Source organism: Vicugna pacos, chromosome 19 (genome assembly GCF_048564905.1).
Source record: "Vicugna pacos chromosome 19, VicPac4, whole genome shotgun sequence".
Classification (NCBI taxonomy): domain Eukaryota; kingdom Metazoa; phylum Chordata; class Mammalia; order Artiodactyla; family Camelidae; genus Vicugna; species Vicugna pacos.
Window position 1 is genome coordinate 9,155,718 of NC_133005.1, and position 144,179 is coordinate 9,299,896.

Consider the following 144,179-nt stretch of genomic DNA (forward strand, 5'->3'; position numbering starts at 1 on the left):
AAAGTTAAGTTGTTAATTTGAGGTCTTGTTTCTTGATGTAGACATTTATTGTAATAAGCTTCTCTCTTACAATTGCTTTTACTGCATCCTACAGGTTTTATTATGTTGAGTTTCCATTGTCATTTCTTTCAAGATATGTTTTAATTTCTATTTTTGTTTTTTCTTCTACCCAGAAATGTGTTTCTTCTGTTCAGGAGTCTTATTTAATTTTCACATGTTTGGACTTTTCTAGTTTACTTTCTATTACTGGATTCTAGTCCTATACAGTTGTGCTCAGAAAATATGGTATGATTTCAATCTTATTAAATTTTCTAAGAGTGATTTTGTGTGTATATGCCACATCTTTATTCATTCGTCTGTTGATGGACCCTTAGGTTGCTTCTGTATCTTGGCTATTGTAAATACTGCTACTGTGAACATTGGGATGCATGTATCTTTTCAGTTTAGTATTTTTGTTTTTTCAGATATATACCCAGGAATGGAGTTGCTGGATCATATGGTTTTTGTTTGTTTGTTTTTGTTTTAAATCTCCATGCAACTTTCCACAGTGGCTACACCAATTTACACCCACTCTGGAGTAAGGTTCTTCCAATCCTGCTGTGGCTCCCTGGTGGCTCAGGTGGCTTCTTCAGGCTGCAGGGTGGGTCTGAGATGACCCTGCAGAGTACCACAAACTGAGCTTCCCCTGCCGGGCTGGGCCCAGGGCGCAGCACTGGGGAACGTTCCTGCGGTCTTGGAGCTGGGTCCGCCCCTGGCAGCAAGGCACAGACTGTGGGCCTCAGGGCTCCTGGAGGTCAGGCAGGTCAGCCAGCAGCATGGGGGCGTCCATCTGGATCTCACGCTGCAGGGACTCCACGTCTGCAGGGATCATGCCTTGGCCCTCAAGCCAGCCAGCAAGCAGGGAGGCCAAGAGCGGGAGAGTTGGCCTGGCCGTCCTGGGGCCCGTCAGCCACGCACATGCCAAAAAATTGGCTTAGGAATTCCTCCAGGTCAAAGCAGACACCCTAGCCAGCCTCACTGCCCGCTGGTGCACCCGAGAACACAGGGGCAGGGGGTCCTCCACCTGCGACTTGGACCGCTGCTGGGTCACTAGGTTGACGTCGGCTGACTCTGAGGCGGAGGGCTGAGGGGGCCCCCGGGATCTGGACAGGGTGGGCCAGAGGGGAAGCAAGGCAGAACATTCAGGGCGCCGGGGCCCGGCAGCCCGCGGTGGGGCCAGGAGGCCGGAGGTGGTGGCGGTCGGGGAAGGGGGGGCAGGTGCAGGCTTGGGGGGCCGAGGGTCGGTCAGACAGGCTGTGCTGGGGGGCCGGCGAGAGGGCTGGGAGGGGGGTCGCGGGTGCAGGGGCAGGGGGCCGGGCCATGTGAGTCCAGCGCTCCCGCAGACGTCGGTCATTGTGGCTGAGCACCAGCCCCGCCAGAAGGTCGGGCCCCACGCTTCTGGCGCTCCGGCTCCTGCCGCCGCCGCGGCTTCCCGCGCCGCTCCCGCTGGCGCTCCTGGGCCGTCACCGGCTTCCTAGGCTCAGAGGCTTCCAGAGGGGCCCTGGGGCCACCTCGGAGCCGGCTCCTCAAAGACTTGAGCAGAGCCGGCCTTGAGGGCTGCCTTGGTGTTGTCTGAGATGGCCCCCTCCCTCTTCGGATGGGTGGTTCACTGGCGGGAGGGGTAGGGGTTAGGGGGGTGGGGGGCTGCAGTGTAAGATCAATGGTATCAGGAAGGGGGCGTGGAGGTGGGGCTGGCGAAGGAGGGTGGAACTCCATGGCGCAGTCCTCACTGGGGCCCCGTGGACTGGGCATCTCGATGTGGAGGCAGTAGATTCACTGGCCAGTGTGTGAGGGGGTCCCTTTTCTCCACATCCTTATCAACATTCATTATTTGTGTTCTTTTTAATAACAGCCATTCTGACAGATGTGAGGTGATACCTCATTGTGGTTTTGATTTGCATTTCCCTGATGTTAGTGACGTTGATCATCTTTTCAAGTGCCTGTTGGCCATTTGCGTGTCTTCTTTGGGGAAAAAAAAAAAAGTCTATTCATATCTTGTGCTCATTTTTTAATTGTTTTTTAAATTTTGAGTTGTATGAGCTGCTTGTATATTTTGCATATTAACCCCTTATAGGTCATATCACTTGCAAATATTTTCTCCTATTCAGTATTGTCCTTTGGTTTTGTTGGTGGTCATCTTTTCTGTGCAGAAGCCTTTAATTAGATCTCATTTGCTTATTTTTGCCTTTATTTCCTCTGCTTTAAGAAGCAGATAAAAATAATTGCTATGATTTATGTTAAACAATAGTCTGCCTTTTCTGCCCGCTCCCCCCTTCCCGCAAGCGCCGCTCCAGCGGCACCACTCTCACTCGGATCTCCAGCTAAGAGAGCGCCACCGTTGTCTCCCTCCAGCCGCCATCATGATCACCTACCGGGGCCTCATCAGCCATAATGAGATATTCTCCGAAATCTACAAGATCCGGGAGGTTGCGGAGGGCTGTGTCTGGAGGTGGAGGGGAAGATGGTCAGTAGGACAGAGGTTAACATTGATGACTCGCTCATTGGTGGAAATGCCTCTGCTGAAGGCCCCGAGGGCGAAGGTACCGAAAGCACAGTAATCACTGATGTCGGTATTGTCATGAACCATCACTTGCAGGAAACCAGCTTCACAAAACAAGCCTACAAAAAGTACATCAAAGATTACATGAAGTCAATCAAAGGGAAACTTGAACAGTGACCAGAAAGAGTAAAACCTTTTATGACAGGGGCTGCAGAACAAATCAAGCACATCCTTGATAATTTCAGAAACTATCAGTTCTTTATTAGTGAAAACATGAATCCAGATAGCATGGTGGCTTTGCTGGACTACCGTGAGAATGGTGTGACCCCATATATGATTTTCTTTAAGGATGGTTTAGAAATGGAAAAATGTAAACAAATTTGGCTGTTACTTTGGGTCTATCACCTGTCGTCATAACTGGCTGGCCACTGCTTTCATCCACACAACATCAGGACTTAAAAGACAAATGGAACTGATGCCATCTTGAGCTTCATTTATTTTGATGTTGATTTATTTGGAATGGAGGCATTGTTTTTGAGAAAAAAAACGTGTAGGTTGTCTAAAAATAAAATGCATTTAAATTTAAAAAAATAAAAAAAGAATAGTCTGCCTATGATTTCCTCTAGTAGTTTTATGAATTCTCTTCTTACATTAGGTTTTTAATCTACTTTTTTTTTTGGATTTGGTGTTAAGAGAATATTATAATATCATTCTTTTACAGGTAGCGGTCCAGTTTCCCAGCACCACTTATTGCAGAGACTGTCTTTTTCCATTGTATATTCTTGTTTCCTTTGTCAAAGATTAGTTGACTGTGGGTGTGTGGGTTTATTTCTGGGCTCTCTATTCTGTTCTGTTGATCTGTGTGTCTGTTTTTGTGCCAGTTTTAAACTGTTTTGATTACTGTAGCTTTATAGCAAAATTTGAAGTCAGGGAGTGTGATTCCTCTAACTCTATTCTTTCTCAAGATTGTTTTGGCTATTCAGGATCCTTGCATTTCCATACAAATTTTAAAATTATTCTAATTCTCTGAAAATGGCATGGAATATTACTTAGCCATAAAAAGAATGAAATTTTGCCATTTGCAACAACATGGGTGGACTTGGAGGGTTTTATGGTAAGTGAAACCCAGACAGAGAAATACAAATGCTATACAATATTACTTATATGTGAAATCTGAAAATACAATAAATTGATGAAGACAATGAGAAAGAATCAGACTCACAGATATAGAGAACTAGCAGTTACCAGTGGGAACAGGGATGGGGGAAAGGACAGTATAAGGGTAGAGGATTAAGAGGTACAAACTATTATGTATAAAATAAGCTACAAGGATATATTGTATGATGCAGGAAATATAGGTAATATTTTATAATAACCACAGAGTATAGCCTTTACACATTTTAAATCACTATGTTGTACACCTGTAATTTATGTAATATTGTGCATCAACTATACTTCAACTGAAAAAATGAGGCTGAGTTGTAAAAGAAATAAGACTATAACATCAATCTGGAGAAAGTTTTGTTTTGTGTGTGTTTGACAAGAATGTTCATTCTACTTGTGTTGAAAGGAATGTTCTCTTTATATTTGTTAGGTCAGCTTGATCTAAAGTATAGTTCAAGTCCAGTATTTCCTTACTGCTTTTCTGTCTTGATGATTTATTCATTATTGAAAGTGAAGTATTGAAGTAAAAGAAATTATGGTCTGAAATGATCTCTCTTGGCCCTGAACAGTGCCACCTTGGGGAAGGGTTGATGTGGATCAAGTCAAAATTTTCCTCTATCTCCAATGCATCCACACTCATACATTTTTGTTCTGACAGTGTGCTGGGACTTCTCCATTCAAAGCCTGGACTTCCAGATAGGCTCTTTCATGTGTGAGTGATTATCTGAGACAGGGCTCTTCAGGGTCTCCTGGATCATGGCTGGGAGGAACTGGAGGTAGTTTATGGACCACTTCAGGGTCAACAGCCAAGATCAAGGTCTGCAAGCCTATTCATCAATGTGCAGGTGGGCAAGGCTCCTCCTGGGTCCCATGGCATATGGTGCTGGATCCCACAACTCCCTCAAGGCACTTTAGTGTGTAAATAGATGCTAAATTTTTGTTGTTTGGAAGGAGGCATGAACAACTATGTCTTATTCAGCCATATCTTTGTGATGTCACCTTTCTTCACTTCGTTTTATCCATTAGAGTTCAGTGTTGTTTTCCTCATATAGATCTTGTACATATTTTGTTAGAGTTACACCTGAATATTTCATTTTCAAGAATGCTGATGTAAATGACACTGTGCTTTAATTTCAAATCCCACTTATTCTTTGTTGATGTATAGGAAAGCAATTGGCTTATGTATGTTAACCTTGTTTCCTGAAACCTTGCTATAACAGCTTAATAGTTCCTGGAAGTTTTTGTTGATTCTTTTGGATTTCATTGATAGATAATCAAAGTCAATTCTGGGCAAAGACAGTTCTAGTTCTTCCTTCCCAACCTGAATAGCTTTTATTTTCTGACTTATTGCAACAATGACTTCCATTTTGGTGTTGAAAAGGAGTGGTAAGAGGGCATATTGTTCTTTGTTCCTGGTCATAGATGAGTTTCAAGTTTCTCATCATTTAGTAAGATGTTAGCTGGAGGTTTTGTGTATATATTATCAACGTGAGGAAGCTCCTGTCTATTGTCTATACTGTTTAAGGTAAAACAGCTCAAACATTCTATTCCTAGTAGCATTTCTGCTGCAAACACAAAGCAAAACAACAGAGAGGGAGGGAGAGCTGTGAGCTCATTATAGCTCATGGTGCTTGACTCCTTCTTTTAACCCACCATGAATCCCTAACACTTCAAATGTACTCTTTAAGGGATTTGCTATCTTGTTGCATAAATGTTCTGTCCTGTTCAAATTTATTTTTTTCTCAGTGTCTCATAGAAAGCTTTGCCACACTTGATGTCCAGTACCTTTCTGTTGTTCGGGATTTATTGCTGAGTGAAATAATAAAGTGTAGTAATAAAAATATATGGTATAGAATTGATGATTGAATCACTGATGGTTGCATTGTACTGTTTCCCAAGTACATTGGTTCTATATTTGAAGAAAAAAACCTGATTATGTATTGCAGCCCTTGGTAACTTTTTATTCCTGATGGCTTGTGCACAGTCAACTAAATTATCTCAATAATAATTGCAATAGCTCTAATGTAATATGGGACAGAGATTCAAATAATTCACTTATGTTCTTTAGAGCTTTTTTATTTACACTAGTAGGACATTTACAAAAGGGAAAAATCACTCTGTTTTTGTACAGATTCACATGTGGTCACTTCAAGGTTCTCCACAAGGCACTAGGAGATACTTCATCCTATCAATAGATTGTTGTTATCTCTTTAGCCAATAAGAATTTGACTCAGAGATACCTAATAAATAATAAAACATAAATGTTACCTATCCCTTGCAGCTGCAGAGGGCTATGGTGTTACTAGCTCAGTCTGTGAATCATGGAGATTTAAAAACTGAAGCTAGCTGGGCTTCTGTGAGCTGCACAGCTTGTTACTGAAGTGACTATTACAAATACAAAGTGAGTTCAGTTCTTACCTTCCTTCTGTTCAGATGACAAACATAGCAACATAAATGTATAAAAGACCTCCCTCCAAAATTTTGTTACATTGGAACCCCATTTGTGATTGATGAATTATAATGTACAATATTTAAATCATTTTGGATAGTATCATTTTTTAATATACACCTGTAGGAATTTCCAGGGTAAGGGCTGTAATGTAGATAAGAACGGTCAGGAAACTCACTTTCTTCTTCCCACAACCACAAAGCACCCAGATTGTTAGATGGAGAAAGGAAGGTTCATAGTCAATTACCTGAGGTTTATAAGGCTAACTCTGCCATGCTAATTATGTCCTAAACAGTATCAACAAACTGTTCCTGTTAATCAAAAAACAACATATGTGTGTGTGTGTATTTCCTTAAATTAAGGGAGCAGAATAAAGTAGTGTAATAAAAAAGTGTGATGTGGAAACAGAATTAGTTTTGTAGCTCTGCCATATGCTTATTGTATGATTTTGGGCAAATTCCTTAACTGATTTAAATGTCAATACCATAGTCTTTAAATTGGCTTCCACATAGTTCTTAACATACAGGGTTTTTGTGAGAATTAAATAAATGAATAATGTTAAGTTACTCAATATAGTGCTGGCCACATCAGCAGCATGCAGTGAATGTTAAGCAGAACTGTAACTGCAAAATCCCAGTATTAATGCCAAAATTGCTTAGTGATAAGTTTAAGAAATACAGAGTCTACCTTACATCTCAAAACTCTCCTGAAGAACAAAAAGGAAGATTTTAAGACATGAAGAGAGTGATTATATCCTTGCAAGGAAAGGCTTAATTGTACAGAGTTGTGAGTTACCCTCAAATTCATTTAAAAATCTATCAACATTTCTTTTTAGGTATTAGGAATTTATTTTAAATTTTGTCATAAAAACAAATGAGCTTTCCTCAATAAAATTATCCAAGGTAATCATTAGAAATTATTTTAATTCATTCTCTCTGCTTAAAAATACCATAGACTGTGCATCTTATAAACAGTAGAAAATGAGGTCTCACAGTTTTAAAGGCTGAGGAGTCTAAAACCAAAGGATGGCAGATCTGGTCTCTGGTGAGGAGCCACCTCCTAGACAGTTGTCTTTTGGCAGTGTCCTCACATGGTGGAAGCAGCAAGGAAGCATCAAGGAAGCATCTCAGGCCTCTTTTATAAAGGCACAAGCTGCATCCATGAGGACCCCACCCTGATGACCAAGTCACCTCCCTAAGAGACCTATGTCTTAAAACCGTCACCTCAAGAGTTACAATTTCAACATACAAGTCTTGGGGGGACATAGACATTGAGACCATAGCACAAATGTAATTAAAATGTGTTACTGCTGGGTTAAATAAGAACTTTGTGTCAGAGTACACAGGAAAAGGAAAAGGTGGCCCCAGGGATGGCAAGAAGTGTTAAGACTGGCTCCCTGACAGAGGGCCTAACACTGGTAATTCACATCTGTAACTTTCACATCCCCGTTATAAATACTCTGAATTCAGTGGATAAGAAACACCAGCAAGTCACAGTAGCATGAAACAAGCTCTAGGGCAGTGTTCACATCAGAGTGCCTCTGCTTCACACACATCTGTCTTAAGCCATAGCTTTTTTTTTTTAACCTATCATGTTGCCTTTTGCTACTTATCAAATCAGCAAAGTGTAAATCAACATACACATTTCCATTTTCCCTTCAACTTCTCTTTGGTTCTTTAGGTCTAAAAATGTGGGGAAGAGAGGGGTGGAGAGTTGAAAGAGTAATAAAGCTTCTATTCAACAAGCCAGGAGCTAATATTTAATATCATTCCAACTTGAGTGTCTTTTGTTTTAAAAAAAAATCATCATCATCATTATCATAAAAGACAACTATAAGTGAAAATTTGAAGAAAATTAGACTTTTGTAACTAAAAATCAGTATCATTAACATAATTAAACATAACTGAGTACTGATTTAACCCTCTCTCCAAGACTCTAAAGGACAATAATAAATTAGAAATACCACAAGGAGAGAACAAATAGGAAAAAACTACAGCAGAGTGCTAGAGACACAGGCCTCCCACGGGCCTGCTGTGGGCTGTCTGGCTGGAGTCTTGAAAAACCTTTAAAAAAGAAACTGCTTACTGCTCGATAGAGTAATTTGTGCTTTTTTTTAAGAATCTCAAGTCTCCTGAGTCATCACTTGCCAAATTGACATTTGTTTTTCACTGTCATTTTAATGTGTGTACCTGTTGGGGCTCCAAAATGTTTTTTATACATATATATATATACACACATACACACACATTTTTGGAAGACAAAAGTTATTGTTTCTCTTTATAGATTAAGAAAATCAAGACACAATAGTCAAAAATTGGAAGTAACACGTGTCTATCAATAGATAAATAAATTAAAATGTGGTCTATATATGTATATAAATACATATATAAATAATATACATATAAATAAACATATAAATATGTTTATACATTTTCTTTCCTTTTTTTCCTTTCTTTAAAGAGGAAGGACATTCTGACAAATGCTGCAACATGGATGAAGTTTGATAACATTATGCTAAGTGAAATAAGCCAGTCACAAAAGGACGGATGCTGTATGAGTCCACTTAAATGAGGCACCTGGAGAATTCAGACTTACAGAGACAGGAAGGGGAATGGTGGTGGCTAGGGACTAAGGGGAGGTGGAAATGAAAAGTTAGTGTTTAGTGGATACAAAATTTTAGTTGGAAACGTTGCAAAAGTTTTGAAGTTGTATGACGGTGATGGTTGCATTACAATGTGAATGTTCTTAATATACTTTAAATGGTTAAAATGGCAAATTTTATTTTGCATATATTATATAACACTTAAATTAAATCAGCAGATATGAATCTCGGTTCACAGACTCTGAAGTACAAGAAATTTAATTCTATTTCAAGCCCTAATTGATCCAAGGTGGCAAAAAATTTGCTTCAATCAATCACTTAATCCTACCAGCTCCTTTCCCTCCTTCTGTTCAAGTGTCCCAGGGGAGGAAGCTCACATAGAATCAAGCTTTTCAGGATGTGAGGACCTACCTTGTCTTCAACAGCTCTATCAGGTCAGTGCCTACTGAGATACCTCTCAATCCAGGACCATGCATATTCCAATTAAGAAGTCCCTTTTTTCACATATAAATCTGGCTTAAAAGAACCTCTGAGCACCTGGTGCAGCTGGGGTCTTGTTGCCCACCTAGGGAGGACTCAGGGTCCACAAGCAGGTCCTAAACCCTCCCAGCTCTCAAGTCCCTTAAACCTCTCTAGGCTCTTGCTTCCCCTCTTAAGCCCATGAAACTCTCATTATCTCTTCTCCATTTTTTGACCCTTTTCCAATACTGAAAAAAAAATCCTTTTACTTTTTAAAAATCTGAACAGTACTGGGGGATATTTAGTAAAGTTTTGTGGAAAGGTCCTTTTTTCTCCCTTTAATTTTCTCCAAACATTTGTGGTCTCTGGTCTCTAAATGTGAAGTATTTGGAACTTAAAAGTCAGAGCCTACCAGCCTTTTTCATGGTTCATAATGTTACAATCCCTCTCCAATGTAAGGAGCACAGAATAGCACATCTGAAGAGGAATGGAAATGTTTGACAGAGAGAGAATGGGAGAAATAACTAACATGTGTAATACTCAACTGAACAAAACACTTAAGTGTTACTGAGTCATATTTGCACTTTTAAATGCAAAGTAACCACTCCAAATGTTCAAAAATTCAGAGCTGCAGAAGTCTTCATGCTGTACCCAAAGGCCAGGTAGCGCTGTGTGCCTTGGGTGCCAGAAATCATTCTTTTCTTGCTCATTCTCTTTCCCTTTCTTCCCTCTGCACTTCTCTGCTTTCTTTGGCTTTCTCTCCTTGCAGGTACTGTGAAAAACAGTGGAAAAAAGTTATTAAAAAAGGTAGACATTCTAACAAAAACTGTAATAGGTTTCTTTGGAAAAATAATGCAAAGAATTTTTCTATAACAGATGTTCCTCATATAGCACATGTGGAACATATATGGGTGAAGTATTGAGCCAGAATTTTATATTTAAAACTTCCAAAAATTTTTTCAGGTAAAATAAATAGCCTAATTTTACAGAAAAGGAAACAATGCTTCTGAAATTAAACATGTTGGGCAATTTTATTTCAGCCATTCAGCTATTAAGTGACATCACATTCCACTGCAGACCATTATGTCCTCAAATCTCACACTTATGAGGGAATTCTGTGTTTCCATTCACTAACACTCACAGTTTCATAAATTTATACAACACTTCATGCCTCTGAAAACATTTTGAAAATTTCTTGAGGCCTACAGCTATCAAACCTACACTGCTGGTGGGAATGAAGCTTGGTGAAGCCATTACAGAAAACAGTATGGAGATTCCTCAAAAAACTAAAAATAGACTTACCCTATGATTCAGCAATCTCACTTCTGGGTATATATTCAGAAGGAACTCTAATTCAAAAAGATACCTGCACCCCAGTGTTCACAGCAGCACTATATATAATAGCCAAGACATGGAAATAACCTAAATTTCCATCAACAGATAACTGGGTAAAGAAGTTGTGGCATATTTATACAATGGAATAATACTAAGCCATAAAAAGTATAAAATAATGCCATTTGGAGCAACATGTATGGACTTAGAGATCATCATTCTAAGTGAAGTAATCCAGAAAAAGAAATTTTGAGAGTTTGAGATTTGCAAATGTTAACCACTATATATAAAAATAGATTTTAAAAAGTTTCTTTTGTATAGCGCATTGTTTTGTACACCAGAAATTAAGCAAACAAATAAACAAACATGTCTTTTAAATAAATAAAAAAATCTAATAGCCCGGACAAAGTCCCCTGATGGCCTCCAGAACGGGTAATTTTTCACAGGGAGGTAACTTGCTGCTTTTCTCACAGCCCTGCTGTCCATAGAATGGCTTCCAGGTCTCTATTATGGATTCAAGTGAGTTGGGTTTCATGGTCTATTCAAGGGTGCATGTATGTGTATGTGTGTGTGTGTGTGTGTACATGGTTTTCAGGGATCAGCTGGCAAACAGAAAAGATGTAGATTGACAATTAGCAGTCAAGATCAATAACTGAAACTGGATAATCTGGCATCAAACAAACCTCACTTACCATGTTTTGCTTTCACATCTCTGACATTCCTAATACTGATGCTGTTTTCAGCATTCTGTTGACTTCCCCTAGGCATTTTGCCCTAAATTAAAATATATGGGGAAAAAATGAGCCATTTTGTTACAAGTTGAATTGCTGACATTTTCTTCCTTTGACAAGTCCTGACTTATCTCCCAGCACTATCACATGTGTGCTAGTGTATTTTTCTGTGTATTGTCTCACTTTAAATGAGCTATAATCTTTTACATCATAGTATTGATTATGCTTTTAAAAAAGATTCTCTAATTCCATTATACTTCCTGATCAACTTATATCATTTTGCATGAGAATTTTTCTTTTTCTTACCACGCAAAATGTTTTTATTTTGCATTAGTCTATATATCATTTGCAGAATGTTGAATTATATCTCCAAGATTTATTTTGAAAAGTGTTAGTTTGCTTTTAAAAAAAGTCAGGCCATTTGACAATTTCAGTTTCTTTTCCTGATGTGTGTTTCTGCTTATTTACTGAGTACATACCAGAACTCATAGGCAGTGCGGAAGTTAAAATCATATTAATCATTAATTAAAATGAAATTTAAAATAATGAATATTATTGTAACAATGTATATTAAGTTGTCACCAAATGCTAGACAGCATGCAAAAGGGCTTTATGACTCCTTAAGTAATAATAATAAACATTCATTGAATGTTTATGCCCTGAGGAATTTCAATTTTGTTTATATAAAGAACATATATCATTCTCAGGATCACTCTATGATGCAGGTACTGCAATTATTCCCATATTCAGATAAGAACTTAAGGCAAAGAAGAAACTAAGTGACTTGATCACAGATAGTAAGTGGCAGAGACAGGATTCTAAGCTTCTTAATCACTGCAGTTTTTTGTAGGTATTGGTGTTTTTGTCATTGTATATTTTGCTTTACTATCTAGAAAGCACATAAAAGATCAAAGTCCTCCAAAGGAAAGCACTTAAATTCCCATTTGCCCACAAAGCTTACCTAGAAGTTTACTTAGGAAGTTTAATCCCTCTTTCACAGCATCTCCTTTACTAGTTATGACAGAATAAGTCTCGAGTATTTAGTGTGTTGCCTCCAACCTCACAGCTATTTAAAAATATCAGAGCCACCAGTTTTGGGATACATTGCTGTACTGAAGGACTCAAATAGGAGTAAGGGGCTCAGCTTGTACCCATTTTTCCCTAATTTTGCCTTCAAGTAATTACTCTGTAATAACACTTACTTTTACAAGTTTGTTCTGCCCTATATCTCAGGCACAATATTAGGTTCTACTATAATGATTATGATTTTGTCACCTGTCCTAGTGAACATTTTTATATTTTTTAATTGCCCTTGAAATAGTTCTTTCTGAAGTCTTTCAAACCCTATTAGACAATTACTTGATGATGGGAAATCTTCTTTTGTCTGTTTCACAATTACTCTTCAGTCTTTCTCAGAGTAGGAACTCAGTAAATGTTTGTTGAAATGAATTAAAAGAAATTGACCTGCAGTGATGGTAAATGGCTCACAATATACTATCATACATTCTTTAAAGTGTACTTAAGTCTAGAGGTTTGAGGATCTAGACAGATGAGAAATTTAGTTCTATATATATTTATTCAATGTTCTTACCATGTCTTTCTTTTTTCTTAAATGTACTCCCAATACATTTTGTTGAATTTACATATAATGAAATATGCATATCACAAGTGCAGAGTTCACTAAGCTCATTCAAAACTAACACATACAAATAAAATATGATAGTATTTCATCTGTGCACAGGAGGCATCTGAACAGATGTTGTAAAGAAAATTATTTTAATTAATACACTTCTGTTATGGGTTGAATTGTGCCCCCCAAAATTTATGTGTTGAAGTTCTTACTCCCAGTACCTCAGAATGTGATCATACTTGGAAATAGGGTCATTGTAGAAATAATTAGTTAAGAATACAGAAATAAAACCAAGTTAAGATTGGAGTTACACTGTCACAGCCAAGGAGAGAGACTTGAACACATTCTTCTCTAGTTCCTCCAGGTAGAAAATGGCCCTGCTGACACCTTGATCTCAGTATTTTAGACTCCAGGACTGAGACAAGAGGATAGAAATTATTTCAAGCATCTTTTCTGACGATAATGTCATGAAACTAGAAATCAACCACAGAAAAGCAAAGGAGGACTAAAACAACATTATGGAGATCGAACAACATGCTACTAAGAAAACAATGGGTCAATGATGAAATCAAAGAAGCAATCAAAAAATACTTTGAAACAAACAACAATAAAAACACAATAACACAAAAGCTATGGGATGCAGCAAAAGCAGTCCTGGGAGGGAAGTTCATAATGATACAGGCTTTCCTCAAAAAACAAGAATAATCTCAAGTAAACAGCCTATCTTGCCACCTAAAAGGATAAGAAAAAGAAAAGCAAACAAAACCTAAATTCATCAGAAGGAAGGAAATAATAAAGATCAGAGAAGAAATAAAATAGAGATTTAAAAAATAGAAAAAATCAATTAAACCAAGAGCTGTTGTTTTGAAAGAGTAAAAAAAAAAATTGACACACCTCTGACCAGGCTCACCAAGAAACAAAGAGAAAGAACACAGATAAAATAAGAAAGGAAAATGGAGAAATTACAACTAATATCACAGAAACACACACAAAAAAAGTAAGAGAATACTATGGACAATCATATGGAAACAAATTGGACAACGTAGATGAAATGGACAAGTTTCTGGAAACATGCAGTCTATGAAGACTAAATTAAGAAGAAATTGACCACTTGAACAGACCAATCATTACAAATGAAGTAGAATCAGCAATTTAAAAAAAAACTTCCCTACAAACAAAAGCCCAAGACTGAATGGCTTCACCGGGGAATTATACCAAACATAAAAAGAAGAGCTCATATCAGTCCTTCTCAAACTATTCCAAAAGACTGAAAAGGAGGGAGTGCTCTCAAACTCATTCTATGAAGCCACCATCCCCCTGATATCAAAACCAAAGACACAACAAAGAAGTAAAATTACAGGGCAATATCATTGATGAATATAGATGCAAATGTCCTCAACAAAACATTAGCAAACAGAATCCAACAGCACATGAAAACGATCATAAACCATGGTCAAGCTGGTTCATCCCAGGGTTACAAGGGTGGTTCATCATAAGCAAATCAATAAATATAATACACCATATCAACAAGAGAAAAGACAAGAACCACATGTTCATCTCAATGGATGCAGAAAAATCATCTGATAAAATTCAACACCCATTTATTATAAAAACTCTTACTAAGGTGGGTAGAGAGGGAACATATCTCAACATAATAAAAGTTACTGATGACAAACCCACAGCCAGCATAGCACTCAATGGTGAAAAACTGAAAGCCTTCCCACTAAAACCTGGGACAAGATAAGGATGCTCACTCTCACCACTTTTATTCAGCGCAGTCTTGGTAGTCCTAGCCACAGCAATCAGGCAAGAAAAAGACATGAAAAGGAATCCAGATTGGAGAGAAGATGTAAAATTGTCACTTTATGCAGTTGGCATGATAATATATATACAAAACCCTAAAAGCTCTACACAAAAACTACTAGAGATGGTAAAAGTATGGCAAGATAGTAGGATACAAGATTAGATAACATACAGAAATCAGTGCATTTCTTTACACTAATAATGAATTAGCAGGAAAAGAAAGTATAGAAGCAATTCATTCTAAAATTGAATCCAAAATAATAAAATACTTAGGAATAAATCTGAACAAGGAGATGAAACACTTATATATGGAGACTTACACAAAATATTGATTAAGGAAATTGAAGATGACTTAACAAAATGGAAGACAACCCATGCACTTGGATTGGAATAATCAATATTAAAATGGCCACACTGCCCAAGGCAATCTACCAATTTAATATGATCCATATCAAACTACCCAGGGCATTTTTCACAGAATTACAACAAATAATACTAAAATTTATGTTGAATCACAAAAGATCCAGACCTGCCAAAGCAATACTGAAGAAAAAGAATGAAGCTGGAGGAATAACTCTCCCAAATTCAGACAATACTACAGAGCTACAGTAGTCAAAACAGTGTGGTATTGGCATAAAGACAAATATATGGATCAATGAAGCAGAATAGAGAACACAGAAATAAACCCACAGACCCACAGTCTATGACAAAGGAGGCAAGAGCATAAAATGGAGAAAAGACAGTCTCTTCAGCAAGTGATGTTGGGAAAACTGGACAGCAGCATGTAAATCAATGAAGTTAGAGCACTCCCTCACCCCATACACAAAAATAAGCTCACAGTGGCTTAAAGCCTTAAATATAAGACAAGACATGATAAACCTCCTAGAAGAAAACATAAGCAGAACATTCTCTGACATAAATCTTAGCAATGTTTTCCCTATGGCAGTCTACCCAGGCAATAGAAATAAAATAAAAAATTAACAAATGGGACCTAATTAAACTTATAAGTTTTTTCACAGCAAAGGAAACCACAAGAAAAACAAAATGACAACCTACAAAATGGGACAAAATATTTGTAAAAGATGAGACTGACAAGGGCTTAATTTCCAGAATATATAAATGGCTCATACAACTTAATAACAACAACAACAATAAATAAATAAACAATCCAATCCAAAAATGGGCAGAAGACCTAAACAAGCAATTCTCCAATGAAGACATACAAATGGCCAATAGGCACATGAAAAAATGCTCAATATCACTAATTATCAGAGAAATGCAAATCAAAACTACAATGATATACCTCACACTAGTCAAAATGACCATGATTCAAAAGTTCATAAAAGAGAAATGCTGGAGAGGGTGTGAAGAAAAAAAAAAAACCCTCCTACATTGTTGGTAGGAATGTAGTTTGGTGCAGCCATTATGGAAAACAGTATGGAGATCCCCCAAAAGACTAAGAATTACCATATGACGCAGCAATCCCAGTGTTGGGCATATGTCCAGAGGGAACTTTAATTTGAAAAGATACATTCACCCCAGTGTTCACAGCAGCATTATATACAATAGCCAAGACATGGCTGCAATCTAAATGACCACTGAAAAGTTACTGGATAAAGAAGTTGTGGTATATTTATACAATGGAATACTACTCAATGATAAAACAGTATAAAATAATGCCATTTGCAGCAACATAGATGGACCTGAAGATTATCATTCTAAGTGAAGTAAGACAGGAAAAGAAAGAAAATACCATATGATATCACTCATATGTGGAATCTAAAAAAAAAAAAAAAAGGACACTGGTGTACTCATCTACAAAACAGAAACATACTCACAGACATAGTAAACCATCCTATGGTTACCAGAGAAAGAGAGTAGGAAGGGACAAATTTGGGAGCTTGAGATTTACAAATATTAGCCACTAAATATAAAAATAGATTAACAAAAAAAGTTTTTTCTATATAGCACAGAAAACTATATTCAATATCTTGTAATAACATTTAATGAAAATGAATATGTGTATGCACACGCATGGCTGGGACATTACACTGTACAGAAGAAATTGACCCACTCATTGTAACTGACTGTAATTAAATTTTTAAAAATTTAAGAAATAGGACAAAAAATCAGTGAGCTAGAAGAAAAACTGAGACACCTCTGGGACAATATAAAGCACACAACATTCACATTGCAGGGATCCCCGAAGGAGAAGAGACAGAGAAAAGGCCCAGGAAAATATCTGAAGAGATGATAGCTGAATATTTCCCTAATGTGGGTAAGGAAACAGTCACCCATCCCGGAAGTGCAGCGAGTGCCACCCAGGATTACCCCAAAGAGGAGCCCACCAAGACATATTATCCTTAAAATTTCAAAAATTAAAGATAAAGAGAGAATATCAAAAGTGTCAAGGGAAAAGCAACAAATAACATACAAGGGAACTCCATAAGGTTATCAGCTGCTTTTTCAACAGAAACCCTGCAGGCCAGAAGGGAGTGGCATGATATATTTAAAGTGATGAAAGAAAAACCTACAGCTAAGAACATTATATCCAGCAAGGCTCTTGTTCAGATTTTTTGGAGAAATCAAAAGCTTTGCAGACAAGCAAAAGATCAACGAATTTAGCACCACCAAACCAGCTTTACAACAAATGCTAAAGGAACTTCTCTAAGCCGAGAAGGAAAGGCCACAACTAGAAACAAACAAACAAACAAGCTCACTGGTAAAGACAAATTTCAAATACATTCTCAAACCTGTCACATCTTGCCTCCCAGAGGTATTCATTCAGCAATACCGCATGTCTTCTTGGCCAAGTGCTGGGCTGGAGGCCTGTTAATACACTGGAAACCAAGGCATAGACTCTGTTCCCAGGTGGCTGAGCCTCAGTTATAATAAAATACAGAGAAAGCTGTTGTAGGCAGAGTACCAGATAATTAAAATTATGACCTATCCCCTTCTCACAATTCTTAAAATCATTATTCATTTTTCTTACCCTGATAGTCCTTCAGGATACACAGGATCTTAGCAAAGTTCCCCAGGGCAAAGCAGACTTAGTGCTGGGCAAGGGAGACATTGTGGACCCCACCCTGGCTGTGCTGAATAGGAGAATTTCCCTTTGACTCCCACTGAGACCTACTGCCCACATTCCACTGTCTCCTAGGTATTCAGGGATAACCCCACTGTCTTGTGAGCACGTCAATTGCTACCCAAAGATCTACATTGCACATACAGAAGGCAACGTGTTTTAAAATTTTTCTGCTACTTTACATTGATTGTCAAAGTATTTTACTTAAATTCAGATGTTTACAGATGGTTGAGGGAAGAGAGGAAGAAAGACAAGTGGACATAGATGGGGTTGGACACAGAATTTCACATGTCTAGGTGTCACAAGAGACAACTTCCACTCAGTGGCTCACCTTATATTTGTGACTTAGTAGACTTACTTTAGCTTCCACATGAGGTTGAAGAAGAAAAACATATGTCTCTCTCTCTATATATATAGACATATGCTTTTATAAATATATATAGGTATATATACATTTATACATCATATATATATACCCTAAAGAAATTCTTAGTTTATGAAACATGTTCTGATGAAGGTTAAATTAGAAAAGACCACTTTTGCAGAGTGGAGTGTTTCTCATAAGCAGTTACACAGCGCCCTCTGGTGGCCTTGTGAGAAATGGCATGAGTGCTGCTTGGCTCCATGGATTTGTCAGACAACATTCACACTGAGACAGTATCAGTCTTGCTGTTAGAAGAAACCAAATTCTGTAAGTCAAAGTTTTGGTGGTCCCTTGTAGTGGAAGTCCTTGTCTGGACCATGACATAACAGGGCACTTCCTAAGTACAATGTCTCAGGGAGTGTTGGTGGAGTACCTGAGTCAGGCCCTGGGTCCAGAGCAGAGAACAGAGAGGAGGTCACTGCCTCACAGGACCGGAAGGGAGAGGCTGGGAACATGCTGGGGTCACTTGTCCACAACCCAGCTCTGTGTGTCTGATACATAGAAAGTAGTCTATCCAACAAAGGACATTTATGACATTTTGATGTTTATATTAACACTAAAACATAAATAAAAAGTAGAAATCTATCACACAACATATTTATCTAATTTCACCTAAGTTTCTGTAGAACTTGAAAAAATGAGACCACCCTATATTACCACTTTTTCAGATAAGTTATTATCACATCCATTTAAAACTTTAGAAAACATGAATTTAATTGTTGCATAATATTCCTATAATCCTTTTAATTAAAGGACCTGTTTCTATTGTTCCTGCTCCCAGCTTCCTCCACAACTATGTATTGTTCTTCTTTGAAATTGGAGCCAAATTCTACCCTACACAGGCAGGTTCTAAATCTAGGATCACTCCCTGAACTTCCTGATCATGGTCTCTATCCTTTTCTCCTAGGATGGCAAGCACTTCACACCATGTCTTCTGTCCTTCTGTGGATTCAGAGGTTTGCTCAGATCAGAATTCTCCTCAATCAGTTCCCAACCTGCTCTCTGCACGGTGCTTGACCTGTACTAAATTCTCAGTCAAGACCTGGAAACAGTAAATCTAAGTGAGTTTGCATTATTGCTGATGTCACCCTAAACCTAGATTTAAATCCTGGAAAATAATCAGTGTTATCTTGAAGCAAAAGGACTGGTTCATTATTTGCAAGGTTTGTAAACCAGGTACACATCACCTTGGCCTCTAACTCAAAGTGTGTTCCTGGGTGGTTGAGGAGTTGAAGGATTTTTAAAAGCAAACCCCACAGAATATATTGGTGGGAGACTTGCAAGGGGATTGGAAGGCCTTTGCAGACTGACTACAGGTTCTTGTAGATGGACCCCAAGTTTTCCATGATTGACTGACATCTACTTAAAGGCTTTACCAAGTGGGACCCTTAGAGTTTTGTTTTGTGGCTTTCTAAGAACTCTGGAGTATTTTACTAAACCCCAGGTCTGTCACGAGCTACACAGTGTCTCATGTTTCCCACACTTCCAACTGGCCAAGGGATGTTTGGGATTCTGCACTGAAGGCATTTTCTGGAGGCGAATTTGGCTTTGCATTCAGACTTTGATGTGATGATTTTTGGCCAAGTCCTACAAATTGACACAAAGCCTGTGCTCCTACTCCTAACCATGAAGTTGGAGCTTCAGCCCAGGCAGCTCTTCCTTCTGGTCTTCTGATCTCTGTTTCATCTGCTCCCAGTTAAATCAGGGGCTTCTGTCTTTCCTCTTCTAGGGAGAACTTGGAACTTCTTCCCTCTGAGGACCCATGTTCTCTGCATCAGGGGCTCCATATCTGTGCAGAGAAGAGAGAGGCTGCTGATCATGAACACACTCAGTTACCTCAGACATTGGGATCACTCTGTCCTTACTTTGATTAGACATGATGGCCACTCCTTTTTCCCCATTTGTGGCTTTGGGCCAAAGGTAGAGCTCCTTCCCCTGCAGAAGCTGAAAGGCAAAGATGCCACTCCTGGAAGCCGGAGCAGGGGTGGTACAGAGGGTCCCTGCGGGGGCAGCCTGAGGGGTGGCAGGGCCTATGAGTAGCTCCCAGGGGCCCTGGCATGAGGCTCTAAACTTCCTGCCAATTCTCATGCACCTGATATATTTTCTTAAGGCTCTTTCTACTCATATGAGCTCACCTGGGTGCCACTAATGTTTTGAAATTCCCTCTGGTGGATTACACCTAGGACACTGCTTTTAAGTCGGTGGCCTCCCTTATTTTTAATTAAAAAAAATTTTATTTGATGCAAAAAACAATGATAATCACTATTCTTATATATTATACAGACTGACACAGCAGGCCACAAGTAATAAATTATCTGTGATAAGAATAATCAGGACGTGTATATTCATAGACACATAAGGAACACTGGGAGTCCCAGCACTGCAGGTGAGGGGAGTCGGGACAGTCTGGCTAATACTGACAGCAGTGCCCTTTGCTCCGGCTCTGGAGCTGTCTCAGACAGGAGAGGTGTAGCTGGCTCTCGGTCTCCAGATGTTTCCACAGTGGGTTCCGGAGCTGGTGCTGTACTTCCAAGAAGGGAAACTGTCATCAGTCTGACTGCTTTTCCACATGTGTCCCAAAGACAGGAAAGTCCTCACTGACAGTCAGAGATGTCTCAGTCCCAAATCCCAAACCCAGGGGGTGTTCTCAGACTGCAGTCCAGGGGAACAGTGATCTAAGCCTCCTATTGCTCCTGGCCCTGTCCCAGCCTTGGGAGGCTCTGCTCTATCTGGTCCAGGGCTTTCCCCTTCCCACTCACCCCATCACACAACCTGCATCCTCTTCACAATCACCTGCTGCCTCTAGGCTCCAGGTGCTCCAGCTGTACCAGGAGAAGCTGGGCCTGGTGCCCCAGGTCTGGGCTAAGCATGCTGAGCTCTATGTAAGCCAGTAGCATCTTCAGGAAGGGGAGTCCTGGGGGCTGGTGGAAATCCTCTGGGCACTGGTGCAGCCAGGTGCCCAGGATGGAGGATTTGGCCGGTGGGTAGCCATGGGGGCAGCAAAGTCAGAGGCCTGGCCTTGCCTTCCACACTGCACTCCCAGGGATATGAGCATTTTTGCCATTGGCTCCTCCTATCCAGAGGCCGGTTCTACTCAATGTCCCGTCTAACATGGCAGTCTTGCCAGAGGCAGGTCTGAGCATAGAGGAGAGGTTTCTACAAGACTTTGGTAGTGACAGCCCTTTATCAGTGGTGTGACAACCTCCCCACATCTTCAGGGATGCCTGACACACTGATCTGTCCCTCTCTGTGCCCCTCCCCATTGGATGTCTCTTCCATGAGGACAGGCAGGCTGTCTCCTCTGGGCACTACTCTCTTGGGAAGACAGGAGCTGCTCTATGAGCACCTGACCCAGGAGGGAAAAAGCAGGCTGTGTCTCCCACTGAGAGTTCCCATGGGCCTCCTCACAACTCAGATTTCAGCTTGTGCACCTACCTGCTGTCTAACCCTTCAGGGCCCCTGCCTGGGTCTCCTCCTGCCCCTGCCACTCACCTCCCATACGGCAGGCTGAGCCATCCCCTCAGACTCACTGGGTCCCCTGAGCACCAGCTGAGTCCCCACCATTGAGGCTCCACCAGGCAGAGAGCAGGCTGCTCTCCACCTCTTGTGTGCTGGGTCCCAGGGAGGGGATGGAGGCAGGGCTGAGACAGAGAGGGAATGGCTGTGCATTCTCTGAGGGGCTGACTCTGTCCTCTGACATCCTGAATGCTCCTCACAGCACCAAAGCCTTGTCCATGGCCCTCTGGTCCTCCTTTCTTCTTTGCCAGGCTAAGCCCTAAGATTTCTGCTCTCAAGCCAGAATCATAAGTTGTATGGGGCCATGGTTTTGCCTGCTCCTTCCCATTGACTAAGCCCCAGCTCCATGCTGTTTTTGGAGCAGGAAACTCACTGTTCCAGCTGTTCCAGTGTCCACTGTACTCATCACAGTAAGGGAGGGCACAGCCCTACCTAGAGGAGAGCAGGAAGCCACCTCATGGACTGTACTAAGAACACTACCTGGATGTGATGTCTAGTGTGACAGTGTGACTCCCGGCAGAATGGAAGCCCTGAATGCAGACCCGGTGTCTTCTTGATGCATTAAACGATGGTTTTTCCTAGAAAATCACCTGTCCTTAGTGGCCCTTCCTATATATTTGAAAAATGAGCTCAACCAACCCCATCACACAGGTCTGAGTGGATCTGGGGCCACACTGCTCCCCCCCCAAGGATCCCTGCTCTCACTCTCCTAGGACAGGGACACCTAATCAAATCACAAATCCTTTTTCAACTGTAAAGATGGATTTTCTTCTCAGGTGAGCATGAATCCAGCCACTCTATGCTGAATAAACCCATATCCTACCATAAGGAGCATAGCAATCTTGTAGGACTTGTCCCTTTTCTCTCAAGATGAAGATATCTGCCTTGTGGAAAGTAGTCCCAATTATTGCAAGGCAAATGTCCTTTTAAGTCCATGAAGAAACCCATCCCTTCCCAGATTCCTACTTCACACCAGACTAACTGCTTTTCTCTCCATAGGTAGGTTCCTTTCTCTGGCAAAGTGTGGCTTAGCGACTGTCCAGTGATTATACAGGGATTCTCTTCCAAGCAGGTTTGAAAAATTTCTGGGGTTTGCACCGTTCGCTATGAGACTAAGCCTGGTGTTCTGGCAAGATAATTCCTACTTATTGCAAGTCAAAATTATTCCTAACTCTGGTGAAGTAACCCATCCATCTTTACACTGTGTTTTATGTTACCCTTGAGTTACTCTTTTTCTCAACATATGCGAATTCCCTCCTAAGAAGCATAGAAACCCAGGCACTCTAGAGCAATTTTTTTAATCTTATAATTAGTATGGCAAATATCATGAGATAATCCCTCTTATGGAGTTAAAAATCTCATTGCTCTTGGGAGAGTAATCCCCATTATTGGAAGCCAAATCAGGTCTTAACAGGGGTGAAGAAATTATCGATTATCATCATGAGATTATTTCCATTTGCAGTCCTGATTATAATCCCTTTTTACTGTAAATATGGGTTCCCTCATCACTTGAGAAGTAGCCAGGCACTCTCAGGTGATCACCCATAACCTTCTCCATGTGGTGCCAAATCCTATGAGTTTTTCCCTTTTGTCATGAGATTTAGCCCACTACTCTGGGGAAAGGAATTCTCATTATTGCAAATCGAATCTATTCCCCCTTGAAGGGAAAAGATCACCCCATAGCCAGATTCAGTCCTTCATCACTCCTGAGTCTAAATCCATGTCTCTGTAAGGATGGGTTTTTTTTTTCTCAAGTGAGCATGAATCTAGCCACTCCCTGCTGAATATACCCATATCCTCCCATAAGGGACTCAGCAATCTCTCCAGTCTCTCAGGGGCGTAATCCCTGTTATTAGAATCCGACTGTGTTCGTAACACAGATGAAGGAATCATCATGGCTAATTATCCCCTTTTGCAGTCTTGAGAACAGATCACTTTTACTGTAAACATGGGCTCCCTTCTCAGGCTAGCTGTCGCCCAGGCACTCTCAGGTGGTCAATAATAATCCTCTCCCAGTGAAGAAAAATCTAGTGAGGTTTGCCATTTTCTCACGGGATTTAGCCTGTTCTTCTGGGGAAAGTAGTTCACCTTACTGAAAATCAAAACTAATCATTCCCAAAAGGAAGAAATCACTCCACCAACAGATTCTGCCTTTCATCACTCCTGAGACTAACTCCTTTAGTCTGTAAGAATGGATTATCTTCTTGGGGGAGTGTGAGTCCAGCCTCTCTTAGCTGCATTAACCCATATCCACTCACAAGGGGCTCAGCAACCTCGTAAGGTTTGTCCCTTCTCTTGGGAATTAACTTGCCAGGACACCAGGCTTGGTCTCACAGGGAATGTTTCAAGTCCCATGTGATTTTCACACCTGCTTGGAAGAGAACCCCTGGATAATCAAAGGGCAGCGGCTAAGCCACACTTTGCCAGATAAAGAAACTCATATATGAGGAGAAAAGAAGATAGTCTCTGGTGTGAACCAGGAAAGATTCTGGTGATGGAAAATTTTCTTCACAGACTTAAGAGGAAATGTGCCTCAGAATCATTGTAACTACGCTCCCCAGAGAAGGGGGCTTAGTCTCGTGAGGAAAGGTACAAGTACTTTGCGGTACTGCTGCGCCCCTTGTGAGAGGATTTGGGTTTATTCAACTGAGAGGCGCTGAATTCATGCTCACTTGAGAAGAAAACCCACCCTCACAGAGAAAAAGGAGTTAGTCTCAGGGGTGATGAAGGGTAGAATCTGGTGAAATAATGATTTTTTTTTTCAAGGAATAGATTTGATTTCCAATAAGAATTACTGTTCCCAGAGGAGGGGGGTGAATCCCTTGAGTAATGGGCAAAACATGTGAGACTTGGCTCCACCTGGAGGTGAATAGGGGTGATTACCTAAGAATGTCTGGGCTACTGTTTGCCAGAGAAGGAACCCATATTTACAGTTTTATTCTCAGTATTTATTCTCAGGACTGCCAAAAAAAAAAAAAAATCTAGTGTTGATGATTTTTCAGCTCTGTTAAGAATAGACTCAACTTCCAATAACAGTGATTACTCTCCCAAGAGCAATGATTTTGTATCTCCAGAAATTGAAAAAAATCCATGAGATTTGTGATCCTAATTGTGATATGACAAAAAATTAATCTCCAGAGAGTGCCTGGGTTTCTACTTTTCTTAGAAGGGAAACTGTATATATTGAGAAAAAGAAATAACTGTCCTGGGTAAAGTAAAACCTAATGTAAAGATGGACGGATTACTTCGATGGAGTTAGGAACAGTTTTGACTTGCAATAATTGGGAATTCTCTTGCCAGAACACCAGTCTTGGTCTCATGGTGAATGGTTCAAATCCCACGAGACTTTCAAACCCACTTGGAAGAGAATACCTGAATAATGACTCGACAGTGACAGTGGCAACCACATGTTGCAAATAAACTCTACATGCAGAGAAAAGGAGTTACAGTCTCTGGTGTGAAGTAGAAAAGAATCTGGTGAGGGATGGATTTCTTCATGGACTTAAGAACTTTATTTTGCTGTAATTGGGATTTCTCTTGCCACAGCACTGGTCTTAGACATGTGACAAAAGGGACAAATCTTGTGAGATTGCTGAGCCCCTTGTGCGATATGTTTTTATTCAGCTGAGAGAGGCTGGACTCACACTCACCTAAGAAGAAAATCCATCCTTACAGAGGACAGGAGTTAATCTCAGGATTGATGAAGGACAGAATCTGGTGATGGAATGATTTCTTCCCTTCAAGGAAAATAATTTGACTTTTAATAATGAGAATTACTTTCCTCAGAGAAGTGGGCTAACTCCTGTGAGAGAAGGGCAAATCTCAGGAGACTTGGCTCCATCTGGAGAGGTTTAGGGGTGATTCCCTGAGAGTATCTTGGGCTACTGCTTGCCTGAGTAGGGAACCCATATTTACAGTTGATAAAGTATTTGTGGTTCCATTTGGTGTCCCTGTCCTAGGAGAGTGAGAGCAGGGGTTCCTGGGAGGGAGAAGTGTGGTCCCAAAAGCCCATCAGACCTGTGTGACAGGGCCGGTTGAGCTCATTCCACACTGATACAGGAAGGCCAAGTAAGACAGGTGCTTTTCTAGGGAAAACCATCATTTACTGCATCGAGCAGACACCAAGCCTGCTCTCCAGGACTTCCATTCTACTGGGAGTCACACTGTCACAATAGACATCACATCCATGTAGTCCTCTGTACAATCATGTGACAGCTTCCTGGTCTCCTCTAGATATGGGTGCATCCACTCTTACTGTGATGAGTAAGCAGACCCCAGGACCAGCTGAAAGTGAGTTTCTTTGATTGAAGGAGGAACTCCCTGGCCTCAAAACACTGTGGAGCTGTGAGCTCCATGAATGGGCAGGTGCAGGCAGAACCCTGGATTCCAAACATCTTATGATTCTGGATTGAGAGCAGAAGACCTATGGCTTCTCCTGGCAAAGAGGAAAGGAGAACTGGAGAGCTGTGGGGGCAAGGCTTTGGTGCTGTGAGGAGCATCTGGGAGGTCAGGGAAAAGAATCAGCACCTAAGAAACCCATAGCCACTCCCTCCCCATCTCAGCCCTGCCTCCACCCCCTTCCTGGGACCCAGAACAAGGGGTAGAGAGCAGCCTGCTCAGCCTCTGGTGGAGCCTCAATGGTGGGGACTCATCTGGTGTGCAGGGAACCTAGTGAGTCTCAGGGGACAGCTCAGGTGAGTGGTGGGGGCAGGAGGAGTCCCGGGCAGGACCCCTGGAATATCAGGCAGCAGGTAGGTGCAGGAGCTAAAGTCTGAGACATGACAAGGCCCACAGGAAGCCTGGGTGGGAGACTCAGCCTGTTCTTTCCCTCCTGGGCCAGATGCTCACAGAGCAGCTCCTGTCTTCCTGAGAGAGTAATGCCCAGAGCAGGCAGCCTGCCTGAACTCACAGCGCTGACATTCAGCGGGGAGGGGCAGTGAGAGGGACAGAGCAGTGTGTCAGAGCAGTGTCCTTGAAGATGTGGAGAGGTTGTCATACCACTGTTCAAAGGTTGTCACTTCTGAAGGCTTGTCACAGTCCTACCTCTGTGTCCAAGCCTACCTCTGCCAAGACTGACAGTTTAGATGGGACATGGATTAGAACTGGCCTCTGAATGACAGGAGCCAAAGGCAAAGAATCCCACAGCTCCACAGGGCTGCCCTGGGAGTGCGTTTGGAAGGCAAGGCCAGGTCTCTGACTCTGCTGCCCCCTGACAACCAGCAGGGCCATGCCCTCCATCCAAGGTACCTGGCTGCACCAGTGTACAGATTTCCACCAGCCCCCAGAATTTCCCTGCCTGAAGATGCTACTGACTTACATAGAGCTCAGCATGCCTGGCTCAGACCTGGAGCACAAAGGCCAATTTCTCCTGGCACAGCTGGAGCACCTGGAGCCTAGAGGCAGCGGGTGACTGTGAGGAGGATGCAGGGTGGGTGATGGGGTGAGTGGGAAGGGGAAGTCCCTGGACCAGACAGAGCAGAGCCTCCCAAGGCTGGAACAGGGCCAGGAGCAATAAGGAGGCTTAGTTCCCCTGGACTGCAGCCTGGGAAAGCTATCTGGGGGTGAGATTTGGGACTGAGACATCTCTGATTGTCAGTGAGGACTTTCCTGTCTTTGGGACACATGTGGAAAAGCAGTCAGACGGATGATAGTTTCCCTTCTTGGAGGTACAGCACCAGCTCTGGAACCCGCTGTGGAAACACCTGGAGACCGAGAGCCAGCTACACGTCTCCTGCCTGTGACAGCTCCAGAGCCGGAGCAAAGGACACTCCTGTCAGTATTAGCCAGTCTCTCCCGACTCCCCTCACCTGCAGTGCTGGGGCTCCCAGTGTTCCTTACGTGTCTATAACTATTCAGTTCCTGATTATTCTTATCAGTTATTACTTACTATGTGCCCTATTGTGTCTCCCTGGGTAACATATGAGATTATCACTTTTTTTGGATTAAATAACAATTTTACAAATTAAAAATAAGGCAGGTCACCTGTTAAAGCAAGTGCCCTAGATGTGATCAATTGAGCTCATATGAGCAGAAACAGACTTAGATGAGAATCTGCAGGAATCTCAGAGCCTTATGTCAGGGGCCTGGGAAGTGACCACAGGCCCTACCACCCCTCAGAGTCCCCCAGCTGTGACTCAATGCAGACCTAGGGTTAAGTTACATACTCTCAAGTTCTTAGAAAACCACAAACCAAAACTCTAAGTAGACTTCTGAAGCTGCTAAGGGTCCCACTTGGTAAAGCCACTAAGGAGATGCTCTGATGTCAGCCAATCATGGAAAACTTGGGGTCCATCTGCAAGAACGTGTAGTCAGTCTGCAAGGGCCTTTCATTCCCCTTAGAAGTCTTCCAATTATATATTCTCTGGGGTTTGCTTTTAAACATCATTCAACCTCTCAACCACCTAGGAACACACTTTCAGTTACAGGTAAAGGCTGTGTATTCCTGGTCTGCAAGCCTGCAAAAAATAACCCTGATTCTTTTCCAGGATTTAATTCTAATTTTAAGAGAACATCAATAATAGTGCATAACTCATTTAGAGTTACTGTACAAAGAGCAGACTGGGCATTGATTGAGGAGCATCCAGATTTGGGAGAAGCTCTGAATCCACAGAAAAACAGAAGACATGGTGTGAACTGCCTGCCATCCTAGGAAAGAATGATAGAGATCATGATCAGGGCAAAAAACACATGATCATCTGAATAGATACAGAGAAAGCATTTGATAAAATTCAACACCCATTTATGATTAAAAAAAAGAAAAACCTTACCAAAGTGGGTGTAGAGGGAACATATCTCAACATAATAAAAGCTGTTTATGACAAACCTATAGCCAGCATAGTACTTAACAGTGAAAAACTGGAAACATTTCCACTAAAATCTGGGAAAAGACAACATCGTCCACTCTCACCACTTCTATTCAACATAGTCTTGGAAGTCCTAGCCACAGCAATCAGGCAAGAAAAAGAAATAAAAAGGATCCAAATTGGAAAAGAAGAGGTAAAATTGTCATTATATGTGAATGACATACTATATATAGAAAACCTGAAAAGTACCATTAAAAAAAAACCCCAAAATTCTAGAGCTAATAAAAGAATTTGGCAAGGTAGCAGGACACAAGATTAACATACACAAATCAGTTGAATTTCTTTACACTAACAATGAATCAAGAGGAAAAGAAAGAAACAATCCCTTTTAAAATTACATCCAAAACAATAAAATACTTAGGAATAAATCTGACAAAGGAGACAAAAGACGTACAGGTGGAGAACTACAAAACTTTGATTAAGTAAATTAAAGAAGACTTAAAAAAATGGAAAGATAACCCATGCTCCTGGATTGGAAGAATCAGTGTTATTAAAATGGTCATTCTGTCCCAGGCAATCTACAGATTTAATGCAATCCCTATCAAATTACCCAGGACAGTTTTTACCAAACTGAAACAATAATCTTAAGATTTATATGGAATCAAATAGGGAATTTCAGGGTTGGGGAAGGTGGAAGAAATGGGGGGGATCTGGATTCAGGTGGCAGCGGCTGAGGGACGCAGCAAGAGCTAAGGGTGTAGTTAGGGAATTGGAACCAGCTTAACTCCTTGCTGCCCATTTATCTTTGTATTAAGCCCCTTTGACACCTTCTTCTTAGTGCTCCAGTTCCAAGGATGGTTTAGGAGGGAAGAACCTGGCAGGATCCCTACTTTGCCCCCTTTCCCTTTTTTTTTTTTGACTTTCTATTTCTGCCTCCTTTGCATTTTCCTGTGTCTTCTCCATTCCATATAACTCTACTCACTGCCCCCCACAGCACCCCGTTCTTTTCCTCAGAATCTCCTCTCCCCTTCTCTAGCTCGATTTCTTCTGCCTCACAGCTGACCACCACCAGCCTGGTCTCCTGAGTGAAATCATGAAGGTGGTGAACCCGAAGCAAGCTATTTTGCAAGCTTGGAAGGTGCAATGGAGTGACTACCAGTGGGCAATCAACATGACATTTTTTCCCAAAGGAGCCACCTGGGACATTCTCAACCTGGCAGAAGCACTACTGGAGCAGGCCATGACTGGACCTTCCCCCAAACCTCTCATCCTGTCCTACCTGAAGTATGCCATCAGCTCCCCGATGGTGTTCTACTCCTCTGTCCTCACAGCTATCAGGAAGTTTGATGACTTTTCCCGGGACCTGTGTGTCCAGGCCTTGCTGGGCATCATGGACATGTTTTGTGACCGACTGAGCTGTCACAACAAAGCAGAGGAGTGCATTGGGCTGTGCCGGGCCCTTCTCAGTGCCCTCTACCGTCTGCTGCGCCGTACCGCAGCCTCTGCTGAGCGGCTCCAGGACGGGCTGGAGGCTGGCACTCCTGCCGCAGCTGCCAAAAAGCAGCTTGCTATGTGCCTGCAGCGCCTGTAGAAGACCGTCAGCAGTACCAAGAACTGGGCCCTGCTCCACATGGCCAAACTAGAGGAGGCTTCCTCCTGGACTGCCATTGAGCAATGCCTCGAAGCCTGGGGATATCCTGGCTGGTCTCAGCAGCCCCCAGCTCTCAAGCCAGGCCTAGCAGTGCGGCACACTTATCAGGAGCATCCCCACCATGCTGTCCATGCACTCGGAGCAGCTGCACAAGACTGGCTTCAAGTTCATCCAGAAAATCACCAATAATATCAAAGGGAAGGTTTGCAATCTGGCAGTGTGTGCCGTGGCTTGGCCGGTGGCCCGTGTGTGGATGCTGGAGCTGGATGACGTGAGAAGTCACTGCAGATGATCCGCCAGCTGGCAGGGCCACTGTACAGCAAGAATACCCTGCAACTCTACAATGAGAGTGTGGTGATCATGAGCTCCATCCTGGAGCACACGTGTGCTGATGTGTTGCAGCAGACAGCCATGCAGATCAAGTTCCCATCCATGGGCATGGACACCATGCCCTACTGGAACCTGCTGCCCCCAAAGTGACACATCAAGAAGGTGCTGATGGACGTTATTTGCCAAGGTACTGGAGAGGGGATGGGTGGACAGCTGCTCCATCCACATCTTTGATGCCCTATTGCACATGGGAGGCATCTACTGGTTCTTCAACAACCTGATTAGGGAACTGCTGAAGCAGATGCAGAAGGAGCACCTGCTGCGGGTGGTGGAGCTGCCCTACTCCATCTTCTGTCTGGACATGTGGCAGGGGACCCTGGTCCTGCTGGGCCACATCCTGCCCAGCCTACTCACTGACTCCTCCAAGTGGCACAGCCTCATGGACCCCCTGGCACCACTCTTGCCAAGCTGGCCATCTGGTGTGCCCTGAGTTCCTACTCCTCACACAAGGGGCAGGTGTCCTCCCGCTGAAAGAAGAGAAACTGTGAAGACATCGAAGATTACATCAGCCTCTTCCCATTGGACAACATGCAGCCCTCAAAGCTGATGTGACTGCTGAACTCCAATGAGGAAGATGCAAGTATCCTCTCGAATCTCACCAACTGATCCATGAGCAGCTCCCTGTCAGCCTCCCAGCTCCACAAATTTAACATGAGACCCACTGAACCGAGTGCTGGCCAATCTGTTCCTGCTTATCTCCTCCATCCTGGGGTTGCAGCCCACACATGCAGTCTGTGCAGTGGTTCATGGAGCAGTGCATGGACTGCCTGGAGCAGGGCAGCCAGGGCACTGTCCTGCAGTTCATGCCCTTCACCACCGTATCAGAACTAGTGAAGGTGTCAGCCATGTCCAGCCCCAATGTGGTTCTGGCCATCACAGACCTCAGACTGCCCCTGGGCTGCAAGGTTGCTGCCAAAGCCATTGCTGCCCTCTGAGGGGCTTGGATTGGCTACCAGGGCTGGCAGGAGAGGGTCCCAGCCCCAGGCACCTCAGAAGGGAACCGTGAGGAGAGTTGAGACATCATTGGTCATAGCCACATGACATAACAGCCCTCGGTCAGTCGGTTTCCAGATCTTTCCCCTGCTCTTGACCTCTAAGAAGGCTCCCAGTCTCTTTAGTAATTTCCTCTCTCCACTGCCAGCACCTGGCTCCTTAGCTCAGGGCAGCCTTCCTGTTTTGCACCAGTCCCACCACTCCTCCCCTCCCACAGGCAGCTTTACCTCTGAGGGACTGCACAGGTGCAGGGTCTGTGTGTATACATGTATATGTGTATATATGTATATTTATATGGAATCACAAAAGGCTCAGAATTGCCAAAGTAATATTGAAAAAGAATGAAGCAGGAGGAATAACCCTCCCAGATCAGACAATATTACAGAGCTACAGGCATCAAAATAGCATGATATTGACATAAAAACAGACATATGGATCAATGGAACAGAATAGACAGCCCAGAAGTAAATCCAAAGACTTACAGTCAATTAATGTTTGACATAGGAGACAATAATATACAATAGAGAAGACAGTCTCTTCAGCAAGTGATATTGAGTAAACTGGACAGCAGCATGTAAATAATGAAGACAGAACACTCCCTTCACCCCACATACAAAAATAAACTCAAAATGGCTTAAAGACTTAAATATAAGACAAGACATGATAAATCTCCTAGAAGAAAATATAGGCAAAATATCCTCTGACATAAATCTTAGCAATGATCTCTTAGGGCAGTCTACCCAGGCAATGGAAATAAAAGCAAAAATAAACAAATGGGATCTAATTAAACTCATAAGCATTTGCACAGCAAAGGAAATGATAAGCAAAATGTAACAACAACATATGGAATGTGATAAAATGTATGCAAATGATATGACTGACAAAGGCTTGATTTCCAGAGTATATAAACAGAACATATAATTTAATAACAACAACAAAACAACCCTATCCAAAAATGGGCAGAGCACCTAAACAAGCAATTCTCCAATGAAGACATACAAATGGCCAGTAGGTATAAGAAAAAAAATGCTAAATATCACTAATTTTAAGAGAAATGAAAATCAAAACTGCAGTGACATATCACCTCACACCATTCAGAATGGCCACCATTCAAAAGTTCATGAATGATAAATCCTGGAGAGGGCGTGGAGAAAACAGAACCCTCCTACACTGCTGGTGGGAATGCAGTTTGGTGTAGCCATTATTGAAAACTGGAAATTCCTCAAAAAACCAAAAATAGGCTTACCCTATGATCCAGCAATCCCACTTCTGGGTATATATCTGGAGGGAACTCTAATGTGGAAAGATATCTGCACCCCAATGTTTACAGCACCACTATATACAATAGCCAAGACCTGGCAGCAACATAAATGTAGCAACATTTGACTGGATAAACAAATTGTGGTATATTCACACAATGGAATACTGTTCTGCTGTGAAAAAGAATAAAATAATGTCATTTGCAGCAACATGGATGGACCTAGAGATCATCATTCTAGGTGAAGTAAGCCAAGAAAAGAAAGAAAAATACCATATATCACACATATGTGGAATCTTAAAAAAGAGAAAGGACACTATGAACTCATCTACAAAACAGAAACAGACTCACAGACTTAGTAAACAATCTTAGGGTTACCAGGGAAAGGGGGTGGGGAGAGATAAACTTGGGAGTTTGAGATTTAAAAATGTTAGTCACTATATATACAGACAGATATTTTAAAAATGTTTCTTCTGTATAGCACAGAGACCTATGCTCAATATCTTGTAATAACATATTAATGGAAAATCTGCTACAGCTACCACCTGACATAAAAGAGGAGAGTTAGTTATCCTGGGCTAGAACCCAGTCCTTCACAAGTCCTTGTCCACCACCTGAGAGCACTGAATCCTCCTCCCAGGAATAGGCTGACATGAATACACATTTCCAGTGAACCTGGGTCAGCAGAGGCTGCCCCCCAGGACAGGCCACAGGGAGATGGGAGCAAGTCCACCTTCTCCCCCAGGGCAACCCCCCTCACCTGGCCACCACTGCCCCCTGACAGCACCTTGCCCACCTCCCGGGAGCCAACTCACCTGGGAACAAGTGTCCCAGGAACCTGGGGCAGCGGTGGGGAGAGAGGAGCTGCCCCTGATAAACTGGTATATTTGTACGTATCTCCTCTGCAATATGGCCTGGGGGCGGCCTCTGCTGACCCAGCTTCCCGGGATGCCCATCTCTTGATTTGCCTGCTCCTGGGAGGCAGGCGCGGTGCGTTCTGGGGGTAGCAGCAATGGTAAAGGGGGGAATGGGGCTGCCCCGTGTGAATACAGGGATTTGTTCCCACTTCCCGCTGTCACTGCTGCTGCCCCCCCACAGACTGCACTGCGCCTGCCTCCCAGCAGCAGGCTGACCTGTAACCTGTATCCCACCAACCTGGGGCAGTAGAGGCCACCCTAGGCCAAGCCACACGGGAGATGGAAGCAAGTCCACCTGCTCCCCAGGGGCAGCTACCCTCCCACCACCGCCACAGCCACCTTCCCAGCTGCTGCTGCTGCTTCTGCTGCCCCCTAACAGTGCTGCGCCCACCTCCCAGGAGCCAACTCACCTGGAAGCAAGTGTCCCACAAACCTGGGGCAGCATTTGCCCCCATCTCCCCTGCATCATGGCCTGGGGGCAACTCCTGCTGCTCCAGCTTTGATGGAGGAACCTTCCCAGGTCAGCCTGCTCCTGGGAGGTGGCCATAGTGTGCTCAGGGAAGTGATGGCAGTGGGTTAGGGGGGCTGCCATGCGAGCCTTTGGATTTGCTTCAATCTCCCCAGCAGCCTATCTCGGGGGCGGCCTCTGCTGCCCCAGATTTGCGGGATGCACGTCTTGGGAACTGCCTGCTCCTGGGAGGCAGGAGCGGTGCAGTCAAAGTGCAGAGGCTGCAGAAGGGACGACGACGACAGCTGCAGGGGAGGGGGAGATGCTCCGGAGAACCAGTCGAGTTGCTCCAATCTTCCCCACAGCCTGGCCTGGGGGCGGCCTCTGTTGCCTCAGCTTCCTGGAAGGCAGGTCTCCCTGTCAGCCTGCTGCCCGGAATCAGGCACGGTGCGGTCAGGGGGCAGCGGCAACAAGTGTAGGAGGGATGCCTCTGCGACCCTGTCCATTTGCTCCCATCTCCCTGTGGCCTGGCCTCGGGGCGGCTTCTGCTGCCCCAGGTTCAGGGGAATCAGGCTACATGACAGTCGGCTCCTAGGAGGCTGGGCGGTGAGGTCAGGGGGCAGCAGTGTTTGTAGAGGCTGAGGGAGGGGGGACGCCCTGGGAAAGCTGGTCCACTTGCTCCCACCTCCCCCGCTGCCTGGCTTTGGGGTGGCCTCTGCTGCCCTAGCTTCTCGGAATGCAATTCTCCCTGTCAGCCTGATCTTGGGAGGCGGGTGCAGCGCGGTCAGGGGGTGGCAGCGGCGGTGTCATGACTGGGGCTGACCCCGTGAAAGCCTGGGGATTTGCTCCCATTTCCCGCTGCAGCCGCCCCCGCACACTGACTGCACCGTGCCCGCCTCCCAGGAGCAGCATGACCTGTAACCTGCGTCCTGAGAACCTAGGACACCAGAGGCCAGCACCAGGCCAGGCTGCAGGGGAGATGGGAGCAAGCAGACCGGAGCGTCTTGGGCAGGCCCCCTACCCCCGCCGTCAATGCCGCAGCCACCCCCAGACCCCTGACAGCACAGCGCAGGTCTCCCGGGAGCAAGGTAACCCTAAGACGTGCATCAGGTGAACCTGGGTAAGCAGATGCCGCCCCCAGGCCAGGCCTCGGGAGAGATGCGAACACATCCAGTGGCTCATACCTGGCAGCCCCCCTCCCACCGCAGCCGCCTCTGCCCCCACCCCCTGACCACAGAGCACAAGGCTCCTGGGAGCTGGCTGACCTAGGGCTGTGCCTCCAGAGAACCTGGGGCAACAGAGGCCGCCCCCAGGCCAGGGCACAGGGAATTGGGAGCAAATCTCCCAGCTTGCAAATGGCAGCACCCTGTTATTCCCGCCTCGAAAGCTGCCACAGATTTCATCGTCCCCACTACTCCCTGACTGGACCACACAGGCCTTAAGGGAGCAGTCTGACCTAAAGAGGAACCCAGAGCAGCAGAGGCCGCCCCCAGGCCAGGCAGCAGGAGAGATGGGAGCAAGTAACTGGCTCCCAAGGGACAGCCCCCATCCCCTCGCTGCCACCGCCAAGGCCACGGCCTCTGCCATCTTCCCAGCCCCCTCGCCCCACTGCGCCCATGGTCTTACTAAAGTGAGTATACAGGAAACATATCTCAACATTATAAAAGCTATTCATGACAAACCTACAGTCATATAATACCCTACCAAGGGAGCTGAAAGCTTTTCCACTAAAATATGGAACCAGACAAGGGTGCCCACTCTCATCACTTCTATTCAATATAGTATTGGAAGTCCTAGCCATAGCAATTAGATAACAAAAAGAAATAAAAGGGATCCAAATTGGAAATGAAGAGATAAAATGTTATTATATGTGGATGACATGATGCTATACATAGAAAACCCTAAAAGCTCCACATAAAAACTACTAGAGCTAATAAAAGAAATCAGCAAGGTGGCAGGATAAAACAGGAACATACAGAAATTAGTGGCATTTCTTTACACGAAAGTAATAACCCCTTCTAAAGCTGTAAGCAAAAAAGAAATCTGACCCAGGAAGTTAAAGCCTTACACGCGGAGACGTACAAAACACTGATTAAGGAAATTACAGAGGACTTAAAGAAATGGAAAGATATCCCATGTTCTTGCATTGGAAGAGTTAATATTGTTAAAATGGCCATACTGCCCAAAGCAATCTACAGATTTAATGCGAACCCTATCGTATCACATTTTTCACAAAACTACAACAAATCAACGTAAAATTTATATGGAATCACAAAAGACACACAATTACCAAAGCATTACTTTAGAAAGAGATCGAAATTGGAGGAATAACCCTCTCAGACTTCAGACAGTACTACAGAGCTACAGTCATCCATGGTATGGGTATAAAAACAGATGTATGGATCAATGGACCAGAAACAGAGCCCAGAAACAAACCTACACAATTTTGGTCAATTAATCTCTGACAAAGGAGGCAAGAACATACAATGGAGTAAAGACACTCTCTTCAGCAAATTGTGTAGGGAAAACTGGACAGCTGTATGTAAATCAATGAAGTTAGGCTACTCCCTCACCCCATACACAAAAATAAATTCAAAATGGCTTAAAGACTTAAACATAAGACAAGACACAATTAACCTCCTAGAAGAAAACATAGGCAAAACATTATCTGACATACATCTCAGCACTGTTCTCCTAGGGCAGTCTACACAAGCAATGGAAATAAAAGCAAAAAACAAACAGATGGGGACCTAACTAAACTTACAAGCTTTTGCACAGCAAAGGAAACCATAAGCAAAACAAAAAACCTCTGAAATGGGAGAAAATATTTGTTATACAACAGAATAACCAAGAAAAAAGCAACCCAATCCAAAAATGGGCAGAAGACCTAAACAAGCATTTCTCCAAGACATACAAATGGCCAATAGGCACATTAAAAAGTAATCAATATCACTAATTATCAGAGAAATGCAAATCAAAACTACAATGAGGTATCACCTCACACCAGTCAGAATCGCCATCATTCAAATGTCCACAAAGGAGAAATGCTGCAGATTGTGTGGAGGAAAAGAAACCCTCCTATACTATTGGTGGGAATGTAGTTTGGTGTAGCCATTGTGGAAATCAGTAGGGAGATTTCTCAAAAGACTAAAACTAGACTTGCCAAAAGCTTTTGATCTCTGGGGCAGGCCGACCAAGCTCCCAAAGGCCCAGGTATCGCCCGTTATTCTGAAATGGAGGGTCCGGAGCGGCCTCCACTCGCCAGGCAGGTCCACCTACGCAGGATGGCCATGGTCTGAGGACCAGCCGGAGGTGCTCCGGGGTCTGTCCGGCGCCCTCTCACCTCCCATGGTTGCATCTGCTTTCCCAAATCCGTGTGTGAGCGGCAGTGAAGACACGGGGTTCAGGGACTACTAATGTGGGGGGAGAGAGCATCATGAACCAGGGCTGCGCGTCCTGCCCTGCCTCAGGGTACTAATGCGACGCCTCTCCCGGGCCTCATCTACACTCCCCTACCTGTGCGCTTCCCCAACAGCACAGCCCAGGCCTCACCCGCTGGGTCCCTGACCTGCGCGCCCCCATCAGTGCCCCCTTACCTGCCCAGCGGCCATACCAGAGGTGAGGGCAAGCGACGGCCCAGACCCCAGGCCGTGCTCCTCCTCGTGGAGCTGGTCCAGGAACACCCGGCTCCCGCCAGCGTCCACACGCCCTGGGCGGGTTCAGGCGTCCGCCCGTCTGTGCGTCCGCGCGTGCGCGCCCCTCCCCCTCCCGCCCACGGCGCGGACGCTCGGGCGGGCGATGGGGCAGCCCCACCCCGCCCACCCACTGCTGGCCTAGGCTGGCTGGGTCCCCGTCCCCAAAACAGTCCCACCCCGGCACCTTCCAGTCCCTGCGCTCAACTAGATTCACCACCAACCATGAGCCAGGCCACACGCCTCAACCCCACTCCCCCTGCTTGCCTCCTCCCCACCGTCACTGCCCCCTCAATGCTTAATTGTGTATTTTTATACTCATAAACTTAGGCCAGTGGCCTTCACATTGGAGCACATCTCGGGGTACACAGAGACGGCGCAGGGCACGTGGGCACAGGGAACATGGGAGACAGGATTTCCAGATCTCCATTTCCCAAGTGTGTTACTCCTCAAAGCAGACCCGTGACATGAGGCTGTCCTGTCTGCTAGCCTTTCATGGGGGCTTTTTTCCCACTCGAATAAAAGCACCACCAAATCATCTTAATCATCTGCACTACACTGTCCCCACAATGTAAGGATAATTATCCAGTTTGAAATATGGATGTTGATATGGTGTAGTTAGTAAGTCTGATGAGCAGTAAATACTTTTGCAGATTAGGTGATTTCCATTTTTGTGCTTTTAGCAAAACTGAAGGGGGACCTAATGACATAGTTATCTGAACTTATAGTAAGAGTAGTAATGTATATTATCATTATCATTATATATTAATTATTTCTAAAATCACATAGCTATCACCAAAATAAAAAGGTATAATAGTAATAGTTTATTACTTTATAAATAATACTTTATTATTGTTTTTTTTTTGATGATAGGTCACTATGTGATTTTTTTCATCTCTGTCTTGGATGGGATATAGAAGAATTCTGTTACATTGCTATAAAATATCTCATTCTTGCCCTCTCTAGTTTTTATAAAAATCAGCTTTCTTAGCACCTATGTCTTTAAAAAGGAACACTGAAATACAATTTGATGTTGAACTACATCATTCCAGAAACGAGAAATAGTCATCCTGTGTGTGAACTAATTCTTAAAAAGTCTTGCCTATATATTCGGATGCATTTCAAATAAAATTTTACTTTCATGTTTAGTAAATTAACAAATTCATAATATATTTCATGTTTTGATCAATGAAATGAAACTCAATCTAAGTAATTAATATAGGATTGTATTATTTAAAATTTAAAAATAAACTTAAGCACAATTTTTGTCGTAGAAACCTACCTAAAGATATAATATTAATACATGAGTAAAAATATTTGGGACAAATGGAATGTATGGTTTGAAGTTTAAAAATGAACAGTATGTAATCTCTGACTATTAAAAACATGCTCACTGATTTTCTTTAATGAATGATGGTGAGTTCAAATCACTATCACCTAAGATCTATTTAGTCAGAAAAGGAGAAATATGATTAAGTAATTGATAATGAAATATGCTGAACATTATACCTTAAGCTTATATTCAACAATTTTAGGTATCAATTAAAAATATACTAGTGAGTATTGCTTAAAAATTATCTTAGCTGTTAAGCAAGCAAGGATGTTTGAAAATCACTGGCTCGGGGATTGCAGGGTTTTTTATTTGGGTGTTTTATAATCACTTCTGGAAAAAGATATGCAGATGTGCTTCTTGATGTGAAAATTTGAATTTCATCTCTGTTTTGAGAGAAGGGATCCAGAAAGCACAGCAGTGAGAACAGCCATAAAAGCCTGGGAGAGATAAGTGACGCTGCTGTAATGGCACGTGCGCCGGGGCTGGAGGCCTCAAAAGCAGTGACTGGAGAGCATGGTGTTTACATTAAGTCTTTAATGATACAATCAGGGGCATAAGCATCCACTTTTATCAAATAACTATAAATTATGGAAACTATCATGACTATTTTATTAAAATGGGGAAAACTGAATAATATTATTGTGAGCTGGTGTTGAGATGAGTTAAGGCTGTGGGACCCAAGGCCACGACTACAGAGCATGTTTGTAGTATGCAGTAAATAATTGCTCCATGTATGCATCAATTATATAAGATTTAGAACAAAGAAAGTAGAAGTATGCATGTGCTAGAGATATTCTGTAAGCCTAAAGAGCAAAGAAATTCAGACCACGCATGTGCTGACAGAAAACAGATAAAACAGGACCGGTGCATCATAGGCGCGCACCTCCCTGTGGCAATAAAGTGTTGTTAACCCCATGGTGTCTCTGGCTGAAGTCTGTCCAGCAGTATGGCAACTCCTCGTGCATTTTTTCATTTGGGCCACTCACCTCCTAGAACCCCACATCAGCCTCCCTCGGCTGACACTTGGCGTAGTCGGCAGGATGAGGTGAGTGCCCCTACTGAAACCCCTGCCCCTGACGGGGATGCTCTGATGGAAGCAAAGTGGCCCCCTACCTCTGTATGGTACCCGGTGGCAGCCTATTTGCTGACGTGGGCTCAACCTGAGGATTGGGATACAGTGGCGCGCCGGCCAGATGACGTCCGGAGGGCATTGGAGCTGTTAGAAAATAATGTCCCATTAGCCCACCGAGAGGCAGCCGGGAGGGTGGCCTAGATGTTCTTATCTGTTTTACGGCATGCTAGCCAAGACATGAGAGATTTACAGATGCAAGTGGAGGAGTTGCAGTGCAAAGAAGAGGAGCTTAAGCAGAGACCCAGCATAACAGAAAGATGTCTGTGTGGTCCTCACTCTGCCACCTCTGAGAGCAGCTATGCCTGTATAGCTCTGGTCCCACTGCCCCTGGGAGCGGTAAGCCCAACACCTCCCCCCATTCCACTGTGTCTACAGCCCGTGGTGAGACAGCAGATGGAAATGGAGGAGCCCATGGCTCAGGGGGGAATTCCTGCAGGGCCACGGCGAGTGACACGACATTCCATCCCCCATACATGCCACGGTGCCAAATATAACAAATTTGATAGACCGACTGTCCCATAAACTGGGTACTTGTCACTATGTGGTTAACTTAACTAATACATTCTTCTCAATAAACATAGCCCCTGAGAGCCAAAAACAGTTTGCCTTCACCTAGAAAGGCAGAAAATAAACATTTGTTATGTTGCCACAAAAATATCTACACAGCCCTACACTATGTCATGGCCTGGTGGCCCAGGACCTGGCTACATGGAACAAACCAAATACCGTCCACTTGTTCCATTATATTAATGACATAATGCTAACCTCTGATTCTCTTTCAAATTTAAAAACCAGTGCCACAGCACTGCAAAAAGCCCTGGAGGGCTAGAGGTGGGCTGTAAACGAGGACAAAGTACAAGGACCTGGATATTCTGTCCAATTCTTGGATGTTATCTGGTCGGGTAAGACAAAAGTACTACCTAAAACAGTAATAGACAAAATCCAGACATATTCCCGCCCTAAAACAGTTAAACAGTTACAGACTTATTTAGGTCTTCTAAAATACTGGCGGATATTTATTCCTCATTTGGCCCAAAAGCCAAACCCCTGTATAAACTAATTAAAAAAAAAAGTCTAAAATTGGTCTAATGAGACCAAATATACATTTGTTAAAACTAAGAGAACAGTGGCCCAAGCACAAGCACAAGCACTATAGATCCAGAAATCCCTTTCTGGTTAACAGTCCATGTAAACAATGATAGATATGGCTGAGACTTATAACAAAAACATGAACAGCAAAAAGTGCCCATAAAATTCTGGTCTCAGTTGTAAAAAGGGGCTAAATATCGTTGTTCTCTGATTAAAAAACAGTTGCTAGCAACTTATACATCCTTGATTGCCACTAAACCCCTAACGGAGAGACAAGAGATCCAAGTACAGACCACATACCCTATTACAGGATAGATACAGACATGGAGAAAACAACCCCGATCAAAAACTGCCCAAACCCCAACTCTAACGAAGTGGGGTGCTTATTTAAAACAGCGAGCCCAGTACACCATTAGCCCCTTAACTACAGAGTTGCAACAGATATTAGGGCCTGTAAAATTTGTTGCGCCTGATGTACAGATACTCCCACAACAAGGGGTGGACCCTATACCCAGTCCCTTTTGTAAAAAAAAAGGGCCACCCCCAAAAACTACTTAATATACTGATAAATCTTGTAAGGGCAGTCCGCCCACTTGGGTTGCAGTAGCACTGCACCCTGCCACTAAAGCCTTCTGATATGAGACCAGAAAAGGCCAATCCAGCCAATGGGCTAAGTTATAGACAGTATGGCTGATGTTGATAAATAAACCTAGCCCCTTACAAATTTATACAGATAGTTGGGCCATATATCGAGGCCTTACATTGTGGATACCCCAATGGGCCCTACAAGACTAAATAATTGGACACCGACCCCTGTGGAGACAACAGATGTAAAAACAGTTATAAAACAAAGGCCAAAAAGGCCAATATACTGTTTACCACGTACTAGGGCACCGCCCAGCCCTGGCACCGGACAATGATGCTGCTGACGTGCTAGCCCAACTCTGCCCTGTACAGGCTATGGTCCCAGGACCTGATACAGGTCCCTGGCTCCATAAAAAACTTGGTCATGTTAGCTCATACACAATGAGACAGGTAGCCGACTGGTGGGGCCTACTCCTGAACCACAGTAAAGCCAAAGATGCCATGCGGCAATGTCCATGGTGTGCTAAACACCACCCGCACCGGCGGCGATGGCCCCAACAGATAAAAAAGATTGCACAAAAAATTCAGCCATTACAGTATGACAAATAGGTTACGTAGGCCCCTTTGCTCCAAGTACAGGCTTGCGGTACCTGCTGACAGCGGTAGACACCGCGACTGGTCTAGGTTTTGCTCACCATGTGCCCCGAGCTACACAAGACTCTACTATTAAAACACTAAAAGTTTTACAGACCTTCTATGGGACTCCCTTAAAAATACAAAGTAATAGAGGGACCCCTTTCACTGCCCAACAGACCCAAAAATGGGCCAAAAAAATAATATTAACTAGATATTACATGTGCCTTACCGTCCTCAAACAGCAAAAATGATTAAATGGTACAATGACCTATTAAAGAACAAACTGAGGGCTCTCAAACCACAAGGGCGAGACTAAAACAATGTCTTGCCACAGGCGATACGTCTTTTAAATAAACAACCTCGCCGTATGGGTATGAGCCCACTAAAAAAGTTATTACAAGAGACTATTCAGAGACCCAGAGTTGGGCCCGTACAGGATGCCTCCAATGTCTCAATAGTGGGACATGCATTAATATTACGTGCCCCCAGAATGTTAAACTCAAAAAAAACAAGACACCTGGACATAAAAAAAATCAGGTCCAGACTAAAGGCCCCTGACTAGCCCTTTTAAAACCATGGGACAATGGGCTAGAAAAAGCCCTACAGGTAACCCCACGAGTGGGGAAATAGCCTTTTAATGTACAGGTTAAAAAACAAAAATGTCCCTACTTAAAAAAACAAAAGCCCTACGGCTTTGGACAATTCCACTAATAGCTCCTAAAGCTCTCCCAGAGTGTAACCAACCTAATGTGGGCGGGTTGTTATGGTACCACCGCCCAGGGCGAACAGCCCTTCCTGCCACTGTACTCTCACAAAATAAAAAAGTGGCTTACATCCTCCCAAAAAAAAAGAAAAAAAAGATTTGCCAATCATGATGTCCACCTCTACTCTGTCCTTCCGTCCAGGATAACAACAAATACCATGTTCTCCTGAACACACACATTCGCGCAAGTCCACAATGTCTCTCACTGTTGGGTCTGTACTAAACTTCCTATAGACGCAAAAGATGGACTGCCGTGGCACCTCCACCCCGCGTCCAGAGCTAATTAGAGCACCTTGATTCAATAAAATGCCAACAGGACAGCAAGATCGCCCTGGGACTTGCGGCGACAGACTTAAAAAAATACTCCAACGTGAGTGGGCAATGACCCCCTTATTAAAAAAACTATATAAAATAAGTAAAAATAGATAAATAATGTTCATATAAAAATAAAAAAATTTAAGCCCACTCTATATTAAACAGTGGTTTGAACACGAGGCCCCAAACCGCACAATGGGGTGGCTCACAAAAGAGCTATGTACCAAAATTACTTATAATGTAAATGCCTCCACCTGATAAAATAAATGACCTCTAATTAACACAAAACCCACTGATTTCCTGCCACCAGGATATCTGTGGGAATATAGCACCCACAGATGGTCGTATCTCCCAGCTAAATGGACAGGGTGCTGTACTTGGGGTAGAGCTTAATTGTCCGGACATACCCAAGCCCACTTTAACAGAGTGCCCCACAAATTGGGACCCACTGCACACCCGATGGCACCGGGAAAAGCGTACAGCTTGGTGGTTTTATCCTATGGCTCTGTTCCTGCCTGGTACTGGGACCATCAATGTTAAATTACAGATAAAAGCTTTAGCTCAACACATATCAGCTGTACTAAATGTTACTAAAAGAGCTATAAAAAATTTGTTAAACAAGACTACCCAGATACAAAAGGTAGTCTTACAAAATAAAATGACATTAGATATTCTCACTAAAAGCCAAAATGACACATATACTATATTACATATTAAATGTTGTATCTATATACCAAATCACCAAAAAAAGTAGCTAAAACACTACATAAAATAAATCAAAAATTAAATCACATAAATCACGTAACTCAAAAGCCCCTTAAAAATTAATGGTCATCCTTGACGTCCTCCTAAAAATAGAGCCTAACTGTCCTGGCTATTGTTGCTGTTTGTGTATTAGTAAAATACTGTACTTTATATTGTTATTGTGGTCTTTGGACACAATACTCAGCCCTGTGGGCTAGGGTTCCCATGACCTAGGGGGTGGAATGTGAGCTGGTGTTGAGATGAGTTAAGGCCGTGGGACCCAAGGCCACGATCGGAGCACTGAGATGAGTTAAGGCTGTGGGACCCAAGGCCACGACTACAGAGCATGTTTGTAGTATGCAGTAAATAATTGCTCCATGTATGCGTCAATTATATAAGATTTAGAACAAAGAAAGTAGAAGTACGCATGTGCTAGAGATATTCTGTAAGCCTAAAGAGCAAAGAAATTCAGACCACGCATGTGCTGACAGAAAACAGATAAAACAGGACAGGTGCATCATAGGCGAGCACCTCCCTGTGGCAATAAAGTGTTGTTAACCCCATGGTGTCTCTGGCTGAAGTCTGTCCAGCAGTATGGCAACTCGTCGTGCATTTTTTCGTTTGGGCCGCTCACCTCCTAGAACCCACATCAGCCTCCTTTGGCTAACAATTATTTTATATATTATTCAGAATTTAAACAATAATAACCACAAATATTTGCTAAACACTTGTTTAAGTACATAATTATATGCAGTTTGACTTGTGTGGATTTAGGGAATGTTATTACCAAAAATTTGCTCTTCACAATGTGGTGAAATCACACAGCCCACGTGCTTCCAACGCGTCAGCATACCGAGCCCCAATTTAATTGATATGTTACTGGCACATACTTTCAGTTTTCTCATAGACATGTGAATAATTTAAATACTTCTTTCTTGTTTTAGGCAATTCAAACCAACCTACAGAAGTGACAGCACTATATTTCTTTGAAGGACAACAACCAGGAGATGAATTTTCAAGCTGGAGACAGAATCACAGTTATATCAAAAACAGACTTGTGTTTTGATTGGTGGGAAGGAAAGCTCTGAGGTCAAACCGACATTTTTCCAGCCAACTCTGTTACCATGAATTAAAGTTCATATTATTTCCTTCTTTGAGAATTACAAGAAAATTATTTCTACACACACAGGATTTACTACCCAGTTAAACAATGTTTAATACAAGTTCAAAAACTCTTCTGTTTATTCCATAAACTTTTATCCTCTATGTAAAAGATTTTGTTTTTCTTTATGTAAATGGTTCTTACGTATTTTTAAATACTTTCCACAAATTTTATTACATATACTATTTAATAGTTAATGTCTTCTAATTTATATGGTCACACTTCTTTTGTGTTCATTTTCAAAAATCTATTAACGTTTTATTTGGCTTTGTACATGATGACTTTAATTTGGGAAGCTTAAGAATGGGGCATGAATCCTAACTGGTTATTAAGTAATATTCAGAGTTGTAGGTACTAGCTAGAATATTGATTCTTAAAATTACTTCTATACCTTCAAAAATTGCATATGTATGTTTCATGGACATATATGTAACATGCTATTACAAAGATATTCAACCACTATTCATTAAAAAAAGATGACATCTATTAACTTTTCCTCTTTGTGAGGTTATGTTCATTTGCAGCAGTATAGTAAACTTATGTTGACATGGTTCTCTTGTCCCTAAATAAATGTTTTTAAGTGTTAAGTTAATGTTTTGGTCTTGTTTTTCTTATTCACTTTTTGTAAAGTAACCAGAGGTCTGTGGTTGGTCTGCAACTCACCTCCATGATTATACTGCTAAATTCTTTTTTTTCAGCTTTATAAACATAAAATTGACTAATAAAATAGTAAAAAATTTAAAGGTTCTGTGATTTGAAATACACAGTCATTGTGAAAGGATTCCTACTGAGTTAATGGACACATTCAACATCTCACAAATTTATTTTTATTTGATGAGAACCCTTAAGTTCTCTCTTAGCAAATTTCAGTTATAGAATGCAACATTATAACTGTAGTCACCACACTGTACATTAGATTCCCAGAACATACTCCTCTTAGAAACTGGAAGTTTGTACCCTTTGATCAACATCTCTTAATTTTGCTGACCTCCCAACCCCTGGTCAACACCAATCTACTCTCTGTTTCTATTAGCTTGGCTTTTTTGAATCCCATTTGATACTACACAGTATTTGTCTTTCTCTGATTTATTTCATTTAAAATAATCCCCTCAAGTTTCATCCATGTTGTTGTAAATTTCAGGATTTTCTTCCTTTGTTTATATATATATATATATATATATCACATGTTCCTTATCCATTCATCTGTTGATGGACATTTAGGGTTTTCCATATATAATAACATGGCATCTGTAAGCAGAGATAATCTTACTTCCTTTTTTCCAGTTTGAATGCCTTTTATTTGTTTTTCTTGCCTAATTTCTCTGGCCATGGCTTCCAGTAAAATGCTGAATAGAACTGATGATAGTGGACGTCCTGATTGTTTCTGATCCTGGAGGAAATGTTCCCAGATTTTCACTGTAGAATATGATGTTAGCTGTGGACTGGTCAAACAAGAGAAAGTTGTTTAATCTCCACATATTTGTGAACTTTCCAGTTTTCTTCTTATAATTGATTTCTAGTTTCATACAATTGTGGCCAGAAAAAGATGCTTGATATGATTTCAATTATCTTAAATTCATTAAGACCTGTTTTGTGCCTACATAGGCTCTATCCTGGAGAATCTTCCATGTACACTTGCCAAGAATGTGTATTCTGCTGCTATTGGATGGAATGTTCTATAAATGTCTGTTATGTCCAACTGGTCTGACACATTATATAAAGCCAATGTTTCCTTATTGATTTTCTGTCTGGATGATCTATCCATTGATGAAAGTAGGGTATCAAAATTCCCCCCCCAAACACACATAATTATGTATTGCTATCTGTTTCATCTTTTAGGTCTGTTAATATTTGCTTTATATATTCAGCTGCTCCTATGTTGGGCACATGCATATTTACAAACATTATAGCCTCTTGTTGAATTGACCCCTTTATTATTATATAATGACCTCTGTCTCTTATTACAGTATCTTGATTACAGTCTATTTTTCTGATATAAGTATAGTGATCTCTGCTTTCTTTTGGTTTTTGTTTGCACGAAATTTCTTTTTCTATTCCTTCACTTTCAGTCTGCATGTGTCTTTAAAGCTATTGAGTCTTTTGTAGGCAGCATATAGTTGGGTGTTTTTTTTTTTAATCCATGTAGCTACTCTCTGTCTTTTGATTAGAGAATTTAGTCTAGTCCATTTACACTTGAAGTAATAATTGATAGGTAAGGACTTACTATTGCCATTTTGTTCATTATTTCTTGGCTGTTTTGTAATTCCACTGCCCCTACCTTCATGTCTTAGTGATTTGATAATTTTATGTAGTGCTATTCTTAATTTCTTTCTCTCCTTCTTTTGTATATCTACTGTATATTTTTGCTTTGTGTTTACCATGAGGTTTACAGAAAACATAACAGTCTGTTTTAAGCTGATAATAACTTTGTACCATATTAAATCTCTGCATTTTTACTCTCTCCCCACATTTTATGCCTTTAACGTCACAAGTTATCTATTTTTACCTGTGTATTCATCGACAAATTATAGTTACTTCAATGCTTTGTTATTTAACCTTCATACTAGATTTATAAGTGATTTAACCACCAGCAACATTACAATAGGAGAGAATTCTGAATGTAACTCTATTTTTAATTTTACCAGTGAGTTTTAAGCTTTCATATGCTTTCCTGTTACTGATTTGCATCATTTCATTTCCTCTTGAAGAACTACATTTAGCACCTCTCGTGAGGCAATGTTAGTGGTGGTGAACTTCTTCAGCTTTTGTTTGTCTGTAAAACTCTTTATCTCTCCTTTAATTCTGAAGGACAGCTTTGCCAGGTAGAGGATTCTTGGTTGATGGTTTTTTCTTTCAGCATTTTGAATGTATATCACCCTGAGAGCTCTCTTCTGGCCTGTAAGGTTTCTGCTGAAAAATTCAGTGGCAGTCTTATGAGGGTTCTTTTGTCATAATAAGTTTCTTTTCTCTTGCTGCTTTTAAGACTGTCTTCTTGTCTTTAACTTCTAACTGTTGAATTATAATGTGTCTTAGTGTGGGATTCTTTAGATGCAGCTTATTTGGAATTCTGGGCTTCCTGGGTCAGGACGTCTGTTTCTCTCCCCAGTTTAGGGAAGTTTTCAGCCATTATTTCTTTGAAAAGGCATTCTGCCTCTTTTCCTTTCTCTTTTCCTCTGGAACTTCTATAATGTACATGTTCAACTGCTTGGTGGTTCCTGAAATTACCCTAAATGTCTTCACTCTTTATTATTTTTCTTTTTTGTTCTCTGCTTGAATAAATTCTACTGCCTTGTTTTCAAGTTTTTTGATCATTCATTTTGCTCAATCTAGTCTACTATTGAACCTCTCATTTGAATTTTTCAGTTAAATTATTTTTATTCTATTTTTTAGTTCTATGATTGCTGTTTTGTACTTTTCAATAGTTTCTATCTCTTGTTGAAGTTTTCACTTTGTTCATGCATTGTTCTCCTGAATCAGTGAGCATCTTTATGACTGTAATTTTGAACTCTCTATCAGGTAAATCATTTCTTTCTATTTCAATATGGTAAGCTTCTGAAGATTTATCTTGTTCTTCTGCTTGGAATATATTCCCCTACTTCTTCATTTTCCTTGACTCTCTGTGTTGGTTTCAGCACATTACATAAAACCACCACCTCTCCCAGTCTGGATGGAATGGTCTCATGTGGGAGTTGAACCCTGGTAGTCAGCCCAGCCTGAGCTCCCAGTTGTCTATCTTAAACCCCTGTAATTGTCCAAGCTGCTATCTTTGTTTTTAGTGGCTCCCAAGACCCATCAGTTTTCCAAAGGGGAAACTCTCGGTCAGTGCCTAAATGTAGGTTGATTGGAAATTGGACCCTCAGACAGGACTGAGAAAGTATGTATTGAAAGCTGTTCTATGGAGAAACTGGGAGATGAGTGTTTTCACTTGCTCACTCCATGCTGAGGTGTGGGGTGTAGCTGGGGGTATTCCTGTGTCCATTTAAAAAGTGCATCTTTGTTTCAGTCCTGTGGGACTCTGGAGTATAATTCCTGCAGGTCACCAAACCCGGGTGATTGGGGACATATCCCTCAAATGGCAGGTATAAAAGCTGGGGCACTAGATGTGTGGACAAGCTCCTTCCAGGGAGATGCTTGGTTTACTGTTGGAGTGAACCAGAGGGAGAAGGCAGGGCTCCAGGAGGGTCACAGCTGGCACCTGGGTGTGTGCTAATTAGATGCTGGGCCCCAGGCAGCCCTTTGCAAAGTCTGCAACCAAACCCCCTCCAAAGAAGTGGAAGAGGGAAGATGGCATTTCTACCTGCAACCTCTGAGCTGGGGCCTCGGGGAGTAGCCCAGCAGGTGCTGGTGCTCCCACCGGTTCCCTGTTTGCTGCATTCCTGGGGGACTGGTGAACACAGGCCCTGCTGACTTTAAGAGCTCAATGACCTTGGATCTCGTCCCTTGGATGGAAGTCTTAAAGCTGGGGGGGTGTTAGTTGTTCAGTTTAGATCCCTTGCTCCACAGGGAGAAGCTGGGAGTTGGGGGTCCCCTCAATTGCAGGGCACTGTGCTGGGGGTGGGGTGTATGGTGGGGGTGTGCCTTTCCTACCCCTTCTTATGGGGGTGTTTTCTGTTACCTAATGTGTAGGAATCACTCAGCCAGGCTCTGGGATTCTCGCAGAGGCAACTGCTCCATGAATAGCCATGTAGTCAGCGCCTCTGTGGTAGAAGGGAAATTCAGGAGCCTCCAAGTCACCATCTTTGTCCTTCTAACTTCTTTCTTGAACTCCAGACCCATATCTCCAACTTGGCATTTGGCAGCTCTATTCTGACATGTAATAGCATCTCAAACCTCACTTGTCTGAGGTAAAGCTCACCCTTGCTTTCCCACTCCTAAAGCCTGCCCCTCCCACAGTGCCCCTCTTCAGTGACTGGAAATCCCACTTGTTACTGAGTCCAAACTTATTCTGCTTGCCACACAACAGGCCAATAAATCAGGAGACAAGGTGTTGGGGCAAGGACTAGTGACTTTATTTGGAAAGCTGACAGATCGAGAGGATGGCAGACTACCTTGGAGAACCATCCTACTCCAGTCAGAATATGGTTTCCTTTTATACAAAAAAACAGGGGAGATGGTATGGTTGGTTGTTGCAAACTTCTTTCTTCAGGAATCTTTGTTCTTGCAGCCATCCATGTGGGTCAGGCCATGGTGTTCCCGTAAACCTCCAACAAAACAAAGGTAATTCTCTATTTTGCAACTTGCCATCTCTACATAAGTGCAGAAGTGCTAACACCCTTAAAGGTCAGAGCCCTAATAATAGGCTCTCCTGTGCATTTCAGGCTAAAGGCAACACTGTTTTACAAAAGGTGCAGAGCTAGCAAGACTAAGCCTGGAAAATGGTGCACAATAGTTAAAGCCAAAGGAATGGATATAATATGGAGTCAGATTTGTTCTTTTCCATTACAGGGGGACACAGTGAGAGCCTCCTGGTGATTGGCTGGAGGCGTAGCCTGCTGAGAGCAGCCTGGCGATTGGCTGGAAGTGCTGTGGGGGGTCACAGGGAGGCATTGTGATGCACCACAGATGGTTATAAAAGCCACCCTGCTGCCGAGGTCAGCCATAGCAGAGATGGCCTTTCTGGTTCTCTTGCTGGTTGTGGCCATGTCCTCTACTGCCTTTTCCGTGCCCACCTTTGACTCACTCCATACCCAATCCTTTATCCCTGGACCCCTCACCCACACCGTGCACTCTAATGCCAGGATCCACCTTCAGACCCCTCTGTGAGCCAGCATGTCTGTGCACCCACACTCGGCACCTCCTGCAACTGCATGGGCTGGCCTGGCTCTTCTCCTTCTGGTTCCAGCCCCACAGCAGGGGATCAGAGTCAGCCATTGTTCCCGGATCCCTTTTCCACCTCTAGCACCACAATCTAGCCCCTTACTCACACTGGGGGACTCGGCAACACAGAATGACAACTTCACTGTGCAGCCTGCTGTATAGTTAGATGTGGCCAAGGAGACAGGAGTTAGAGTCATGAAAGCCTCTAAGATATTCCTTACAGACAGCTTATTCTTCTTCCCTCCTTCCTGCTGTTGCTGGAATACAGTCGTGGCAGCTGGATTTGTACCCACCATCTTACTTCAGGAGGATGAAGGCCAAACCAGTGACAGCAGACCATTTAACGGGTTGTGAGGGCTGCAGAAATCAGATCTGCCACATCAACCATAAAGTGCCTGCCTTGGAATATATATGTAACAGAGAGAGTAATCTCACTTGGATAAGCCATTGTCATATGAAGTTTCTAACAGCAGGCTATATTTATGACCAAGAGGTCAGCATTAACTCCATCCACAAGATTAGTAATAGTGTCAAAGCTAACCCACATTAATAACCAAGACCAAAGCACACAACCTTTCTCACAGGAAACATAACAGCCATCTGGGAAGATCAAACACCCAAACCTGATTAAAAACAAAAACAGCAAACAACCTGGGACAAAGGATACTGACATCATAAAGATACTGCCTGAAATCCACATCCAATTCCAAACCCAGCCCTCAAGCCTCAGGCCATGATAAACATTACCTTAGGAGCAGACAGCTACATTGATCAGTTTTAGCCAGTGAAATAAGATACAAAGCCAGAAATCAAATGGACAAGTTTATGAATACAGATCATACAAAATACCCCAGTGTCCTATAAAAGCTGTCTATAAACCTTAGAATGTTTATCTTGATTATCAAAATGTGACTTAGATATATTATCCCTAATAAACACTAGATATTTAAACAACAATTGTGAGGACTCTGCTTTTTGGAAGGTGGACAAGTACTTTCCCCTATTCCACCTCTAAGTACCCTGAAAGTCCTGGATGTTACACGTGAAACAGTCATCTGAAGTTTCTGGAAGGCACAAGGAAGGAGGCAGAAACTCAGGACCAGGAATGGCATGGAGGTAACACCTGGGGCTGTCTCTTTGCCTCGCGTGTCCCACACTGAGAGCTGGAGATTCAGGTGGCCCAGAAACAGCAACAGGCACAACTGTGAACTCCAGCAACAGCCAGCTCTCTCTGGCCAAAGAATGAGAAGAGGGCAGCCTTGAGAAGAAAACAACTATACAATAACACTCCTACTCCAGGCAAACCATCAAAAAAAAAATCTGAAAATTTCCACCCTTCTCAGGCTGTGGTCAAGGACCAACCCCAGGCTGGGCTGTCAGAGAGGCCATGCAGAAAGCTCTACCTCTGATTTCAGCCAGCTGTTAATTCATGACGCCACCACACCTTGCTCCACATAGTCAGTAAAAACTAACAGCTTTTTTATTCCTCTCTCCCAGTAAGAAGCCAGAACTCTCTCCTGCACAGTGGGAAGGTGGTACTCCCACCCCCATGAGCCCCAACAGAGGCCCAGTGTGGAGCTTCAAGTTGTACCCCAACCTGGCAGCATCAAGATGGTGGTACTTACCTTCCTTTGCTAAGTATAGCCTGGGAAACCAGCCAAAAGAAAAAATTCCACATAAAAGAGTATCATACATAATATCCAGGTTCCAGTCAGAAATCACTCATCACACCAAGAACCAGAATGGTCTCAATGAATGAACACACATAATCAACAGACACCAATACCAAATGACAACAAGATTTTAAAGAAGTCATCATAAAAATGATTCAATAAACAACTACAAACTTGCCTGAGAAAATGAAAAACAGAAACTATCAGCAAAGAAATACAAGATATAAAAAAAGATTCAAATAGAAATTTTAGAACTGAAAAAAACAAAAACAAAAACGAAAACAAAAACACCCCTGAAATAAAAAGCTCACCAGATGGGAAGAACATCAAAATGGAGAGGACAGAGGAAAGCTTAGTGAACATGAAGAAAGAACAGTGAAAACTGCCCCAAATGAAACTGGAAAAATACTAACCTTGGGGACCTGTGGGACTGTAACAAAAGACCTAACATTCATCTCAATGGAGTCACAGAAAAAGGGGAGAAAGGAAGTGGCTGAAAAAATATTCAAAGAAATAAAGGATGAAAGTTACCAAATCTGACAAAATACATAAACCAGCACATTCAGGAAACAGAAAATTCTAAAGAGAACAAATAAATCTACTCCAAGACACAGTATAGTCAAACTTCAAAAAACTAAAGCAACAAATGTGAAGTAGTGAGGGTAACACCTAACCTACCAAGGTAAGACAAGTCAAATGACAGCGGTTTCCCATCACTCTCATACTAAAACCAGACAGTGATCACAGAAAAGAAAATTATAGGCCAGTGTCACCAATGAACATAAGTGCAAAAATCCTCAACAAAATACTAGCAAACCAACTCCAACAATTCATTAAAAGATCAGACACCATGATCAAGTGGGATTTATCCCAGGGATGTAAGGATTTTTCAGTATCTACAAATCAATAAATATGATACACCACATTAACAAATTGAAGTACAAAAACCATATGATCATCTCAATAGATGCAGAAAAGCATAAGACAAAATTCAACATTTATTTGTGATAAAAACTCTTCAGAAATTGGGCATAGATAGGACATACCTCAACATAACAAAAGCCATATACAACAAACTAAAGCTAACTTCATACTCAATGGTGAAAAGTCAAAAGCATTTTCTCTAAGATCAGGAACAAGACAAGGATTCCCTCTATCATCACTTTTATTCAACACAGTTTTGGAGTTCCTAGCCACAGCAGTTGGAGAACAAAAAGAAATGAAAGGAATCCAAATTGGAAATGAAGTAATAAACTGTCACTGTTTGCAGATGACACAATACTCATATAGAAAATCTGAAAGACACAAACAGAAAATTACAAGAGCTCATCAAGGAATTCAGTAAATTTGCAGGAAACAAAATTAATACAAAGAAATCTGTTGCACTTCTATATACTAATGACAAAATATCAGAAAGCAAAAATTAGGAGAGGTGCCAAGATGGTGGAGAGACTCAAAGCTTGCCCTTTTCCACAGATACACCCAGAATTACATTTACAAAGCGAGTGAAATGCAAAGAACACCTACTGAACATGGGCAGAGCATCTCTCACTTCAAAATATAGAAGAATCCTCACAAAACCGGAGGGGGGGAGAAAAAATTTTGATGCAGGACCAGCACTGCAAGGAGAGAGCAGCGCAGGATGACAGGCACACTGATGTGGTGACAACCCCTCTCCAGCCAGGAGGTCAGCAGGGACATAAGTGGAGATTTTGAGGCTCAGAGGACAAAGTGACAGCTGCTTGGTGGACAGAACTAAGGGGCACTGGCATGATCCCCAGCCCTAGATGTGAGCCGGCAGGGACAAGCTGGAACTGGCTGCTGGAGACTGGTGCGGACCCCAAGCAGAGGGCTGAGGCCCACTGCACAGAGGCAGGGGCCCGGCAGCTTCACAGGCAGAACTGGGATTTGTTTACAGCTCCTGGCAGTGAGGGCAGATGTGCTCTATCTGGACCCTTTGTGGATCCAGGCCTCTGGGACTAACAGGCACTGAGTGGAGCTCTGGCACACGGCGAATGTGGGGATTTACAAGAGGCTGGCTTACCATATGTGTGTGGAGGTGGGGCTGGTGTCTGTGCTGACTCCGTAGCACACCACAGATTCAGGTGTGTGCCTGCATGCTTGCTACGGTGGGTCCTAGCACCTGACAGATTTGCACTGGTGGTTCCTGGGGCCCAGAACATGGGGGAGATCAGAGCAGGTGGCCAGCATTTCCACAGCTAAGGTGGGAACAAAGGCAGCATCAAGAGTACTTTGTAAGCCCATATAAAAAGTGACAGACACCACCACAGAGGGCACATCCCAGTGGCTATCTCCTGTGGAGGTGCACTCAGCAACTCTTCTCCCCAGCTGAAGCACCCCAACCACGCCTGCCACACACCACAGCTCAGAAACGGGTCTAGCAGCCTCTTTTCCAGCAACAGGGGAGCAGACTCAGCCCCTGGCAAGGCTGTGACAACTACAGAACAAAAAAGGAGGCCATGCTCAGCAACGAACATAAGGGTAAACTCTGATCACCAAAACATCAAACACACCCCCAATCAAAGGGACAGCAGCCAACACACACAGGAGACAGACACAGCAATCATAAATACTAGGAACAGCCCTTACAACAAAATTATCAGCTACACAGTCTACACAGGAACACTCCCACTTTAAATGAAAACCAACAAAAACTAAAACAGCCCTTCAAGACCACAGTAGATAACTGATACTCCTAAATGCACAGAGCCAGAGAAATATAAGTAAAATGAAGAAGAGGAACCACTCCCAACTAAAGAACAAGAGAAGTCCCCTGAAGGGAAGAAAGATGAGATAGACCTCAACAATCTACTAGATCTTGACTTCAAAAAGGGAGTGATAAAAACACTGCAGGAAATAAGAGAGACTATGAATAAGAGACAGAGAATACTATGAAAAGGAAATACAAACTATAAATAAGAGCCAATTAAAAACAGGAAACTCAATGGCTGATAGAAGAGCTGGGCTAAATGTCATCAAAAGCAGATTAGATAAAGCAGAGGAATGAATAAGTGATTCAGAACACAGGATAACAGAGCTCACCAATCAGAACAACAGACAGAAAAGCAAAAATCAATGAAAGCAATATATGGGACCTATGGGATAATATAAAGTGTGCAAACCTATGCATAATAGGGACCCCAGAAAGAGAAGAAAGAGCAAACTGGATTTCAAAGGTACTGGAAGAAAGCATGTCTGAAAACCACCCAAATCTAAAGAAAGAAACAGATATCCATGTACAGGAACCACAAGGGTCCCAAACAAAAACCCAACCTGACCTACACCAAGACATATTATAATTAAGATGGCCAAAGTTAAAGATAAAGAATTCTAAAGGCAGCAAGAGAAAAACAAAGAGTTAGTTACTAGAAATCCCCATAAGGTTTCAGCTTTCTTGCCAGAAGGGAGTGGTGAGATCCATCCAAAGTTCTGAATGAGAAAAAGCTGCAACCTAGGATATTATCTGGCAAGACTATCATTTAGAGTAGAAGGAGAGATAGAGGATTTCACAGAAAAGCAAAAACTAAAAGAACTCAGCAATACTGAACCTAACAGAAACATTAAAAGGTTCTACTCTAAATAGAAAGGAAGCTGGATGCTACAGAAATGGGAAAACCATAGTTGGAAATTCAGCAACAAGTTACAAGAGAATAAACGTGAAGATGTAAAAAAGAAAAAGGACATCAAAGTAAAAAAAAGGTGGGAATGGGAGAGAGGAGCAAGAAAATATAAATTTTTTTCTCTTTCTTTTTTTTTTTCTTCATTATTCTTAGGATGTGTTGGATCCTATGTGACTAGCAGTCTAAAGGAAATAGATATAGTAATGGGTTGACATACTTGAAAAATAAGATAACCACAAATCAAAAGCATACAAAACAGTCACAAAACAAAACAAAAAGAAACAAACTCAAAATGGCTTAAAGACTTAAACATAAGACAAGATAAAATAAACCTCCAGAAGAAAACATAGGCAAAACATTATTTGACATACATCTCAGCAATGTTCTCCCAGGGAAATCTACCCAAGCAACAGAAATAAAAGCCAAAATAAACAAATGGGACCTAGTTAAACTTATACACTTTTGCACAGCAATAGAAACTGTAAGCAAAACAAAAAACAACCCATGGAATGGGAGAACATATTTGCAAAAGATGAGACTGACAATGGCTTAACTTCTAGACTATATAAACAATTCATACAACTTAATAAGAAAAAAATAAACCCAATCCAAAAATGGGCAGAACTAGACAAGCAATTCTCCAATGAAGACATACAAATGGCCAATAGGCACATGAAAAAAATGCTCAGTATCACTAATTATCAGAGAAATGTAAATCAAAACTACAATGAGTTATCATCTCACACCAGTCAGAATGGCCATCATTCAAAAGTCCACAAACAATAAATGCTGGAGAGGCTGTGGAGAAAAGGGAACCCTCCTACATCATTGGTGGGAATGTTGTTTGGTGCAGCCATTGTGGAAAACAATATGGAGATTCCACAAAAGACTAAAATAAGACTTATCATTTGATCCAGCAATCCCACTCTTGGGCATATATCCAGAGGGAACCTTAATTCAAAAATATACCTGCACTGCAATGTTCACAGCAGCACTGTTTACAATAGCCAAGACACAGAAGCAACCTAAATGTCCACTAACAGATGACTGCATAAAGAAGATGTGGTATTTAGATATAACAGAATATTACTCAGTCATAACAAAGAATGAAATAATGCCATTTACAGCAACATGGATGGGCCTGGAGATTATCACACTAAGTGAAATACGTCAGAGAAAGACAAGTATCATATGATATCACTTATATGTGGAATTTTTTTAAAAAGATACAAATGAATTTATTTACAAAACAAAAACAGACTCACTGACTTAGAAAACAAACTTAGGAGTTGGGGATTAAAGGATACAAACTACTGTATGTAAAACAGACAAACAACAAGGATTCACTGTAGAACACAGGGAACAATACTCAGTTTCTTGCTACCTATAATGGAAAAGAACCTGAAAAAGAATAGACTATATACATGTACAACTGAATCACTATGCTGTATACCTGAAACTAACACAACATTGTAAATCAACCACATTTCAATAAAAAAAACCTCAATGATAAGCTCTAATTATCTTTATTCAAAGAAAATCTTCAACTCATCCCTCTTATCAAAATTAAAATGGGAAGCTTGAGCAGGACCAAATTATACTGGATGGGTGGTTACATATCTCTTCCAGCACGTGGCCCATGCTACACACACATCGTGTTTCCCTTCAGATACGAACGGCCCTGGCTGCACAGGAAGAGAGCCCTGCTGGGACAAGTCCTTTGTGGCAACAGCTCCATCTCACCAGGAGGACACTGTTTTCAGAGGGGAGGGGACACAGAGTCATACACTTCAGATCTATTTCCTGAGAAAAGCTATGGAAAGAATAAATTCACCTGCAGTGTGGGAAACATGAGCAGGCCCCTAGGCAGAACTTCAGGTCCGAAGCAAGATGGACCAATGGTCACACTGGAACCAGAACAACAACCGCCTGACCCCAGTTAAATGACCATCACTTCACCTGCAATGAACTGCTTGTACTCAATGTCAGGGATGTTTCTGTTGAGACTTGGGAGATCAAAAACGTCATACCAGGGAATCCAGACCTGGTGGATGTCGGGGCCCTGCCAGTGGTAGAGGCGGCCCCAGGGGGGCAGCACTAGCACTGACTCCTCCATTTTCAGCAGGGTCTTCAGGAGGAAGGCGATGTGGATGCCGATGTCCCTGTGGAGGCTGAGGCCCTCTGGGGAGTTGACGTCGCACAGAAGGTACCTGGCAGTGAGCAAAGGAGAGTGGTCCTTCAGGGACAGGCCTCTGCACAGGAAACCCGGCTCCACACCCACAGCCCATGGCCGGGACTCCAGGCACATTCAGCAGCTTCTGGCTTGTAAGTGGAGGCACTGCCCACCCATCTCCGTGTGACCAATTACTTGGGAGTCCGGAAGTAGATGCAGAAGACATCTTGGCATCCGTTTAACACCTGCTAAACACCTGACTAGCACCTGAGCACCCAATCTCCAGGGGGTCTCAAACTTCTTGGTCTACAGACCCCTGTACACTCTTTAACAATTACTGAGTAATCCAAAAGGCTGCTGTTTATGTGAGTTAAATCTGTCAATAGTTCCTGTGTTGGAAGTTAAATAAGAACTTTAAAAAATGTATGAATTCACTTAAAAATAATAACAACCTACTACATGCTACCATTAACATTCTGAAACAAAAAATAAGTATATTTTTCAAAACAAAAATCATTAGTGAGAAGAACAGCAGTGATTATTATTTCTGCAAATCTCTTTTTGGACTGGTGAGAGCTGAATTCTCCTATCTGCCTCTGCGTTCCCTGTTTTGTGATATTACAGGCCAGGTTTTCCCTGGAAAACCCCACAGGAAACTCGGGAGAGCAAGAGTGTGCAAAAAGCAGGTGACATTCTGGCTTTTCTGCGAAAATGGTCTTGTAACTCAGGGGCCCTTGGACACACTTTGATAACTGCCACCCTATCCTAGGCAAGACTCCCTTACACAATAGCCAGACAAGGGTCCTGGCTTCTGTAATGAGTTACTGCCGCCACACCCCTCCCTTCTCTGTGTTAGTGTTCCCCACAACCTCTGTTACTGCAGATGAGGATGTAATCCTCATCTGGGGCCTCTAATCCCCGAAGACTGCCAACCTCGAGAGGGAGCGGCCCATCTACCATCCCTACACCCCGCACAGTCTATTTTGAGTCAAGCCCTTGATAACTGCTGATCAGCACTGACCCTGGTGTCTTATTCCTAAAGTTTACGCAAAGAACCAACATCTGGACGGAACTAAAATTTCCCTGCTGATAAGCAAGGCTGATAAACCACCCCACTCCAAAATTTGAATCTGCGGCTTTTCTAAACACCAGCAAGGCCCGGGGCCTTCCGCCTGCCCTTTCCGGGGACTCTGGGAGGCCGGGGCTGCCCAGGGCGACCAGAACTCGCGCTCCCGGCCCCAGCGCGGGAGGGGGAGGACAGCCCGAGGCTCTGCCCCAGCCCTGTCCAACCCGCTCCCCCGCACCACAGCCCCTCCACAGCCGCCACCCCCACCCCGGTCCCTGCCCACCGCCCCCGCAGACTGCGAGGACGCACGTTTAACCGTCTGTGGGACGCCGCTCCTGACAGGATGTTGGCCACCGACTGACCAGGCCAGAACTCGTCGCCCGAGGCCGAGGCCTGTGACCAAGCCGCCTCCCCCAGCAGCAAACACCGCGAAGACCGCGGACAGTTACCGGAGACCGTGCCCCGCCCTGGAAGCGCACGCCGGCATCGCGGAGCACGGCGCCCGTAGCCATGGCAACGCCGCGGGGCCCTCCCCAAGCGCTTGCGTCGAGCGTCCTCCCGAGGCTGGATGTCCCGGGGGCAGAACGTGCGGAGCCAATGGGGGCCGAGGAGGGGCCATGACGGGGGCGAGGCTTATGGGGGAGCTGGGCGGGGCCGGGGCTGGCGGGGTCGCGCGGACGTCGTCACCCGCAGGTTGTGCCGGTTGGAGGCTTGGGCGTGGCTGCCACCGGTGGGCGGGGCAGCGGGGGAGGGCACCCTCACCGGTAGGCAGCGCGGGTCTCAGCCTGGGCGCCTCTGCCTCCGCCTGCACCGGTCGTTTACCCGGACTGCGGGTGGGCAAGCTAGAGGACTGAGCCCAGTCCCGCAAGGCTGGCTTGGTAGGGCACCTGAAGCGCAGATCCGCCAGGCCCTCTGTGGGCCTTGAATTCGTGCTGCTGGACAGATTCCAAGAAGAGTCTGTCCCAAGAGAGAAGGTAGGACAGGAGGGCATCTGGGCGGGGGTACCAGATGCCGGGCTGGGTGCGGTCTCACGGAAGAACCACGATGAGAGGGCGCAGAGCGGTCTCTGTGTTGGCCGGGCTAGGAATTTGGGGTACGGGGTGGAGATGGTGTGAGCCATGTTCTGTGGTCTCCTCAAGAACCCTCACCCCAGAGCAAGGGGCCCTGCTCTCCCCATCCTTTACTGCACCCCTTTCCTTCCCCAGCACCACCGCCCCTGCTCCCGGAGTGTCCCGTGACATCCCCCCACGCCAGGCACTGTCTCTGTTAGAGGTACTGAGCTCTAGGTGATTCCATCCCGAGGGTGGGGGCTGTATTTAACCCATTAGGACGCCTGGAGCCTTTGTAGTTCCTGGTATGAAACCTCAGTCCATAAGGCAGGGGTGCACAGAGGCCCTTCAAACAGGATTCCCTGCACAGCCCTCCCTGCCACACAGCCACAGCACTGCTGCCATGCCAGGCCATGCCAAGGACCACTGGCCCCTCTCCTCCTGTCCCTGCTCAAGAGTGCACCTCCTACACTTCTGGGCATTTAGGGGGCCTTAGAAGAGCAGCTGACATTTTCATGGGCAAATACTTGCTCTTTTGAGAAGATTTGAGCGCAAAGTGATGTAGGGTATGCTTTTTCTGTTGCCCAGTAACTGGTGACTGGGATGCAAACTGAAGCCAAAGCTGTTTTTAGAGAGAGCCACAAAACATCCCACAACCAAAGATCACTGTTCCCCAACAAAGGCAACACCACCTGGAGGGGGGGATCGCTCCTCCTGCTGGAGGTTGGGAGTTGCACCCTCCAGCTGGGACAGAGCCTGAAACAGCTCCAAACACACTAGGAGTTGCTTCTCAGAAGACCTGTGGTCTCCACTGCAGGTCCAGATCCAGTGCCCAGGTCCAGCATGGTGACTCTGCTCCCGCTGTCCATTCTGGGAGGCCTAGGTGTCCTCCATGGCCCTTCCACCATTGTTTCTTTTGGAAACACCCCCCCCCCCAGATGAAAGGGGTCTGAGAACAGGAGAGCCCCGCTGGGTGTCAGCAGCCACTGCCCGGTGTGTGACCCCAGGGAGGGGCATCTCCTCTCTGTGGGCTCTGATCTCCCCTTCCCTCTCCCCTACCCCCACCCCTCTCCTCCCTCATTTCCTGATTGACCTCTGGATTATAGTCCTTACCAGGAATGACCTGGGAGAGGTTTTATGAGTCTTAAAGAAAAAAAAAAAAGAAATCTTTAGACAAATAACCAAAAGTAACGTCCATCTTTCCCAGGAAGTTCCTCTTTCCAATGTTTAAGGCTAGTTGACAGGGTGTCAAGTTGCCTAACCACTCATATATGAGCAAATGTTACCTCTCCCTCCAGCTCCACGCAGCATCCACCAGTGGCATCTTGGCCACAAAAGGGCAAGAGAACTCTTTGCTCATGCCAGCTCAGCTTCAGAGTCAGTGGAGGCAGAGAGAATCAGGCCCACCTTGAGGCTTGGGGAGTCTCCAGCCACAGTCAGAGGAGCTGGGGTTTTTTAGAGCTGGCCCAGCAGGGAACCAGGCAAGGCCAAGTGGCCCAAGTCTTCCCTGCCCAGAGAGCCCCAAGAACTGCTCTGAGCCCCACTGCCCAGTCGGGCTTCCTGCAAAAAGAACCGAAGGATCCACACCTGAGAAGGCAGGAGGATGGTCCTTTGTCCTGGGGTCCCAGCAGGTGTGTCCTTTAAGACTTGGGGCCACATCTCTTCCTTGTCTCCCCAGGTCTCTGAAGTTTCAGTGCTGAGCACCCTGGTGGGCAGGGATATGGGAACAACTCTAAACTCTGAAGAGAGACAGAAAGACTCTTCTGGAAGCAAGGATTCCAGGGAGAGGCCTTGCTCAGAATTGGGGGACTATGTCCTAAGCAGACCACCAGGAGGTGGTGTGGGGCTGTGGGGTCCTCTTCAGAGAAGGGAGCAGACATGCTTCCTGGGGGGGACTCTGCTTTGTCCAGTTGTGGCCATTTATAAACACCTCCCAGCCCACCTGTGGGTGGCCCCAGGGGTGGGGGCAGAGGAGGAGAGGGAAGGGGCAGAATTAGGGCCACCTAGCCCCACACAGGCTGCCAAGGGTCAGTAGGAACATCTCAGGGGTCAGGTGCAGGGGAGGAGGATGAGCCCTGAGAACATGCCAAGTTGTGCAATTAAGTGACCCCTGATCATGAGACACGGGCAGCCATCCACCCAAGGAGGGAGATGGAAATTTAGACCCAGGCTTTGAGACCCCTGAGAGGGGTTAGAGGGTCCCAGGAGCCCTGAGGAGCAGCTCTCCTGGGGGTGCAGACACCCCAATACACACATTTCTCATGGATGCTTTTTGGGGTGCAGAGTGAGTTACCAGGATCCTGGACTTAGTATGGAATCCTACCCCCTTGTTCATCATGATTCCCAACAATAAAGTCCTGTCATTTGTCCCTGGACATGCACAGGGGAGCTGATCACTGTGGGGGTCACTGCAAGATGGAACCTTCTGGTGTGGGCTCTGTGACCACAGAAATCCAGGATTTCTTAACAGGAGGACCTGAAGACCCTGCCTGCCAGGACCACACTAATGGGATGGCCAAGGAGCCTGTGGGACCCAGGCCACCAAGTGACCAAGTTGAGGCTGCCTGGTGGTTTTCTGGGGGTGTGCAGATTCCTGTGGTCAGCACGTGGGCCCAGCACTGGAGGATGGTCTGCCCAAAGAGGGCCTGCCCTCCTGATGATGGCTTCTAACACCTGCAGGGAAACTGCTCCCAGGGCTCCTGGAGGTCCATAGTGAGAGCGTGGTGACTGTCCTACCAGCCATGTGGGGTCACCTCATGATGCAGAGGCAGATCTCTTCCCCTTGGGGCCCAGTGGGCACCTGGCTTTGATCCTGCCTGTGTGCCCGGGACACGCAGCTCCCCAGAGCTCCAGCACAGCCTGGGGTGTGGTCGTGCCGGGAAAGGGAAGGCCCAGGGAGGGGGCTCATTCAGGGACAGTGGCTACTCTGCAGGGATGCTGGACCTGGCGGCTATGCAGTGCTTCAGAACTCCCCTGGGCTGGTTTCCAACCTGTGGGGTGGAAGGTCCTCTCCTTCCTGGGGTGCAGTGGGGAGAACTAGATCCATTGTGAAAGTCAGCCCCGAAAATGGAGACTGTGCTACATCCATTCCTGGAAAGAAGAATCAGGCCCCTCCAGCCCAGGTGACTCAGAAAGTCATTCAGTAATGTTTGGGGTCCCCAGTTTAGGCTCTGAATTAGAGCTGAGCGGCTCAGGAGGCCAGCTCCCTGTCTGTGGCTCCAGGAGCAGACTTTCTGCTGGGGGACAGGATCCTCACAAACACCTGTGTCTTTGTGGGTCACTCCCCTCTGACCAGCTGGGAGGCAGGGTGCAGTTGTGGGAAATCATGTTTCTGAGAGCAGAGGGCCGCCAGGTGGTGGGGGCACAGGAGACAGTGAGAATGAGTCTCACAGTCTCTCTGGAATTAAAACGCTGGCAAATATCAAAAAGTGCATAATTTATTTTATTGAACAGGCTGCTTATGTACGTTTGGAGGGCCAGGTTCAAGGACTCTGCATCCCTCCAGGACAATAGCCTCAAGGGAAGGACAGACAGCAGGAGGAGGTCTGGTGTTCCTCCTGGGAATGAGGCATAACAGGGATTTCTGCAGATTTGCAAGGAGACCCCACCCACTGAGCACAGGGTTACAACCCCATGTGACCCCTGCCTTGTTTGACTTGGGCTCTGGGTCGGGCTGGATCATGGATCGTGTATTCTTCCAGCTGAGTTCCAGAAACACAGAGGGTAGACTTAGAGAGGCTGCTTTTGGAACCTGGTGTGGAGGTGGAGGGTCCTTTATCCTGAGTCCCCTCAGCCGAATCACTGTAGCTGAGTTCCAACACCCCCCAGGCCCCCAGGGTGGCCGTGGAGGGAGAGCAAGCCTGGCAGGTGACCCAGGAGTCCCACTACTTTGCCCCTCCCTTGTCTTTGTTCCCTTTCACCCTGGAAGTTGTGATTGTCTCATGTCATGGTGACAAGCAATCTCTCTTCTCTGTCAAATGGGGTCCCCACCCCCACTCAGCCTTCTCTCTGCATGGATGCTGAAGGACCAGGCTTACTTGAAGTTCTGAGCTTGACCAGTAAGGTGGAAACAAAGAAACCAATGGAAACAAAGAAACAAGTGATTGTGGCAACGCTCCCCACCACAGAGAAGCTGCCCTGAGTGGAAGGGAGGGTGTGGGCATGCCCATTTGTTTCCTGTCTCCCAGTGCTCTTTGCTTTCTTATTGCAGACCTGCATGGTTACAACAAAATGATCAGCAAAGCTGAAAATATTTACTCTGGCTTTTACAGAAAAGGCTGGCCAGCCTCTGGTTCCCGTACCGGTGAAGTGATTGGAGTACCTTTCCAGTTTGGAAACATCTGGGCAGGCCCAGGTTTGCAAAATTCTTTGAGTAGTTACGGAGTTTTGCTTCTAAAATCTTTTATGGCTGTGTACTTCTGAGCTGAGGCTGTGCTGTGTAATTCTGAGCAGGGATTTTCTCAAACTGTTTCTCCCCTCTTATACCGGACATCCCTAAGTTCCAAGGGGGATTAGATATTAAGGAAGCCATGGAGTTTAGGAAAAGGATACAGATCTCATTTCCTTTTCAGCATCAGTGTACCTCCATCCTAGGCAGTATCGGTTATGTGTTATTGATAGGGGAACTAAATAGACACCAGATTTATAGAAAGTAGTGGGTCTTTAGGTACACAAGTTCATCTTTTCAACATTTTTTTGTAATGTTTGCAGTTTAAGATGACCATTCCTGAGAAACAGACAGCCTCTTAGAATGAAATAGCATTTTCCCTGAACCATACTTAATTTTTATTTCACAGACAGCAGGAAGGGTAATCACACATCACACATTTGGGGACCTCAGAGATAAGATGTAACTTTCTGGGAGCACACTCCCCATCTCCCCCTGCTGTGTTCACTGTCCCATTCCCCCTGAAGGCTCTTTTGTATCTTATGCTCATGGCTCCAGTAACTCTTTCTTCCTCCTCTTTCCACAGCTGGTAAGGTTACTTTTCTACTTTGACCAAGCAAACTGAAGCCAACAGAAGAGAACTTTCACCATTAACTCCCAGCTCGCTTTCTAATGTCTGTGACCTCACTCTCTCTGCCCCACCTCTTATTACAGGTGACATCAAAAGCCAGTTCCTCCAAGAGTCCCCAGGGCCCCATCCCTCCCATCATCTCCGGGCTGTCACTCCCACAACCATCCTCTCTCTCTACCTCATATATTTTGTTCTCCTGCTAGTTGGCTCCTATCAGTATATAAACGTCCATCCTCTTAAATGAAACAAACAGCACTCCTTGACGCTAAGTCACCCCCACCAATTGCCACCCCTTGTCTTTGCAGCAAATCTTTAAGGAGATGTTTAAACTCACTGTCTGCATCTTCTTTTCAGCCATCCCCTTTTACACTCACTCTGGCTTTTCCCCTGATCCCTCGTTCTATGGAAACTGCTCTATCAAGGCCATCAGTGACCCCACATTGCTAAATATACTGGTCAGTTTTCAGTCCTCATCATGCGTGGCCCCTCGGCAGCATTTGACCAAGCTCTTCCATCCCTCCTCCCCCGTGTTCCTGCTTTACTCGGCCTCCAGCCCATTGCTCTGTCTGCTTTCTGCTCTCAGTCCACTGGCTGGTCCATTGACAACGTTTCCACTTTTTTCCAAACAGTTACTGTGGGTGTGCCCCAGAGTTGGGTCCTGGGTCTCCCCCCTCTCTCTCTGCTGTTCCTTTGGTGGAAGCAACCAGCCTTGGAAATTGACATGCCATCAATTTCTCGATTTGTCCAAAACTCCCTGCTTTGCCCTTTCTTTCTGGACCTGTCTCCCTGAGATTCATATTCTTTTTCTTTCATTCATCTTGCTTTCACATTCATATATATGTTCTACTATTAAATTATTTTCCCAAGTTTGGAATCAGTCCATATATATCATGTAAAATGCTCAAATCTATTATTTCCACTAAGATGCTTATTCTAACTTAGAACTTTTCTGCATTTCTGTATTTATGTCAATAAAGCAAATAGTATTTCTACAAGCCTCATAGTTAAACAGTGTGTTTGTTTGGGGCTATTATGTAACATGAAATCATGATACATCAACATAGTCCTTTTTCATTTATTTTTATGTAACACCGAGATGAGGTTTTTGCACTGAAGACTGGTTTTATGGAAATTTTACCTATGTTATGGACAGTCAGTTTATGTGAAAGCCCTCATTTCTACCCTTTTCTGATATACTTTCCATTTGGCTATATATAAAATATACCTTGGCATGAAATAAAATTCCAAATTGATTCACATAATACAATTAATACATTTAAATTATATTTTTTAAATGTTAGAGAAAAAACAAACAAACAAACCCAGACTCCTCTACCTACTAGGCATTTCTGTGGCAATATCTAATAGACCCCTTAACCATGACATTGAAGAACTGAGATGATTCCAGCCCCTTTCCACCTGTTCAGCCCCACCTTGTCTCATCCCCTGTGGATGGAGAGGACATCCCTCCCATTGTCCAGGTCCAGATGTTGGAACCATGTTCTTTCTCTTTCTTCCTCTTACACACACACAGCAAATCCAGCTTGTTAGAAAATTCTGGCTACTCTGTCTTCATTAATCACCTGCTCCCTGCTCCCCACCCTCCTAGGAGCCACCTTCAGCCCCTTCCTGGACACCAATAGCCTCCTACTTCCATCTTTGCTTTCCTACAATCTCTCATCCACAGAGTCAGTGGGAGCCTTTAAAAGCTTACATTGATGGGGTGGGTGTAGCTCAGTGGTAGACCACATGCTTAGCATGCGTGAAGTCCTGGGTTCAATCCCCAGCACCTACATTAAAATAAGTTACCCCCCCAAAAAACCCAAAACAAAAGCATAAGTTGGACTACATCACCCCTCCTCTCAAAACTCACTAAACAAGTCACCATTTCACTAGGAGCCAAAGTTGTCTGTCACAAAGGCCTCCAGGACCCGATGTGCCCTGCCCCTCGGCCAACACTCTCCCCCTCACTCTTGGGGCCTCTGGCTCTCGCTCTTCCTTCTTCCTTGGGCTCTATTCTGCTTCAAGGCCATTACTCCATGAGATCCACCAGGATTGCCTTATTTCCTCCTGCCTGCCTCCCACCCAAACCCATCACCCGACTTTGCTCATATTACTCTTTTTTTTTTTTTATTTTTCCAAGCTCTTGCTACCTCCAACATGCTGCCTGTTTCCTCTGCTAAAACTCTGAACCCCCAGCGATGGGGAGTCGTGTCTATTTTGTTGACTAATAAAGCCCAAGATCCTTGGGAATGGGTCTAGTTACTAGGTTCCCATAAGTAGTAGGAGCTTATACAGATTTGCTGAATGAATGCAGAGGCCCTGGTCCAATCCGATGGAGCACTTGTGTCCTGCTTAAAGAATAACTCTCCTTTCTACCTGAGAGGGGGTGACCACTTCCTTGATGATGAAAGGCAAGATATTTTTGCTTTATGCTGTTAATCTTAGGTGGGGAGACTGGGTGATTTTCATATATATTTTAAAATTTGATTCACTCTGCAGTTTGTCTTCAGTCTCTGTATCCTTTTGAGAAACTGTTTACGAATGATCATTCTTCCATCGGATTGAACAGGATCCAGGGGGAAGGACCAAGCCTGTACCATTGGCCGTCCTGTGTGCCGTGTCCTGTGACCCACTGGATGCTCAGCATGTAAGGGAACCAACAGGAGTGAGTAAAGAGAAGGGAGCATCTCCTTATTGTGGTGGCTGCCCTCTGTCCTTGAGATTTGGGGAAGGGTTTACAAGTGCAGAGGGGAGAGGGCAGGGCCTCTGTGCTCTTCCTGAGTGCCCTCACCTTACCCATTCCCCTGGCCCCCTCTAGGCAGCCAAGCTGGGGAGCTGGGCCACCGGGGGATGTGCTGATCAATATTACACCTTCACCCCGAGTCCGGGGGTAGGGGCGGCCAGCACACCTGGTTGTAGACTCTGAAGGCAGGTCCTTGGAGGAATTCCTCACTAATGGGATTCCTCCAAGGGACCATTTGGGCCCCCAAACTGGGCCTTGAGGGCAGGAGCCAGTCTGCCTGCCTCAGAGCCCAGGACTGAGGTGGGCGCACAGCAGGCCTTACTTGGCCGGGTCCATTTCACTTCCCCAAGCCCTGTGTAAAACATGAAGCATGGATGGCCTGGTGAGCACAGCTCTGCCCTAAAGACCGGTTTCAACTCCTCTCTTCCCGGAGAACAGCATCTCTGAGCCCGTCCTGGGTGACCTCACAGAGACCACCCTAGTGGCCCAGGCTACTGACTGGGAACATGTACCTTCCTGCAGCCAACACCAGAGGTCCACTGATGCATCATGTACTGGGAAGGATGAGTTCCTTTGCACTGGTGCAACATCAGAGGCTCTGCCACAGGCCCATGAGGTGGTGTGTGGTTCATGCAGGGGCACAGGATTGTAGGCGGTGCAAAGGTGTAAGTGGTGCCAGGGATGCAGAGGCTGTGGAGGGTGCAGGCAGTGCAGGGTATGCGGGTGTGCCAGGAGTGCAGGAATTGGCAGGTGTGCAGGGGGGTGCTAAGGCACCTGGAGAGGATCAGAAGGCAGGCGCATATCCGCGCAGTCAGCCTGACCCCTGCAGGTGGGTACGATGCGTTTGGGGCTGTGGTGCTGGCGGGACGGGGCTGCCCGGGGAAGGCAGTCGATTTCTTCTCTTCCCTGCAGCCCAGCCTGGGGGTGGCCTTGGCCGCCGGAGATTTGTTGGACATCGGACTCCAGATAAGCTTGTTCCTGGGAGTCAGGACGGTTAGGTCAGGGGCGGTGGCCGCGGCAGAGGGGGAGAGTAACGCTGCCCCTGGTGAGCTGGAGGATTAGCTCCTGCCTCCTTGGCAGCCAGGCCTGGGAGCGGCCTCTGCCCCAGGTCGCTGGTGTTGATTGAAATAAATGCACAGCCTAAAAGTTGAGAGTTATGTTTTATTTGAAGGGAGGACTCAAGCTGGGATGACAGCCCCTCACATGGCTCTGAGGAACTGCTCAGAAGAGGTAGGGGAGGACCTAGGATATATAGATACTTTACAACAGAGACCAGGTAGATAGAACAAGGAAAGATTACTTGTTACCTAAAGAGAACCAGGCATCTCAAGTTCAAGAATTTAGTGCTATTCTATGTATGGGAGGAAGCAAATATTTGTACTCATTGAGATCATTCCTTTGACAATCATCTAGCTAACTAGGGCGCTTTATTTTGTACTTCCTTATTCTGAGTCCCCTCAGAGGGCACCATTGTGAGTGGCTGCAGAGGCCTGGCTGCAGGCCTGTCCTCACTAGGGTGTGGTGACATCCAATGATGCCTTGGTTTCAGGATTGTTTGCTGATAAGGTTGTAGTATTTTCACTTACAGTACTCCCCCTTGGTCCTAAAGTCGACCAATATTTTGGGAGACATTTTATGACCAATTTTGTCCCAGGGTGCTAGGAAGGCTCATTCCTAGATCAAGTGAAGAATCTGTTGACGTGCCACTCAAAGTGATAGTTTTTGGATCAGGCCCTGTTGATCCTAAAAATTCTCTGGATCACCTGTCTTACTAGTCTATTATGATGCAGGAAATGTTTACCCCTCATTGCTCATTCCCATAACTAGAATCACACTATTAAAATTATTCTATGCAGGGTTATAGATTTATCTTTTTCCTCAAGATGGTTAGCCATCATCAATCTTGTTGGAGGCCTACTTACAGACTGGGAAATGTAAGAGACCTCAATCTTATAAAATAGTCAGGATATCAGTAATACAGCTAGTAACGTTAATGAAGTCACGAGTAAGGATTTAATAGTCGAGAAGGCACATATTTGGGTTAAAAACTTGCTTGTGTTTCTGACTGAGCTTGAGTGATCTTATAAGAAAATTCACATTCATGGTCAGGCTCAGAGCAGATATTATTAATTGGCCAGGGGAAGTCTTCCACCTCATAATGTCAATTGTGGCCTAAGCCGAACTATCAGTTCTTTTTAGAATAAATTTTCTGAGGGCTATCTAGTTAGAGCCTTAGAGTAGGAAAACCCACCAAGGTAACACAGAAGTACTAGATAGAGGTAATTTACCATGAACTTAACAATTGGATTCATTCATAATAAAAGGTATGAGCAATTATCAAAGTAATTGGTATACAGGTCTGGTCCGGTGTCTTGGGTCAGCTGTCTACCTCAGATGCCGTCTTCTTCTCATCCTGGCCTGGTAGCTTCTTCTCCATTTGAACATTGTTTTAAGGTGAGCAGTTCTCTATAGGCCCCAGCGCAGGGGCTCTTTCTGACTGGAAACAAATCCAAAAGCCAGTTTCCTTCAGCTTTGCTGTGTATGGTCTAGTTAAGTGTATCTGATAAGGGGTCTTTCCATTCAGGTTGGAGATAATTCTTTAAGTCATGCCTGTTCCAGTGTGTATAATCCCCTGGTTGAAGGTGATGGGGCATCAGACCTTCATCCAAGGAAAAATTACTGAGCTTCAGAGACAAACATAGAGTGTCCTTTTAATAATTCAATTAAACTTTGCAGCAATGTAGTATAACAGCAAGGAATAATCTGGGAGGTGTCTTAGTAAATATAGACCTCAATTAACAAAACTAATGTTTAATATCCACTAAAATATCATCTTTTTCTCTCTAAAATTACCTTCATTTTTATCAAATATAGCCAAATCAAGATTAACTTGTTTAAAGTTGTCTGATTATTTAATCATATAGGCTCTTTTAAATTGTCTGTGTTGGAATTTTTAATAAGGAGTCTCAGGCTACAATGTTAATAAGGCTTTCTAAGGCCAGGAAAGCTACATCAAGTGTTTGTCATAGATTTTTGCCTTACAGATTTAGGTAAATTCTTTCACCTTTAAGGTCCTTAAAACACCTTGAGATTCCTATACCTGTTAGGAGATGATCATTCTAATTTATCTGATAGAGCCCCTGGGGACCTAAGGCTTTCCAGTCTCTGGAGGGACCAGATAGAAAAGATAACTGTTCCAAGTCTGCTTACATAGGTATGATTTATCAAATTGCTGTGAATTCTAATTAGCTTAAGGAGAAGAGTTTCTTTATGTCTGGGAAACAGATTAAAAGCCAGTAATGTTTCAGACAAAATAAAAAATTATAACCATATTCATCAGTGTACTCAGTCCCATGTAATTAATCCTTTTGTTAACAGTTTTATGAAATCAGAGTTTTCATCAGAACTTTAAAATTTCTTACCCAGTTTAGTTCATTGCTATAGTTTGAAATTTATTAGAAACCAGTAAGTCTCCTTGAAGATTTTTGCAATGTCATCAGAATAAAACAATAACTGTGTATAAATGACAAAAGATTTAAAGGCATGCTTAAACACCGTTATACTGTAATTGATAAAGAAACCTGGTCACAATAACCAGAATTGGTTATTTCAGATATACCAGGATTTTAGGGATTCCATATAATTTCTAGAATATCTATATTAATGTTTCCTCATAGAATATAACCTAAGAAGATTTATTATTCATTTGACAATACTTCCCATGTTATTTAACATACCAAATGAAACTTACTAGTTTAAAGTCTCTCTGGAAAGTTTCAGGGGTCCCTCTGTAGCATCCCAAAGTTAACTGAAGGTCAAAAGAACTTTAATTAGAAATTGATATATGAGAAGTTTGTTAAAAGGTTTCAAAACACTTGGTCAGATAAAAGTATAGATTACTGTGAAATAGTACTTATTCATTAACAAGAAACTATTTCAAAGGTAAATGCAGAACAGATCAGTTAAGGGGCAAAAGAAGATTTATAATCTGTTGCTGAAAGCAGATTAACATTTTAAGAAAACTTTGTACTCATGACACAGAGAGAAAACCAAATGTCGTCTTGTACCAGCTTACTTCTAAGATTCATTTACTTTGACCAAATTGATTCTAAACTTAGCCAATCCCAATCATGTACAAAACTGTTTCCTCAGAGTTCCTCTTCCACAAGCTTTCCACAACTTTCTATACTCAGATTATTTTGCCCCTTATTTTCTCTTCCATTCAGAAGTAACCAGCTTTAGGACAAAGTCACTATTTCCCATTATCAAAAGATAATTCAATTCCTTATATCTTCCTTTACACATTCACCTTACTTTCTTAGTATACTGAGATATTTCCCTTAATAGTAGAGAATATTTCAGGGTGGCACCAACCATTTATTATTTCTAAACACCTTTAGTTTCTCTGTAAGAGGAAGTCAACTGTTAAGTAATTCATATTTCAATCTTACTTTATCTGAAAATGGCATAGCTATTTAATAAACTCCCATCATTTAACTTAATTTACCATAACTCTAGAATTTAAAGGCACCAAATATTTATAGAGATTGTCTTCAGCATACATTTCTAAAAATAAATTTTTAAAGAATTTACCCAAAAGGTCTCATCTCACTTGCATTTAATTTACTTAGAATTTCATCATACATTACTTTTTTTTTTTTTGACAAATCTGTAACAGTTATAGTAGGATCTTATTTGACTTTCATTAAACCTAGGTACAGTAAAGGTATTATGCTTAGTATTGGTGACTCTAAAGATGTCTATGTTAATTAGAACAAACTTAAACTAAAAATACAACTATTAACTTAATATTGAATATTTTACAGTTCACGTGAACCTGATAGTCAATTTGGTCAGCTTTTATTTTAGAAATATTTAATTTGTAAGCTCTTATTTTTAAGTCAATTAAGGAGAGCTCTTTGATTTTGATTTTTTTTTTAGCAGTAGAAATATATCTACAATGTGTACACAGACTTATAAACAGACAACAGCTAGAGAACTCATAGCTTCACTTTAGAACTTACTTATGAGTTAGGTATTACAATATAAATTTACTGCTTATAAATAACAGTTGGAGTAAGCTGAATTTGCTTCCTCAAATCACTAAGGCTTACTATTTATGAAAAAGACATTTAAGATTTCTTGACAAATTCTGAAGGACCTGTCAGAGTCTGAGTTCTAAAATGCCAAAACTATCTTTGGCCTTAAGGTTTATTTCATTGAGATAATTAGGCTCGGTCTTAGATCATTGTTTGCTGTATTTACATTTCTGATCTGCAAGACAAAGACAGTTGCTTCCAGTTTCCTAAAGAACTGGTCTGTCACTTAGGCCCAATTGTATCTCCTTAATTTGCTTTTCAGTATCAGTGAGAAGAGCTGTAAACAAAGAATTCCATGTTTTAAGACTTTAAGGCTTAGTTTATCATGTCTTCCAAAGCCTGCAGAAGGCACTTAGTAAGGTCTCTTTTTCCTGAGTTATAAGTTAAACCCAGGGTAAATCTCTTATTTTTTATTAGCCCCTGAATATTAGTTTTTAGTTTTACTTTATATTGGATGGCTCAGGCAACTCTGTTAGTTTCCTTTAGTTTGTTTAATTAATATTTTCTGAGGGACAGATATGTGCCCAGTGTTATAATACCAAGGAGGGGAAGAGTTTTTCCATTGAAACATATCTATCCCACAATATAACTAAGCAAAAGAGGTTTATATAAAGCCCATTTAAATATATCAATTTTGCAAACTTTTATCTCAATTTTATTACCTCTTATACCTTTAATTGTAATATTCATTAGGTTTAATCAATAATTCTTATTTCTAGAAGGAGTGCCAGAAGCTTTTTTCTTTTATTTCTTGTCCACTTTATCTAATTTTATATAGAAGTCTCTGGGATTCTCAAGTTTGAGCCAAAGGACTTATGCTCTTGTCAAATTTAATTTGATTAATCGGTTGCCACAATCATTGATCAAGTATCTCAGTCTATATATTTTTTTTTTCAGCCCTATAAATATATACATTTTAAACTAGGGTAAATAAAGCGGACTTGTTTGAACTTTAATGTTGGGGACCAGTAGGTGAATTCTTTGACCTTTTTTTTTTTTTAATTTTACATAGTGTAGTATCAAAACCTTGTATCTTAATCCAAAAATGTCCATTTTATTTATCCCATTCAAAATAACCATCTAAAAATATGTATCCATTTGGGATAAGTCCCTTACTATTTTTTTTCTCATTAAGAAAAAAATCTTTTGGCATTTTTACATTCCTTTTTCCAGTTACTCAACCTAATTAACATTAATTATTCTAATGTTTTTATTAGCATCTCTAAAACCCATTGAAGGGAAAGGGAAAACACGAATGTAGCTTTCCAACCTGGTTTTTAGTTTTTTTTTTTATCTAAGTTCTTAGGTTAACCGTTAGATATATCTTTCCACCTTTAAACTTGATTGATTTTAATAAGTACCAATAAAACAGCTGTTTATAATGGGAGCTCTTTTAACTTTCACCCATTTAGAAGTTTTTCCAAATTAAAGGATCCATCATATGACCATCAATTAATATATATATAGTGAATTTAAGCCAATACGATGAAGAGGATTTTCCACATGAGAGTGGAGGTATTGCGTAAATAAAATTCAAATTTTACTCCCCAAAAGCTAAAGGCCTTTGTTGTCCAGGCTGATACAACAAGGGTTAAGATGGCAAATGCCTGAGAGTTGATACAATCAAAGGATTGTTGAGAATCCCAATTTATTTGCTTGGCCGCCATATGTACACAATACTTGTATCTTTTGTATGGCAGAGTCAATTTTCCTTTAAAAAAAAAAAAGGAAACGCATATACACACACACACACACACACAAAACACCGAGAGAAAGATAAAACATTTACATTTCAAGGACATAGGAAGAGAAATCCAACTTCCCCTTAAAAGGAGCTTTTGTTTTTATAAGGTCAGAATTTCAAAAAAAAAATTTTTATCAGGCCTGGCTAGTTATTTTCAGGGTGATATATATATATGTACCACCCTGAAAATATATATATTAATTCCCAATTAAAGCCATAAATTTTGTACATAAACCTGGCTGGGGTATTAGTTGGTGGCTGGCAATCTGTCATTTCTTTTTCTTTTGTTTTGAAAGTTCTATTCCCCATTCTAAGATCGGGTTGTCAGAATAAAATCGCTAGTAGGTTTTCCAGCAGGGACAGCTGCATGGCATGAGGTCTTTGCCTCTGCCACTCCTGCAAGTTTCTCAGACAACCGAGAAAGCTGTTACCAGCCAGGAGGAGGGTCCTATTTTTGGAGTTGAAAGGTTCCTCATAAGAGTTTTACTTTTATCCCAACAAATTCAATGGAGGTAGCCAAATTGAGGAAAGTGTTCAACCAGCCTCTTACCTAACTACTCAGTCCAGACCCCAGTATTTTTCAGCCAGGCCCCATCCAGCATGTCTCCACTGGGTGGGTATTTCCCCCCAGTAACTTTCAACTGGAGGGCCAGATACCTGGATACACAGCTAAATAAAACTCAGGATCAACCAATATGGGAGATCCCAGAACCAGGAGAAACTCACCCAAATTCCTCTGGACTCCCCGAGTAGGTGCATGGGCACAAAGGGCCACTGATGGTACCAAGGCTGCAGTTCCTCGGAAAGTTCAAGCGAAGGAGAGAAGTCTGCTATGGGTCCCTTCGTGGTCACCAAAACTGTTGACTGAAATAAATGAACAGCCTTAAAGTTGAGAATTATGTTTTATTTGATGGGAGGACTCGAGGAGGGATGACAGCCTCTCAGATTGTTAGAGCAGGCAGATAGCTAGATACGAGCAGAGAAAGGGGGACACAGACCAAATGGCAGGAATTGGGCAGAAAGAAGGGGCACAGGCCAAATGCAGGAAACCACACATCATGTGAGCAGCAGGGATCCCTGGGCAAAGAAAAGCTGGAATCTTTGGGCTGATAAGGGGCCACACCTTTTGGCCTGGAAACCAACAAAGAAAGGTCAGAAAAGGCAGGAATTTCCAGTGTCTGAATGTAACCTTTTACTCATTATGCCCTCATTTCAATAAAATTAGCCTTGCAGATCAGAAGTACCTATCATACACCGATGCCATGACACTTCCGATCCAGACTAAATAAGGACAAAAATCCCTCCTCCCTTTGGGAAGATGGAGTTGGGATGATAATCAGGGAATAACGACCCCAAACCCTTCCCTCCCCAATGAATATTCCGCGCATTCATTTTTACAACCTATGTAACTAACTTGCCAAAGAAACTCAGGGCAGCTTCTCACCTGAGCCTGCCCTCTCTCCCATGAGAGTGTACTATCCATCCTTTAATAAATCCTCACTTTACCTTTTTAACCCTTAAGTCTTGTCTCTGAATTCTTTCTGGGACGGGACAAGAACCTGGAACACCAGTTGCACCTATCGGCGGCAAGATTGCTCTGGGAACTGCTCTGAAGAGGTAGGGGAGGAGCTAGGGTATATAGGAGCTTTATAACAAAGACCTGGTAGTTGGAAAAATTAAAGATTGCTTGTTATCTAAAGAGAACCAGGCATATCGATTTAAAGAATTTAGTGCCTTTCTAAATGTATGAGAGAAAGCAAACATTTGGACTCATTGAATTCATTCCTTTGACAAGCACCTAGCTATCTAGGGCCAGTATCCTGTCCTTTCTTATTGAGTCCCCTCAGAGGGCACCATTGTGAGTGGTTGCAGAGGCTGGGCTTCAGGTCTGTCCTCACTGGTGGGTGGCGACAGCCACTGATGATCTGGTTTCAGCATTGTTTACTGATATGGTTGCAGTATTTTCATTCACACCAGATACACCAGTCCCACTCAGCTTGCTGAGGTGGGGAGCGGGGGCGGTGCTATTAGGGTGTGCTCTGCCCTACCCCGCAGCATGGCCTGGGAGCGGCCTGCTGCCCAAGAAGCCGGAAGCCCTTCTCCAGGTCAGCTTGCTCATGGGAGGCGGGCACGGTGCCACCAGGGGGCGGGTAAGGTTATTTATTATTAAAGATTCAAAACTATTTTCATGGTCTCTTATTTAGAAATAGCTTTATTAGAAGATTGAAGGGTATTTAAAAGGTGGAAAAATACCCATGATGTTACCATCATTTTTTTAACTAAATGTTAAGAACTGTGCAGGGTCTAAGATTTGACCCCTCTTGCAAGCTAGCAAGTTAACAAGATACAGTTTTGTGGATGCTGCCAGGGGACAGGAGACTCCCTCCTGGGTCAGAGACCAAGAACTTCCTACCAGCACAGCAGGCAGCCTGTGGTTCACGTTCATGTTGGTTCCTGAGTTCATTTCCTATTGCTGTTGTAACAAAGGGTGACAAAATCAGTGGCTTGAGTCAATACACATTCATTGTCTTACTGTTCTAGGGTGCAGAAATCCAAAGTCAATGTCACTGGGCTAAAATCAATGTGTGGTCAGAGCTACGTTCTATACAATACTTGCCTTTCCCAGCTTGTAGAGGTTTCTCACATGCCTTGGCCCAGGGCCATGTGCCACTGTGACCTCTCCTGCTACTTCACATCTCTGTCTCTGACTGTCCTGCTTCTCTCCCACAAGGATCTTCGTGATGTCGTTTGCTTACCCACAGTGATCTCCCATCCCAAGGTCCTTAAGAGTCACACCTGCAGAGTCCCTTTTACCACACACAGTGACATATTCACAGGTTCTAGGGATCAGACGGTGGACATATTGGAGATTCATTATTCTACTACATTCTTCCCTTTGGCCCCACAGATTCATGTCCATCCCACATACAAAATGCATCCACCTCATCCTAACACACTTTAGAGTCTCATTTACTACGCCATCAACTCAAAGTCCAATATGTAGTCTAACTATTTTCAGCTCAAAAGTCCTCAATATTTTCATCCTCATCACCTAAGTCAGTCGTGGGTGAGACCCAGGGTGTGATACTTCTCTGCTCAAAATCCTACAATGGCTTCTCATTTCACTCAGTGAAGAAGCGAGAGTCCTTTCAGTGACCTCAGTGCTTTCCTCCCCCTCCCCAAGCTGAGCTCATCTCCGATTTTTTTCCTGGATCACTCCCTTCAGCCGCACTGGGCTCCCTGCTGGCCCTTGGGAACTTCAGACATGCACCCACAGGGCTGCTGCCCTGGCCGGTCTCTGTCCAACTCATATGCTGAAGTCCTAACCCCCAGGACTACAGAACATGACCCCACTTGGAAATAGGGTTGTTGCACATGTCTTTGGTTAAGATGAGGTCATTAGGGTGGGCCCTAATCCAGTATGATTTGTGTCCTTATAAAAAGGGGCAATGTGGACACAGAGACATGTGTACATGGGAGATGACGTGATGAGATGTGGAGAGAAGACTGTCGTCTCCAAGCCAAGGAGAGAGGCCTGGACCAGCCTCTCCCTCCCAGCCCTCAGGAGGAACCAGCCCTGCTGACACCCTGCCTGCAGACTCCCAGCCCTTGGAGCTGTGTGACAGTGAGCCTCTGTGGTTCATGTTACCCATTGTGCGATGCTGTGTTAGAGGAAGCCCAGCAACTAGTACCCCCTTCTCAAGGTCCCCAGTGAGGTCAAATCTGACCATCTCATTTTAAACTGGAAACTGCCTTCCCCTTATCTCTGCCCCAGAACACCCTCTCCCTGATCATACTCTTTCTATCACCTTCTAGAATACCATACAAGTCACCTGACTGTTATGACTGTAGTTTATGTTCTGCTCCTCCTCAATCCTGCAAGGAAAAGTATCCTTATTTGTTCACTAATGGATCTCTGGTGGCTTGACCTGTACCTGGGACACTGCAGTCAATACAAATTGGCCGGATAGAGAGAGGGACCATTATTATATTCACAGGTGAGTGAACAAAGGTTCCAGGGGGTTGAGTGTTTTGCTCAGGCACAGAGCTGTTAAGTCGCAGAACAAGGTGGGTTTCAAGTACCTATGAACCTGAAGGTGGCTTGAGTGATTCCCTTTCTGTTGGTTAGTATTTCTCAGGTGTCTGTTTTTTCTGGCTCTAACTTTTGACCTCTTTCTGTTATTCTGTTAAGCTTTCAACCAGTTTTAAGTTTTAATTTTGCTTTGTTTCGGGTAAACAAATGAAATCTGTAAATCTTTTAACTCATTATTTATTTCATCTGAATACATTGTGATTAGTGAGGATGTTTCTGGCATCTTGTTTTGTGATTTCTATTTGCTTTGCTCTGCTTTTCTCCTGCCTGTTATATACCTTGCAGTCACGGTTAAGCACATGGCATCTAGAGACAGCCTATCTGGGCTTCGTTCCCTCCCTTGCTAACCATGTAACCAAGATATGTAGTCCCTTTGAGACTCATTTTCTTCATATACAAAAAGGGGTACTGTCCACCTCAAAGTTAGTGACCAATTAAGTGATAAAATAGATGAAAAATATAGAATAGTGACTGGCATATTTTGCATGCTTCAATTTGACTTCTTTATTTTTATTCTCTTTTTAAACAATTATTTCAAAGATTACACTTGAATTTTAATGAACACCCTAGATATTGAAGGTTAAAATGTTATTTAACCCACACACATAATTTTGTATACATAATGTTATCTGTATTTTGTTTCCATAAGTTCTGTTTAGTTCTTAAAGAATTGATCTGTTTTATTTTTCATGATGTCTTCATTTTTCATTATGTTATATATGATTCATTTTATGTTTTAATGATTCAGTCATACTTATTTTATGCTCTCTCTTAGATTGTTTCATAATTTTAGGCTCTGGAATATTGACCATCCTGTGTTTTATGGTTAGCTCTTTCTACCCTGTGGCCATTTATTTCCTTCTGTTTTTAGTTGTGTGTCTGTTTGTGTGTAGAGTTGTGTGAGCTTCTCTTTAGTGAGTACAATTTTTTTCCTATGATTGTCCCTTACATCTTGGTTTTTAAAGTTTCCCTAGAGAACAATTTTGTGTTGCTTATCCTAAGGCTCCAGGTGATTTGATCAATCTGGAATTATTATATTTTTTGGCTTGGGAATTCCGGAATCTTAAGTGGAATATCAACCTGGATTCCACATTCATATGAAGCAGGGTCTTGGAGATTAGATTTTTTTTAAAGGAGACTTCGTTTTTTTTTCCTAGAGAACCGGTTTTTTCACCCCTTTCCTATGTGCACACGTGGAGAAATTTGAGTTTCCCTTTCAGTGAAGAGGCAAGTCTCCCAATATGTCTTATGCATAGGTTTCTATAAAGGAAGACTCTTCTACATCTGGTATGGGTCCTTTTTTCTAAATGGACATTATATCCCTATTTATGTGCAGATTAAAGCCTCTTCCCTCCAGGGTGCGGTGGTATCAGCTCACAAGATTACCATTCTGGCTTTAAGTGTCCTCTTTGTATTGTCACCTGAGAACTTCTCTCTCCACATTTAGCTCTGTATTACTTTTGTTGTATTTTATCCAACATTACTGAAAGTTTTAATTAAAAGGGATCTAAATTAGCTGTGTTAACCTGTTTCTAGAACTGAAAGCTTCAGTTCTAGAGTATCTGCTTGATTTACCTTAAAAATACATTCCAGTATATTTCTCTGGTGAAAGTCTTTATCCTGTTATCTATTTTCCATTATTTCGTCATTTTCTTGAATATATTAAAAATGATTATTTTATAGCCTATATTGTTAACTCTGATGCCTATAACACCTGGGGGTTTGCATCCATTGCTTAATGTTTCTTATTCTCATATTATCCGTCATATAGTCTTGACATGTTGTGTGTCTAGAAATTCTTTATTACATGGCAGACATTGTGAATGAAAAATCCATATGTTATCTTCCATGAGAGGTTTTCTGCCTTCCCATCAGGCAGACAGGGTGAGGGACTGATCATCTCACTCCAATCAGGCGCTGAAGTGGGTCAGGAATGAAGTGCTTTTTTCTTAAAACAGTTTGATGTATATTTGGCAAAATAATTTTCACATATTTAAAGTGTAAACTGAATACATTTTGACATAATTATATCCCCAAGAAAACATGACCACACTCAAGAGAGTGAACATATCCATCACCCACAAAACTTCTCTCCCACCTTTTGTTGTTCCTCCCTCCCTTCCCATCTCTTCCCCTGGAAACCATTGGTGTGATTTCTGTCACAACATATTGGTTTGCATTTTCAAGATCCTTGTGTGAAAGGATTGATTCAGTATCTACTCTGTTTCCTGACTTCTTTCATTCAGTGTAATTTTTTTAACCTTTTTTATTGATTTATAATCATTTTACAATGTTGTGTCAAATTCCAGTGTTCAGCACAATTTTTCAGTCATCCATGGACATATACACACTCATTGTCACATTTTTTTCTCTGTGATTTATCATAACATTTTGTGTATATTTCCCTGTGCTATACAGTGTAATCTTGTTTATCTATTCTACAGTTTTGAAATCCCAGTCTATCCCTTCCCACCCTCTACACTCCTGGTAACCACAAGTCTGTATTCTCTGTCCATGAGCCTATTTCTGTCCTGTATTTATGCTTTGTTTTTGTTTGTTTGTTTGTTTTTGTTTTTGTTTTTTAGATTCCACATATGAGCGATCTCATATGGTATTTTTCTTTCTCTTTCTGGCTTACTTCACTTAGAATGACATTCTCTAGGAGCACCCATGTTGCTGCAAATGGCATTATGTTCTCAGTTTTTATGGCTGAGTAGTATTCCATTGTATAAATATAACACATCTTCTTCATCCAGTCACCTGTTGATGGACATTTAGGCTGTTTCCATGTTTTGGATATTGTAAATAGTGCTGCTATGAACATTGGGGTGCAGGTGTCATCCTGAAGTAGATTTCCTTCTGGATATAAGCCCAGGAGTGGGATTCCTGGGTCATATGGTAAGTCTATTCTTAGTCTTTTGAGAAATCTCCACACTGTTATCCATAGTGGCTGCACCAAACTGCATTCCCACCAGCAGTGTAGGAGGGTTCCCCTTTCTCCACAGCTTCTCCAGCATTTGTCCTTTGTGGATTTTTGAATGACGGCCATTCTGACTGGTGAGAGGTGATAACTCATTGTAGTTTTGATTTGCATTTCTCTGATAATTAGTGAAATTCAACATTTTTTCATGTGCGTTTTGATCATTTGTATGTCTTCCTTGGAGAATTGCTTGTTTAGGTCTTCTGCCCATTTTTGGATTGGGTTGTTTATTTTTTTCTTATTGAGTCGTATGAGCTGCTTATATATTCAGGAGATCAAGCCTTTGTCGGTTTCACTTGCAAAAATTTTCTCCCATTCCGTAGGTTTTCTTCTTGTTTCACTTCCGGTTTCCTTTGCTGTGCAGAAGCTTGTAAGTTTCATTAGGTCCCATTTGTTTATTCCTGCTTTTATTTCTTCTAGGAGAAAATTTTTGAAATGTATGTCAGATAATATTTTGCCTATGTTTTCCTCTAGGAGGTTTATTGTATCTTGTCTTATGTTTAAGTCTTTGATCCATTATGAGTTGATTTTTGTATATGGTGTAAGGGAGTGTTCTAGCGTCATTGTTTTACATGCTGCTGTCCAGTTTTCCCAACACCATTTGCTGAAGAGACTGTCTTTATCCCATTGTATATTCTTGCCTCCTTTGTCGAAGATGAGCTGACCAAAAGTTTGTGGGTTCATTTCTGGGTTCTCTATTCTGTTCCATTAGTCCATATGTCTGTTTTGGTACCAATACCATGCTGTCTTGATGACTGTAGCTCTATAGTATTGTCTGAAGTCTGGAAGAGTTATTCCTCCAGCCTCTTTCTTTCTCTTCAGTAATGCTTTAGCAATTCTAGGTCTTTGATGGTTCCATATAAATTTTATTATGATTTGTTCTAGTTCTGTGAAATATGTCCTAGGTAATTGGATAGGGATTGCATTAAATCTGTAGATTGCCTTGGGCAGTGTGACCATTTTAATAATATTGATTCCTCCAATCCAAGAGCATGGAATATCTTTCCATTTTTTAAAGTCTTCTTTAATTTCCTTCATCAGTGGTTTATAGTTTTCTGTGTATAATTCTTTCACCTCCTTGGTTAGATTTATTCCCAGATATTTTATTACTTTGGGTGCTATTTTAAAGGGGATTGCTTCTTTACTTTCTTTTTCTGCTGATTTATCGTTAGTGTAAAGAAAGGCAACTTATTTTCGAACATTAATTTTGTAACCTGCTACCTTGCTGATTTCTTCAACCAGCCCTAGTAGCTTTTGTGTGGACCTTTTAGGGTTTTCTATATATAGTAACATGTCGTCAGCATATAATGACGCTTTTACCTCTTCTTTTCCAATTTGGATCCCTTTTATTTCTTTCTCTTGCCTGATTGCTGTGGCTAGGACTTCCAGGACTATGTTGAATAGGAGTGGTGATAGTGGGCATCCTTGTCTTGTCCTAGATTTTACTGGGAAGCTTTTCAGTTTTTCACCATTGAGAACTATGCTGGCTGTAGGTTTGTCATATATAGCTTTTATTATGTTGAGATGTGTTCCTTCTATACCCACTTTGGTGAGAGTTTTTATCATAATTGGGTGTTGAATTTTATCAAATGCTTTTTCTACATTGATTGAGATGATCATGTGGTTTTTGTCCTTTCTCTTGTTGATGTGATGTATTACATTGATTGATTTGCATATGTTGAACCAGTCCTGTGTCCCTGGGATGAACCCCACTTGGTCATGATGTACAATCTTTTTTATGTGTTGTTGGATTCTATTAGCTAAAATTTTGGTGAGGATTTTGGCGTCTATGTTCATCATTGATATTGGCCTATAATTCTCTTTTTTTTGTAGTGTCTTTGCCTGGTTTTGGTATCAGGGTGATGGTGGCTTCATAGAACGAGTTTGGGAGTATTCCCTCCTTTTCAATCGTCTGGGAGAGTTTGAGAAGGACTGGTATGCGTTCTTCTTTGTATGTTTGGTAGAATTCCCCGGTGAAGCCATCCGGTTCTGGACTTTTATTTGTAGGGAGGTTTTTAATTGATATTTCTATTTCCTTTCTAGTGTTCTGATTGTTCAAGTGTTCAGTTTCATCTTGATTCAGTTTTGGTGGACAGTATGTTTCCAGAAACTTGTCCATCTCCTCTAGGTTATCCAGTTTGGTTCCATATAGTTTTTCATAATATTCTCATATGATATTCTGTATTTCTATTTTGTTTGTTGTAATTTCCCCATTTTCCTTTCTTATTTTGCTAATTTGTGCTCTCTCTTTTTTCTTCTTTGTGAGTTTGGCCAGAGGTTTGTCGATTTTATTTACTTTTTGAAAAAACCAGTTTTGGTTCCGTTCATTTTTTCTATGGTCTTGTTAATCTCTATTGTATTTAATTCCTCTCTGATCTTAATTATTTGCTTCCTTCTGCTGCTTTTTGGGGATTTTTGTTCTTCTTTTTCTAATTGATTCAGGTGGTGGGTTAACTTGTTTATTTGAGATTGTTCTTCTTTTTTGAGGAAGGCCTGTATCGCTATAAACTTCCCTCTTAGCACTACCTTTGCTGTGCCCCATAGGTTTTGAGTGGTTGTGCTTTCATTATCATCTGTCTCAAGGTATTTTTTAATTTCAGCTTTGATTTCCTCATTGATCCATTGTTTTTTCAATAACATATTGTTTAATCTCCATGCTTTTCTTTTTTTCTCCTTTGTTTCTCTGTTGTTGATTTCCAGTTTCATGGCATTGTGGTCAGTAAAGATGCTTGAGATAATTTCTATCTTCTTTAATTTGTTGAGGTTTCTTTTGTGTCCAAGTACATGATCGATCCTGGAAAATATTCCATGTGCACTTGAAAAGAATGTATATCCTATTTTTTGGGGGTGTAACGCTCTGAAAATATCCACCAAATCTAGTTTTTCTATTGTAGTATTTAATTTCTCTGTTGCCTTGTTTATTTTCTGTCTGGAAGATCTGTCTAGTGATGTTATTGCAGTGTTAAAATCTCCAACTATGATTGTATTACCATCAATATCTCCCTTTATCTCTGTCAGCAATTCTTGTATGTACTTAGGTACTCCTCTATTTGGTGCATATATATTAACGAGTGTAATATCTTCATCTTCTATCACTCCTTTAATCATTATAAAATGTCGTTCTTTATCTTTCTTTATGGCCTTTGTTTTAAAGTCTATTTTGTCTGAAATCAGTACTGCAACACCTGCTTTTTTGGCTTTTCCATTTGCATGGAATAACCTTTTCCATCCTTTCACTCTCAATCTATATGTGTCCTTCTCCCTAAAGTGGGTCTCTTGTATGCAGCATACTGAAGGTTCTTGCTTTATTATCCAGTCTGCCACTCTATGTCTTTTGACTGGAGCATTTAGTCCATTAACGTTTACAGTAATTAATGATAGATGTGTGTTTATTGCCATTTTGAACTTATCTTTGTAGTTGAATTGGTATATCCTCTTTGTTTCTTTCTTCTTCCTTTTATGGTTTGGTAATTTTCCTTTGTATTATCATGGATTTTATTTAATTTCTGTGACTCCCTTGTAAATTTTTGACTTGTGGTTACCCTTTTTTGTAAATCTATTAACCTATTACTATAACTGTTTTTATTAAACTGATAATAACATGATCTCAAACCCATCCTACTGTTAAAAAAATTTAAAAAAGAAAGAAAATAAATTCTATATTTCCCTGCCTCCCTCTCCCACTCTCAGTGATTTGTATGTCTTCTTTTATAATTTCATGTTTTCTTTATTTGTAATTCATGAGTTATCACCTTTCCAGTTGTGAGTTTCTCATTTCTGAAGCATCCTGCTGCTTTTCTATTTAAAATAGCCCTTTTAATATTTCTTTTAGCATGGGTTTAGTGTTCCTAAACTCCTGCAGTTTTTTTTTTTGTCTGTGAAACTATTTATTTCTCCTTCTATCGTAAAGGATAGCCTTGCTGGATAAAGTATCCTAGGCTGCATCTTTTTTTCATTCAGGGCTTTGTATATATCTTGCCACTCCCTTCTGGCCTGTAGTGTTTGTGTAGAGAAATCAGCTGAGAGCCTTATGGGGGTTCCCTTGTAATTCACTCTGTGCCTTTCTCTTGCTGCCTTTAGAATCATTTCTTTATCCTTGACTCTAGCCATCTTGATTATGATATGTCTTGGTGTGGGTCTATTTGGATTCTTCCTGTTTGGGACCCTCTGAGCTACCTGTACTTGTATATCTGATTCCTTCTTTAAGTTTGGGAAGTTTTCAGTCATGATTTCTTCAAAAACCTTTTCAATCCCCTTTGATCTTTCTTCCCCTTCTGGGACCCCTATTATGCAAAGATTGGGATGCTTTATATTATCCTATAGGTCCGTTATGCTATTATCATTATTTTTTATTTGCTTATCTTGTAGTTCTTCTGAATGGGTGCTTTCTATTTCCCTGTCTTCTAGATCACTAATTCGTTCCTCTGCATTATCTAGTCGGCTTTGCACAGCTATTAGATCATTCCTCATCTCTGTCAATGAGATTACCCATTCTACTTGGCTCTTCTTTATAGCTTCAATTTCATTTTTGACATATTTTATATCTCTAAACACTATCTCTTTTAATTCCTTCAGCAATTTGATCACTCCTTTTTTGAAATCTTTATCTAGTAGGCTATCGATGTCTGTTTCATTGATCTTTCTTTCAGGGGTTTCCTCTTGTTCTTTTAATTGGGAAAGGTTTCTCTGCTTCTTCATCTTGCTCATATCTCTCTGGCACTGTGGTTTATGGAGTATCAGTCGTCTATTTTGGATCTTAAGGATTTTATATATCTAATGCCTATTTAGGAATAGAAATTTGAAAAATAAATAAGAGAGAGAGAGAGAAAGGTTTTTAAAAGGGAGAAAGATGGTTTGAAAACAGTGTATAATTAATAATAGAAGAGTGAGTTGAAGCAGAGTATTAATCGGTTTGAGACGTCCTTTTAAAACCTTTAAAAAAAAAAGGGGGTGGGGAGATGAATAGATGTATTTGAAACCTGTGTCTAATCAATAATAGGACATCAAAACCGAAGAGAAATAGAAATGAATTAAGAAGTAAAAATTAAGAAAGTAATTGAAAATAGAACAGGTAAAAACAGATTTAAAAACAAAAAACAAAAAACAAAAACAAAAAAAAATGGGGGTTGTCGGTGTTCTCCTGGAGTCTGTGTGCTTTTAATGTGAAGTCCTTCTGTCTTCGTCCTGTTTTGGAAGCTCAGCTTGTTGTTTTCAGAGGCCCTCCGTTGGCGCCCTCTTCTTTGCTGCTCCCAGCACCTGTAGGCAAGCAGCTCGCGCCTCCTCCTAACACGGGGTCAGATGCAGCTCTCCTATGCTGTTGGCGGGCGGGTCACTGCCCCTCCGGATGCCGCAGTCAGATGTTGCAGACTGGCCAGGCAGGAGTGCGGTTCGTGCCCCCTCCCAGCACCTCGGTCAGGGGCTGTGTTCCTGCCCGACAGGCGGGGGGCTGCTCTCCCTCTGCCTGCGCCGCCAGTAGCTCCGCTGCTCTGTGCGGCTGCGCGCTCCGCCCTGGTCGGCTCTCCGCGGGTGGGCTCGGGGAAGACCGAAGGTCCGCCTCGTCCCCGCTCCGAGCCAAGCCCCAGCTCCTTGTCTGTCCTTGTGGAGCAAGTTCTCTGAGGGACCAGGATGGAATGATCCCACCTGCCCCGGGCTGCAGACCCGTCCCAGTCCGGCCCCTGAGGCTGCCAAGTCCCTCCGTGCGGATGCAGGTTCCGCCCCCGCCCCCGCCTGGGTGCTAAGCGCCAGAGAATATGGCGGCTGTGCCTGGGCCCCGCCTCTCTTCCCCTGAAAAGTTTCCACGGGTTTTCAGAGATGGGGGTATGCACCCTTCCCCCGAGAGCACATCAACCTTGCTGTTTTATGGAGGGCCCAGGTTGTTCTGTCCTGTACACCCACAGCCACGGCGCCCAGCCCCTTGCTGTCCCCCGGGGCTGCCTCCGTGCAGCCGCCCCCGTCCTCCGCCCAGCTTGTGTAGTCTGGCCCTGGCAGCCGCTGCCGCCCCGTGTCTCAGGCTGGGTGTCGGGGGGATGCTCTGTGCCCGTTTAACTTAGTTCTGTCAGTCTAGGGCTGCTCTGTACAGCTCCGAGCCTCGGAGGCTCCCCCTCCGTCCCGCTGGCCTCTCAGTTGGAGTGGGGAGACCCAGCGAGCGAGCGCCAGTCCTCCTTTGCCGCTCCCTCCCCGTGGGACCCGTTCCGCACTGCTTTGCCTTTTGTTCTTTCTTTTTTCCTTTTCTCCTACCAGATTTTTGGTGTCTTTATCTTTTGAAGAGGGCGATGTTCTGTCGGAGTTCCGCAGGTGCTCTGGTTGTCTGAGTGTGTCTGTAGATGTGGGTCTTGGTGTATTTGTGGGAGAGGGTGACTTACAAGCGTCCTTCTACTCCGCCATCTTGCCTCTTCCCCCAGTGTAATTATTTTGAGAGTCATCTGTGTTGCTGTATCAATAGTTTATTTTTCTTATAGCAGAGTATTGTTTAGTGCTGAGTTTTTACTGAATAGTTTATTGCGAGCAGTGTTTGGATAGACCATCATTTGTTTCTCCATTTACTTGTTGATGGATGCCTGGATTATTTACAACTTTGGCTATTATAAAAAATTTGCAATCAATATTTGGTTACAAGTCTTTGTATGGACATATGCTTTTATTTTCTAAAGAACTCAGATGAGGAATGTCTGGGTCATATGGTAGATAGGTGTTTACTTTTTTAAAGAAACTGCTAAACATTTTTCCAAAATGTATTATTGTAAATTCCTCGTGTTGTATATGACTTCTAGTTCCTCTACTTCCTTGCCAGCACTTTGTGAGGTCGGCCTTTATAATCGTATTCATTCTAATATGTATTTGTACTAGTATCTCACTGTGGTTTTTAAAAGCATTTCTCTAAAAACTAATGGCATCTTTAATCTGCATCTTTTCAAATGCTTATTATTCATCTGGATATCTTTAGTGAAGTGTGTTTTCTGGCCTCACTCATTCATTCAGGTGTTTGCTTTATTACTGAGTCTTGACAGTTAATTATTCTGGATCAGATACAAAGAGAGACTGTGAAGGAAAAGCCAGGCTGGTCTAACAAGATAACTCACAAATCTAAGTATTGGAATACTGATCTGAGTTCTGCTAGACTAACTTGTAAATCTAAGTCAATTAGTGTTGGTTTGCTGATTCCCTGTTCATGCTTTTTCTTTTTTTGCTAGCCAGCTAGATTTTCAAAGAGATGTATCTGGCTTTGGAATGTTGGTTTGCTGCTTCCCTGCCTCCACTTTTGTGATGATGCTGCTGCTAAAGCTGTTCCATGCTTATTAGTCGAATACCCCAAGCTTGTATTTTACCCTATAAAACCTCATGTGCACGTCTTGGAGGTGCTCAGAGCTTCTGAGCAGAAGCCCCTCTGAGCCCGCTGGCATAATATATCTGAGTACTCCAACCCTCTGACTGGTGCTTATTTCTTGGCTGGCCTGATATTTCTGTAACATTTCTGGAGGCCCCAGTGAGATACAACCACGCCGGCCCCTTGAGCCGCTGGATTGGTGGCTCTCGACGACCGGGGGACAGGACTCCGGCAGCGAACGAGGTGGCGCTGCCCGACGGTATTCCGGGTTCTCCTTCGTGATGGCAACTCGGCCCCCCGGGTGGCTGGCATACAACCAGAGCCAGATTCTGTGGAGGGACGGACAGACTCACCAGGTGGCCGTCAGGACAAGGTAGGATCCCCCGGGAGGAATCAGGTCCTGTCCCATTGGACAGAAGAGGAGGCGGATCCCCTCCTACAGGCTCTCCGTCTGATGGTATTTCAGACGGGGAAATCAGGTCAGGGATCAGGTCCTGTCCCAGTGGACAGAAAAGGAGGCGGATCCCCTCCTACAGGAAACAGGATATTGGTATTGGTGGGAGGACTGTTGTTAACCTCTGTGTGTGTGTGTGTGAGTGAGTGAGCGGCCTGTGAAGCACGCGATCAGGCTCGAGTTTGTAGCTCCACATTCTGCTACGGAGTTCGAGTGAGTCCCAACCTGCGGTTCCGTGATGACCTCATACAGCTCAGGGCGGTGTCGGTCCCTCAGGGTCCCGATCAGAGTCAGCAGCTTATAATGACCCCCCAAAGCTAAGAGGCAACTTCGTCCCCGCGAGGGGAGCGGCCAGGCGGACGCAACGAAAACCCTCCCTTGTCTTGTCTGCGACACCGGCACAGGGTGGCTACACTGGGAGGGAAAAGGACATAGACAGCCAATGAGTCAATTCCCTTTGCCTTCGGAGGCTAGGATGTTATTTCTTTGAGAAAATCTCCCACCTGACTCTGTCACAGAACACCCAAGACTTACTGTTCCCCTACTGAACTGACCCAAGTAGTGCCCATTTTGCCTAGCCTCAGTCCCCCAGGACTCAAGTTTAGAAGATGAATTCCTTCAGAACCGGGCTCACCCAGCCTCAGAGGTCCCTTTTCTAGTCCACTTGTTTTACCATCCGCTGTCAGTCCCATGCCCCTGTTACGTTAGTTCAGGATATAGAGAGGATTTAATGAAGAAAGTCCCTGGAAATGCTTGAGGCCTTGAGCTCCAGAGACATCAGCTGTGGAACCCAGACTCCCTGACCAAATTAGCTTTCAAGTAACTCATAGACCCAGCAAGACAGCAGTCTCTCTGGGAACTCCAGTGTTTTGAAGAATGAAGAAGGAAAAGATATAAAGACTACCTTCCCAAACATCTAAAACAACAGATCTATTATACTTAAACATCTAAAAAGAATGGGAGGCTCGAAGTTGAAACCCCCCACTCTAGACTGCATGATTAAGAATTTCAAAAAGGGATTCTCAGGAGACTATGGAATTTGAATGACCCCTGGCAGGCTCCGCACTTTGTGTGCTTGAATGGCCGGCCTTTGGAGACTGGTGGCCCTCAGGAGGAACTGTGGACCTAGCAAAAGTGCGAGTAGTCTATCGAATAATCAGTGGAACCCCAGACCACCCAGATCAATTCCCTTACATTGACTTCTGGCTGAATATCACCCAGAATTTACCCCCATAGATTAGGTTCTGCTCAAATGGACTTGGGCAACGCAATATATTAGCAGCTCAGCCGGTCCAGACCAAAAAGACACACAGAGAAAAACCTATTTTCCAGGGAGATGCAGAGGACAAATGTGCCTGCCCCCTTGTATGTCCCTGGGGCACCAACACCTCCCCAACCTTAGGACCCAGATGCAGAGCCCAGCCCCCAGCCTGAGCCGATAGGAAGGAGACTTCGCTCAGCACAAGCCGGGAGGCCAGCACCACTGGCCGTCCAAATGCCTCTGCAGGAGACACAAGGGCCACAACAAGTTGGGGAAAATGGGACTGTTCAGCCCGGGCACCCCGTACTCTGCTACCAACCCTTTTGTACTATAGCGCTTCTCAATTGGCGCCATCATACTCCTTCCTACTCTGAAAAACTGCAGGCATTTCAATCACATTATGGTCTAAACAAAATTAAGAAGAAGAGCTTCCACAATAATAGCAGATAAAGAGCCACTGGTAAACCAGTCAGGATTTTTGGCCTGCCCTCCAAAGAAAAGGAGTGAAAAGTGTCGGAGTGGGCCACGGAAGACATCAAGGGGAGCCACGCCAAGTGGCAGAGGATGGAGCAGCGACCACAGCTGCCCGGCAACAGCAGCAGCAGCAGCCCCTGCAGCCCTGGCACCACCTCCACCTCTGCCGCCGCCTCCTCCATGGCAACTATCGGGGAGCGCCGGCCCATGCCCCATCCCGAAGCGTTGCTGGGATAGTAATAGAGCTCTGTCACAAAGGTGAATATTTGGTCTCTGTCCAGCCCACGACGATTTCTACTTTGTGGTATGTGATGACTGTAATCAGACTGTCAAGTCGCAGGCTATGATTTACCTCATAGAGTCTATATTCTATTCTCACCAGCCCACCTGGAAAGATGTCCGCCAGCTGCTTCTGACTCTTTTCAATACGGAGGAGAGGAGAAGCATTCTCACTGAAGAACGAAAATAGCTGCAGGGCCAAGCCCCTGAGGACACAATGGATGTTGAGGGATGGGCCATGACACATGCCCCCGACACCAGACCAGATTGGGACATTAACACCTAAAAAGGAAGAGAAGCACCGCGTAAGTACCGGGAGGCCAACCTACAAGGGCTAAGAGCGGGAGCCAAGAAGCCAACTAACATGTCTAAAACGACAACGGTGACCCAAAGACCAGACGAAACCCCCATTGACTTCTATGAGACACTGTCTGAAGCATTCCGAGTCTACACTCCTTTTGATCCTGAGGCCCAAGGCAACCAGCGGATGGCCAACGCTGCCTTCATAGCCCAATCATACCCAGATATACGCCAGAAACTCCTAAAACTGGATGGATTCGCAGGGATGAACGCTACACTGCTGCTGGAAGCAACAAACAAATTTTTGTAAACCAAGAACGGGAAGCCCAACTGGAGGCAGCCCAGCGGATGAAGCAGAAAGCCTCACTCCTTGCAGCAGCGCTTGGGAAAACAAGCTTCAACCAGAATCCTGCACCACCCCGGAAGAGGGGACCCGAACCATGGATGCCACTGAGCCGAGACCAGTGTGCATGCTGCTGGGAGACTGAACACTGGAAGAACGAGTGCCCAAACAGGAAGGATGGAAAGAGAGCACCTCTCAAAAGGCCTACTTAGCAGCTGGAGCCACCAGCCAGTAATCACATCGGACAGCCTGGGGTCGACTCAGAACAGGAGAGACCGGACTCCCTGCCCCTGGGGCCCCGGGAGCCCAAGGTCAAGATGTTTATAGGGGGCCAACGAATGACTATTATGGTAGACACAGGAGCAGAGTATTCTTTGGTGACCCAACCTGTAGCCCCCCTGACAAAGAAAAAGGCGACTATTACAGGGGCTACTGGGGACTCAACTGCCCGCCATTTCTGCCAACCACAGTCCTGTCAAATAGTGGACCATCTAGTGACACATGCTGTTATTTACTCTAAGGGACACCAAAAAGAAAATGACCCTGTTATCCAGGGGAACAGGCTGGCTGATAAAAAGCAAGAGAGGCAGCGGCCTGGGAACACTCAGTAATTAAAATTATGACAGCGCCAGAGCTACCCACTTCCCCAGAATATAGTCACGAATGAAAGCAAGTGGGCACAGGCCGAATAAGGAAAGAAAGGAAAGGACAGATGGTGGATCATGACGGATGGAAGGGTTTTCATCCTGGAACGACTAACTGTCGTCTAGTCCAACAACACGAAGCCACACATATGGGGAAAACGGCTTTGGAGGCCCTCTTAAAGTGATATTTCCTAATTTCTCATCTCCCTACTCTGTGCGCATCAGTCTCCCAACACTGCTTGCTCTGTGCACAAAACAATCCAAAACAACCCAAAACAAGGGCTCACTGGGCCAATGGGAATACAATGATGTGGATTGGCTCCCTTTGAAGATTTAGAAGTGGATTTTACTGAACCGAGGCCCAGTAAGGGATATAAGTACCTGCTGGTTTTCGTCTGCACCTTCACAGGGTGGGTAGAGGCCCAGCCCACCAGCACAGAGAAAGCAAGGGAAATGACAAAGGCTCTCAGGGATGTTATCCCTCAATTTGGAATGCCTACCTCCATCGGGTCTGACAATGGACCCGCCTTCATGGCAGAAATTGTACAGCAAGTGGCAAAGTCACTGAGCATTCACTGGAACCTGCACACAGCATACCGGCCTCAAAGCTCAGGGAAGGTAGAACGAATGAGCAGAACTCTAAAACAAATGATAGCTAAAATCAGCCAAGAAACCCAGCTCCCCTGGGTGGACATTCTACCCCTGGCTCTGTTGTGGATTAGATGCACCCCAAGATTTAATATTGGGTATTTTCCCTTTGAAATCCTCTATGGGCGACCGCTACCTTTAGTCAGGTTGGGAAATACCACCCCAGAAATAGGAAATTTAGGGCTCCACCAACAACTGTGGGGACTAGGACAAGTACTATGAGAAGTTTAGGATTGGGTGATAGAGAGAACCCCCATTTCATCAGGGGTCCAAGTGCATCCCCATAAACGAGGTGACCAAGTATGGGTGAAGGATTGGAAAAAGGAACCTCTCAAACCAACATGGAAGGGACCATATTTAGTGGTATTAACTACCCCTACAGCTATTAAAGTTGCAGGAATCATCCCTTGGATCCACCACTCCAGGGTTAAGAGAGTGACTTCATCTCATACAGAGGGTCTTTGAAAAATTGAGAGTGTCCTGGGAGACCTGCTAAAGATCAAGATCAAGAGAGACCAGAAAAGGATCAACAAGCCCTGCTCTAGCCACACCCGGAAGCTGTCTTGTCAACTCACGGCCAAAGCTTGAGGAAAGCTCAACGAACCTGTTAAATGTATTTCTTTTGTGCTCCCTTGCCTCTTTCCTTGTTTGCTATACCAGTCTGCGTACTGGCAGTGGGGCTAGCTAGGCCGCCCCACCTGACTGGAACATAGGGACAGGAATTGGTGGTACAGCCTCTTCTTCTTATTACTATTATCAGCTTACAGGTGATTTCAGCCACGATCTCCAACGAATAGCAGAAACCCTGGGAAGTCTGCAAAATCAAATTGACTCTCTGGCCAAGGTGGTCTCACAAAACAGGAGGGGTCTGGATCTACTCACGGCCAAAGAGGGGGGACTATGCCTCTTCCTAAATGAAGAGTGATGTTTTTATGCCAATCAATCAGGAATTGTCAGAGGGGTGGTTCAAGAGTTACAAGACCAAGTGGAAAAGAGAAAACATATTTTAGATAAGAACCCATGGACAGGCCCCTGGGGTTGGACCTCCTGACTGGCACCGTTCATAAGTCCTTTGCTCCTGATTTTTGCAGTTCTGCTACTTGGGCCTTGTGTCCTAAACTTCCTGACCCGCTTTGTCAGTGAGCGGATAGAGGCTATAAAACTTCAGATGTTAGCCTCCAATTATGAGCCTCTGCAACAGATAAGTGATGATGCATACTCCAACTAGGGTTGTGAAAGCATCAAGAGAGGGGAATGTGAAGGAAAAGCCGGGCTGGTCTAACAAGATAACTCACAAGTCTAGGAATGTAAGGGAGAGGCTTGGCTGGGCTAACAAGATAACTCACAAATCTAAGTATCAGAATACTGATCTGAGTTCTGCTGGACTAACTCGTAAATCTAAGTTAATTAGTGTTGGTTTGCTGTTCATGATTTTTTGCTAGCTAGCTGGATTTTCAAAGATATATACCTGGCTTTGGAATGTTGGTTTGCTGCCTCCCTGCCTCCACTTTTGTGATAATGATGCTGCTAAAGCTGTTCCATGCCAATTGGCTGAATACCCCAATCTTGTACTTTACCCTATAAAACCTCATGCGCATGTCTTGGAGGTGCTCAGAGCTTTGAGCAGAAGCCCCTCTGAGCCCTCCAGTGTAATACATCTGAGTACTCCAACCCTCCGAGTGGTGCTTGTTTCTTGGCTGGCCTGTCGTTTCCATAACAAGAATTTTATCAGATATATGATTTGCAAATATTTTTTGTCATTGGCTTGTCTTTTCATTTGCTTAGCAGTGTTCAGAAGAGCTTTGAAGAGTCTTCATTTTGATAAAGTTCACTATATAAGTTTCTTTTTTAAATAGGTTATACTTTTGGTGTCATAGCAAAGAAATATTTGCCAAACCCAAGGTCATAAAGCTTAAGCCTATGTTTTTTCTCCTAGTTGTTTTATAGCTTTAGATTTCCTTTTAAGATCTATGATCCATTTTGAGTTAATTTTTGTGTATTTTGTGAGATATGGGTCAAAGTTATTTTGTTTTTTTGCAGATCACTAATTTTTTCAGCACTACTTGCTGAAAAGATCCTTCCTCTACTGCATCTTTTTTTGATAATAAATTGTCCATATAAGTGTTGGTTTAATTCTGAACATTCTATTCTGTTCCTTTATTCTATTTTGCTGTTTTACACCATTACCATACATTCTATTGTAGCTTTACAAAAAAAGTCTGAAAATCAGATAGTGTAAGTCTTCCAACTTTGTTTTTCTTGTTTAAAGTTGTTTTGGATATTTGGGATCCTTTGCATTTTTATATGAAATTTAGAATCAGTTTTTAAATTCCTTACATCCTGTTCTGCCAAAATTCCACCCATGTCTTTGGCCATCTCCAAAGCCACATTTTCTGAAGAAGTCTCCCTACATCCCAGGTGAAAGGAATTTCTCTTTCTTCTGTACTCCATTCACATTTCACAATGTTTGATTGCATTTATTCATGTTTGGCTGTATGTACTTGTCTGATCTTTCCTGCCATATAGTAAACCTCTCAAGATTAGATATCTTGACTTGGTTCCCTCTGTCTGCTGAGAAAACTAGTTCTGTGCTTTGCAGGAGTGAGCCCTGCAGTAAGAGGTATCTGCAGCACACATCTAGCTCATTGCTTGCATATTGTCAAGGAATCCTGCAGATTTAGAATTGTTTATTGACTGTTGTCTCCAAGATGGCTCAGTCTTTTTTTTTTTCTATTGCTACTGCTGTACTTTCAAAGAAAAATTGGCTAATTATTTTCCAAATATCAAAATATGCTGTAATTGACTTGTGATGCAAATTATGTGCTGCTGTGTTTTAACAACCTACTTAGTGTTCACATGCACCTTCAGTCAAAGATCTTTTGGGAGAATGCCATATCCTTAGAGATAGCAATGCTGTCTTTGACTGCCTGAGCAGCAGTATCTGAACCTCTCCTGCTGTACTTCCAGTGTCCCCTCTTGCCCTCCTCCAGCCCTCCATGGGGGGACCTGCAGTTCTGCCCTTGAAAAGCCTGTTGTTTCTCAGGAAGAATTCCCTATGAAATATAGTCATATCCTTCTTGTGGGGACATTCAGTCCAGAGACCTAACAGCAGGGGAAAATGTTTAGTCTGCTTTTCTTAGAGCCTAAACTCTTCCATACCTATTAGAAGCAAATCCAATGAGGAAATTGTGTTGGCATCTAACAAATCAGCATAAATGTCTGATGAGGAAGATCATCTTTCCTATCCCACTCAGGCGTCATGTCGATGTGACTCTCACCTTGGCTAACCTTTTCTCCTGTGAGCAACATAAGGTTCAAGACGTTATGAATGGCATTTAGTTTTTCTTCCTTAGTCTTTCCAAATTCACTGTGTCTGGTGAGAATTATATGAATCCTGCTTATTTTCAGCCCAGCACTAATATTTTGTTTAAAGGATCATGTGTTAAAAGGCCAGTGGATAATTTGTTAGAAGATAGAAATACTCTTTGTTTTTGGTCCTAGAATTGACTCTTGGTTAGTGGTGAATGAAAATTCCCCTTAGAAATTTAAATACAGTGATATAAAGTTTTAAAAATAATTAAATATTAGTCAATTTCATTAAACACTATAACAGTTATTTACCTTTAAGCCTGTTTTTAGGGCAATTTTGCAATGATTCCCTCTCTTCATTGATTCCCTCTTTATCAGAGTCCTTGAGAGGCCCCTGTCATCACTGTCAGTGTCATCATCATGGAACTGACTCCTCTGGAAGATTCTAGGAAGATAAAGAGATGGATGGGGTTACGTGTATGTCAGTGTGTGCATATACAATAAGAACAATTATCAGACATTAGATGCAAGATATCCATTTCGTTTAGAGAAGAATGTGTTCATGAAATCCTGATGTAGTGAATGAAGGAAGTGGTGGGAACAGGATAGTCAATGGAAAGGAGGAGAAAGTGGGTGAAGCTGGGCCTCCTGTGACATGTTACTGTACATGGCAAAAGGGATGACAGATATTTTAGGACAAAACTCTTAGAGGATTTCTGTCTTCTAAATTGTCTATTAGCCTTTTAAACCCATGATACGTTATTAAAGATTAGTGCCAGGCCACAAATAAACAGGATTCATATAATCTCACTAGACTTACTGAATGTAGAAAGACTAAGGAAGAAAAAAAAACCCATTCATAAATGCCTTGAAACTTAAATTGCTCATGAGAGGAAATGTTACACAAGCTGAGTGTCACAGCCACATGCATAATGTCTGAGTGGGGTGGGTAAAGGGGACGCTGAGATGAGACAATAAGATGAGTAACCTGGATTGTCCAGGTGGGCCCAAAGTAATCACAGGGGTCCTTTAAAGTGGAGGACATTTCCCAGCTGAGTTTAGCGTCAAAAGGAGGTGTAGCCATGGAGCGATGTTCAGAAAGGCTGCTGGTCATGAAGATGGAGAAGTCATGGGGCACAAGCTAAGGAAGTTGGGTGACCTCTGGAAACTGGGAAAAAAAAAAACACAAGGAAACATTCTCTTCTAGACCCTCCAGAAGGAAGGAAAACTGCTGGTACCTTGAATTTAGCCCAAAGAGAACTGTGATGGATCTCTGATCACCAGAGCCATAAGGTGATAAATCTGTGCTGGTTTAAGCTATTAAGTTTAGGGAAATTTGTTACAGAGGCAATAGAAAAGTAACATAAGGAGTGGTTGTGTAAGGGATTAAAGGTCTAGGCTGGGGTGTGGCGAGGATTCTGACATTTACACCTAAAAAACAACCAGGTGCAGTGGGAAGGTGTTTAAAGGGAGACCTACCTGGCAGGGCTGTTAAGCCGACTCTTTGGAGTGAGGAGAGAATTGGAGTAGAGGAATCAATTAAATCTTTACCAGAAAAATAAGGAATAAAATGTCACAGGGCTTCAGTGTTACTGGATGTAAGAATGGAAATGGGCAGAGAGATATAAACATTACTTTGAAATTAGCTATAAGTTTGATGACTGCATGTTGGGGAAAGTTAGCCAATATGTGGACTGAATGTTTTCATCCCCTCAAAATCCATATGTTGAAACCCCATCTCCCAGGATAATGGTGTTGGGAGGTGGGGCCGTTGTGAGGTGATTAGTAGGATAAAAAGAGGTCATGAGAGTAGAACCCTCATGAATGGGATTAGTGCCCTTATAAAGGGCCCCAGAGTACTTGCTTCTCTCTGCTCTCTGACCCATGAAGATAGTGGGAAGACAGTCATCTTCAAGCCATGAAGGCTATCCTCTCCCAGATGCCTTGACCTTGAAAGTCTCAGCCTCCAAAACTTGAGGAATATGCTGGTTGTTTAAGCCACCTGACCCATGGTAATTTGTTACAGCATCCCAGACTGACGAATACTGTAGAGAATGCCTCTGAGTTTGGAACTGATTGCTGAATGCTGGAGAATTCCCTGGAGAATGCTGAAACCCTGGGAAGTGGGCGTCACATAGGTTAACTCATTTAATCCTGCCAACGCAGTAGGAGATAGAGTTTACATATTCCTCACTATTTAAAAGGCAAGGAAAAAGAGTCACAAATAAGCAGCAGCAGCAGCAGCAGCAGCAGCAGCAGCAGCAGCAGCAGCAGCAGCAGCAGCATAATTTTCTCCAAGATTCACACAGAACCCCCTGGAGGCAGAGTGAGAATTTATACTCAGGCAGGCTGGCCCCAGAGCTCCTGCTCATAACTACTAAATCAGATCACCTTGCTTATGTGGGTTGATTTTTTTCAACTGTGATATGAGAGTACTGTGTCCAGTAACTTATAATTTCAAAATACCTCACTATAAGGTTATCGTTAGTCACGGGCATTACAAACCACAGAAAGCTAGACATAGAAAAATAACTCATTAGGGCAAGAAAACCACTAATGTTTTTAAACATTATACATGCTGAGTCTTTGCAATAAAATGTTTATTTATAATTCTGTCTGGCTACAGAATAACTTCATAATCCTGCATGTGGCTGGTGGGTCCCATGTTGGACAGCACAGGCCTAGAGAATTTAAATGACTTATCCAGCCTCGCCCAGGAAACTCGTGGTGGGATCAGAGCTATAGTCTGGGGCTTTTCCTTCCTATCCAACAAGTCCCTCATGGAGGCTTAGAAGCTTCTTTGGTGCCCAGCTGTCTATCCGTACTTATGACATCTTGTCAGGCATCACAGCCTGCTCCTGAACATCAGTCAGTACCCACTTCTGCCCTTTTCTGGCCAGGTAATACCTCTTAGCAACTTCCATTGCCTCCTTGGCATCAGTTCTTATCTGGAAGGGTAGTGGCTAGAGATGGAAATGTGTCCACATGAGCAGAGGGACAGGTTTTTCATAAACAGCTGGAGTGGTCAAGAGAAGAAAATGTCAGGAAGACGAGTGGAAGCAGGTCATTTAATATACCAAATGGGTACTTTCAATGTATGTTTGTGTTATCAAGTCTAAACTTGTTCCGCTCGCACATTACAGGCCAATAAATCAGGAGACCAGGTTTTGGGGCAAGAAATAGCGACTTTAATTCAGAAAGCCAGCTGAGAAAATGGCAGACTAATGTCCTGGAGAACCATCTTCCCAAGTCAGAATTTAGGCTCTTTTTATATTAAAAAGGGGAAGCGGGAATGCCTGGTTGTTGCAAACTTGGTGTATGAATTCTTTGTTGTTAGAATCCTTTGTACTGGCAGCTATCTGCCTGGGTCAGATCCCTATAAACCTCCAACAAAACAAATGTTATTTTCTATTCTGTAACGTTATCTTTATATAAATGGAAAAGTGTTAATATCCTCCAAATTCTGAGCCTTGAGAATAGGGTCTCCTTTGTATTTCAGGCTCTAGGCAACATTGTTTTACAAAAGGTGCAGAACCAACAAGACTAAACCTAGGAAACAGGGCACAGGGTTAAAGTCAGAAGAACAGATCTAATATGGAGTCAGAAGATCTGTTCTGTTTATAACTCATTTCTACTCCTTGGAAAGCAACTCAATAAAAACTCAATTGGTTTTCCACCAGCCCTTGGCAGGAGTGAGGGATAGCATGTTATTATATTATGAAAAATATAAATAATAAAAAAGTTATAAAACAGCACTGGGCACGTAGGAGAGAGTCAATAAATGCTTCCTGGCTTAAAGCAAAAGTGATGGCTCAGTGTTCCCGTGGCTGCTGTATTTGCTGGGCTAGTTACTCCTTTGCTCCATTACACTTTTTTTAACTGAAAAAGAAATACATGCATATGATTAAAAAATTCAAACAGCACAAAAATACACAAATGAAAGTTTTCCCTCATCCTCTGTTCTCTCAGCCCTCCCTGGAGATGCCACTGTTTATTATCCTTTGTGTGCTTTTCCAAATATGCTATGCACATTCCCACCTATGTATGTAAATTCCTTTAAAGTTTTACTTATTTTTAACTTAAAGGGATTTAAATCCTTAAGTGGCTTTTGCCCCGGTAATAGAAAAGAACAAATCTGACTCCATATTACATCTGTTCCTTTGACTTTAACCCTCTGCCCTGTTTCCTAGGCTTAGTCTTGCTGGTTCTGTACCTTTTGCAAAACAATGTTGCCTAGAGCCTGAAATAGACAGGAGAGCCTATTCTGAAGTCTCAGGCCTTTAAGGATATTAACACTTTTCCATTTATATAAAGATAACAAGTTGCAGAATAGAAAATAACACTTTGTTTGTTGGAGATTTACAGGGATCTGACCCAGGTGGACAGCTGCAAGAACAAAGGATTCTAACAAGAATTCCTATACCAAGAAGTTTGCAACTACCAAGCAAGTAGGAAAGGAGCCTGAATTCTGACTTGGGGAGATGGTTCTCCAGGGCATTAGTTTGCCATATACGTCTGCAGAAACTTGCTATTCCATGCCCCATCACCTGGTCTCCCAATTTATTGGCTTGTCCTGCATTAAGGAGAATGAGTTTGAACTCTGTAACACTCCTATCTACCTATCAAACTGGGCGCTGTAATTGAGGACAGCTCTCCCACACCCAGGGGCCTTCTGTGAGCCTTTTATGGGCCCCCGAGGGTGGGGAGTGGTTTACCCTGGAGGGATGGGGACTATGCACCAACACTCAGGCAGTCTGCTCTGTCTGGGGCTCTGAACTTATACCTCCCACTCTCTGCCAGCCCAAAACCTGGGAAAGTGCAGCTAAGGCAGAGATCATGCCTGCCTGTTTCCCAGCCTGTAAAAGGGGAAATTATACTGTTCCTAAGGTAGTTCTGAGCGACAACACCTGCGGGTGCGACAACACCTGCGGGTGCTTAGTTCCCAGAGCTACAGGAAACCCAGCTCCACGTGGGGACAATGGTTGTGGTCCCCGTAGGGGTTCTGCAGGGGCCTCGGCTGGAGGGCTGGACCAGGGAGGTAAAATCTGAGCTGCAGGCCTTGAAGGGTTAGAGAAGGGTGCAGAGGCAGGACTGCCGCCTCCTTAGGAGTGCCTCCAGAGGTAAAGCTTTTTCTCTTCATCTCTGCTACTCCCAAACCCCTTCCAGATCCCTCCCTTCTCCTACTTCTGTCCATCTCTCTCCTTGCACTTTTCCCCTCCTCCCCTCCCCCTCCCATTTTCTCCCTCTCTTGAACCCAGAGCTGCTTGCTGGCCCTCCTGCGCATGCGCAGGTCAGTGCCGGCTGGATTGCGAGTTCAAAGCTCCAACTCCGAGCTGGGGATTGGCCCCAGAGTCTGCTAGGCTCTGTCGCCCGGTAGGCCTTTGGCTTCTGCCCCGGGCCGGGGCCTCCAGCTGTGGAAATGCAAGGTGGAGGGCTCTGGGGAAGGGGGTCCACGTGTCATAACCCGCAAGGGTGCGAGCCAGAGCGTGTCCAGCTGAGGGGCTAATGCCAGCCTCCCTCTACCTGGGCCACCTGTCCCGGCGCACCTGCCACACCTGTCCCGGTGCACCTGCCACACCTGTCAAGGGCCAGGTTGGCATCTGCCGGGGGCCCGGCCACACCCGTCCCCGCCACGCCCGCACCTGCCGCCTTTCTCCCCAGCCGGGCTCCCCTCAGTCCGCGGCCGGCGTCACCTTCCCCTCTCCCGCCCACGAGTCCTCCCCTCCCGGGCTTCCTCTCCTCGCCCAGCGACCGGTCCCCGCCCCTGGGCGGGCTGCGTCCCGGGCCGGCGGGGTCTGCGGACCGGGCGGGGGTGGGTGCTGAGGCTGGGACTGGCCTCCGAGCAGGGCTGCAGCCCTCGCCCCGCGCCGCTTTCCCTGCCCCGTGACCCCGGGGCTGCCCTCCTTTCCCTTTCCCGCTCCCCGAGGTCCAGCTCACCGGTGTGGGCGCTGTTTCCCCAGGCTGAGACCCTCCGGCTGTAAAGCCCAGCTTCTCATGGTGGAGTCGGGAAAAGGGAGCGCCAGTGCTGAGAGTGATTCTCTCTCCTCCTTCAGTGTTTCTGCCCCAGGTAAGTACCTTTTTCTGGTGTTAGGATGGGGATGTTTGTTGATGTCACATGTTTTTATAGTGTGAGGGATTACAGTGTTGAAAGCAGGGCTTGGTTCAGTTAAAAATTAGTTGAAGTCATGACACTGACATCCTCCATCCTCCCCCTCTCAGGGTGAAACATGTGACCGTCGATTTTAAAAAGATAGTTATAGTCCCTAACTAGCCCAGCCCAGCTAGTGTGTGTTAACAGGAGCAGCACCATCAGAGCCATTTTGGAGATCCCGGAATATTACAGTCTTAAATATCACCTGGCAAATTTTTGTTTTGTTTTGTTTGTTTGTTTTTCTTAAATTGTGGGGCAGACTAGTAGTATAGAGGGAAAAATAGTTGTCAAGAAATAATTTTTCATAGAACAGCTTTATTGTGATATTGTTCACACATCATTAAGGCCACTCATTTAAATGGTACAATTCAGCAGCTTTTAGCATGTTCACAGTGGTGCAACCATTATTATTCCAGAACGCTGTCATCACTTCAGTAAGAACAGTGGAAATGAATGACCTATCCACCCCTCCTGAGTGGTGGTTCTAAAGAAATTTCTTGGCTGTTCCTGACCATAAGTTAACTTGTTACATTCCATGAAAAATCTGGTAGGAATTCTAATCAGAATTGCATTGAGTCTGTATATTAAAAGAGGAAGAATTAATGTCTTTAGGCATAAACTTATTCTACCCATGAATGTATCTGGGACCCTATTTTTCATCTGTCTAGAGGCTGGTCCATGGGAAGTCCTAATTGTTGGGTCTGTGAATGATGAGATTCTATACATCGTTAGTTGCAACTGTAGCCTTTCACAAAAGAGAAAAGTAATCTCAGTGAAGCCAAGTGACTCCCTGATGGTCAGAAAGAGTGACAGCCAGTGCTGGAGTGATCCAGTGGACTTGGTGCTTGCAACCAGAGTTCTCCACCACCTACAGCTAAGGGGATTACAGCGTCCTTTTATTTTTTTCATGGTGTTGCTTTTATTTTTACTTATTTTTTAAAAATTATTTTTTATTGAAGTGTAGTCAATTTACAGTGTTAGTTTCAGGTGTACAGCAGTGATTCAGTTATACATACATATTTTTTCAGATTGTTTGTAGTATAACTCATTATAAGAAATTGAATATAGGTCCCTGTGCTGTGCAGTAGCTCCTTGTCATTTATTTTATATTTATTAATGTGTATCTGTTAATCCCAAATGCCTAATCTGTCCCTCCCCCCTTTCCTGCCTGCTAACCACAGTTTGTTTTCTATGTCCATGAGTCTATTTCTAGCAGCACCGTTTTTGCTAGTAATATATGCTAGTTGGCTGCTTTCAGTTTCAGTAATTCCACCTTATCTGTGGGCGTTTTTCTTCTGGTGAGCCTGTATGTGGTTTGCACACGTGGTAATAGGGATCTGTATTTGGGAGAACTCCGGGCCTTGTGTAGTGCCTGGCATGGAGCGCCTGCTGAGCTCATGCTTGAACTGGGAATAACCATAGAAAAGTTTGGAATTTCCACTGCAGTTCAGTTTCTATAACCTGTTTAGCCCACCTTAATGTTGGCCACACCCATACTGGATAATTTGGTGGAACTTCATGGTGTGGCAGTGTAGAGACAGAGCCTTGTATGCTTCTTCACTTTCCTTTTTCTAACACTCATTCTCCTGGGACTTCCAGATCCTTTCCCAGCAGTGCCCAGGGCTGGATTGGTGCTGAGCTGAGGCAATATTTGTTAATAAGTCCCTTTCCTCATATCTTCTGAGCCTTCATTTCCTTCTCTGGACAATGAGGGCTTAGATTAGTTAAATGCTTTTCAGTTTCTTTTAAATCCATGTCTCCTTTTGAGAAACAGAAAACCCAAATCTCTCCTCCCATCCCAACCGTTCAGATTTTGATACGTCCTCCAAGGAGTGACATAGCTCTTTGTGGAAAGTTGATGTGATTGTGATTCCAGGTGGCACAGAAAAGACTCTACGGAGATTTATTGCAGGGAGAGGGCAGGAGAGGGGCAGTATGTCACACTCTAGTGTGAGCACTGGAGCAGGGTCTCAGGTTTAAATACAGCGTCTGACGTGGCCTCTCTCTAATCTTGCACAATGTGATAAACCTCTTTCCCTCAGTTTCTTCATGTGTCAAATTAGGGTGATAATATTTTAGGGTTTTTGTGAAATATTTTACATATAAGCCATTTGTGTCTCAGCAGAAACAAGACCTGTTAGGGAGTCAGGGATTTATTAAAAAAGAAATCTTGTCCATAGCACTCTGTGTGTATTTTGAAGTTCCTGGAGGGTGCGGGTTGTGTCTAAAGTCCATCATGGGACAGGTGGCCCCTGGGTCTGCATGCCCCAGATTGCCCCTCCTCCCCAGGCCTCTTCCTCTCAGTCCAGGATTCAGTTCCCCATTAGAATTACACAGAGGTCTTGTGGAAATGACTTTTCATTTTATTGTTTCACCAAGAAGGGCTGCTGTCATGATCTCTGTGGTCAGATTTTGGTGACCTGAAGGCTATGCAATTGGAGGTTCCTACTTAAGAAAAAGAAAACAAAGTTACAAATACAAAATTAGACCCAGGGCCATGGCAGGGGCTGTTGGAACTGGGGATCATTAGCTTTGTTAGCTTCAGGTGCAGTGGCCTCTGGCCACGAGTACCCATCCATGTGCTGTGAATTTGGAGGGACCAGTGGGTTCAATGGGAATGTTTACTGAGTGTATCTCATGGGCTGGACATTGTCCTATTTGTACTGTGTGTTCCTTATTTGAGACAGTGAGCTCATTTAATCTCAATAGCCTCTTTAAAAAATATTAGACTTTTTATTTTGAGATGTAATGTAGATCACCATGCAGTTGTAACTGATAATATGGAAAGAGCCTATGGACTCTTTGCCCAATTTTCCTTAATGGTTCCATCTTGCAAAGTTTGGGTACAATTCATGATTGACTCACTAACATTTTGAGGTTTGTGTAATTACCCTCATTTCTATTCATGATTAAACTGGGGTTTCAAGAATCACATAGGCCTGCCCAGGTCAGCCACATGGTTAGTGTAGAGTCCAGGAGTGGAACATGGGCTTGAGATTTCCAGGCAGTACCATTAAGTGGTCTGTGGCAGGAGGAAGCATTCACTTGCTTGTTTATTCATTCATTCAATAAACATTTCTTGAGTAACCTCTGGAGATCAGGTGCTTTCATAGGGCTATCTAATTCTTCAGCAGTACTGAGAATCAGGTAATGTTTTCTTTTTTTAATCTGAGAAAATTAGCTTGAGAGGTTATAACCCCCCCCAAAGGAAATATAGCTCATAAAGGAGGGATTTGTACAGTCCCCCCTTTTTATGTGGGTGGTACCCTAGGCATTTTACATTTGCAAACTTCCATAATCCAGATATATTCTTGTAAGGCAAGGATTTTTATTAATTGAAGTATAGTCAAGTTTACAATTTTGTGTCAATTGCAAGGTGGCTTTTTGAATATTGAATTAAAAATTATTTTTTGAGGGGGGTAATGAGATTTATTTATTTGTTTCATTTTTTTAAATGGAGGTACTTGGGATTGAACCCAGGACCTCATGCATGCTAAGCATGTGCTCTACCACTGAACTGTACCCTCCTCCTCAAGGCAAGTTTTCTTATCCATTATTCTGCAACTTAGGAGTTCAAGTAAATTGAGTTGAAATCCAGATCTTTTGATCCCACTGTGGTTCTTTTCATTATATTGTGCTGAGGGTTGGGAAGCAGTTCCTTTATTAATTCCTTTATTCAGCATTTTTTGAGAACTGACTTTGCATCAGGGCCTGGCTAGGAGTTGGAAACAGAAAACAAGAAATGATCCATGTCTGCAGGGGCTGGAAGCCTAGGTCAAGAGCTGGGTAATGTGATCTGAGCTATGGTAGCCATGTGCAAAGTCTGAGGACAAACTGTACCCTTGGCTTTGCTTGGGCTTCCCCTGCCTTCCGGCTGGTACACACCAGGTCACCGCATCCCAGAGGGGCCCGCAGCCCACAGCACGTTGTCTACTTTTGTCTCCTCTATCCTCTCAGCAAGACCTGAAACAGGAGCATCCCTGACTACGTGCAGTGTACTGAGAACCACGAGACTCTCCCAGTGGTGGTCCAACCCATGGGAATCATGTCAGAGAGAATTTCTTTTTCATCTATAATCGAACTCTTTGGTGAGCCAGATCAGCCCATGCGGCTCCCAGTGGGCACTCTGTATCCACTACAGGCACCACTCTGTGCCAGAGAATGGGTGGAGAGACTTCCAGACCCACTGCAAGGTCGTGGGCCTTGTCACCATTACCGACTGCCTCTTGGCCAAGGCCTTTGAGAAGCTCCACGTGCAGAGGAGCTGTATGGCACCATGCTCTATGACTCTCAGCTCTTTGTCTTTGGGCTGCATGGGGAGGTAGCCGAGCAGACGCCCACTGACGTGGCCTTCAATCTACGAGGACTACAGGGTGGTGGAGAAGAGGATTGAGGACTTCACTGAGTCACTCTTCATCATGCTCAAGTCCAAGTGGCTGGACTGGGCCCCTGACAAGTCTGGGGGCAAGATGCCCCTCGTCTGCATCCTGTTTGAGAAGGAGGACTTCATGGGACTGGACCCAGACAGCAGGTAAGTGTACCTGGAGGCCCGGCAGCCCTGGCTGTGTGCCGGGTTGCTTCTCTACATCCAGAAAGTGATCAGCAAGGAGGAGGGCTGTCTTGCAGCCAAAGAGGGAGGTGCAGCCCACCAGTTTTCAGATGTTTAAAAATGAATCCCCCTTTGGTTCAGAGAGATCCTTTTAGGGTTAGTGTGGACACTTCCTCTTTTCAGCCAGGACCCCTGGTGGGGCCCCTGGAGTTGCTGTCCAATAGAGTAGCCACAGCCACTGATGCTAGGAGCACTGGGGAGGTGGTAGGTCAAATTCATATCAGACAATGAGACTTATCAAGAAAAAAGAATGTAAACTATCTTGTTACTTTCTATATTGATTACATGTCAAAATGATAGTATTTTACATACAGTAGATTAATATCTGTTCTTAAAATCAGTGTCTAGTTTTTTGTTGTTGTTGTTGTTTTTTTACATTTTTAAATGTGGCAGCTGGGAAACTTTCTTTACATGGATCTCATTTCATTTCTGTTGGGCATCCTGTCCTGGGAGAGTCTAATCCCTTTGCTTATAGATGAGATGCTGAATCCCCAGACGCAGAACGAGTTGCTGGTTGAGCTGGGGGTGGAGCCGGTGTCTCCTGCCTCCCAGGCCCAGCACCTGCATGGCTCAGGCCTCTCTTCCTGCCCGACAGCCACCATTCCAGGTTAGGACATCAGAAACACCACCAGGGAATTCTGAATGAACTCCTTATGCAGGTGAAAGTGTGTCACGGAGTATAGGACAGAGCAGGGAAAGGTTCGTCGTCACTTTGTCCTTGTGATTAGGTCAACGGCCCCACTTTGCCTTGGAATTGCTGATGAGCTCCTCTGGTCTGTCTACCCCCCCACCCTCTGCTCTGTTTTCCTGAGTAGCCCTCGTGCCGTCCCTCAGGCAGAAGTGGGCAAGATGCCTTTGCCGAGAGGTGGTCCCCCTTTGCTGGGGAGCGTGAGGGAAGCTGTGTTACCCAGGCCTCAAGCCTCAGGCCCTGAGCCTGCTCTCCTCGTGCTAGAGATCACTCATGGTGGTCTCACAGGTGACGGTCGGAGGACCTGGCACGTGCTGCTGGGCCCGCTGTGGAGGCGGTGCTCCGTAATTCTTGAACTTACCTAAGGTCAGACCCTACTTTCTGGTTGTTGGTCAGTTGGAGGAGGAGACACCAGAGAATTGACAAAAAGAAATTCCAGGCCAACCCTGTGAGTGAGAGGCACAGGGGACCAGAGTCCCACCTGCGTGTGGTACCTGGCGGGCTCTGGATGAATTTTCACTTCCTCACCAGACATGCCTCTATGGCTTAAGGAAAGCACAAGGCATGTCCTTGCCACTATATTTGTCCTCGCAGGGCTCTGTAATCTACACACCCGTGCTCCCCTTCTGCTCCTTGGAGATGAGGTGGCAGGTTTAGGTGCCTGGGCGCTGCCAAGGTCACAGTTGCCAGCACCGGGCCTCTCCCAGGCTGGCTCTGTTCTCCTGTTACCTCCTGCTGAGCCCCAAGCCTCAGGAGAGTTAGGTGCCTCAGTGATGCACCAAGGTGGGGCTGCACGTGCGCACAGCACTGCAGTGTCAGCAGGGACCACCTTCTCCCCCTGGACAGACTGGTGGGTGAGCAGTGGAAGCCTGGAGAGCTGCCCCAGACCCCAGCCATTGCCTCCTCTTTTGTCATAGGAGGAACTGGTGACATTTTTGCTCAGCAACTGCTTGGCTCTGAGTCTGCAGACCCACCGGAGAATGCCAGCTTGCTTTTGCCTTTTGAAGTCTGTCCTTGGGATTTGACTGAGTAGCTAGTTTCAGGAGAGTGTGCTTAGTGCATAGTGGTTGACACAGTCACCATTGTTTACCCAGAACCTCGTGTACAAGGCATGGCTCTTGACTTCAAAATACAGCAGCGCATTAAGCCTCTCTCCTGGTGGGTCTGTCTGTTCTGGTACTTTAAGTGCTCAGCCAGCATCTGAACGTCAGTGAGATAATAAGGCCAGTGAGCTCGGGTCAAACAGCTTCTCCAGTCATTTTTACTGTATTGTTTCTTTTACTATTCCATGGTCATTAATTTTTAAAACAATGCTTTGGTGCAGAAGCAGAGCATAATTCTCTCCTGCTACTTTTGGTGGGAGTGAGAAAACATGTCCAGCCTGAAATGCGACCACATTTTGTAGCTCAAAATCTGTCTAGACGCATATAGGTGGAGTTTTGGTTTGGGGTGCTGACCACGTTGGGGTCCCCATGGCAGCACCGCTCCCCTCAGGCCCCTGCCTTCCCTGGAGCAGGTGGTGAGGGTGGGTCTCACCGTCCCCGCGTCCCTGTCCTCATCACACTCACGTAAATTCTTGTACATGCTGTTAAAGTTATTTTTGTTCCTGTGTGTTTCTAATTTTTGTTTGTTCCTCTTTTCCTTTTTCTTTTTTCCTTTTACTCTTGTACTGGCATGTAAGCATGTTGTTGGGTCTGAAAATGTGGGCTGTGCACACTCTGCATTGGAAATAGCTAGATTGCCGTCCGTGCTGCTCCATCGTTTTAAAAAGCAAAAACTTAACAGCTGCTTTGATCCATGTATTATCCTAGTCATCTTTTTATTTTCTAATTTTTTGGAGTTTTTGTTTGGTTAGCACATCACCCACTGGTGTTTGATACATGTTAAACCCTTGTTTTGAGGAACCTGTTTGGTCCTCCTTGTATTTGGTGACAAATGCGCCCTTATTAATTTTGTTTGTTGAGGAAGTGAGATGCGAATTGATTTAGGCAGCTGCTGAGGGATTTTTTTCATGGGGTATTTTCACTTGGAAAGTCAAAGTCTGCAGCACCTTGCTTGATCCTGGCTTTTACACAAATGTACTTGGTACGTGGTTTCTGGCTGTCCTGTGTGACGTGCGTGACTGTGCTTCCTGGTCTGTGGTCCCCGGGAGGACGAGGCCGGTTGGGGGGGTGAACAGTCCACAGGGGGCGCTGTTGGAGGAAGCAGTCACCAGGTTTTCTTTTGTATTCGCCTTCCCCGTGCCATTTACTTTACTTTGCCTCCATAAAGGGGCAGAAGCGGGTCTAAAATCCATGCCACTCTTTTGGTCCCTTTACGAGGCTGGTTTTTCTGAGTATCAGGACAACATGGCCTTATCCTAAGGAGCTGGCTCACCTGGATCTGGTGGACACAGGTACCGCTAAAGGGGACCGTAGCTTCTTCTCTGCTTCAGCCAGTGGGCATTCAAAGCCGGGTCAGTGGTTTGCCTCAGCAGCTGTGCAGGCCTCCCTGCACCAGCCATTACTTTTAACCCATGTTGGCAGTAAATAGCTGACTCTGTGTCTGTTGCAGCTGACGTCCACCACTGACGGCTGTGTCATTAGTTTGCGGTAGTGAGACCCCAACACCCCAGTCAGCCGAGAAGGGAGATGCTTTGACAGACCTAGGACCTTGCATTCTCACCCACACCCTGGTTCATCTCACCTGGGGGAAGTGTTTGGCCACCACCGTCAGGCTGGCCATGAGGCCTTGTTTCTCCTTTCATGCTCTGGTCCAAATGTGGACCCTTCATCCTTCACTGACTTGGTCTCGTTTGAGACAGGCCAGACTTTCTGAAAGAGTCCATCACATTCTGGGTGGAGAACAGAACAGAAGTAAGTGTCGCAAATAGAAGGAGTCTAGGCTGTCCGGGTTGACAAATGCAGTCTGGGATCTGTGATGTTTGGGTTGTGCCCTGGACACAGCCCTTTCCCGTGGATCCCAAGAGCCCAGGGGTCAGAGAGAGAACAGCCTTGCCTGGGTTCCTCCATCCTCCTCTGCTCACTGGCAGGTGTGTCTGCTAACTAAAAGTCCCCCAGACCTCGGGCCCTTCAAATTTCAGAGCACGGGAGAAACTTGAGTCCCTTCTCCTGGGCCTCCTTTGTGAGAATCCAGTGCCTTCTGAGGTGATCGGCGGCAGGAGATGCCTCCCCCTCTAGGGAGAACCCTTCAGAGGATTGTGACTCACTGCAACTTGCTGTGAGCTTGTGGGGCTCCGGTCGTGGTCCCTGCAGAACCAGACTTGAGATTGGCTTAGCGATGGAAATAACAGGACTGATTCCAGGGCAGGGCTGGGGGGAGGGAACAGGGGAAATTGAATGTGACCTCAAACACCTAGTTGGGTGCTGGTTCTGTTAATTAAATGGGGAGCCTGGGAGGTACCTGCCAGGGATTGAATTCCACAGTAAATGGTGAACATGAGGAATTTTTAAGATGCCATTTGTCATCCAAGTTAGGACTTCAAAGAGGCACTCGGGTCTATGAGCCTGGGGCTCAGGTGAAGGAGCCGGACTAGAGATACATGTTGGGAGTCGTCATTTTTAGCTGGTGTTCACAGCCGTGCATGTGGATGAACTCATCTCGAGAGGTGCAGACTGAGGCTGAGGCGGGGCAGGGCTGTGCCTGGGTTGGAGGAAAGCCCAGACCATGCAGCTTTGGTGTGTCTGTCAGCAGCGTTTGCGATATTCAGAGCAATGCCATTTATCCTTAAGGGGCCAGGTGTGGGCAGGACCAGCCAGGATGAAATCTAAAGGGAGAGTCGTGGCCACGTGTGCGTGTATTGGGACGATGCAGAGGCTGCAGGGTCCAGGAGGGGAACCTCCTAAGAAGCTGGAGTTGGAGTGGGGAGTGAGAAGGTAGTCACACTCACCTGTGAGGGAGGGAGGGAGGCCTAGGGCTTCCCCACCCTAGTGGACTCACTTTCCCACGAACAAAAGGCAATCAGACAAAAGATTTGAGGTGAGAAGTGATGGGCTCTGGGAGAGAAGCCAACCTGGAGAATGGTGGTTGGATAGTACTGGAATAGTCTCCCTGCAAAATAGAATTTAAAAAACCCAGACTCTTAAGGATATTGATAGTGACTGGGGAGGAGGCAGTTCTTTTTCTGGCCTCCTAAGGGTAAGGCATGTATCCGGGGATACACAGAAGAATCAGGCAGTCTGTTCCGGGGGCTTGACCCTTACCAGGTGGAACAGTGCAAGTTTAAAGTGGGAGAAGGGCAGCGGAGGGAAACTAACCAGGCCCTGTGTCAGGTACCAGTCAGCCGCCCTACTTGCGATTTGCATTCACATCCATGCCTCCCAGGTGGGCGGTGGCAGTCCCCTTTTGCGGATTGGGAAGCCTTCTCAGAAGGGTTAAGGAATTGGTCGGTTTCAAGGCTAGTAAATGCTGTAGCAGGATTCAAGCAGGGCCTTGTCAGACTTCAAGGGCATGTTCTCTCTACTAATTCCGGTACCTCTGTTGTACCTGGAATGGTGAAGTGGGTCAGTTTTGGAGCCTTTCAGAAAAAGTGCGATTTAAGTGCCTCAGGACTGTTTCACAAAGCTCAGTGTTCTTTGATGTTTCGGAAGCACCGCAGTGCTTTACGCCCCACAGTGGTAAGGTCTTACTCCTTTGACAATGACGTGGTTGCAAATGACGTCCAGGTGCAAAACCAGACTTAGCAGCTTGTGAAGGGAAACCCTCCAGTTCTCCCTTGATCGGCTTTCTTCCGCGGAATGTAACTCTGCTGCAGCGTAGGCCTGAGCTTTCCGTATGGAGTGAGGGTTTGGTATCCAGAGGTAGCATAAAATGGTCAGATGGAGAAAATCGAGGTTGACAATTTGTTTTGGGGTTTCATTAGGCAAGGTGCACTATCGTTTAGTGGCCCATATAACGTATGAAATTGAGTACAGAACATTGCATTTCTTACTTTCCACTGAGAGCTGTCTTCCAAAGTAAGGTTGTCTGCTTTGGAAATTCAGCTCAGCCACTAGGGCGACTGTCAGTGTTTTGGTGTGATTGCATTTACACGGTGCATGTAATCTGGGCTTCCTCAGCCCCAAACACTCCAGTGCAGAATCATAGGCTGTAGCCATCACTTAGTTATTTAGATACTTCTAAAACTATATGATACCAAAAAAAAAAAAAAAAAAAGGAGAGAGAGACATTGTCTTTATCAAAGTTCCTTTGGATTTTAACTGCAAACTGTTGTTGAGCAGTTCTGGTTTCCTTTGGATATGAATATATACATTTCTTTGCATGTAACTTGGTTTTAGGAGTAGAACAGCAAGCTCTTGCTTTCCATGAGCCACAAAAATCATAGCCAAATGACACACATATGAAACATCTTATTCTTTTTTTCTGAGACAGAATCCTTGAAGTTGGGACTTCGGCTGTGATTTTGCTTTTTGCTCTTCCCACCCCTCTTGTCATCTCCTTTTTTCCCACATGTCCTCCAAGAAGTCATGGTCTCAAAGGAGCGGGTGGAGAAATACCAGTTGTTCGCCTTGCAGTGCTGCTGTAGAGGGAGCCCAGCCAAGACCTAAGGGACATTATCAGAGAGGACTTCCTGGAAGAAATGGGCTCTACATTCAGTTCTGAGGACAAAGTAAGTGTCATCCAGGAGAAGGAATTAAGAGTGTGGCTCAGGTGGCAGGAGAAGTCCGCGCAGAGGCCTGGGGGCTTATGGGTGGGGACTCGGGGAGAGTGCCCTGTGCCGTCCAGGGTGGAGGGTGCCCCTGCTGGGGAGGACACTGGAGAGGGCCTGGAGGTGGAGGGATTTGGAGGAGCTTGGTTTTTACTAGAACTGACACAGGAGGCAGTGAAGGGTGTCAGCATGGAGTAACCCTCAGGAGAGGTACTCCTGGTTTTGCTTCTGATATTCTACAGAAAGAAGGGGTCTGGATGGGCGAGATCAGCTCTGTCTGTCCCTTTGAGACCCACCTCTTCATTCATTTATTCATAACACACGCGCTTCTGAGTGTCTAGGGGAGAGAGGGTGGACCCACAGTAGTAAGCAAAATGTACTTGCTTCTTGACAGCTTAGCAGTGTCAGAAGTTGACTTAGTGTAGAGTGTTCTAGGAACACAGCAGGGGCACCTAACTCAAAGTGCGGAGGTTGGAGGGAGGGGAGACTTCCTTGAGAAACTGTCAAGAGGATCCTGGAGGCAAGTGGGAAGTAGCAGCAGGTCAGGGGGCCCATTAGGTCACTGGGGACCTAGGTACTGAGGTGAGACTGGGCAAGCAGGGTCTGGGGTGGGGCTAGAACTCTACCAAGGGGCCTATGAAGAGTTTGAAGTGGGGTGATGTAATCAAATTTGTGCTTTAGGAAGGCTGCCCTGGCTCTGTGTGTGTGTGTGCGCGCGCGCGCGTGTGTAGCAGGGAAGAGGGGGAGGGTGCCACCAACTGGGAGGGTCATTAGAAGACCATTCACAGGCTGGGAGGCGACCAGTGGGAGAGGGACGTCGGGTCTACATGGGGCAGGGGCAGTGTGGATGCCGGATTTCCTTATGGGAAGGGCCTGTTAGCGGGGTCGCCCTAGTGGCACCTTGTGACTGGAAGAAAACAGATGGAGGCCCCCAGGTTGACTTTCCTCTTCTCTCTATCCCTGCCTTGTGTGATTACCTTAGCTCAGCCAACATTTGGAACAGAAGAGCTAAGTTCCAGGGTAGCCCAGGACTTTGTTGACCTTGTTCGAGTGAGATCTGATAGGATTTATGTTTGTGTTGAGATCTGCATGTTGACTTAGCTAGAAAAGGCCCATCTTTTGGATTTCCAGAGGGGTTTTTATTCTTGATAAAGATTGCTTTCTTGGTGAGAGGACATTTAATACAGCAGCTTTCTCAAAAAAAAATCTTATCTTTTAAGAAATTTAATATTCAAAAGAATAGGAATATTTAAAAATGATAAAGTAAGGCTTTGGTGTAGATTCTTTGGTTTCTGAGTTGATGTGGAGTTAGAGCTTTGCATTACTTAATAGCACATCCTTGTCAGTACTTAAAGAGCTATTAGTGAGCGCCCCAGGCCCCACTTCTCAAAGCATCATTAAAGCTTGCTCTGAAATAGTGAAGTCATATAGGTCTTGTTTGCAGAAGCCAAACAGTTGGTTTATAATATTAAGCATAGCTCCCTTAATAAAATAACAATAGGTTCAAAATAAAGAAAGTGGAAGATAATTGATTTTTTTTAAAGCTGAAACGTAAACTTTCTTGTGCTAATATTACAACTGGAAATTTTGAGAAGAAAAATCCCATTGTAGTATCATCTACGTGAAATACATATATGTCTATCACGTTTGAAAAGTAACTGCGCAGTGGTTTTTGAAGTCAGGAGCATTCCAGCTCAGATACTGTCAGTGATGGTTGCCAGTTTTCAATGGAAGAGCCTAAATTTTCCTTCTTAGATTTTTTAATTTTTTTATTTTTTTGTAGTGAGAGGGTTGAGTAGTGCTTTGCCAGCAAGATTTTGGGGCAGAAGTCGTGCACCAGCAGTGAGATATTTCCATGCATTTTACTTTCCAGACATCACGAGGGCACATGTGGGGGTTTGTGCCTGCAGGCTGGGATGCTGCAGGACTCCCTGGTCCATCACCGTTATGTCTTGGAGCTGCTCCGGTCAGTGAATGACTTTCTGTGGCTTGGAGGTAAGGTGATCTGATGCAGATGATCAGATGTGTAGTTAAAGTACTGTTACTTGAAATAAGAGAAAACCTAGAAAAAATGGCTCTAAAATACAGGATGAGGGAGGAGAATTGGCTGAGCTGCTTGCAGTGGGGAATATTCTCAGGTGACTCCCTCACTGTGTCTCCTGTCAGTCTCCCCTACAGCCCTACATGGCAGTCCTGCTGAAGCAAGCATGCACTTTCTCAGTAACGATCTGAATTTCCTTGTGCCTCTGTTTGTTGGCTTTTTTTTTTAAAGCACATCTTACCCTTTGCTTAAATGCCATCCCTGCTAGTCACCTCTTACACTCATTCTTCTGGACCTCTTCCATACATAGCTGCTGAATGAATGAACAGAATGTAGTATCTCCATGTAGTGGAACATTATTCAGACTTAAGTGTGAATAAAAAAAAAATAAAGGGGAAGATGAAAATGGCCACCTGCTCTGGGAAGTCCACCCTAACTGCTCAACCCGCCCTTTTTCCTTTGAAACCCAATCCCTTATACTCCTTATACTATACTCTTTTTGATAGTATTTACCACCTTCTAATAAACTTTAACATTTAAAAAAAAAAGAGACATGCTGATACCACCTCAACATGGACAAGCCTTGATAACAGCATGTTAAGTGAAAGGAACCAAACACAAAGGGCCACATATTGTTTATTTCAGTGATCTGAAATGCCCAGAATAGGCACATGCAGTGGCAGAGAGCAGATGATGGTTGCAAGGGGCTGGGTGGAGGGGTTTGGGGAGTGACTGCTAGTGACAGGGGTGTTCTCTTGGGGTGATGAAGTGTTCTGGAAATAGATGGTGGTGAGGGCTGCACAACCGTGATTGTGCAGAAGACTGCTGAGCGCTGTCTCTGGGAATGCTTGTTGTTGGGGCGGCTTTACTTTGTTCTCACCCTGCAATGTGAAGAGTCATCTTGTGCTGAGGCCATTCTACTCCTGTGAGTGGTGAGACTCACTTTGCAGAGTCATGTTTCTTTTTTCCCCCTTGCTGAGTGTAGGCAAGAAAGGTTTAAGCCTGAGAAAGTGCTCCATCTGCAGAAATGTCTTTTAGTTTTACATGGTGTAAAAATCTTGAGAGCTTTTTAATCGTTGAGGACAGTCTGTTGGGGGAAACAGCACGTGAAGACTGGGTGAGACCTGGAAAAGCCGCGCTTCCCTCCCAGACACGGGTGGGGATTTCACCCCCATTCAGGCAGTGAAGGGCCCAGACCCATGAGCGGAGTTGACAATCATGAATATATATGTATATCCACTGCTTCATCTTGGATATTAATTTCAAGCTGAGTCAGTTTGTGGCGGCAGCCTCATCCTACATCAGGAATTTATAGTATCTTCTCTTTGAGGTGAAGACCTGGCAGACTTGATTATTTACCAGTCTTTCTTGAATTGATATCTCAGATCCCTTTGTCAATAGCAAAACAGCAGAAATACTACGTCCTTTAATAACAATGTGACCTGGAGCAGGTTTAGTCTCTGTGCCTCAGTGGCCTTATCTGCGGGTGGGGAAGATGATAACAGTGCTTCCCTCAGAGGGGCTGGTGATGGGGGGAGTGAGAAGCACAAAGGGAGGACTTACACGAGATGCTCATGGATGACCAAATTTAGTGCTCTCAGCCTGGTAAGGACTCAGGGGCAGAGATGTCAGTACAGAGCAGTCCTAGCCTGAGCTTGATCCATGTTGGCAGCTGTTATGATCGGTATCACCACTGTGGGTTATCAGGTAGTTTTAAGACTTGGTAATATGATTTCATGAATAATGTTAAAAGACTAGACAACTCAGATCCAGTTTACATAGTCCTCAAGATTTCCTCTGAGAAATGGATATTTTTTCCCCATCTTAAATCTGAATTGAGTCTCTAAAAGAATTCTGTAGTCCTCCATATTTCTGCTTTCATTTTACATTTCTTCAAAAAAAGTTTTTAAATGGAGTTACTGGGGAGTAAACTGAGGGCCTCATGCATGCTGAGCACATACTCTCCCAACTGAGGTATTTTTTTCAAACTTTACTTTCTTAGTATTCAGAGGTTAGAGGGCTCTAATTCTTTTTCTGGAGAATTGTCCATGAACCTGTAAATCTATAATTAATGGACAAAATTTGGTTTATTAAAAAATCAATAGAACATTCTGCAATCCATCCAAAAGGAAATGCTCATTGACTTAAAATGTTTCTCCTTTATGGTGATTTCTACTTTTTGGTCTAGCTTAATTTATTAAAAGTAATCCTCATCAACATAATGACCAAGCTCGCTCTGAGTGGTCACCTACCAAAGGCTAAAATGCTTTCCTTATGTTTTACTTCATAGCAGGTGTTTGAGGGTAGGTATCAGTGTCTCCTTTTTTGCAGCTGAGGGATTGAGATATGGGGCAGCTTGTCCCAAATCACATGCAGCTGGCGGTGGCTAGCTCGGTGCTGGAACCCAGGCTGCACAGGATGCTTTCTTAATTGCTCCTCTAATCAGCCTCCTGTTCAGTGGTTTCCCGAGCCCCTGTGAGTCCATAAATGACCGATTTTAGTGATCTCAGCCTGATTAGGCCTTCAAAGGAGAGACACCAGTGAGAATGTGAGACATAGTGGCATAAATTAAAATTGTACATTTTCAAAAATATTTCATTCTCAGGTAATGACTTAAAATTTTATATTTTCTTTATTTTATTGCTGTGTAAGTACTAAAAACAAAACATTAAAAATGATTATAGTGCAAAAGAGGAGTGGGCTTTGAAAGTCAAACCATTGCTAATGATGTTGCTTGTTTTTCTCTAGTGGTGCTTATTGACTGAAAATTTTACAGACTGAATTGTTTTTATGTAGTTTTAGTAAGGAGGAAAAGTTTGTCAGTAAATATTGAAAGTAAAATCTTTACTTTCTTGATGATGAATATGTAAATTGTTTTCATGGCTTAAGTACATTTCCTCATTTGTGAATTTTGAGTGATGTCTTTTACTGTGTCTGACTGTGAGAGTTAGACACCTTGTATACAAAGCACCCAAGAGCTGCTTAATAAAAATTTGCTGTCACAATGAGGTTAGGAGGATCAACTGTGACTACTAAAGAAGGTGGCTTATTTCTGATGCATATTCAATATGTATATATATGAATATATGAATATGGCTTAAAGTAACAAGGTTTCAGGGTTTTTTTTTTTGTGTGTGTGCAGTATGAAGTTTTAATGAATTCTGTATCATTCTAGTGAGACAGGGACTAGTTAAATTGCCTTAAGCAGATGACCTTGAAAATTATTTACACAGAATGTGTAATTCTGAGAATTCATATTGCCCTGTAACCATCCACTCAGACATTTAAATTCATAGGAATCTGACCAGAGCAATTAAGTTTAGAAAAATCCACGTTGATCATTTTCAGGGAATAAGCTTCTCTCTTTTGTGATTAAAGAAAATTTTGACTTTTTTTCTGCACTGTTAATAGGTTTCAAAATATCAAAACATTGATTTGACATGTCACTTTTTTAATAGAGAGAATAAAGCTCATGCTGTTTTAATATGTAAAGAAGTGCTTTTTATTTCAATAAACTTGTATGATTTCCTGGCTCTTTGAGAAGTATTTTGCAAGATACTTAGATTACCTACTGTTGGAAAAATACAGGCGTGACTTTTATGAGTATAAGCCTAGTACAGATCTGTTGGTTTTTGCTACAGTGCAAGACATGAGGCCTAGGAGAGCTTTGCTGCTGATTGCCAGGACAGTTCCCAGGTCTCAGCCTCCCCTCCTGTAAAATGAAGCTGCTGGACTGGATTTTTTCCTCTTCTAAGATGAGTTTCCATGAGCCTATGTCTTTTGTTTATATTCAGGAGTATTAGCAATATGAGATTAAATACTGAATACCCCACCCTTCCCCGAAGCAAAGTGCAGTATGTGCTACGTAAGCTTTTAGTTATCTGATTCTTGTTTCTGATCCTACAGGCAATTTTTGTGTGGCATATTTCCCGGCAACCTGGAAGGTCTTTTTAGCCATAGGTGGTGCTGTTGCACCTTCTTAGAGTCTTAATATTCCTGTTTGTAAAAGAAGGCTTAAACAACGTTATTTTATTTTGATTCCTTTGTTTAATGCTTCAGGATAGCACAATGTCCATTATGTCTGTCTACCTGGAAAAATTATTCTGCTTATAGCTTAGTTTTATTCTGTCATCTCGCTGTGAACATTTCAGACTTGCTGTGCAAACAATGGCAAAATCGGACTTTTCTTCCAGTGTTAGAAACCAGTGAGCTGGGATTTTATAAAACAGCTAGAAGTGGCCTCTGGAGCACCTTAAAGTTGAAAAGTGTACTGAGTTCCCAGAGTATTGACCCAGCCGCTCTGTCTATTGGTGGGAGGTGATTTGGTACATATACGAAGGGGTGTAGTTTTTTGACTTGTGTTTGTGTGCACGTGCTGCCACTGAGCCACGTGAGCCTGAGTCAGTTTGTTCTGAGTTTTTCCCTCGTCTGTGAGATGGGGACGCTCATATCTGTTTTGTAGAATTGTGAGGATTAGAAATTATGTAAAGTGTTTAGCACAGTGGGTATGTCAAGAGGGCTCAGAAACTTTAGCTCCTGTTTTTATGAAGCCATCATTTTACAGTCTTTGACAATTTCTAAGAAATAGGAATATAAGAAAAGCTGGTTTTAGGATGAAAGATATTTGAGGAGGTTCCATAGTTCCTATACCCATAATTTAGCATCAGCAGAGTCAGGACCGTTACACAGTTGCCCTGAACCAATGTTACACCACAGAATTTTTTGTTACTTCATATATGTTGGGACTTAAGGGGACCCAATGCTTATACACATGTTTTTTCCAGCAGCCAACTGAGATGACACAGAAGAGCAGGCAGGAAATAAATGTCTCCTTTATTACTGATGAAGCCACGTTCTCCATGAAATTCAGGGCTGTGGGAAAATGGGTGTCATGATACTGTGTCCCAGAAGTAGAGACTCACCCAGTCCCAGGTAGCTCTGGGCCATAGCGAGCCTTCCCTTGAGAAGATCTGCCCCATCATGCACAGGGCTGTCCTGCCATGGAGCTGAGCATCCCAGATGCTTCCTAAGGGTGGCCAACAATGGAGGGAAAGGAAAGGTTTCATATGCCCTGATTGTCTCCCCGGACTCACACCTCAATCTGTTAGCATGACGAGGGCTTGCTGTGGGCCAGGGGTCAGGGATGTGAAGGGAGAAGCACTCTCCATGGCCCAGAGGAGTGGGGAGGAGGCATCCCCTCCCTCAGTTTAAACAGGAGGTGGTATGGAACAGAAGGCTGCTCCCCAAGAGTTTGTAAAAGGGGAAAAAAGGATTTCCTTTGGGACTTAGACTAGCCAGGAAACACAGAAGATGATTAGAAAGGAGACTTGTAAATCACTTTCATATTAAATTGACTTTTGTTGAGCACCAAAAATTTGCTACATTCTTTTCTGAGCGTTTTACGGAAATGAATCCTTCAATCTTCACAACAAGTGAGTAAGGAAGGTTTGATTGTTATCCCAGTTTTACAAAGTGGAAATTGAGGCACGGAGAGAGTAAGTAAGTTGGCCAAGGTTACAGATCTAATAAGTGGCAGAGCTGGGATTTACACCCTGGCTGTGTGGTTTCCAGGCTCCCAGGGATGGGCTTTGGGTATTTAGAGGTATCTGCATCCCTGGATCTCTGTAACTCTGTGCATCAGTTAGCCCAGAAAGGACAGGGAAAGGAGAGTTACACAGGTGCTCACAGTCGTGTCTCAGCCACTATCCACGGAGTGCACCGTGATTGGCGTTAATTGTCTTCAGGGCAGCAGATCTGTTGGTATAACAGAAATTTAGTCCATTGAGTTAATCTAGAAACCCTTCCTGCTCTGCTTCTGTCCAAGGTTGCTATGTGACTTCCTGCCCGTGATTGGGCCGTTGAGGAGAAAATGTACTCATGGTTGAACTCTGATATTTCAATCTGGTTCATAGTTTCATTTCTCCTGTTACATTAATAAATTAAATTTCTGGTTTTCTTGCATCAGTCTCTCATGAGTTTGGTTAACATGAAACCAGTCCATGGGAGCCCAGGGGTAATGATGGTATAATTTCTAAGCACGTTGTGGCACTTCTAGCCATGCAGACCTGACTGGAGGATGTCTGCCTTCCTCACTGATTTCTCCCAACAGCAGGGTCCTCTCCCACACCCAGATGTGAGGTTGGGAGCTCTCTGAGTAGGCCAGTCAGAGGCCAAGTCCACCAATCAGAAAACGAGGTAGTACCTGGAAGTGGGTTTAATAGAAGAAAAGGGCTTCCAGGTAGTCCGATGGGCTGTTCGAGTAATTTGGTGAAAAGCTGTCCAATGTTTGTCGTTGAGCTGCTGATTTGCTCTTGAAAATTCTGGATTAGATGAAGGGATTTTAAAAAGCAGAAAGGAGTGATTTCAGGTGGTACATCCACACTGGTGAGAAGTGATGGGTGACCGCCTGTGTGAGGCATAGACAGAGTCTTACAAACTTCATAAAACAGCTTTAAAAGCTCTTCCATCTGAGTGCACTTCATTTGGGGTCCAGTTCATCACTGGTCACGCTGAGAGGGCAAGTAACTGATGATGGCAGAAAGGACACGGAGGCATCAAAAAGGTCTCAGTCATGCTCCCTGCTTACAGGATGTGGCACAGTGTAACATATTTGAGCTGATTTTTCACTGAACAGTTTTGAGTGTTTTCTGGGACTCCGCAGTCCCCCAAGGTTCCGTGCAGCTGGGTGTCCCCTCATTGCAGCTCTGCCAGCACTCATTCTGGGCTGACGTGGTATCACGGGGAGCAGGTCGGTCAGCGTCCCCGGCTCCTCCGAGCTCCGTCTCCTCATCTGCAGTGCCGGGTTCCTCATCCCTGTTTACTTAGTAGGGTTGCGGAGAATCACACCTAATGGTTGTCAGGTGTGATTTGTGGTTGTCACTGTGTTTGGCATATAGTCAATATTTGATAGAAACATTTGTTTTTTATTATAATTTCGTCTCCTAGATTGTAGTGGTTTTTAGTCTGCATTTATTTCTTTTTATAACTTTTCTTATTTTTAAATAAGCACTTATTTTATTTTTATGAAAGTACTGAGGATTGAAGCCAGGACCTTGTGCATGCTAAACAGGTGCTCTACAACTGAGTAATACCCACCCTCCTTGTCTGCACTTACAAATAAATATTGCAATACACAAAATAGCTCTTAAACACCATCCTGGGACCTATTTTCTGTATAGACAATTGAATACATATGCTATTTCTATAAGAATAAATGTTGTTGGGACATACCTTTCTGAATCTTTTAACATGTTTAAAAACGATCATAGGTAGTGATAAACACGAATCTTAGATCCAGTATTTCTTAGGTCTGTTTTGCCATCATAGGGAATTACATTCTGCAGATAAGGCTAATTGGGTCTCGTTGATATTTGGATGGGTTAGCAGATAATCAAGGCTTTCAAAAGCTGACAGTTTTGTATTTTAAACTAACTACAGAGTTATCTTCTAGAAGTTGGAAGTCCTAAGATTGTGAAGTGCCCAGCAATTCAGTGTGTATGTGTCTATGTCGCTGTGAACGTGTGTGTGTGTAATTTCAGGAAGGTAGAAATAAGTTCCATATAGCCTTCTGATACCTTTCTCCTCCAGTTCAAGGTGTAGGCATATATTTACACAAATAAACTGATATTCTTTTGTCATTTGGCATATTGGTGGGAACAAGAGGTTCTCATACTTGTTTCAGAAGGGTTGGGGAGCATGAGCTTAGAAAATGGGAGGAGAAAGACAGGGAGGCACTTTACACTTTGGCAGGATATGAGAAAAAGTAGCTTTTCTTTTTTCTTCAAAAGCAAACTGGCACTGAATTGTAACATACTATTACACAGAATTGCTTTTCTGATCAGATACAATTGCCTCAGATTTTTCAAGGCAATATGAATGATGAAATGTGTTTTAGCAGTTATCTTTAAAAGTAATTTTGTTTTTCAAATAAAAGGCCATAGCTTGTTATTTCTTTCAGCGGTACAAGAAGTTCTCATTGATCTAATGTACATGATCAATGTGCTTAGTTTCTTTGGTTTTTTTGTTTGTTTGTTTTAAATGCTTGTTTCATTGTGGTGTGAATGAATGTTTAAAATTTCTGGATTTAGATCTTTAGAACATGCTGATTTATCAGAACTGTTAAAAACCTGATTTATGTTTGGTCCTTGTGTGGTGGGGCACCCTACTGATTTATGTTGTCTGTTAAAGAGGGAAATTCTTCCTCTAGCCTGCAGATCATTAAGTGAATGGTTTGCAGTGTGCCTTTAAAATTCTTTGAATGAGTTGAGCATGTTTGTCCAGTGAATTTTGAATTGACTCATAGTAATGACTTTGCTTTGATTCTGTGGCTTTTGCTCCTCTCCACATGAATTTGAATTCTCTGTTGCATTTTGTATACGTGTTCTTAACAGGGGAATAAATTTTTCATTTTTTACAGAGTTGGGTTTTCCTATCCCCTCTGAATGCCTTCTGTAAATAATACAGCAAAAATCTCTTATTGCAGTGCTTAATTATTTCATAAACTATTTTTTGGCTTAATCAGAAACAATGACAAAGAGTGATAATAAAAAATATGAAAACCTTCCTTCCTTTGAGGAATAGAAATCAGGTGGTCAGGCTCACGCATGCTTTGTGCCTGACACCCTTAATTTCATGTCATTATGTATCATGATTTGGAGATGGAGTTGCTTCAGGTTTGTAGATATTTGTTTTAACATTTGTGTCGAATTCTTTCTCTAGGCTGATGTTTCCTGTTGGGTTTGTGGAAAGTGTAGAAGAAGGGAAACAAATGCTTTGTTTTGTTTTCAGGAGGCCTGAGCTGCTGATGAGAAAAGAGTTGAGGGTGGGCTGAGGAACAGAGTGACACCCCCTCTCCTCCCGGCTGAAACTGATGAACAATGAAATCAATTAGATGTATCGGTATTTGACCAATAGAAGTCAGAGAGCCCAGACTGGCTAGTTATGCCCAATGGAAAGTACTGAATTCACCTGCAGAATTAAGTGCTTTACCAATTAGAAGCAGCTTAGAGCAATCAGAAAAATGAGTCCTATGATGAGATATAAAAAGAATGTAATATCTTTTTTTCTGAAACTTTTCTACGTTAAGTTGTGTAGAGTTAAAATTAAGTTTCAAGCGCTGAAAGTTAAGAGTGTGGGTGGTTCTGTGGGATCATTATTCAGGGATGTGCCTAGACCCTGCTAGAGTGGCTGAAGCTGGCAGGAAAAGACCCAGAGCCAGGATTTGTCATCCCAGGGTGTTCTACATAATGGTTCCATGTGGGAGCCCATGATTGGGTTAACAAATTGTAACAGACCCCAGCCACCTGTCAACTTTAAGAAAAAAAATGTGCTTAGTAACTGCTTTGCAAGCAGGCACCTGTGCATCCTCACTCCTGTCTCCTTGCTGTAAAATGCAGAGACAATGCCTTGCTTGCATAGTTGAGGTTTTAGATAGCACTCTGCTCATTGCACAGCAATGACCCAGGCCCTCAGCTATAAACGTTGGGCTTGTGTGCTGTTAGATAGCCTGTTATCCCCAAAACAAGGACCTGGCTGGTCTGGTGGTCTGCTGTGTAATTCACATATCTAAAAATGTATCTTGTTCCCCTCACCCCATGACTTCCCTAAAGATACACTAAGCCTTTATACTCATTGTGGATTGTACAATCTGTCTCATCTTGTCTTTCCTCACGTTCCTGCTTACTATCACACAACTGTTAATGACTATTTCCTTTGATTATACACAATAAATATGGGAGCATTTGAGAGGCTTGTGGAGCTGGCTCCCTACTCCCTCTCGCTTTCTTGACTTTTTCCACAGTCTTGAGTAATTCATTCCGTGTTGGCAAGACTTCTGCCAGCCAGAACCCACAGTTCCAGTTGAGAAGGATGCAGGCTTTATCTCTCCTACCCGAGGGAGAGAAAGAAGAGAATTGATATCTGCTCCCCTGTGGTCCCTTCCTGCCCCAGGACCAATCCAGTTCACCTGCAGCCTTCTGGCCTCTGCTCACAGGGCCTCTGTCCCAGGAATGACCGCAGCCTTTTCTTCCCTTGTCAACATTTCCTGTACCTTTCAGAAGTTGGTCTCTTCTCTGAAATTCAACCCTGGCAGATGTGATGGTGGTCAGCGTGCTGGTGGGCAGTCACCTGGGGACTCCCAGGAGCCATGCTGCTTCTCCTGAGTCTCTCATTCGGGGTTACAGAACTGTCGAGCACCAGAGGAAGCCCATTCACGTGAGGTCAACACAGCATTGCATCACTATCATCTTATTTTTAATTTTCAGTGGAGAAATTATTTGTAGCAAACTGTTCCAGATTTTTGGCCGCCTGCTTCCGTCACCACCATTTCTTTTTTTGGCTCTGGTGCTTGTTTTAAGAACCAGGTTTCTTCTCTGGTCATTTCTAGCAGCTGGCTTGCCGAATCCTTGATCTGCATTTGAAGTAGAATGCTTCTTCGTGATGTCACACTGATTTTCCTTGTCATTTCTGAATATTTTGTGTACATTCAACAACTGTTTCAAGTGCAATGTTCTTGTCCAATTTCGGTTAACTCATATTTGCTGATCTCCTGCTTTCATGCTGAGGGCAGTTTCTTCTTCCTGTAATAAAAGTTAGCAATTTGCATTTACTATGGGAAGGTATTGGCCCGAGGTGCTTTTGTTCTTAATAGTTCTAATGCAATTCACCCATTAAAATGTACATCGGGTTTTACTCTATGCCAGGAATTGTGCATCACAGACAATCTTAGAACATTTTCATCCCCCCAACAGGAACCCCTGTACCCATAAACTGTCATTCCCATCTTCCCCTTTCTCCCCCAGCCCCAGGGAGCCACTCGTCTCTCTCTGTGGATTTGCCTGTGCTGGACATTTCATGTAAATGGAACCATCTATTGTGACTGATTTCTTTCACACTGAGTAACATTTACAATGTTTGTCCAAGTTGTGGCCTGAGTCAGTACTGTATGATTTGCTATTGCTGAATAATATTCCACTGCATGGCTGGGGCCTTCTGTTTACCTATTCATCAGGTGATAGTGTGAAGGAAAAGCTGGGCTCGTCTAACAAGATAACTCACAGGTCTAGGAATGTGAAGGAGAGGCTGGGCTGGGATAACAAGATAACTCACAAATCTAAGGCTCGAGTTTGTAGCTTCAAGGCATTCTACGGAGTTAGAGTGAGTCCCAACCTGCGGTTCCCTGGTGATCTCATACGGCTCAGGGCGGTATTGGTCCCTCAGGGTCCCGATCAGAGTCAGCGGCTTTTACTGACTCGCCAAAGCTAAGAGGCACCTTCGTCCCCGTGAGGGGATTGGCCAGGTGCATGCAACAAAAACCCTTCCTTGTCTTGTCTGTGACACCAGCACAGGGTGGCTACACTGGGAGGGAAAAGGACATAGACAGCCAATGAGTCAACTCCCCTTTGCCCTCGGAGGCTAGGATGCTATTTCTTTGAGATAGTCTACCACCTGATTCTGTCACAGAACACCCAAAACTTATTGTTCCCCTACTGGACTGACCCAAGTAGTGCCCCTTTTGCCTAGCCTCAGACCCCCAGGACTCAAGTTTAGAAGATGAATTCCTTCAGGACTGGGCTCACCCGGCCTCAGAGGTCCCTTTTCTAGTCCATTTGTTTTACCATCTGCCATCAGTCCCACGCCCCTGTTACGTTAGTTCAGGATATAGAGAGGATTTAATGAAGAAAGTCCCTGGAACTGCTTGAGGCCTTGAGCTCCAGAGACATCAGCTGTGACTGGAACCCAGAATCCCTGACCAAATTAGCCTTCAAACAAGTCATAGACCCAGCAAGAGAGCAGTCTCTCTGGGAACTCCGGTGTTTTGAGGAGTGAAGAAAGAAAAGATATAAAGGCTACCTTCCCAAACATCTAAAAAGAATGGGAGGCCCTAAGTCGAAACCCCCCACTCTAGACTGCATGATTAAGAATTTCAAAAAGGGATTCCCAGGAAACTATGGAATTCGAATGACCCCTGGCAGGCTCCGCAATTTGTGTGAGCTTGAATGGCCGGCCTTTGGAGTTGGGTGGCCCTCAGGAGGAACTCTGGACCTAGCAACAGTGCGAGCAGTCTATCAAATAATCAGTGGAACCCCAGGCCACCCAGATCAATTCCCTTACACTGACTCCTGGCTGAATATCACCCAGACTCTACCCCCCCATGGATTCGGTTCTGCTCAAATGGACCTGGTCAATGCAAGATATTAGCAGCTCAGCTGGTCCAGGCCCAAAAGGACAGATTAAAAAAAAAATCTATTTTCCAGGGAAACACAGAGAACAAAATGTGCCTGCCCCCTCTGTATGCTCCCGGGGCACCAACACCTCCCCAAACTGAGGACCCAGAGGCAGAGCCCAGCCCCCAGCCTGAGCTGGTAGGAAGGAGACTCCGCTCAGCACAAGCCAGGAAGCCAGCACCACCGGCCCTCCAAATGCTGCTGCGGGAGACACAAGGGCCACAACAAGTTGGGGAAAACGGAACTGTTCAGCCCGGGCACCCCTTACTCTGCTACCAACCCTTTATCACCACAGACCTTCTCAACTGGCGCCATCATATTCCTTCCTACTCCGAAAAGCCGCAGGCTATGATTGACCTCGTAGAGTCTATCTTCCATTCACACCGGCCCACCAGGGAAGATATCTGCCAGCTGCTTCTGAGTGTTTTCAATACAGAGGAGAGGAGACACATTCTCACTGAAGTACAAAAATGGAGGCAGGGCCGAGCCCCTGGGGACACAATGGATGTTGAGGGATGGGCCATGACACATTCCCCTGACAATTAATTGGGACATTAACACCAAACAAGGAAGAGAAGTGCTGCGTGAATACCAGGAGGCCATCCTACAGGGGCTAAGAGCGGGAGCCAAGAAGCCAACTAACATGTCTAAAATGACCACGGTGACCCAGAGGCCAGATGGTACCCCCACTGACTTCTATGAGAGACTGTGTGAAGCATTCCGAGTCTACACTCCTTTTGATCCTGAGGCCCAAGACAACCAGCAGATGGTCAACGCTGCCTTCGTAGCCCAGTCATACCCAGATATACGCCAGAAACTCCAAAAACTGGATGGATTCGCAGGGATGAATGCTACACAGCTGCTGGAGGTAGCAAACAAAGTTTTTGTAAACCGAGAATGGGAAGCCCAAAGAGAAGCAGAACAGCGAATGAAGCAGAAAGCCGCACCCCTTGCAGTAGCCCTGGGGAAAACAAGCTTCAGCTAGAATCCTGCACCACCCCGGAAGAGGGGACCCGAACCATGGATGCCCCTGGGCTGAGATCTGTGCGCATACTGCCGGGAGACAGGACACTGGAAGGACAAGTGCCCAAAGAGAAAGGATGGAAAGAGAGCACCCCCCAAAATGGCTACTTAGCAGCTGGAGCCACCAGCCAGTAATCATATCGGACTGGCTGGGGTTGACTCAGAATAGGAGAGACCAGGCTCCCTGTCCCTGGGTCCCCGGGAGCTCAAGGTCAAGATGTTTTTAAGGGGGCCAACCAATGATTTTTATGGTAGACACAGGAGCAGAGTATTCTTTGGTGACCCAACCAGTAGCCCCCCTGATCCAGAAAAAGGTGACTATTATAGGGGCTACTGGGGACTCAACTGCCCACCATTTCTGCCAACCACGATCCTGTCAAGTAGTGACACATGCCGTTATTCACTGTAAAGGACCATATTTAGTGGTATTAACCAACCCTACAGCTGTTAAAGTTGCAGGAATCACCCCTTGGATCCACCACTCCAGGGTTAAGAGAGCGACTTCACCTCAGACAGAGGGTCCCTGGAAAACTGAGAGTGTCCCGGGAGACCCGCTCAAGATCAAGGTCAAGAGGGACCAGGAAAGGATCAACGAGCCCTGCTCTAGCCACACCCGGAGGCTGGCTAGTCAACGCACGGCCGAAGCTTGAGGAAAGTTCAACGAAGTTGTTAAATGTATCTCTTTTGTGCTCCCTTGCCTCTTTCCTTGTTTGCTACACTAGTCTGTGTACTAGCAGTGGGGCTAGCTAGGGTCACTCCACCTGACTGGAACATAGGCCATAGAATCCTGATAGCTTTTTATATCTTGTTAAAATTAGTGCCATCACTGCAGCATCATGTCTAAGATAATCATAAGGCTGATGCTACTGACACTAATGCCCTCACTCTCCTTGACTGTACAATGAACCTGCATGGAACCGGGTGACAAGTGGTCCATGAACCAACCAGTATTTTCAGCTTACAGGTGAATTCAGCCACGATCTCCAATGAATAGCTGAAACCCTGGGAACTCTGAAAAATCAGATTGACTCTTTGGCTGAGGTGATCTTACAAAACAGGAGGGGTCTGGACCTACTCACAGCCAAAGAGGGGGGACTATGCCTCTTCCTAAATGAAGAGTGCTGTTTTTAAGCCAATCAATCAGGAATTGTAAGAGGAATGATTCAAGAGTTACAAGACCGAGTGGAAAAGAGAAAACATATTTTAGATAAGAGCCCGTGGACAGGCCCCTGGGACTGGACCTCCTGGCTGGCACTTTTCACAGGTCCCTTACTCCTGGTTTTTGCAGTTCTGCTGTTTGGGCCCTGTGTCCTAAACTTCCTGACCCACTTTGTCAGTGAGTGGATAGAGGGTATAAAACTTCAGATGTTAGCCTCCTATTATGAGCCCCTGCAACAGATAAGTGATGATGCTTTCTCCAACTAGAGTTGTGAAAGCATCAAGAGGGGGGAATGTGAAGGAGAGGCTGGGCTGAGCTAACAAGATAACTCACAAATCTAAGTATTGGAATACTGATCTGAGTTCTGCTAGACTAACTTGTAAATCTAGGTTAATTAGTGTTGGTTTGCTGTTCAATGTTTTTTACTAGCCAGCTGGGTTTTCAAAGATACATATCTGGCTTTGGAATGTTGGTTTGCTGCCCCCTGCCTCCACCTTTGTGATGATAATGCTGCTAAAGCTGTTCCATGCCTATTGGTCGAATACCTCAAGCTTGTACTTTACAGTATAAAACCTCATGCGCTTGTGTTGAAGGTGCTCAGAGCTTCGGAGCAGAAGCCCCTCTGAGCCCGCCGGCGTCATACGTCTGAGTACTCCAACCCTCCAAGTGGTGCTTGTTTCTTGACTGGCCTGTCGTTTCTGTAACATTTCACATTTGGGTTCTTTCTGCTTTTTGGCTGTGATGAGTAATGGTGCCGTGAACATTCCTGTAGGAGTTTTTATGTGGATATTTGTTTTCAGTTCTCTTACGTGTGTGCCCAGGAAGCAGAATTTCTGGGTCATTCAGAAACCAAGTGTTCAACACTCTGAGGACCTGCCAGGCTGCTTTCCAAAGTGGCCACGCTATGTTACTTCCTCACCAGCAAGGGCTGCGAGCTCCGCTTCCTCTATGTCCTCATTAGTGCTTGTTATTCTTTTTTTTATTGTAAACTATTGTAGTGAGTGTGAAGCGGTTTCTCCTAGTGGTTTTGACTTGATTTCCCTTACAGCTAATGATATTGAACATCGTTTCATTGTGCTTATTGGCCATTTGTATATTTTCCCTGAAAAATATCTTTTCAGATCCTTTATTCATTTTTTAATTGAGTTGCTTTTATTATGTTGTAGGAATTTTTCTTTTAATTTGGAGATACAAATACCTAATCAGATAAATGATTTGAAAAAATTTTTCTCCTGTGTGTTTTTTTTTTACTTTCTGGATGGTGTCCTTTGAAGCAAAGTTTTAAATTTTGATGAACTCCAATTTATCCCTGTTTTCTTTGTTCCTTGTGCTTTTGGGGTAATATTTAAAATCTGAGGTATTTTATTTAAACTTTTATATATAAAATAACTTAATTCTTAGGACTGTTCTAGGAGACGGATGCTGTTGTTGTCCCCAGTCTATGGATCGGAGACTGAGATGCAGAAAATTTCACTGACGTATCAGTGTCACAGCTACCCAGTGCTGTGGGAGTTCAGACCCTCATGCTTGTCCCCAGCATCTGTGCTCTTCACCATGCTCCACTTCTTCCTGGAATCGTTAATGAAAAAGTCTTCCCTTTTTTGATTCCTTGTTAGTTTTTTTTCTCATTGAGGACCTCATCTCCTCATTTTGCTTGCAGAGATCAATGTAGGTTTATTTTAGGCCTCATGTAGGCAGAAGCATTGCTATAAGTTTAGTTCTTTATTACTCACTCTCCAGTGATGATTGTGGCTAATTGACCTAATCAAGTCATGCTTATGTCTTTCCTGCTCATGACACTAAAAACAGAGTCATAACTTACAGAATGCTCAAAGAAGAAAGTTCTTAATTGATTTTATTTTGCTAACCAATCAAATAAAATCCCACTGTTGACACAGATTATAAGCCCTCCAGAATAGGGTCACTGTCTTCCTTGTGTTTCATTTGTTTGGTCACAGTTTCTAGGTAGTGCCTTGCTGTCCAGCAGTATTGTTAGGATATGGTGCTCGTGAATCATTGTAAGAACAGAATTTTGACAACACACTGTGTTGTTCATTTCATGAGGGAAAAGATAATATAGAAATATTGCTCAGATCTATTTTAAAATTAAGCTTAGAATTTTAAGAAGAGTTCAAGAAACCATACAAAGATTTTTTTCACTAATTTTAGATCTATATTAGACAAATTATGGTTACATAGCAGACTAACTTATCAACTAGATTTGACAGGAGGAGTGTATTATTGATTATTTGTTTTAGTTGAAATATTCTACCTGGGATAAAGTAATAAGTGCCCATAAATGAACAAATTTGTATTTCTATGCAACATGGGAGCAGACTTCATATATTTATATAAAATATATATGACTGTGTTTTAATCTGTCTGTCAGTGTTTTTATAGTTTTTCAGCAATGTTGTAACTTTAGAATTCTTCTAAGAAAATCACCCCCGATTCTAGTGCAGTTTGTACTGTGTATCCTGTCTTATGCATGGGATTCCACTGTCCCCTCAGTGAGGAATTTCCTCTCCTATTGAGTTAGTAGCAGAGTTAAAGGAACTGTGATTTCTAGGCCTTTGCTTTCCATGTGTTTGCAGTTGGCTGTCAGTCACGATTTTCCCTTTCTTGAGTTTTCATTGTTAAATAAGAATTTTTGAAAATAACTATTAATATGTTGCATCACTCTCCCTAGAAACTTGATGTGTTTGTGCTTTTCAGTTTTCAATTTATGAAAAATGTAAATGCACTCGTTTTTAAGTAGTGCTTTTTCACTAGATATTTGTTTACCTCTTTATAGTTAAAATATTTTTTCCCAATTTATGAATCAGTGTGCATATTTTAAAAGATACCTTGCTTTTTATTTTTCTTACTGTAACAGTTATATTCATTGTAGAGAATTTAGAAAATAAGGATAAACACAGTAATAACTTAAAAATAGCCTCTAATCTCACCTGTAGATACAGTTGTAAGGTTTGAAACTGAGAATTACAAGTCCTCTCACGTTGTTCTTGTTTTTCAAGTATGTTTTGGTTACTGAGACCCTAGATTTCCCATATGAATTGTAGCAGCAGATAGTCAGTTTCTGCAGAGGAGCCCGCTGGGATTGTGATCGAGACAACGTTGAATATACGGATCGCTCTGTGGAGCACTGCCACTCCAAGAGCGCTGTCTTCTGATCCAGGAATGTGCGTGGTGTGTCTGTCCAGGTATTTAGGTCTTCTTTAGTTTTTTTTCAACAATGCTTTGAGTTTACAGAGTATTATTTTACTTTTTTTTTCCCTTATACTGAGGACAAGTGTGCAATGTACTGGGATCAGAAGTGTTTGAGCCCCGCCACTTGTGCCACCATGGTCGCTGTGCTCTTGCTTCACTCTCTGTACAATCTTGCACAAAATAGGACCTCAGTAAAGCTCTCTTGAATGAATGATTATACGATTGTTGGATGATGCTTGAGAGTCATTGTGATGATTTTTTTCCCAGCCTTTCCCCACTTCTTAACTATGCCCTTTCTCTTCCTTTCCTCCAGCCTGGGTTTCAGCCTGCCTGTGGCACTGATTTTCCCTGTCTGTAGAATCTTCCTTTCACTGGTTCACGATAATATTACATGTGGGCTGTGGAAACTTGCTAGATTTCAAGAAAGAGCAAATCCATTCCATGGTAGTGTTTTTAGAGTGTGGTATTCTTTTATCGAATGAGATTAAATCAGGCTGACCCCCTGAGCCCTCCCGTGAGCTCTTTTCGGCTTCCTACAAGTGATAATGCTCTGGTTGCTGCCTGTGCCCTTCCCCCAGCCTTGGTTTTGGAGTTGAGTAAGTCACCATCAGTGGAGCCCTCTCTTTAAAAGATGAAGAGAACATTTGCTCCTTCTCCCTAGTCGGGGACTTGGATGAGATGAGGTACCATATAAAGAATGGAGCCCCACCTCATTCTGACCCCCGCTCTTTCCGTTACTTTCTCCAGGGGAAAATAGTACAATTCAACAGTATAAATATTGATTGTGAGCTAATGAGATAGACAAGACAACAGATCATTTATTAAATATCCTTTCATGCCGGAAACAAATGTATTATACACACAAAAGTCACACAAAGCACGGTAGTACTGTGGTTACAAACGTGGGTCCGAGTTCGAGTCCTGCTCTGGAGTGACCAGTCCTGAAAGATGGAGAACTGGTAGGTCAGCTTAGCCTCTCCCAGACTTGTTTTCTGTCCTGCAGAGACAGGGCTCACTAGGCGTCCCTCCCCCGTAGAGGTGCTGTGGGGTGTAAATGACGCACGTGGGCAGCCCAAGCACAGCTGCTTTTTCCTCATAAGTGCAGGATAGCATAGCTTTTGTGGTGACGGCTTTTTGACCGCCCCGTGTAGACTCTCAGTGCTCCAAAGGGATGCCTTGTGGTTTGGAGATGGGATTCTCACTTCTGTAAATACCCAAGGATTGTGTTATTTGGCCCTGCTGATTTGAATGTATTCTTTAGAAAGTATATATTTTAGATATATTTTTCAAGCATGCATGCTTTTTTCTTTTATTATTTATAGTTCTGCCCTCTCATCTCTTGGTGTTATTTTTCATGGAATCCAGGAATCAGTCCTAAGCCACCTGCCTTTTCACACTTCTCCGTGGTGATCTTCTTTCCTGACTAGAAGAGGGGTTTTCATAGGAAATTTTCTTTGTGCCCCTTTTCTTGGAGTCTCTCTGTCTGTCTGCCCATCTCTCACCTGTCCATCTGTCCATTTATCTACCCACTCATTCTTCTGACTTGTTCCAAAAAGCATTTCTGGCAGCTTACAGAGGAACAGACACCAAATAAACAGGTGAGAGAATGGGGCCAAGTTCGGACAGTGAGGCCAGGAGGCGAGCCTCTGTGAGTGTTGCAGGCAAGAGACACACGCCTCTGCCCTGTGACTTATAAGATCGACAGGAAGAGTGTGCTTGTGGCTCCCAGCAGACACAGGGAAACAGGGTTTGTGGGAGATGCTCACTGGCTGTGAAATAAATAAATGGCTTAGGAGAAGCCCAGCCTTTCCAGCTACTAAGGCTTAGGAGAATATTTTGAGTGTCTTCCAAAATCAGAGTATTTCATCTTTTATTTTTTCAGATTTCTAGATATAGTTGGTTACATTCTATACCTGGAAATTTCTCAAAAACTCCTTCCCACATGAGTCCCATGGCTCGGGAATGGGGTGGTTCTGCTCATTGATGGTGTTTGGACAGAAACAGAAAATGACAACCTCCAAGGAACCTGGGACTCTTTGGTTATGTTTTGTCAGTGCTGTAGATCTCAGAAAATGCTTTCATAGTTTCTCTCCAGCTGAGGCAGCAGCGTGCTCTCTTACCAGCATCAGGAGCTCAGGGCCACGGGATGGTGGGGGCTGACTGCACTGCCTTCAAGACATCTAAGGTAGTCTCTACAGGTGTGGTGCTTTTACGTAGTGCATTTCATATTCTTTAATAGAAGGTTTCAACAGGGAGTTAATTGAGTTAATTAACATTTAATAAATATGATGCTTTGTTGAAAAGACAGTTATAGGCAAAATATAAGCTGTGAAGATTTTAAGAAAGGTTTCATTACTGAAATTTCAGTCGGGAAGATTCATAGTTTATCTTATTTATGCGTCTCTTTTAAAGTAACAAAGAAACAAGACAGAAAAAGCAGAGGATGATTTCTGTTCTTCCTCTCAGCTTGCAGGCTCTCTCACCTCCAGTGACATCCATCCAGACACCAGCACTGACACTGGCCGTGCTCAGAACTTCCTCAGCCCTGAAGACACAACTGACAAATAGAAGGGGGCCGCGCCCTGTTACAGCAGGTGCTCTCACTTTGTGGGTCCTTATGTAACTGTGCGGTGTTAATCAGGATCGCCCATTCTACATTGCGTGACGGTGCTGTGGTGTCTCCTAGTTACTTGTTTCTGTATGTACTCGTGTATTTTCTCCAATGTGTGGTACTACATATCTTAAAATGATTTTTTTAGATGAAAAATAATGTGTATTTAATATAATAATTCTGAAAAAAGGGACAAAAGAGGCTATCCTGGTCCCACTACTCAGAGATAATAATTAACACTTTAACATCTATTTTTTGTTCTTTTTGTCAGTGTGTATTAACTCTCTCAGAAAAACCAGCGAGCACTCTGTACCTGTTTACTGTGTGGAGACCTCCATTTTCCATTCGGCTTTTTATGTTTTTCTACAATATTCTAACTACCCTGGCATGATTTTTAATGACCAGTATAGCATTCTGTCTTGTGGAGGCATCGTCCATTTTACTTCGGACTTAAATAAACTTTTAAATTCCAAGTATACTTTACTGAAATACTGAAAAGAGAACTGTGGTGGTACCGATAGGCCCCTATATCCCTTCCCCTTATTTCCTGAGGGTAAAAGCTGTTGACAATGTGGTATATATATTTCATGACATTTATGCCTATGACATATATATATATATATATATATATACACATACATACATAGATACATACATGAATCTGAGAAATCTATGTATATGTGTGTGTGTGTATATGCTTTATTGAAAAATAACACCATACTATATGTTTTCTGTACCTCGCTTTATTCACTCAGGGTATATCATAGACGTCCTCCCACTGCAGACTCACCCGGTCCTTTCAGATAGAGTGGAGGGGTCCTCTGATGTGCAGGTGGGGTCTCTTGTGCAAGGACACCTTTGGTGGGAGAGTGCTGCGGACAAGGCCCTGGACCATGCCAAAACGCCGGCCCCATCAGAGCCCACAGCTCGCCGTGATTTACCACACTGTTGCCTTGATGGTGGACACTTAAGTTTTCTCTATTTTCCACTGTCAGAAAAGATGTTTGACTGGCATCCTTCTGCAAATATTTCTGTGATCTCGTATGAGTATTCCTTTAGTTAAGGCTTCTGGAAATTTAGTCCCTGGATGTGACATTTACATTCATCACAGGCTCTTTTCAAGTGACTCTAGAAATTCCTTCTCCAGTGAGGATTGAAATGATGGAGAATTACTTATGAAACCATTTCTCTATCGCTGGATATGATTTCACTTCAGCTTTTCTTCTCACCATTGTAAAGAGTGCTGTGAAAATATCCTGATGAGTACATCTTTTTGAACTGATTTTTTTTTTCTAAACAGAACGATTTCTACAAGTGGAGTTGAGTCTGTGTGTACACACATTTTTCAGAGTTTACATATCCATTGACATGTTGTCCTCCAAACACGTCGCTCACAGTTTGTTCTCTCACAGATGGACACTAGCTAGAATATCTTTTAATACTATTTGCCAATATGATGAGCAAAAGTGCTTTTTCATTGTTTTAGTTTGCATTTGATGACCAGTGAGATATTCAGCATTTTTCACTTATTAGCCATCTGACTTCTAAAAAGTGAATGATCCCTTTTGTTCTTTGCACACATTTAAGTGAGGGAGCTTCTTGTTGCTTTGTGAGAGCTCTTTGTATGTTATGAACATTAATCCCTTGTCTTCATCAACATGTATCATGCAGCTTTTTCTTGTCATTTCTTGCCTTTCATTTTGTTCAATAGGTTTACTTTGTTGTGGCCCAAAATATACTTAAGATAGTAAATGCCTTCTTTTTGGGTTTTATTTTTGGTATTATTCTTAGAAATACTTTCTTATAATGGTACAAATCTCTTCTGTAGGTTTTGTGATCTTTAAGATGGAGATGATAATAGTACTTGTTATAGTGAGGAGAAGTTGAATTAATATGAGCAAAGAGTTGTATTTGCTGCTATTAGTACTTTTTAATATTTACATCACTCTCTGTAATTTTTCTTGTCGTCATTATGACAGGAATAGAATTTGTTCTTTCCAGGTGATTCTCTGATTTTCCCAGGACAGTTATTGAATACATAATTTGTCCTTTTATTTGAAATCCCATGTGTACAAAATACTTATATACACTAGAGTCTCTTCTAGAGCTCCTGGTTTATTTCTGTCAATCTTACTTTCTTACTCTAGCACCATATCTTACATATTGTAAAAATTTATTTAATATCTGACAATGCAATTTCATTGATTCTTTTCTTCCATCCCAAATTTTCTTGGCTAGTATTATGACTTTATTATTCCTGAAGAATTCTAAAATACTTTTTTCAAGTTAAAAAAAAACAGATAAAGGTTTTCATAGAATTTTTTAGTAAGTTTTGAATTATCTTAAGCAGAACTTTCATCTTTAAAAAACTGCTTTCCTCCATGCAATATGTTGATGTCTCTAAATTCACATCTCTTACTTTACCCCTCAGTACAGTCCTGTAGTTTCTCCATGTAGAACATGGGCATTATTTTTGAGTTTATTCCAGATTATTTTTTATGTTTTAGTTAATTTTGTAAGTAAGAATTTTTTGCGATTATATTTTTTAACTGTTTAAACTGACACCTAAGAAGGCAGATTCGGTTTGTAAATACTCACTTTGTAACTTGTCATTTAAAATTGTAAGTATTAAATACTTGTCCCAGAATCCTTTCTTTTCTGTTTTTCAAAATTTGTTTCGAAGATTATCAAAATGGTCATAGCTAAGTAGTATAGGTGGGGAGACAGATGGAGATAGGTAGTGTGGCTCATGTACAAACTGTGAGCAGTTTCATGGCTGCATTTAGGCTGGAGAGGCCTCAGAAGAGCCCAGGTAAGACCGGGGATGGCTTTGTATGCACTTGAAAGCCAGCTTTCCTGCCTTTATGGTGAAGCCTGGTGGGAGTGTCAGGTAGATGAACAAGGTCCAATGGAGGTCATTGGCTGCACAGAGCACTGTGACTGTGAGAACCGGAGACCATCGCCATGGGAAATCCTTGGTGCCAGGAACACTGCAGGGGAGTTGGAGTCTGTGTGTTAAGGATTTTCCAGTCCTGGGAGTGAGAAGAGCAGACTCTGCATTCAGATCTGAGTTTGAATTCACCCTCTCTTGTTTACTGGTCCTCTGACTTTTGTCAAGTTATATACCCTCTTTGAACTCCTGTTTTCTTGTCTCTCAAAATAGGAGAATTACGGCCTGCTGCTAGAGTGTTTGATCAGGGTAAATGATTTGTGTCTATAACATGTCACGTACTGTCACAAGTTCAGTGAGAAATGGGCTGTCGCCTCTTCTTCTGCAACTCAGTGCTCGACAAGACATCGGGGGAAAGCCAGTCCCTAAATTGTGTGTGGTGTAAGCAGGAACAAAATTAATGTCTTGCCTTTCACTAGCAGTATTCTTACTCCTTTGCTTCATTTACTTCTTTCCTCCTTTCCTTTCCCCTTACCCCTCCTCCACCAAAAGAGTCTGAGACTGTCTCAGAACACTAGATTCAAATTACTTTAAAGGTTGTCTCATTCTCATGAAATGACAGTAACATAAAAAAATATCTGTACACATCCCAGAATTCATTGTATTTGATTTACACACACATGCATGAGTACACACACACACACAATCAGGCTACCTCCCACTTACTGAGGGAGAAGAACCACTTATTCTTACTTTTCATTCACTGAGCATGAGAGCAAATTGTCTTACTCAGACTTCACCTGGCTTTGTGCATGGTGTTTTTAGTTGGATTTCTGCTTTGTGGCCATAGAATTATTCTCCTAATAGAAGAGAGGAAGTGGAGACATAGACATTCTGCTGAGATATTGGTTTCATCATATTTGAGTTGGAAAGGACTTAAGACTGCATAGAGTCATAACTGTCTATGGGTGAGAATCCATGACAGTGTAACTTGGACAAGAACCTGGATCTTCTGACATCGTGTCCACACGGGTGAAGAGGCAACTTGGTGGGGGATGGCAGGGATCCTTCTTGCTTAAGTTCCAGGGTCGTGCTAGTTATCATTGCTCACCTGCCTTTAGTTTAGGTCCATGTGGCCTCTCATGGGAAGGTCACTCTGTCCTGATAAGTAGAGTTTCTAATCAGCAAAAAGCTCTGGACCCACTCATATTTCCCAGAGTTTTTTCTGCTGACCTGCTGACACTTTATATAAATGAGACATAAGAAACTACTGGATATTAAATCCTTTGTGTTATCGTTAGCCTTCGAGTTCCATAGGAATGGGGTGCTGTCTCAGGCTGTCTAAGGCTAGATCTGAACAAAGATAGGGTGATAGGCTGTGCTGCTGGTCCCTCCACAATCAAATGTGATTTCCACCTTAGTTTTTAGAATCAGGCAGATGAGCTCAAATCTTGCCTTTACCAGTTATTAGCTTAGTGACCTTGGGGAAGAAACTACTTTTTTGTGTACAATTTTCTTTGTCTGTAAATAAGTTCAGTATTTATTTTAAGGTTTTTGTTTTAGAATTGAATGAACTAATTCCCTCATTTATACCTAAAATACTGTTCGCGTGGTTCTATGCTGGTGCCTTGGTTGTTGATTTCTAAGGCACTCGGCAGTGAGAAAGGGGGTGGGGGAACCCTGGATTCTAGAGCTTATATTCCAGGATATGCTTGTAAAAGTCTGGCTGTGCAGTGGAGTTTTAGTAAATATCCATTCCTTTCCTAATCCGCATTGATTGTGTATATATCTTTATACTAATATATGAACAATTTTTTAATGCAATTTAAATCTTTCTGTAGTATTTAAAATATGTAACTATAACAAAAATACGTGAAATAAAATGATTTCACTTTTCTTTTCAATAAGCAAAAAAAAAAATAGAAAATTAAAGTTTTGAAGAAGTAGAAATAACCTTATTTCCATAGAATCAATTCCCTATGATAGGTTTTTTGGTTGTGTTGTTAAACAGCATATAAAATTGATAGGTTGTGACACAACGGAAATGCGGAAACAGTGGAGACATACTACCACCAATGCAGTCATTTTGTTACCAAGTCCAAACTCATTCTGCTTGCTGCATGACAGGCCAATAAATCAGGAGAAGAGGTGTTGGAGCAAAGAATAGTGACTTTATTAGAAAAGCTGGCAGACTCAGAAGATGGCATACTGATATCCTGGAGAACCCTCTTCCCCAAGTCAGATTTCAGTCTCCTTTTATACTAAAAAGGGGCGGGGGTTTGGTTGGTTGCTGTAAACTTCTTGCTGTAAGAATTGTTTGTCCTTGGAATCCTTTGTTCTTGCAGCTGTCCATGTGGGTCAAATCATGGTGCCTGTGTAAAACCTCCCCAAAACAACCAAAGTTTATTCTCTGTTTTGCAACGTGCCATCTCTACATAAGTGCAGAAGAGCTAACATCCTTAAAGATCAGAGCCCAGAGAATAGGCTCTCCTTGATATTTCAGGCTAAAAGCAACTTTCTTTTACAAAAGGTGCAAAGCTAGCAAGTCTGAGCCTCGAAAACAGGTCACAGGTTTAAAGCCAAAGGAACACATCTAATATGGAGTCAAATTTGTTCTTTTCTATTACAATTTCTTTTTCCACCTCATAAATAATTTTATTAAGAAACATGGGTGATTTTTTTATTTTTACTTCTTAATAACGGATAAGTTGTCCAAATACATTTTTGTGATCAGGGATGCTGTATGGGCCCTGGGGTCACAGCAAACTCTTGTTGGGCATGGTCGAACCTGCAACATGCCTGATGCCCCGTGAGTGTTGGTGAGGGACCCCCTAACCAGGGGCTGTCTTAAGGAACCAGCATATGGGCATTGACCTCTGGAGACCTCTTTTTCAGCTGCAGGAATTTTTTTCAGATACTGTGATTGAAAAATCACTCAAGCTGGGGATAATTAGGGAATAAAGGAAGAGGAAAAGTGCTTGGAGTAGAGTAGAAGAGAAGGACAGAAGATCAGGGAGCCTGGGGGCTTGGCAGCGGGGACTCCAGAGAGAGAGAAGCAGTGGTGTGGAGGGGCCCGGTTCCAGAACCAGCTCCTGCACCTATCCCCGCGCCCAAGACACACAGCCTTTAATTACCCAGGACTCCCTCCTGTCTGGACATCACCCAAGGCAGAACCTTGAGAATCGAAATTAAGGGGTGGGCAGCACTCACCTAGGGGGTCACAGAGGACTTTGGTCAAGTCAACAGTGCCTTTTCTGGTCATGTGTCTTCACTTGTCCTTTATCTTTGGATCTGAGGAACAGGAGTAAGGAACTCAGAGAGAGATCCAGGACGACATCTGAGTGTGTTAGGGAGGACATTCACAGCGACATGGGGAGCGAGGACACTTGCAGCAAAGTAAAATGACTTCACAACTATTGCATCAGAGCTGCAGGTGTGAGAGAGCCTAAGCCTGTCTCAGAGTGCAGGGGACAAGCGGAAAGGAATGGTAAAATTTCCACTGACAATTGAAATTTTGTTAAATGGCCTGCTACTGTTAATTGTATCACTTGAATGTATGCAGGTGTATTTCTATGAGCATTTATAGGTTCACTCAACCACACAAGCCCCTCTTGCCCCCATCGGGGATGTGCTTTCTCAAGCACAGTGCCCCTCCTCCTTGAGTGGGCCACACTGTGGGTCCTCACCTGGGGCTGGGCTGCTGCAGGGCACTGAGTCCCTGAGGCACGGCCTGTGAGACACGACAGGAATATCTCTGCTCTTGACTGAGGGCCTCCGTTTCCCCCTGCAGTGTAAGAATGCCGGTGACTCAGTTAGAAGCATGCTTCGAAGCTGTCCGTGTCCTTTCCATCCAGAAGCGGAGCCTGGAAGCTTCTGAATTTCTCCAGAATGCTGTTTACATTCACCTTCGACAGGTGAGTGTATGTCCACTTACAAGTGGAGTAATTACTGCAGTTTTTCTGAAACTTACTCACTACTATTCCATCTGATTTTTCTGTGCTAGGATTCAGTATGGCATGCTACACATTCTGGAGTCAGATCTTGAAACCCTGTTGAAGAGGATTATTTATTTTATTTCTTTATATGATAGAATTTTACTTTCAAAATTCAGAGTTTTCGGTTCTTTGAGGAAAATTTTGGGGGAGT

General features: G+C 43.4%; 1 protein-coding gene, 1 long non-coding RNA gene and 2 pseudogenes across 2 annotated transcripts; 3 read left to right on the forward strand and 1 right to left on the reverse strand.

The window, feature by feature from the left end:
* Positions 1–2,399: 2,399 nt before the first annotated feature.
* LOC102528104 (translationally-controlled tumor protein pseudogene) lies at positions 2,400–3,124 on the forward strand (annotated as a pseudogene).
* A 5,788-nt stretch (positions 3,125–8,912) lies between these two features.
* LOC102528368 (uncharacterized) lies at positions 8,913–60,648 on the reverse strand (the record flags this gene model as incomplete). Its single annotated transcript, XM_006206204.3, has 3 exons — positions 8,913–9,985; positions 58,736–58,986; positions 60,332–60,648. Coding segments are annotated over 3 exons (726 nt in total), but the record flags the coding sequence as incomplete, so codon positions are not given.
* Positions 29,631–31,513, forward strand: LOC102544507 (mediator of RNA polymerase II transcription subunit 24-like; annotated as a pseudogene).
* Positions 60,649–60,717: 69 nt separating the features above from the next.
* On the forward strand, positions 60,718–66,314 carry LOC140687366 (uncharacterized). Its single transcript, XR_012061618.1, has 3 exons — positions 60,718–60,989; positions 65,336–65,418; positions 66,038–66,314. It is a non-coding gene; the product is annotated as an uncharacterized lncRNA (long non-coding RNA).
* Positions 66,315–144,179: the final 77,865 nt, after the last annotated feature.